Genomic DNA, 144,179 nt, shown 5'->3' on the forward strand with positions numbered 1-144,179 from the left:
AGGAATCAAGTGGGAAGAATAGTCTCGACAATTCTACGAGGTCAATATCATGTGGTTATGAGTTGATATTACGTGATTATATTATGTCTATGTTATGGACAGGCTATACTGAGGGACACATCAACAAAATGAAATAAATAAGATCTGCGACATGCTAAGATAAGCATTGATGGAAGAGAGACACTGGAAGCAAGTTTGTTTGGTAGAGGCAGTATGGTTTTGGATGTGCAGTGCTATTGTTGTGTATATGTTGTGCATGTTGTATATTCAGTGATTGCACCTATGGTGATGTGTAATGTTGTATATATAGTATTGTGTACATATGATTTTGTGTGCCTGTCGTATATATGGTGTTGTGTGTACATTTCATATGCAATGCTGAGTATAGATGGTGCTATATACATGTTGGATATGTAGTGCTGTGTACATATGATGCTATATACATGTTGTATATGTAGTGCTATGTACATATGGTGTTGTGTGCATGTTGTACATATGCTACTATGTACACATGGTGTTGTGTGCATGATTGTACATGTGATGTTGTGTGCACGTGGTGCTGTGTACATGTGGTGATGTGTGCAGGTGGTGATGTGTACATGTCGTGCATGTGGCACTGTGTACATGTGGTGTCGTGTACATGTCGTGCATGTGGTGCTATGTACATGTGGTATTGTGTACATGTTGTACATGTGGTGCTATGGACACCTTGTGCAGGTAGTTTCGTGTACATGTGATGTTGTGCACACTGTGTGCAGGTGGTGTTGTGTACAAGTGGTACTGTGTACATGTTGTACATATGGTACTGATGTACATGTGGTATTGTGTAGATGTTGTACATGCTGTGTCGCGGGCATGCAGTACAATGTATGTGCATTGTGTAGTCGTGGTATTGTGACATGTGTATTCATTGTGTTGTACTCTATGTACGTATATGTATTGTATTGTACACCGGATGTAGGTGTTGTGTTGTGTTGTACACTAGGTGTAGATGTATGTGTTGAGTTGTGTGTCAAGTGTAGGTGCATGTAATGCGTGGTGTTGTATGCTGTGTGTGGATGTATGTGTTGTGATGTACATTTTGTATGTGTACGTGATTGTAGAGAAGCAAAGGAATTGGGTGCTTGTCGAGCATGGCAACCGATCCAGTGTGTGTGCAGAGAGAACAAAGGCAAAAGTAAGGACCAATGAAGGATAAGTATTAGTATTTTATTTCAGTTTTATTATACATATGATCTATGATTCTGATTTATGATGGTTATATGTGATTTATGATTCTAGTTTATGATGATTGCATGCAATTCATGATTTTGATTTATGATGGTTGAGTTTTGAGTTAACGTGATGTGTTATGTTTATTAATAAAGATTTGATCAAAGACACTAGTTTGACTTGTTATGACAGGTAGTAAACAAGATTGCAAGTGTACCTTATTGACAAGCTACCAACTAGGTATGATGTGAATTTATTTCAATTTATTTTAAATCTAATGACAGTTATGTGCTTGGTACAAGAAACATGGGAAATGCTCGGGTTGGGTGGTTGAAACTGACTGCAAGAATTAGCAGCAGCAGTGAAAGAAATTGGCATAGCTAGCAGTAGGTTTGTAAAGCACTTCAGGAGCAGGGCCATTGTGGGACACTTGTACCCAATAGTGTCCATTGATTTCCATGAGCATGCTATGATCAGTATGATGGTTTTGAGGTAGGTATATGCCTTGGTTGTTTTACCTTCTGATGCGAGGAAGCATTTCCAAGGGATGGATTACCTGGGATAGGGGATGCCGGGGAACTTGGAAGGTGAGTGGTTGCATGAAAGGGGTGACCAAGTTTCCTGAGGGACTGTGTAGAAGAGAAGGGAAGGCTAGGGATGGATTTTTTTGGTCATTAGCATTGCCAGATGCAATCAAATGCACATTGAAAGTGTGCCCTGGAACAATGAGCTGGTAACTATTCGTTGAGAGGACAAGTGGCACAGGATTGTAGCGGTGGACATTGGATGCAACTTTGAATTTGGCAATGGATTATGGACTTCCCGGGAAGGAGGTGAATCATGGTACTACTTTGAGAGTGTAGGTGTGAGCCTTTGGATTCCCTTGCTATTGATGCAAGCATCATATCCTTTATTTGTTGGTTGAGCAAATGTGGATGTGTATATTATTGTAAATACTGTATGAAGATGGATTTATAAAGCTCCATAGACAATATGGTTATTTGTTGGTTGAAGCAAATGTGCATGAGTGTATGTGGTTGTTATTGTAAATACCATAATGAGCTATGTCATAAAGCTCGAGTAAGCGGTATGCTTGTCATGTTTTCAGTAGGATGTCATTGTAAATATTGCCACTTGTTGTGTTATAAAGCTCCATGGGTAGTATGTTTTGCTTTCAATAGTCTTATTGGTTGTAGGTGTCATTGAACACTGAGGAAGGTGTTCCCTTGAGGGGGAGGGTTTTGTAACAACCCTGGTCAAAATTCCATATAAAATTTAATAAAGGAAAAATAAGTCCAAGGTCATGGGACACATATTCCAAGCTGAATGATGGGAAAACATCCTAGTGGGTATTCATTTAAGTTATTATGGCTAAAGGAATCTGGCAAAGGCAATGACAAATGATTTGGAATGGAAAACTGGCATTTTTGGCACATTTATTTATGAAAATAATGGAAATTAAGAGAAAAGGACGGTGAAAGGTCACAGGTTTCATGTGAGGAGGAAAATGATGGAAAATGATGGAAAATAATGAAAAATGAAGAAAATAGGGGCATCATTGATAAAAAGGCTTATGAGGACTAGTTGGTAAGATTTTTCTCAGGCTTGGTTAGTGTAAGATTTTGCTCAATCTTGGTCAGTGTAAGCTTTTGCTCAAGCTTTGATAGTGTAACCTTTTGTCAGTTCAGTTTTGGAGCTCTCGCATTGTTCTCTCTCTCTCTCTCTCTCTCTCTCTCTCTCACTCTTGGACACTTAGAGTTTTCTTGGATCAATTTGGCGTTGGATCAAGAAAGGCAAAGAAGGAAAGAGGAAGGAAGGAGCAAGTAACGAAGAGAAGGATCAAAATATACAAAAATATTCTTTGTAGGTATTAATTTGCATGTGTGAGTTCATTGTAAGATTTGGCATGCATAATATTGCATGTGATTCTTTGTTGTCATGGCATGGGTTGTTTCAGGTGTGACAATGTTTTCAGCCTAGCCTTTCCATTTCTGGATAGCCATGGTGTGACGAGGTTCTCATGTTTTAGTTGAGATGGATTGCTAAATGATTCGAAGTTGAGTGAGGTGGATCTTAAAAAGAAAGAACTCATGGCCTAGTAATCCCTGAAACGAACTGTGGATTACGGTAAATCCACTGGCCTGGTGACCCTTGAACCAGACTGTGGGTTGCGTAAATCCATGTATTGTGTGCCTAGGTGGGTCTAGGAATCCTTGAGCATTTAATGGTAGGATATATGGTAAATCTTATAGGTGGTTTCCCTTGATTAGGCCTAGAAATCCTTGTTGGTGAATGGCGGGATATATGATAAAGCCTAGAGGGTGGAGTCTCAGTTAGGGCCTAGTGACCAGGCGTGGATTGCGGTAAAGCCTAGAGACTAGGAGATAGGGAAATTCCCATGGTTTAGGTGGAGAAATTTGGTGGAATCCATGCTTGTTTTATGGCCTAGTTATCCGAAATGGATTGGGGTAAAGCCTGGTTCTATGGATGAGGGTGAGGTGGTGTAGCCTCGAGAAGCCCTGATTAAGTTTGGTCTTAAGTCCCACATTCATGCTTGGAATATGGCACGAGGATAATTGGCTGAAAGAAAGATTTGGTTCAGCCAATCTATGATCGGGTGGTTCGTGGAAGTCCCAAACCTGGTTGTTCATTGCATTCATTAATATGAGATTAGTTATCCTTGTTATTTCATGAGTATTATATTGGTTCATATGTGGATTATATGGCTATTGTTTCCTTGGTAATTCTGTTGTCATTATGCCAGTTATGAATATGTATGATGATAGTGGTGATGTATGGCTGCCATTATGTTTTTACTTGTAAATGAATGAACAATGTATCTATGGCCTAATAGATGATAATGCAACTAATGTCATAAGGAAATAATGCCTCATAGTGAATCTCATATAAGTATGAGACTCCTATGCTCCATTCTACTATTAAGACTTGCAGCCTTCATGTTTGTGACATGTTTGATGAAATTCCTGTCATGGCTAGTAGGGATTGACTCTAGTGCTTGTTGATGTTTTTGCAAATGTATCTTTGTTTTGTTGTGAAATTTCATTTCTAAATGTGTCATTGAGTTTTGAGTGGTGACTTGGGTTTTGGGCCTGAAAAAGTGGCACAAATCTCAGAGTCGTAGGCACAAAACTAGGGAAAAAGGTCCCCGAAAGCTTCCTTGCCCTTGCTGTGGGATATTCTAGAGCCCCCCAGGCACACCCTTGTCCATATCAAGGGAGTGTCCAAGGTCTTGATGCACTAAAACTTCAGTTGGTCTCAGAGGTTGGTTACCTGAGTGGTTGGGATGCCTTCTGGGAGTTTTGCTACTGAGGTGGAAGGTCTTTATGGTGTGTTTCCATTGATTCCACTTTCTTAAGGTGACTTAGGAGGTTGAATCCCATCATAGTAACTCTTCGTCACATATTTACTTCAGTTGGTCGGTTACTTTGGTAGATGTACGATGAGGGTGTTACAGAGTGGTATCAGATCGGGTTTCACTCTCTTTGGGTCATATCTAATACCACCAAGTGGTATTAGAACGGGTTGCGCTCCAAAGCATGGTTTCGTTCTCTTTGGGTGGTTTCTTGTTTCCATTATCCTTGTGTGATATCTGATACCACAAAGTGGTATCGGAGTATGGTTCAACCCTTGGACTGGAAGGGCGGAATATGTTTATCATGCATGCATGTAGGCTATATATGTTCTTGTTATGTATGCATGGTAGTGGTCATTGTTACAATTGTTTTTCCATGTGAAAGTTGATGATGTTGTTGTTGGGATGTGTTTGTCATGAATGCATGTCAGTTGTATATGCATTTATTATGCATGTTGATGTCTATATGTTGTTATGCATGTATTGTCATGGTTATGATTATGCATGTATAGTAGGTCAGAGATGCATCACGATGGTCATTGTTGTGGTCTTGTGTCATCATGATGTTATTGGTATGTTATGATGCTAATGTGTTGACTGAGATGAAGCAGGAGATGCAATTCATTAGAGTGAGGTTGCATCACTAGACTTTGGGGGTGAGAGCAGATTCACATACATGTGTTGTATGTTTTGCATGCATGTATGTAGGTTAAGTGTTGTTATGTTCGTTATGGTTATGTGTATGCCTTTCATTCTATTGATGGTATGGTTACATACATGATAGATGCTATTTGATTAGTGTAGTAATATGTACATGCGTCGATTAATCATGAAGGATATTAACCTGCTGTTATATGCATTGCAGTCATATGCATGATGATTATGGTCATTGCAACTGAGGTCTTAATGTTATTATGTTTTGTGCTAATTTGAATTGACATATGCATATGATAATGGTTATGACATTCGGGTATGAGTTAATGCATTGTGATATTATGTCATACTAATCTAGACTGACTTTGCATATGTGATTGTTATGCATGAATGATAATTATTGATGAATTTATTATGTTAACATGTTAGCTAGTTATTGTTATGGATATCATGACCTTATTTATAGTTGATATGATATGTTGTGAAGTTATATCGTTCTAATCTAGCTTGATTGTGCATACAAGATAGCCTCCCCTAAGATACATTAAGGTATGAGTTTGCCTATGTCGTATTGTTGGTGCTTGACTATTTGATTATGTCGTCTATTTGGTGTTTGAGTGTTTTGTGTCTATTTTGTCGTCTAGTTGATTTATCTAACATGGGACATTTATAGTTTGTTTGAATGTTTGATTGATTCTATGATATGAGTATGTGTCTATGAGATTTCATGAAGAAATGATCTTGATTTAAGATGGTTGTATTAATACATATGTGTTAAGACAACTGATATGTACTCGAGTGTAAGTAGGTTATAGTTGTAGCATTATGTATTATGACTAATGAATGTGAGTTGATTGTTGAGTATGACATGGTTGTTATAATTGGAAAGGGTTGATTCCAAATTAACATATATGATGTCTTGAACTTTGGAAGATGTGGTTGACATGTGTGAATAGTTGCAGGGCAACATGCTTGGTATTACCATGACAAGTTAATAGTTGAATTGTTTATATAACTAATAGTGATGTGACAGTACATAGTAAGACTTGATTGAAACAAGGTAAAAAGGTAAAATAAGGGAAATTGGAGAGGATTCCTTTGGCTATGTTTGGAAACATCAATTCCAAACGAATGAATGCTTTGAATACAAGAAGTCCTATTAACCCTAATATTGTTTGAAATTATGTGGATTTGTGATATATTCATGGACATGTATTTGAAAGGTATAACAGTTGGTGTCTAGTTATAGATATATTTGTCAAGGGAATTGGAGTCCCTTGAGAGATGACACAGATGTGTTCAACTACAAGGAATCTTGCTTGACACAGAAAGGTAAGATAGCTAGTATATTGTATATTTATTTACGTGCTGACAATTATGTGTTTATGGCAGTATGATATAGAGAATTGCAGGGTAAAAGAGATTGCCATGAAATCTTGGAGAAGGCTCAAGTTGAGTTTTCGTTTGGAAGCATTGGGAACCATGGGGATTGAGTCATGGTGTTTGTTGCTAGTCTTCTACTCTTTGTCTTTTGTGATTTGTTGCACTTGATTGCGCTTTTGTTTATGTTTAGTGTATGACCATACCACTTTGTTTGTGATGTCGTATTGCTATTAGTTTTCATGGTTTTCTTCTTGTTTGTTTTTTCTCTTATATTTTATGTTGTAAGAGTCTTAGGAATTGGTTTGGAAAAGAGGAAAGTTAGTGGAGCTCGGGGAAAGGTGAATGAAACCTAGGAGGTAATGTACGACCCGGATGAATCTCAATGCATGTATAAGGGCATTTGAAGGCAAGAGTATGAAAATCGGTTGAGTTGGTTGGGTCCATTGGGATAAATGAACGATGGAAGAATAATCATGAGAAAGGTAATATAAAAGGTAAAGTAAATGGTATTGAGGTGTCAAATGCCTTGGATATGTTGGGAATCGTTGTTCTCAATGTTGTGCATGCTGTGAACAGATAAAGGGAGTTCTCTTAACCTTGACCTTATGATATTTGGTAATTATGTTGTGATCACGATTATGCTGATGTCTATATATGTATAAATGTACGTATGTATGTATGTCATGTTTGATAGGGCCATCATGGGTCATGATTGTTTTTATGCTAATGTTTATATGTATGTATGTATGTCGTTGTCTAACATGATCATGATTGTTTAATGCTAATATTTATATGTATATATGTATGTATGTTATTGTCTGACAGGGTCGTTAGGAATCATTCTTGTGGAGGAATGATTGCTTATGCAGGTGAATGACATGAAGAGGTTCCTAGTTTACGAGGAATCAAGTGGGAAGAGTAGTCCTGAAAAATCTATGAGGTCAGTATCATATGGTTGTGAGTTGATATTATGTGATTATATTATGTCTATGTTATGGACAAACTGTATTGAGGGATACATCAACGAAATGAAAGCAATATGATCTATGACATGCTAAGATAAGCATAGGTTGCTTCGTAGAGGCAATATGGTTTTGGATTTGCAGTGATATTGTTGTGTATATGTTATATATTCAGTGATTGTACCTATGGTGATGTGTAATGTTGTATATGTAGTATTTTGTACAAATAATGTTGTGTGCATGTTGTATATATGGTGTTGTGTGTGTAGTCGCACAAAGTGTCTAGGCACCGTGACAACACTCAGAGTAAGGGCTGTTACTCTAATCCTTACTCACTCTGTTTAGACTCTCTCCTAGACAAGTCAAGGGGGGTAGTCCCTGGGGTGAATTAATGAGGATATCCTATAGAACATAGGCTCTAGGAGAGTTAAAGATGGACAACTCGATGTCTCCTAGAGCTTGTGTTCTATAGCCTATCCTCATTCATTCACCCCAAGGACTACCCCCCTTGACTTGTCTAGGAGAGAGTCTAAACGGAGTGAATAAGGATTAGAGTGAAGACCCTTACTCTGAGCGTTATCGTGGTGCTTAGACGCTTTGTGCAACAACATTTTTTGATGCCGTTTCTGGGGATATTTTATTATCGGCATTCCAACAACATTTCCTTATCATTCTTCTCATTTCTCATATCTCATTTGAGACAGAAAAGCCAACACTTCTTGGCGTTTCCACTAAGGACCAATTTATTGGACCTTGGTTTTACGACATTTCATCTCATTTTTCTAGCATAATTTCGTCTCTTCATTTCTCACCGTCCTAACTCTCGTCATCTCTCTCATCTAATCCTTTCATCTTCACTTTCTGCACCTGGACATTCCTGTTGGTTTCCTATTTGTGTGGTGACTCCACTGATTCATTCATTTAATCCTAGACAAGGAGCCCTCCCTGAATATACATCTGCCTCCATCCACTAACTTTTCGGTTTCACCTTTGAAAATTTTGTGAGAAATTCATGCTCAAGTGGTGACTCCACTTCTTCCATTTCTTACATGAATTTTTGCTAGAAGCTCGCTTCTTATGGAAGTTTTGATATTTTTGAGCGGGGATCTCTCTCTCTCTCTAGTATCCATTTGGCCCATATTTTTTTCCGTTAGGCAGGCATCATGAATTTTGACTTGTTTTCTCCTTGTGATTTTACTAACATTCAGGGAGCTCCACATGGTTATCCTTATTTTTTTGGTGAAGCCATCGATGAATTTCCTCCTTTTTAAGGTAACAATGTTTTTACTGCCGAAACTCACCTTTGGAATGCCAACCTTTGTATAAGCAAGTGTCGCCCATATTCTAACTATGAAGATGTGAAGATGAAGATTTTCATTCTCACCTTATCTGGAGATGCTTTAGATTGGTGTATTAAGTTCCCTGATAACATTTTTGATTCTCTACAATCAAACATTGATGCCTTTGAAGATAGATACGGAGATAAATAAAAGGTCAAAGAAAAATATGAAGTAAAGGAAACTATAGAAGTTGAAAACAATTTCAAGGAATTAATTCAAATAGTTAAAGACATACAGTTAAATGAGGCTCAAGTAATCAAGAATGCAGAAGTTAATCAGGCTCAACTTATTAAATATATGGAACTTAATCAAGCTAGATTAACAAATGATAATGCCAGGGAAATTAATTTTATGCAAAGTAAGTTATTAGCCTTGGAGGAAAAGATGACAATCATGTAATTCAATCATTCAAATCAAGTAATTGCCATGAAAGCAAGCTATCAAGAAGAAATAAATTTGATTCATAACAAATTGTCAACTATGGATGAAGAAATGACCATCATGATATTCGATTATAATAATTAGTTAGTTACCATGCAAGAAAATCATAAGAAAGAGATAAACTATATGCAAAACAGCTTCATGGGCATGAAAGAAAAGTATGATAAAAGTATAAAGGAAGTTGGTCATATATGTCTTCTGAATAGGTTATTGACCATGGAGGAAAACCATGCCAAGGAAGTCAGTTTTATGAAGGTTGAACACTCTAACTAGATGGATGCCATAACAATGGAAAAGATACAGGTATAGAAATTTCAACATCGGTCAGAGGGTGAAAGAAACAAGGAAACGTCAACAAATCATAAGCCTCCCTGTTTGTTGCAGCAAGCTCCATCTTATTATGAGGAGGTCATTTATTCCATTGAATAGTGGCTAATTGAAGGTGACCCAGATAAAATGGAAATTGATAAGAATCAGGTTGATGATTACATGGTTGATCCGCCAGTCATAACAGATCAGGTTCATAAAGAAGCGCAGGTCAAAGAAGTGTTGAACATTCCAAATTTTCCATATGAGATTTTTTTCGGATCAAGAAGGAAGTTGTGCGCCGACCACATCATCATCAACATAACAATCTGCCACAAATAAAAAGCGCAAGAGAAATAGAATGAGAAAGTGGCTTGATCCATCTGATGGCTGCAAGCAGCTTGATTTTCGAATAAGTAAAAGTCCTACCGTGTGCAGGATTGGACATGGCACATCCGAGAAACAACCAATAGATTTTCCTGAAAGCAGGAAAATGCTCTATATGCTCTATATTGAACGCATTTGATGCCATGGGGCATCTTTGCATTGTATTTCTAAACTTATACCATGTTATTTAAGTATTTCATTTTGTAGTTAGATTGTGTTTTTCATGTTATTAGGATAGTTAATAAATGAAAAGCTTATATATTTCCTGTACGTAATGTTATATGATAATTTTTGGATGGACGCTACTTATGTTATATTGTGTGTTGCGTGGATGTAGATTCTGGATTCTCACATTCCTCCAGTGAAACAACGTGTCCCCAAGTAGAGCCAGATGTTGACCACTATGTGTCAACGACCCATAGAAGTACACCCCTTTTTTTTCCGCAAAAAGGGATAACACTTGATCGATGTGTCCGTGCCATCCAACTATCATCATCATCTTGACTTCCAAGATTTTATGTAAACCTTTTCTGCACGTGTATAATGTAAATAATCTCAGCAGATTCGTGTCATGTATGTAACGACCTAGGTAAACCTACATTTCTAGTGACGATATCCATTTTGGGAGGTTTTTTATCTCACTGATCCATTCTCTGATGGTCGACAGTGTTTTCCTCTAGTCTTACCCCAAAGGTGGAATGGATTTTGTCACTAGGATCTTAGGTGAGTCCTAGTGTTCTATATCGAGTCTATGTAAAAGTGATTTGGGAATAATCCTAACTATTTGGTTAGGTTTACAAATTGCTTGGTTTGCTGGATTATATTTGTGTCATAGAAATGTGTGGTCCGTGAGGGTATTTTACAAATGGGTTTTCTCCCTTATGACGTTAAAAATATGAAATCATCATGTAAAGTGTCTTGAGGGTTGGAAAAATAATTTATCCCCTCATAGGTTAATTAATTAAATTTTCTGGCCAAAGATTAATTAAAATCCTAAGCCAGAAATTTAATTAATTCTAGGTCCTAGGTAAATTTAAATTCTCTAAAGGAAAAATACGTTGGTCCTTAAAAATTAAATTTTAAAAGGTCCCGAGACTAAGTGTTGTGGCCAACAACAACCCCCTTCTTATTTAGTGTTATTACTAATACTAAATAAGTGGGGACCCTTAGTCAAAAAAGTTAAAAAATCAATTAGTGCTTGAATTTCCTTTTTCAATAAAACTTACCATCATAAACTTAGGAGAATACCCTTGAAAAAGCTAAAAATCTTAAGTTTTATGATAAGGTAGAATAAAATCACTCCTTAAGAAATATTGCATCGCAAAAAGGATACCTCCTTACAAACACAATTCTAAGGTTGCGAGATCGCGATGCGAAACTTCATCGCATCAAATGCACAAAATATCACTTACGCTAAAAAAACCTCAAATTGGCGCATATCACAAATCACATTTCGCGAAAAACACATTAACATATGATTATCATATGCTACACTCCAGCGATGTTGCGATATTGCGATAGTGCGATAGAGAAATATTGCGATGTTTCAATCTGCGATATTGCGAAGCAAATTGCAAAATCGCTTCATCGCAAATCTTTCGGGCTCGTTATTCAAAAAAGTATTTTCCATAAATCGAGACCTGGTTATACGCTTTAATGCTAATTAATGAGTTAGTTTCCAATCATTAATGAAATACGGTTTCGTGCTTATCGAAGAGCCATTTCACGTAAGGTGGTATATTTTATATGTCTTCGGCATTTAAATCTTTCTCGTCACCTTTTCCTTATCATGATTCTCACCTTATTTGTAAACTGCAGGAGCAAAGAACAAAGAATTATACAAAGCAGTATTCAGGATACTATGGGAAAGAAAGGCAAAGCTCCTAGTTCTGAAGATCAAGTAATGACGCCCTTGTATACAGACACTGCCTGTAATAGAGACGTTGGTATTACTACTTGGGAAGGCATGCATAGTCTACTTGAGGAAGAGAATCCCAAAATAATGGAGGTTATAGCTACTATAGGCTCACACGGGTCTTTTGAGGCGTCTATTATAGAGCTAGCTTGCTCATTCTTACACTGAATAGCGGCGAGGCCCAAAATTCTTCCATACACTAACATTGTTAAATGGGTACTAGACAGGTTGACATCACAAACAGACAATTTAAGATTCAGTGTCAGCAACTTACGGAATCATCATTTTCACAAAATTTAAGCTTTATATCCACTAACAAAAAGCGCGCAAGAGGCAAAAAAATTGCACCAGGGAAGCCCGGATCAAGAAAAGGTGGCAGTTTCTGTTGCACGATTCGCTGAGAAAAACCTCTTGAAAGGGAAAACCTCTAATTTCTCAGTCACCTGCAAGCCCAGAAATTTGTAAGAAAGCAACGCTAGAGGTAAAAAAAAAAAAAAAAAAAGTAAAACTTGAACCCTAAAACCAGTGGTATTTTTCAGAAACCACTCCAGGGTATCTACCAAAAGTATAACAATTGTAGACAGGCTAGAGACAGAAGGCTCAAGAAAAGGCAAAATCAATCAAAAGATTAACTAAATTGAAATGGGATTCTTACTGGGCATATTTGGTAAAACCACACAACTAGTGCATGACTCTCAAATGTATCATCAATTCTGCTGAGAAGATGGCGCCAGCTCTTGCCGATGCCATTTTTGTAGGACAGTTAAAGTCGGAAGTCGGCCATCCGACTCTTCTCAAACAAACGTTGAACGCTTGTAATTTCAAGGAACAGATACATAAATAGTTAGTTGTTAGTTTTAATTTTAGATTCAATGTTAGTATTAATTTTGCTTTATTTTTGCCTGAAATGAGGATGGTCATTTAAACCGTATCCTACATTTTTGTAATAGGTTATTTTTAGATTTAGTTAGTAGTATTTAAACCCTTCGCATGCATTTAGAGAAGGGTCCTGAAATTTGTCAAAAACTTGTCCTCAGAACATGCACTTTTGCACCCTCCGAGGAGGTTTTGATGAATGAATGGAACAAGATTTATTGATATCTGCATTTAATATCTACTACTGATGTTGCACTTCTGTACTCTTAGTGGATGTTGGATTAAGAAGAGATAAATCATTATCGCTTGAAGCTCATGAGTAGAACTAGTTATAAATGGTACTTCTATCTCTTAACTATTTCTGCTTTTTGTGTTAAAGTGGTATTTATGTTCAGTTGTTTATATGTTGATGCGTGAATGCTTGAGTTATCATTTTGCACTTCTATACAGTGATAGCTATTTATTTATGCTTAATGTATGAGTAGCTTATTATGCGATATGTTTTTCACAACTGTTTCATTTAACTTTTTATACGAAGTGGTTTATCTCTATTGAATTCTTTTCTCATAACAGTTGAATGATCTTTATTACCAATTGTTATTTGAAATCATTTTAGATCGCATAACAGAAAGATTATACCCCGGGTTATTGTAGAATTAGATATTTATGTTTATTAGAATACAATTGCATGTTATTAGATTAGAGTTAAAGTAAAAGCATTTCACTTAGGAATTTTTAGAAAGGAAATACCAAATCTCAACACACACACACACATAAATTGGGAAACTGATCCCATATCCCCAGTTAGACCCACTATACCAAACGGAAAAGGAGCTGCTAACCAAGGTCCGGACCGGGTGGGTATCCCCCTTGTTGTAGACCTGATTTTTGGGGCTTCAACATATTTGGCGCTAGAAGGAGGGCTGAACTGTGAATGGCAAGTGAGTCTAAATCTAAATACCATTCTGAGAGTAAATCGCCCTCACCTTCTCCCCTGACTTCTCCATCGCACTTAGAATCTTTAAATCTAGAGCCAGAAGTTGAAAGAACAACAGTCGTTGCTACAAACCCTGACATTTCAGAACAATCTACTATTGAACCTTCTGAAGTTGAATCTTTGATCCATAAACTTCAGCGATTTTCTATATCACCTCAGAAATCTGATAAATCTCAAGGCAGTGTGACTTCGCAATATAACCCTACTCATCCTCTTACCAGATTAAAGAGCGAAAAGTTTAGTGTTCAGCCAATCGAGTTACCTTTGCCTACAAGAAAGAGAGCAAGGAAATCACCTAAAGGGTCTGATAGCGAGACTCTTTCATCATCATCATCCATCTCCACCTCTCCACCACGAAGTCAACCATCCACTCCTCCACTTCAAATTATTGTCCACCAGTCCATAGGAACTTCCACACCGTTTTCTCAATCATCTAGAATCGTAATATCCTCATCTTCTCAATCGCAGGGATCACCTTCTGCACTTTCCTCTGTTAGTAGTTCAACGATGGCCCAATCTCCATGGAATAACCCAGGGGCAGTCTTAATCACTGCGCCCTTGAGTCAGATACCGGCCCATCCTAAAAAATGGCTGCCTAAGTTTAATCCTAAAGTAGGCATGCTAGCGAAAGAACATATAAATAACTTTATGTTATCCATAAATCTCAATGGAGTTACCAACAAAGATGCTGTCATCCGACTTTTCCCTTATACTCTGGAAAGAGCAGCCGGATCATGGTATTTCTCATTACCGTTTGGATCTATCACTAGTTGGGATATCTTCTAAGAACAATTCCTGACTAAGTTCGGTGATGACAGGTCTACGACGACACTGATCAATGACCTGTCTGACCTTAGGGCCGAGTCAAAGGAACCTATCAAAGATTTTAATTCACGTTTCAATAAACTATTAAATAAAATTCCTACTGCTTCCAAGCCTAGCGAAGAAGTGCGAAGTGAGTGGTACATCTCTGCTTTACCGTCAAACATAGCAATATTCGTTGATAGGGCTAATAAAACAAATTTAGCCAACAATATGAAAGAAGCAATAACGGTAGAGAAAAGTATCATAGCTCTAGAAAAGAAAAATGCGATAGAAGAACGAAAATCCAAGAAGGTTACTTTCAAGGAAGACCCCAAGAAAAAAAATCGAAAGCTTCGTTCGATTTAGAAGGATTACAAAAAGTTTTGAAAACCATGTCTAACGAAATGGTTGACATTAAGAAACAAGTGGTAGAAACTTATTCTAAAAATCCGTACAAGCCTTATATAAGAAACCCTTCAACCGATTCAAAGCCGCCAAATGCTATCACAAGTGCTGAATCAGAAGAAGAAGAAGAGGAAATTGCTACTAAAGAACATACCAATGAAGAAGAAGTTGTAGAGGTACAAGGTATGTGGGACTTCATCCTCCCAGATGAAGAGGATCAAGAGGCATCCCTGGTTAGTACTCGAAGTAGAAATCAACTTGATCCTCCTCAACCTACTCCTAAGCCAAAGAGCGCAAGCTCAATGACTAAGGATAAAGTCGCAGCTAAGAAAACGACACCTAAAGCGACTCAAACCAGCCCAGTCCAAACAGATTCATCAACTCCATCAAAAACGCTGATCGTTTCGGATGAAATGGAGTATAATATCATAAAAGACATGAAAACAACTAGGGCTAACATCACTTTTTATGAATTGAGCAAGTTAAAACACCATCAAAAGGTACTTTTGAAAGAATTACATGCTGTACCAGTTGCACCTTTGCTCGCCCCTGTAATCTCTCAAGCTTCCCATGAAATGGGAAGACCTCCAACTAACGTGATTAATAAAGTTGATCCAAACGACATTGCTTTAATTGGAGGAAGGTCGAGATCTCATACTCCCCCATTTCTTCTTACTTATGAAATTTTCAATAAAAATTTTCATAATTGCTTAGTGGATTCTGGAGCTTCATCTAATATTCTACCAAAATCAATATGTGCAAAGTTGAACGTTCAACCGCAAAAATCTGCTGTGCGCATAGTTTAGCTAGATCGATTGCAAGTTGAAGTGATCAGTGAATTAAATCAGGTTACCATAAGGCTGTCATCTAATCCAAAGGTATGTCAAGTTATCGACATTTTAGTTGCTGATATTCCAGAATTTTATGGCTTAATTCTTAGCGGAGATTGGTCAGAAAAACTTCATGGATACTTTGCAACTGACTGGTCGCACATGTGGCTCCCTTACAATGGTAAACCAAATCAGATAAAAGTTGAGCGAGAAAGACATCATAAATTCATAGTAACGGAATTGGAAGGAGAGAACAAACTAGTAGCATACAACAATAACATCATTGGCAACTACTCAGTAGATTCTTTCTTAGGAAATTTTAAAGCTCATACTTCACCTTACTTAGAACGTTCTGTTTTATCTCAAGTAGAAAATTTCTCTCAAACAAATAGTTCTAAATGTATTAATTTTATAGACAGTCCTGTAAATAAATCTTTATTTTGGAAGTTATTTTTTGACGGTTCTAAGTCTAACGAAGGAGCAGGAGCAGAATGTGTGTTAATCAGTCTAGAGGGAAACAAAACTATGCTAACTTGTAGACTCGAATTCGATTGCACCAATAATACCGCAGAATACGAGGCTTTAGTCCAAGGATTATACAAAGCAATCGGATTAGACATCAAATATCTTCAATTTTTCGGAGATTTTGAAATTGTAATCAGACAGGTACGTAATACTATACATTGTTTATTAGGTCATTTAAAGCATTACCAATATTTAGTTCAAGATCTAACTGAACACTTTATAGCATTCAATATTTCATCAATTCCCAGACTCCAGAATGCTAATGCAGACCTCCTAGCTAACGTAGCTTCCAAGCTCATTCCTTCAGAAGACTATAGGCCCGGATCGATTTTCAATCAAATTAATCTTTAGACCTTCAATTCCTGATAACATTACCAATTGGAGGATTTTTAATGATGATCCTGATATTGTGAGCTTTCTCACATCTGAAGGATGTTACACCAATCAGATAATTGATGAGGACCAACATGACAGACAATTTCAATAAGATAGCACTAATAATGCTATGCCAAATTCAGTAGTCAAGTTAGAAGACCTTTATGATTTGAAAGATCGATTCAAAAGATCTACCAATTCAAGACTGCAAAGTTTAACTTTGAATTATGAATTAGTAAATCTAGGAACTGATGCCAAACCACAGAATATCAACCTAGGCCTTGGCCTAGCTCCTGAAGAAAAATTAACGTATATTCGTCTCTTGAGATAATACAAAAGTGTCTTTTCTTGGAACTACGATGAACTCAAAACTTATGACACTTCTATCATCCAACATACTATCCCAATGCTAAATGATGAAAAACTTGTCCAGCAAAAGCTGAGAAAGATCCATCCCAATCTAGAAAACCAGATCAAATCTGAACTCAATAAGTTATTGAAAGCCAAAATCATTTTTCCCGTTCGACATTCCAAATGGGTTTCCAATATGGTTCCCGTTAGAAAGAAAAATGGAGACATTAGAATTTGCATTGACTTTCGAAACCTTAACAAATCCTGTCAAAAGGATAATTTTCCTTTACCTCCCATGGAGAAAATACTGCAGACAGTCGCAGGATCAGAATTAATGTCCTTCCTGGATGGATTCTCAGGATACAAACAAGTGTTGGTTCATCCCGATGATCAATTAAAAACCACATTCAGAACCAAATGGGGAACTTACACATATCAAAAGATGCCCTTTGGTCTGATCAACACTGGTGCCACATTTCAGTGAGCCATGGACATCGCATTCAAGGGATTAGTTAACATATCAGTGGTAATCTACTTGGATGATATAACTGTATATTCCAAGAAATGAGGCAATAATCTTAGAGATTTAAAACAAATCTTCCAACGTTGTTAAAGGTATGGAATTTCACTTAACCCGAAAAAATCCTTTTTCGCATTAAGTGAAGGAAAACTTCTTGGATTCATAGTGTCAAAATCTGGAATTCATATTGATCCTTATAGAATCAAGGAGATTTTCGAAATACCCTTACCTCACAACAAGAAAGCTATGCAATATTTCCTTGGCCAGATTAATTTTGTAAAGATATTTGTTCCAGGTTTTTAAAGAATCGTGTCTCCTTTACAAGAAATGATTAAAAAGAACTCAAACTTCAAATGGGACCAAGACGAATATGAGGCATTCAATCTAATAAAACAAACAAATGTTAACGCTCCATATTTAGCAACTCCAAATTTTTCTGATCCTTTGATTTTATATACATTTGCCTCTGATAGATCATATGCTGCGATACTCTCTCAAGCAAATCAAGACAAGGCAGAAGCTCCAATTGTTTTTTTTAGTTCAAATTTACAGGGTGCTAAGTTAAATTATTCAGATGTAGAGAAACAAGCTTATGCTATTTTCAAAGCAATTAAATATTTCACACCCTTTCTACTTAAAACCCATACAAAAATCATAGTACCGTTTCCAGTGGTAAGAAATATCTTAGTACAGAAAGATGTGGGTGAGAAAAGAGCCAATTGGGTTACTACCTTACAGGAATATGACGTAAAAATCAAACCAGCAAGTATTGTAAAAGGTCAAGGCTTTTGCAAATGCTGGCTGGAGCATCGCTTATTTCCGAAATACCATCTACAGAGATACAAATGTATGAGGTAAGCCTAAACGATGTTGAATCATTATATGCTGATACCATATTTTATCTAAAGAATGGATATGCTCATTCAAACCTCGATCATACCAAGAAAAGAGCTCTAAGGTTGAAGGCTAAACAATATCAGCTCGTGAATGATGTTCTTTTTAGAATAATTATGATTCTGTTCTCCTTAGATGTCTTGAGAAATCTAAAGCTAAAAAAGTCTTGCAGGGACTCCACGATGGGCCAGTCGGGGGACACTATGATGGAGACGCTACTGCACATAAAATCTTATGCGCAGGCTATTACTCGCCCACATTATTCAAAGACTCACACAACTACGTAAGGAAATGTCAAGTTTGTCAAACCGCTGCTAGGAGACAAAAAAACCATCATTGCCGCTGCAACCGGTCAACATTGAGCAGCCTTTTGATCAATGGGGATTGGACATAATAGGTGAGATCGTTCCTCACTCCTCTAAACATCATAGATATATCCTTACAACAACATATTGCTTTACTAAATGGGTAGAAGCAGTTCCTCTCAAGACGGCTAATGCCAAACACATCATTGAGTTCATAGATCAGTTCATAATCATGAGGTTTGGGTTGCCTTCTGCTTTATTGTTTGATAATGCATCATATTTTTCTGGTAATGCGATGACTGAATTTGCACTCAAAAGGGGTTTCAAGCTTAAATACTCTGCCAATTATTACCCACAAGGGAATGGGTTAGCTGAATCTACAAATAAAAACTTAATCAAAATCATTAAGCGAACCATTGATCAAAATCACAAAAATTGGCACAAGTCCTTAATATATGCTTTATGGGCAGATCGAATAATGCAGAAAGCCTCCATTGGCACTTTTCCATTTAATTTAGTTTATGGGAAAGAAGTGGTTCTTCAAACTCATTTAGCAATTCCCTCTTTGGCCTTAGTTCAATATATTGATGAAGCACCAAATTCTTCCTTACAATTAAGGCAACTGGAAATAATTAAGTTAGAAGAGAAACAAGAAAAGGCTAAAATAACTCATGCTCATCACCAAGCATTAGTAAAAGCTTCTTTTGATTCAAACATAATATCTAGAAAGGACTTTCAAATGGGAGATCTAGTTCTAAAATGGGACAAGGCTCATGAGGAAAAAGGGAAACATACGAAATTTCAACGAATGTGGCTTGGCCCTTTTCAAATTGCAGAAGTCATAGGTCCGTCTACTTTTATGTTACAGGATTTAACAGGAAAAAGAGAATCTTTACTTGTTAACGGACAGATCCTCAAAAAATATTTTCCATAGGAGATCATTCTTCTATCTTGTAGATTAGTTTTTTTATTTTTATTTTTATTTTCATAATAAAACCAGTTGTAAATGGTTACATTTGGAATTCACGAAAAGGACACAAATTCTCTTTTAGATTTTGTTTTTTCACTTGTATAAATAGAATTCTTTTAGAAAATTGATCGTTATCACTGAAAGATACAGTCAAAGGCTCTAGGCCTAGAAATGATACTAGTTTCAACCTTGCAAATTTTGATGAAAAGCGACCTTTAGTGGGAAATTGTTTTATATTAGTCCAATGAAAGGTATTGATAACAAAACGAAGATTCTTTGTAGAAAAGATCTTTCCAAAAACTCTACCATTATCGTCCAGAGCTATCTTAAGGAAACAATGACTTCCTCCCCACCTAGGAAATTACATCGTTCAAGGAATAATCCAATGATACACTTTAACTTAAAGAGTAAGAGGTCTCATCACGAGCCGAATTATCATGATCATATATATTATAGCTTGCTGACTTTGCCAATATTGCATACCACAACAGGGAAATGACTCAAAGATTGTTGCAATCAAAAGACAAGGGGTCTCATCACGAGCCAGCTTGTTCAGCAAAGTTATAAATCAAGTGAATGACACTGTCATAAATTGGCTACCAAACCAAGACATTGTTCTTTAAGGGTAAAAAGAAAAATGAAAGCAATAAGTGTGAATATGGATTTCTCTTTGAAAATTGTATATTTCTCTAAGTGGGATACAGGATCATTGCTGGGTAACAGGTAACCTTGTCGAGGCTATAAACGCCTGCTGGCAGCAGAGGCTCTACCTACGATAAATGAGCATATTTAAAACCGATTTACAGAGAAGGCTTTATTTTTATCTTTATAAACCAAGTAGTGACTGATGTAGATACAAGGACTAGCTTGAGGGAGTAAATAATCAAAATTAAAAACAGAAGAAACAAAATATCATTGATAGTAAAAGCATAATGTACTTTGTCTTTCTATAATAAAGTTTGATTTTCTAGAAAATTTTCTATTTTGGAAGTTTAGAAAATTCAAAAGAAAAGCAGAGATAACTGGTTCTTCCAAGTGAATCGCCAATTGTTGTGGCCAACAACAACCCCCTTCTTATTTAGTGTTATTACTAATACTAAATAAGTGGGGACCCTTAGTCAAAAGATTTAAAAAATCAATTAGTGCTTGGATTTCCTTTTTCAATAAACCTTACCATTATAAACTTAGGAGAATACCCTTGAAAAATCTAAAAAGCTTAAGTTTTATGATAAGGTAGAATAAAATCACTCCTTAAGAAATATCGCATCGCAAAATGGATACCTCCTTACAAACACAATTCTAAGGTTGCGAGATCGCGATGCGAAACTTCATCTCATCGCATGCATCAAATATCACTTACGCTGAAAAAAGCTCAAACTGCCGATATGCGATGGCGCATATCGCAAATCGCATTTCGCGGAAAACACATTAAGTGATGATTATTATATGCTACGCTCCAACAATGTTGCGATATTGCGATAGTGTGATAGAGCGATGTTGCGATCTACGATATTGTGAAGCAAATCGCAAAATCGCTTCATCGCAAATCTTTCAGGCTTGTTGTTCAAAAAAGTATTTTCCATAAACCGAGACTTCGTTATATGCTTTAATGCTAATTAATGAGTTAGTTGCCAATCATTAATGAAATACGGTTTCGTGCTTATCGAAGAGCCATTTCACGTAAGGTGGTATATTTTATATGTCTTTGGCATTTAAAGCTTTCCCGTCACCTTTTCCTTATCATGATTCTCACCTTATTTGTAAACTGCAGGAACAAAGAACAAAGAATTATACAAAGCAGTATTCAAGATACTATGGGAAAGAAAGGCAAAGCTCCGAGTTCTGAAGATCAAGAAATGACGCCCTTGTATACAGACACCGCCTGTAACAAAGATGTTGGTATTACTACTTGGGAAGGCATGTATAGTCTACTTGAGGAAGAGAATCCCAAAATAATGGAGGTTACAGCTACTGCAGGCTCACACGGGTCTTCTGAGGCATCTATTATAGAGCTAGCTTGCTCATTCTTACACCGAATAGCGGTGAGGCCCAAAATTCTTCCATACACAGACATGGTTAAATGGGTACTGGATAGCGCTGACATCACAAACAGACAATTTAAGACTCAGTGTCAGCAACTTACGGAATCATTATTTTCACAAAATTTAAGCTTTATATCTGCTAACAAAAAGCGTGCAAGAGGCAAAAAAAATCGCACCAGGGAAGCCCGATCAAGAAAAGGAGGCAGTTTCCGAGGTGCTGCATCACTGAGCAAAACCTCTTGAAAGGGAAAACCTCTAATTGCTCAGTCACCTGTAAGCCCAGAAATTTGTAAGAAAGCAACGCTAGAGGTAAAAAATAAAAAAAAAAGTAAAACTTGAATCCTAAAACCAGTGGTATTTGTCAGAAACCACTCCAGGGTATCTACCAAAAGTACAGCAATTGCAGATAGGCTGGAGACAAAAGGCTCAAGAAAAGGCAGAATCAATCAAAAGATTGACTAAGTTGAATTGGGATTCTTACTGGGCATATTTGGTAAAACCACACAGCCAATGCATGACTCTCAAATGTATCATCAATTCTGCCGAGAAGATGGCGCCAGCTCTTGCCGATGCCGTTTTCCCAGGACAGTTAAAGTCGGAAGTTGGCCAACCAACTCTTCTCAAACAAATGCTGAACGCTTGCGATTTTAAGGAACAGATACAAAAATAGTTAGTTGTTAGTTTTAATTTTAGATTCAATACTAATATTAATTTTGCTTTATTTTTGCCTGAAATGAGGACGGTCATTTAAACCGTATCCTACATTTTTGTAATAGGTTATTTTTATATTTAGTTAGTAGTATTTAAACCATTTTCATGCATTTAGAGAAGGGTCCTGAAATTTGTCAAAAACTTGTCCTCAGAACATGCACTTTTGCACCCTCCGAGGAGGTTTTGATGAATGAATGGAACATGATTTATTGATATCTGCATTTAATATCTACTACTGATGTTGCACTTCTGTACTCTTAGTGGATGTTGGATTAAGAAGAGATAAATCATTGTCACTTGAAGCTCATGAGTAGAACTAGTTATAAATGGTACTTCTATCTCTTAACTATTTCTGCCTTTTGTGTTAAAGTGATATTTATGTTCAATTGTTTATATATTGATGCGTGAATGCTTAAGTTATCATTTGGCACTTCTGTATGGTGATAGCTATTTATTTATGCTTAATGTATGAGTAGCTTATTATGCGATATGTTTCTCACAACTGTTTCGTTTAACTTTTTATACGAAGTGGTTTATCTCTATTGAATTCTTTTCTCATAACAGTTGAATGATCTTTATTACCAATTGTTATTTGAAATCATTTTAGATCGCATAACGGAAATATTACACCCCAGGTTAGTGTATAATTAGATATTTCCGTTTATTAGAATACAATTGCATGTTATTAGATTAGAGTTAAAGTAAAAGCATTTCACTTAGGAATTTTTAGAAAGGAAATATCAAATCTCAACAAACACACGCACATAAATTGGGAAACTGGTCCCATATCCCCAGTCGGACCCACTATACCAAACGGAAAAGGAGTTGCTAACCAAGGTCTGGACTGGGTGGGTATCCTCCTTGTTGTAGACCCGATTTTCGAGGCTTCAACACTAAGGTAAATTAATTATTTTGCTAAATTTTAAATCTTCGATCCCTGGGGGTTAAGTCAAAGTCAAATTTATGGGGAAATTAACTCAATTTTTTAATTTTTGATTTAATTAAAATGCATTTAATTAAAAAATTCGAATTTCCTCAAGAATTAAATTTTTCGACAGATGAGATTAAAAGAAATTTTAATCTTCATCAACAGTCGAGATTGCTTTGATGAGGATCAATCGAACTAGCCGTTGGAGTATTTATATTTAAATAGGAAGTCATTTGTTAGTCGACGACTGCTACTTTTGAGTCGTGTGCTTAGCAAGAAGCTCTTGTGTAATCTTTTTCTGGATAATAAAGAAATAATTTGGGAATACTGTAAGATGTGTTGTTTTCATGCATAATTTTTTCTAAATCCATTGCTGATAGTTTTTAAAGAGTGATTTGAGTACATGTATCTTGCTCAGTCACTAGGGTTTGAATAATAATCTAAATTTTGAATGTAATAGCAGGTATCTCTATTTGTTTGAGTTTTATTATCATTTTCTCGCTCTATTTTTAATGGCTGGATCGAGTTTTTCAAAGAAATCTTGATTTTAGATTGTCGGGCGTTAGGGGAAGTTTTCAGTTGGATCAGCCAACTCCCGATCTGTGTTCCCAAAAGAGCGCAACAAAATTTATCCCGGGCTTATCATAAGATTTTATTGGTGATACACGAAGGGTTTTGAGTTAGCACCTCTAATTTATTTATTTATTTTTTATGCGACATAATGATAGATCTCGCTGGTTAGAGCCTGTAGTTTGTAAATTTTGTAATTATTTTTCTAACGTGGGTTTTTCTGAGTTTTAGTTTTTATGATTGTATATATTTTTTGGGTGTTTTCTTGTTGTCATGCAACTACAGATTTGAGGGAGAAATTTGTGTAGAGTGTAGATATAGGCCCTGGAGGGTAAGATTTGGATCTCTGGGGTTTATCGACATAATTTTCCAGGGATATTATTCAATTTTTTTGCAGTACAATTGTTTGAAAATTTTAAATCTAGAATTTTTTATAAGGGTTTCAAGGAAATTTTAAGCAGAAGAATATATCATTTTAATCAGAAATTTCTGGGAAATTTTCTTAGGTTTTTGGCTACCATTTTTCTGTCTGCTCCCTTGTCGATCCCTCTTCTCTTCTATGCTTTTACTACTCTTTCTTTCAGTTTTTGAAAATTTTCTTTGTTGCCTGGGGTTTTCTCTGCTACTTCCTCATTCCTTCTCCTCTATCAAAACTGCGGCTCCCTTCTCATCGAACTGCAATCCTCATTTGTTGTACTCAGCGCTCAAACCCTTGTCAGCATCCTTGTCCATCCCTGTCTTCCCTAACCTACAAATTTGGCTCCTTGCGTTGTCCCTTCTTCTCACTCGCTACCATCGCATCCCTTGTATCCTCCCTCCCTTCATTTGACCTACAAAAACCCTCTCGGCTCCCTTTCCTCCTTATCCCTCCACGTAGTTTCTTTTCTCCCTCCCCTGCGCACTGCCCAAACTCCTCAGTCAGTATTCTCCCTTCGCCCGCATCCCTCTTTCATAGCCCTTTCGTTGCTCTCTCAAAACTCCTCTTGCGGCTCTTCCACGACCTGTTGCTGTCCACTTGCTATGTTTCCCTTCCTACTAGTAGTCTCCTCTCCTCGCTGCCAATCGAAACTTGCACACACAACAAACTAACATTTGATTTTGTTTTATTTTTTTATTGTTTAACGTAGGCATTAGGGTTTATTCCTTTTCATACAAATTCATTTTTTTTTTTTTGATTTCCTTTTTTGATTTGTTTGGTTAACATTTCATTTTTAATTTTTTGTTGTTTTGATTTTTTTTTTTTAACTAAAATGAAATCCTAATTTTATTTATTTATTTATTTTTAACTTTGATTTGTATTTCATTTTCACTTTAATTTTTGTTTTGATTTTATTATTTATTTATTTATATTTTCATTTAAAAAATTTAAAAAACATCAAAAAAACATTAATTTTTTTTGATTGGTGACTTTAGAATTGCTAGGGAATTAAATCAAAAGAGGAATTTGTGCCCTCACATTTAATTTTTTTTAAATTTTTATGTGGCCTATGGCCCATTAAAAATTTAATTTCAATTAAGGTCTTTTGATTTTTTATCTTTGGTCACATTAAAAAATTTAATTGCCACATTAAATTTGTTTCATGAGCTTAGCACATTAGAAATTTACCTAAGGGATAATTAAAATTCTAATCTAAAGTTCCTTGGTGTCTTTTGTGTTAAGTGTAAGATTTTAAATTTTGTGGTATTGATTTCTCTATCATCAAGTGCGATTAATGTTTTAAAATCATTGACTATAGGAGAAAGATAATTAATTCTAGATCTCGGTTATTAAAGAAAATCATTTTTAATCTAGAATCATTGCTTAGCAATTAATTTTCATAATTATTCATGGAATTTAATTGCTAAAATATATTACAGTTTTGGGCATTTACATTTAATCATCATGATCATCAATTTCGCCACATTTATAAATTTCTCTGAGTAATTTGTTTTTAATCTAGTTTATGGTTAATTGAATATAAGGCACTAGTCTAACATTATTTTTATCACGTGGTTGTGTCTTATTTGATTAGATCTATAAATCTCAGTTAACCAGGACTCGTTTACATTCATCAAGTTTTCCATCTCAGTTAAGTCTCCTAGAGCCTATGTTCTACAAGCTATCCTCATTCATTCACCCTAGGGACTACCCCCCTTGACTTGTCTAGGAGAGAGTATAAACAGAGAGAGTAAGGATTAGAGTGATAGACCTTACTCTGAGTGTTGTCGCGGTGCCTAGACACTTTGTGTGATAAAAGTGTGCATATTTAATATGCAGTGCCGGGTATAGATGGTACTATGTACATGTTGGATATGCGGTGTTGTGTACATATGATACTATGTACATGTTGTATATGTAGTGCTATGTACATATGGTGTTGTGTGCATGTTGTACATATGGTGTTGTGTGCATGTTGTACATATGGTGTTATGTGCATGAATGTACATGTGGTGCTGTGTACATGTTGTACATGTGTGGTTGTGTGCAGGTGGTGATGTGTACATGTCATGCATATGACACTGTGTACATGTGATGTCGTGTACATCTCATGCATGTGGTGCAATGTACATGTGGTATTGTGTACATGTTGTATAGGTGGTGCGGTGTACATGTGGTGTTGTGTACATGTTATGCACGTGGTGTCGTGTACATGTGATGTTGTGCACACTTTGTGTAGGTGGTGTTGTGTACAAGTGGTACTGTGTACATGTTGTACATATGGTATTGATGTACATGTGGTATTGTGTGCATGTTGTACATGTTGTGTTGTGGGAATGTGGTACTATGTATGTGCATTGTGTAGTCATGGTATTGTGACATGCATATTCATTCTGGTGTACTCTGTGTACATATATGCATTGTGTTGTACACCGGGTGTAGGTGTATGTGTTTAGTTGTGTGTTAGGTGTAGGTGCATGTATTGCATGGTGTTGTATGTTGTCTGTGGATGTATGTGTTGTGATGTACATTGTGTATGCGTACATGATTGAAGAGAAGCAAAGGCATTGGGTGCTTGTTGGGCGTGGCGAACGATCCAATGTGTGTACAGAAAGAACAAAGGTAGAAGTAAGGACCGATAAAGGATAAGTATTAGTATTTTATTTCAGTTTTATTATACATATGATCTATGATTATAATTAATGATGGTTATATGTGATCTATGATTCTGGTTTATGATGATTGCATGTGTTTCATGATTTTGATTTATGATGGTTGTGTTTTGAGCTAACCTGATGTGATATGTTTATACATAATAATTTGATCAAAGATGCTAGTTTGACTTGATATGACAGGAAGTTAACATGATTGCAAGTGTACCTTATTGACGAGCTACCAATGAGGTATGAAGTGAATTTATTTCAATCTATTTTAAATCTAATGGAATTTATGTGATTGGTACAAGAAATCATGGGAAATTCCTGGGTTGGGTGGTTGAAACCGACTGCAAGAATCAACAACAACAGTGAAAGAAATTGGAAAAGGTAGTAGTATGCTAGTAAAACACTTCAGGAGCAGGGCCATTGTGGGACACTTGTACCCAATAGTGTCCATTTATTTCTAGGAGCATGTTATGACCGATATGATGGTTTTGAGGTAGGTATATGCCTTGGTTATTTGACCTTAGGATGTGAGGAAGCGTTGCCAAGCGATGGATCACTTGGGATAGGGGATGCCATGGAACTTCGAAAGTGAGTGACTGCACGAAAGGGGTGACCAGATTACGCGAAGGACTGTGTAGCAGAGAAGGGAAGGCCAAGGATGGATTTTTTTTGGTCATTAGCATTACAAGATGCAATCAGATGCACATTGGGAGTGCGCCCTAGAACAATGAGCATGTAATTGTTCACTGAGAGGACAAGTAGCACAGGATTGTAGTGCTGGAGATTAGAAGTAGCTTTGACTTTGACAATGGATTCTAGACTTCCTGGGAAGGAGGTGAATCCTGATACTACTTTGAGGGTGGAGGTGTAAGCCTCATGATTCCATTGTTGCTGATGCATGCATTGTATCCTTTATTTTTAGATTAACCAAATGTGCATATGTGTATATTATTGTAAATGCTGTATCGAGATGGATTTATAAAGCTCCATAAACAATATGGTTATTTTCTGGTTGAAGCAAATGTGCATGAGTATATATGGTTGCTATTGTAAATATCGTAATGAGATATGTTATAAAGCTTGAGTAAGCGGTATGCTTGTCATGTTTTCAGTAGGATGTCATTGTAAATACTGCAACGAGCTGTGTTATAAAGCTCCATGGGCACTATTTTTTACTTTCAACAGTCTTGTTGGTTGTAGGTGTCATTGATCACCGAGGAAGGTGTTCCATGGGAGTTATGTTTTACTTTCAACAGTCTTATTGGTTGTAGGTGTCATTGATCATCGAGGAAGTTGTTCCCCCAACGGGGAGGGTTCTGTAACAACCCTAGTCAAAATTCCATGTAAAATTTAATAAAGGAAAAATAAGACTAAGGTCATGCGGCACGTATTCCAAGCTGAATGGTGGGAAAAAAATCCCAGTGGGTGTTCATTTAGGATATTATGGCTAAAGGAATTTGGAAAAGGTAATAAAAAAGGCTTTGAAAAGGCAAAATGGCATTTTTGGCACATTTATTTATGAGAAGAATGGAAATTAGGAGAAAATAGGGGCCTCATTGATAAAAAGGCTTATGAGGATTAGTTGGAAAGCTTCTCCTCAAGCTTGGTCAGTGTAAGATTTTGCTCAAGCTTTGTCAGTGTAAGCTTTCACTCAGGCTTAGACAATGTAACCGTTTGTTAGTTCAGTTTTGGAGCTTTGTCATTACTATCTCTCTCTCTCTCACTCTTGGACACTTAGAGTTTTCTTGGAGCACTTTGGCATTGGATCAAGAAAGGAAAAGAAGGAAAGATGAAGGAAGGAGCAAGCAAGGAAGAGAAGGATCAATCAACTTTAGCAGGATTCTCTGCAGGTAGCAATTTGCATGTGTGATTTCCTTGCTAGATTTTTCATGCATGGTATTTCATGTGGTTATTCACTATCATGGCATGGGTTTTCCTAGGTGTGACAACATTTTCAACCTAGCCTTTCCATTTCCAGATAGCCATGGTGTGATGGGGTTCTCATGTTTTGGTTGAGATGGATTGGCAGATGGATTCAAAGCTGGGTGAGGTGGATCTTCGAAAGAAAGAACCCATGGCCTAGTAATCCCTAAACCAGACTGTGGATTGCGGTAAAGCCACTAGCCTAGTGACCCCTAAACCAGACTGTGGGTTGCAGTAAATCCAAGTATTTTGTACCTCGGTGTGCCTAGGAATCCTCAACTAGTTAATGGCGGGATATATGGTAAATCCTAGAGGTGGTTATCCTTGATTAGGCCTAGGAATCCTTGATGGTGAATGATGGGATATACGGTAAAGCCCAGACGGTGGAGTCTCGGTTAAGGCCTAGTGATCTGGTGTGGATTGCGGAAAATCATAGAGACTAGGAGACATGGAAATTCCTCATGGTGTAGGTGGAGAAATCCAGTTTCATCCATGATTATTTTATGGCCTAGTGATATAGGATGGATTGTGGTAAAGCCTAGCTCTATAGATGGTGTAGCCTCGGGAAGCCCTGGTTGAGTTTGGTTTTAAGTCCCACACTCATGCTTGGAACATGGCATGGGGGCGATTGGCTGAAAGAAAGATTTGGTTCAACCAATCTATGGTCAGGTGGTTCGTGGAAGTCCCAAACCTGGTTGGCCATTGAATTCATTAATATGAGGTTATTTTTCCTTGTTGTTTCATGAACATTATACTTGTTCATATGTGGATTATATGGTTGTTATTTCCTTGGAATTTTTGTTTTGTTTATGTTGGTTATCAATATGTATTATGACAGTGGTGATGTATGGCTCCCATCATGTTTTTACTTGTAAATGATTGAACAATGTATCTATGGCCTAATAGATGATAATGCAGCCAATGTGATAAGGAAACGATGCCTCATAGTGAATCTTAGATAAGTGTGAGACCCCTATGCTCAGTTCTGCTGTTAAGACATGTAGCTTTCATGTTTGTGACATGTTTGACGAAATGTCTGTCATGGCTAGTAGGGGTCTAGTATAGTCCTTTTTGATCTTTTTGCAAATGAAATTTCATTTCTAAAGGTGTCATTGAGTTCTGGACAGTGACCTGGACTCTAGGCTTGAAAAAGTGGCACAAATCTTGGATTCCCAGGCATAAACTAGGGAAAAAGGTCCTCGGAAGCTACCTTGCCCTTGTTATGGGAGGTCTAGAGCCTCCTAGATGCACCCTTGTCCATATCAAGGGAGAGTCCAAGGGTTTTATGCACTAAAACTTTTGTTGGTCTAAGAGGCTAGTTACCTGAGTAGTTGGGATGGATCCTGGGAGTTTTGTTGCTGAGGTGGAAGGTCTGTGTGGTGTATTTCCATCGATTCTACTTCCTTAAGGTGAATTAGGAGGTTGAAACCCATCATAGTAACTCTTTGTCACATATTTACCCTAGTTGGCCAGTTACTTGGGTAGATGTGGGATGCGGGTGTTACATGATGTGATCTTCAACAAAGGAAAAACATTCTTGTGACACATAGCCATGGGACAGGTGAAGCAGATCAGGGTTAGAGTGAAGAACATGTATAAGCTAAATGTGGAAGACCATGTTGCATTAAGCACAAAGGTGAAGAAGGTGCATAGCTGTGATGTCAGTGAACTTTGGTACAAAAGACTTGCCCATTTGCATCATGGTTCCCTGAATATTATGATGTAAATAACCACATCCCCAAAGGATCACTTTAGCAGTAGGATGTATGCAAAGGATGTACTTTAGGGATGATCCAGGTGAATATCTAAAAAGTGCCAGTGGCATGGTAAAAAGGCTCAAAACTCAAAGTGGCCTAAACTCTATAAATTTAGCATTAGATCGAAGCGCTCGTCATCCTGATTCCAACGATGCGAACAAAACTCAAATTCGAATTCATATGAAGAAGTTAGAGCAAGTGAAAAATCAAGTTTGACTTGGACAAGTGGTAGGAGGAAGTGACGTGGAAAACTCTCAGTAATTGGGGAAGTGCCAAGTGGTAGGCTACCTTTAGCCCTGCATATCATTGATCGCAAAAGGTAGAGGTCTGTGGGTTAAGGAATCGGTCCCCAGCACTACCGGGTTGCGAATGCCAAATCACAATCGCCGATTGGAGGCAAATCAGTGGTTTCAAATCGACCCCACGAAAGAAGAGTTGCGATGTGATAATAACATATCACAATCACAGAGGGAAGAGGCATTACATAATCAGCCCTGACAAAGTTGGGTTGCGATGCGATATATATCGCAATCGCAGTTCGCAAAAGGGGAGCAGTTGTATGGAGTACCAACCCCAGTTCTCGCCGAATGCGCCGATTGTGATTTGCGATGAGGCTTAAGACTCGATACATTATAACCTATGTAATAAACCCTCTGGGTCTGCTGTTATTGTAGGGTGCCTGTTGTAAAGGATTGGGTTTGTACGCTATTGTAAAACACCGATTGCGATTTGCGATGAGGCTAATTGCGACGATGGATTACATCACTGTTTGAGGTTTAATGCGAAAATAGTATGTGGATTGTTTTTCTAAGTTTGACAGGGTTGTTACCATGTACTATTCAGGGACCCTAGAATATTTTCTTGAAACAAAACTGCCATCTAATACTTGTCATCTGTTGGGAACTGCCTAGGGATTGAGGGGTTAGCCACCAACATAAATATAATGGATTGTTGCATAGGAAAAGGGGAGAAGACTAGCCGATAGTTAAAAATATTGTACGTAGTACTAACCCGACCTGGCAGAAGGGGCCAAATATCACCTTGAGCAGTAGGGAGGTTTCAAGAGGGTGTTCAGATATGTGCTTTTGCCCGATTTTTCACCAAGATTTCGGTTGTACTGTCTGTTTCTGAAGCTGGGCTCTCCATTCTTCGTCCATCTTCCAACTTGGAGGTATGAGGATTGTAATTGAATGTTTTTTTTACTTTAACTCTTTTTATGCCACTTAATGAAAGAAGGACTCCCCACTATTGAGTAAGGCCCAGAGACGTAGTCCAAATTGGACGAACTCCATAATCAAATATTTGTGTCATGGTTTCTTTCTTATCATGTTATTTTCGCATTGTTTTATGTGCTTTTAAGTTCCATGGCTTATAAACCCCTTTTCATGTAATTCTAATGCATCTATAATTAAAAGATATTGGATCAAGTTTGGTATCAGAGAAGGTCTTTGTTGATGCGAATTGCATGAGTATGCTAACCCATAACAAGTTGCAAAAAGGTAAAGAACTTGCTTAAGTCCTTTGATCCTAAAGCATGAATTGCAAAATGAAGAAGAAACATGGCAAATGAAGAAGCTCGCTAGGAAGAGGACAAAAATTTCTGCAAGGTATTCTACAATATGGTAGAGAAAGTGGACAAGCTGTTTTCAGAGTATGAGAAGGCACTTGGGCACGAGGAGGAAGATGCCGATGAAAATAGATCCAAAAATCATGAAGGTGGTGGAGATGAGCTTCCTCCCTCTCCTTCTTCAAGTGATAGTTCTCATCACTCTAATTGCGATTCCAAACATACATCTAAGAAACCATTCTTCAAGCTAGATGTAAAGTTTGACCTGCCCATGTATAATGGAGAGTGTAGTGCAGAAAAAATTAATAATTAGATAAGACATATAGGGGCCTATTGCTAGATTCAACATATCGAACAAGATGAAAAAAAGGTCAATTATCATCTCTTCGGCTGAGTGGCACTGCTCTCATTTGGTGGGAGAGCAAGTTGGAAAAGGAAGGCAAAAAGTCGGGTAACCTTCTTTCCTCTTGGTCCAGTTTTATTTATGCATTGAAAGACCAATTGTACCCTTTGGGTTATAAACAAAAGGCACTAATGGAATGGAAATATCTAAGGCCAGGTAAAGGCAAAAATGTGTAAAGCTTCTTTGAAGAATTTTAGAAACAAGCATTGAATTTTGGCATCTCATTAGATTTGCCTAAGACTTTAACTAAGTATGTTGGTGCGCTACATAATTACATAATACACTCACTGTTATTGTTCGAGCCTACTACGATTGATGCAACCAACGTAAAGGCGATTCATCTTGAAAGACGGGGCAATAATGATAGAGATAATTAAGCCAAGAAAACACTGTTCAACCCTCAACATCGCAAATTCCAGAAGAAAGGCAAGGGGAAGGCTAAGAAAATCGTCATAGCCAAGAAAGAGGATGGAGAAACACCATCTTGCATGTATTGCAAGAGAGAGGGTCATGAAGAGGACCACTGTTGGAAGATACATCCGGAGCTGAGACCAAAGAGATTCAATGGAAAGGGAAAGCAAAAGACAATGGAAACAATGCAACAAGACCTTAGATCAGATTCCGGCGATGAGACATTGATCACAGTTGTGGGTGCAAAAGGTAATTCTTCTATTAGTAATAATTTTGATTCAATGGAAATTACTAGTTATATGAATGAGCCTATAAGTAATGAGTGAAAGATAATTGAATTATTCCACATCAGAGTTATTATAAAACAAACAAAGGTGGAAACTCTATTCGATTAAGGTTCCTGTTGAGCCTCAAACCTGCACTTTCCTATACATCCTCTCAGCCTTCCTTTTCCACTTATTGCATCCACCCAGCTGTTAAATCATTGCATTGTAGTTTAAAAAGAGCTCTTTACATGGTTTTCTGACTATGCTTATGAGTGTTGTTTGGTTTAGTTTTTTTTATCATGCAGCTGCGAAAACTTGTCAGTTTCCGCAGCCAGCACAGGTTTCCGCAGCCAGCACAGGATTCCGCAGCTATTTTGTTAAAAGCTGTGCTACAGGTGTCCTATGAAGAAACGAGCCACATGGGCAAGCTCCAGGTGACAGATACATGGAACGTGTCCCTTCGAATCAGCCAAATCATCCATGGAAGGTCACGGTCAATGAAGGTCAAAGGCAGAGCCAACCAAGGAGTTCAGCGGTGGCACGTCTTTGTTTTGAGCACGTGAACGTTACGTGGCACAGTCCTCAGCTCACGAAGACACCGGCACACCTGGAGATCACTTCTGTAACCTGAATCTAACAGCTTCCACTCCAGAGATTTAATAGACATGATGACAGTTACGCTAGATCTCGGCTGAAGGGATCTACGTGTCTTTGGCAACACAGTCAATAGCGTAGGAGTTAGTTAGCTAGTTTCAACATTTTGTCATTATAAATAACGCGTCGATGAACGCTGTAAAGAAGTTATTTTTGGAGATGTAAATTCTGAACTGTTGTGTTATCACCCCACTGTTTATATATGTTGCTGTTTTAATATATGAGAAAATTTTCTGAGTCTATTCGTATGACTACTTGTTGACCGACTAAAGTGGCAGAGGGTCCCTGCGCGCTGAAGCCTTGTAAAGTTTTCATTTGGTTTTATTATGTTCTTGTATCATTAGCTTGTACATAACACACTGTTTGATGTTTCTTAACTCACTGTTGTTTAGATTTTCACCTCTATTTTCTTATAACTGTCAACTGATCAGTGCTTTTCTGCAGGTTTTCTTAGGCAGCCCGAGCAAATTTTCATCTTTTTGATAACTATTGATATGAGATCATCTTGTCCTTCCTGCTAACTTTCATTTTCTGAAGTTTAATTTCAGCACTGTCTTTTTCAAGTTGTGATTTGCTTACTTATTTTTTTTGTTATTTAGATATCATACTGCTCATCAATTTATGGTTTCTTTCTATAGTGAAGTGACTCTATTAGCAAGAAATCAGAATATTACTAACTGTAGTGTGATTTAGTTATCATATTGCTTAAACTTATTCATGATTGCTTCCCACAAGGTAGATTGAGCTGAAGGGTAAAGGATCAGAAGAGTTGAAGTAGTGTGATTAGTTTCCTTTCTGCAATTTAATTTCTTGCAATTTAGTTATCATATTGCTTAAACTTATTCATGGTTGCTTCCCACAAGGTAGATTGAGTTGAAGGGTAAAGGACCAGAAGAGTTGAAGTAGTGTGACTAGTTTCTTTTATGCAATTTAATTTCTTGCCATTTAGATAGCATATTGCTTGACTTATTCATGATTACTTCCCACAAGGTAGATTGAGCTGAAGGGTAAAGGATCTGAAGAGTTTAAGTAGTGTGAATTAGTTGCTTTGCTTTTGGTTTGAGTTGCTTTAAGTTTAGCTTTTACTTTCTTTTCATTTAGTAGCAAGGATACTGGGCCATTGTCATTAGTTCAATGTTTGATGCATTTACTTTCTCTTAAGAATTGATTTCAGTTTAGTTATTCTAAAGATTTCTTCTTGAGCACTTTCAAGTTTGAGAAAATCACTGTAGAAACCACCATCACCATCCATACTTCATACTTCACTTTCACTCTCACCATCACACATTAGGGAAAGATAAATCCAAAAATAAACTAAAAACTCAAAAACGACAAAAGATTAAGGAAATGGTTATCTAGTACATATAGTACACTTCACTTCGTCAGTTTACGAACCCTGGATTGACATTTTAAATAGCAATTTAGATCACACTAAATTGACCAAACATTTTGGTGCCGTTGCCGGGGAAGTGAAATTAGGTAGCCAATTTCTAAAAAAAAAAACAAGAAAATTTCAAGGAAGGAAAATTGATAACCTCTCAAAGTATTCTCTCCTCTTGCACTTAGTGTGATCTGGAGGATCAGAAAAGAGAAAGTTATTGGTTTAATAGTTTCTTGAGTATGCTCTCTTCTTGCACCTAGAGTGACCTGGAAGATCAGAAAGAGAATTATTAGCCCGACTTGAAGAAAAATAAAAAATGACATGCATAGAGCAAGAGATTCTAGGGGAAGGTTTTTAGCTAGAGCCAAGAGTTCGATTTTTACAACTCCATCTACTTCAAGGAATAGACAAGAGACACCTCCATCATCTCCAACTTACACTCCTAGCCCTAGGATTCCTGGAATTCAAGAGGCAGTAGTTGACTCTCCCACACCTTCCATCGAATCTGAATTAGAAAGGATCCTTTCCTTCCTTCTACAGAGAGACAAATTGTAATTGAAGAAGTAGAATCATCTGAAGAAGAAGAGGGAGAAATTCCTTCTCGTTCACCCTTAGTAGAGGAACCAGAGGACTCTGAAGTCTCCATGGAAACTACCATGACAGAGGAAGGAGCAAATGGATTTGGTAGAGGAGGAGGAGGAAATAATGGAGGAGGTAGAGGTAACATTGGGGGAAATAGGGATGGAGATAACTCATTCGGAGTTCCTATAGTCGATGAGGACTCCCGAGCCACAATGAAAAACATCTCACCATCTGTCCTCCCAAACTTCCATGGGTTAAGAAATGAGGACCCTGAAACATTTCTATTTGAGTTTGAGGTCGTGTGTCAAACTTATGATTATCTGGAAGACTCTCAAAAACTCAAACTGTTTCCTTCAACATTGAAAGGAGCAGCCTTGAAATGGTTCATGGGATTACTCACTCAATCCATTAGGACTTGGAATGATATGAAACAAACATTTTTGGATAGGTACCTGGATTATTGTATGCCCACCAATCACAAGGATGAGGTATTCAAAATGGTGCAAAGGGAAGATGAAAACTTGGAGGATTTATTTGAAAGATTTCAATACAACCTGAAAAGAGCAAAAATGAGTAACTTAGATGAGGAGACCTTGAAAGCCCTTCTATTAAAAGCCATTAGAGATGAATGGATAGATATTTTGAACATGATGGGGAAAGGAGACATATCTCAACTTCCACTTCATGATATAGCAGAGCTATGTGTCCATCTCTCAAGGGGGAAATCTAAAACTCAAAAAGGGCCTAGAGATCCTTCTCTCATCAGAGCAAACAAATCTGCAACTGGATCAGTAAGTAGGGCTGAGATTGGCAACATGCTTGATGAATTCAAGACTGACATCTTAGGGAGTCTTAGTGAGCAACTAGACACTCTTAAGATTCACAATAAGCAGAAAGTAGAAGCTGAGGCTTTGGCCATCTTTTGCCCAAAGTGTAGAAAGAAACATGCTCTAAGGGAATGTCCCTTGGATGCAAAAGTTGTAGAAACATGTGTAATTTGTTCAGAGAATCATGAGACCAAGGATTGTCCTTCAATTCCTGGGCTCAAAGCTGTCTTTCAAGAAGATCCAAATACAATCGATTCTCTCTGTTTTGTTGCAAGGAGACCTTGGCAGGGGCAACAAAATCAAGGGTTTAACAACTCTATGAATTTTCAACCCCCACCAAATTGGAATCCTTGGCAACAACCTTGGTCCCAACCTCAAAATCCTTTTCAATCATGGGTACAAGGTATGCAAAATCCTTATGGGAGATTTGCTCAATTTTATCAATATCCTCCATCTTTTCAAAACCAACAAGCTCCACAACTTCCAAATCAAAACCCACAACTATCATTGCCATTTCCACAACAACAACAACCTTCTCAACAGAATCCAAATTCTCAACTCTTGCTTCCATTCCAACAAAAGTCAAATCAACTTCCTTCTCAGCCATTGCCAAACCCCAATAACAAAAACCCTCAAAATGCTTACATGATGGAAGGTCAACAATTTCCTGCCTATATGATTTTTCCTCTTAATGATGTACAACTCAGATCAGGTAGAGTCCTAGATAAGCCTTCTATAGATGCTCAAAAGCAAAGCATTTCTGAGGAAGATTCTCTTGAAGCCAATAAGGGTTCTGAAGCATCTCTTCAAAACCCAAGCACTCAAAAAGAAAAAGAAAAAGAGTTAACCCCCACAACTCCTATAGTTGAGCAACCTGCATCTTCATCCACACCTCCTTTTCCTGAAAGATTACAAATTGACAAAGGGGTAGAAAAACAAATCTTGTTTCCTGACTATGATTTTCTAGATGAATTGAAGAATGTCTGTATCAAGATTCCCTTGTTACAAGCCATTAAAGAGATTCCTATTCTAGCGAAAATAATAAAGGAGTTGAGTCTTAAAAGACCAGGAAGGAAACCAAGAGATACAAGAAGAATCCACATGGTAGGAAAAATTGCAGATATCATGATGGGAAAAATTACTATGCAGAAGTATGTAGATCCCGGTAGTCCAATTGTCAAAACACATATCAATGGGGTAGAAATACCAAATACTTTGATTGATTTAGGGGCTGCTATCAACATCATGAGTAGACAGACTATGGAACAACTAAAACTTCCTAATCTTCTTTTTACACCTACTTTATTGCAACTTGCAGATCGATCAAATATTAAACCAGATGTTGTATTAGAAGACATTTCAGTCTCCTTAGACTCTTGGGAATATCCAGTAGATTTCATGATTTTAACTCCCAAGAGTAATTTAGGAGGACATCCTCTCATCTTACGAAGACCTTGGCTAGCCACAACTGATGCTTTTATCAGTTGTAGGTCCGGGGATATGTATATTTCTGATGGTAATTCGACAAAGAAGTTCAATCTGTATCCTCCAGCAAAAGCAATTACAGAAATAGGAGATAATGAGTGGGTTGATGATGAAGATACTATACAACCTGTCTTTACCATTTCTGAGATCAGTGAAGATAGTCAAATTTTGAACACATTAGAAAACTTTGAAACATCTTCAGAATATGACCACACACAATTTCAGTTGGATTCTGACATTGAGTGTCTATCATCTAGAAAAATGTTTCTTTTCTCTATGGAAGAGTTTGGTAGTTCCACCATTGAGATTTTTCCAGGAAAAACATTGAATATCAACAAAAACTTGGAAAAATCACAACAGGAAGAGCTAACCAAAATCTTGCAAAAACATTCTACTGCATTTGCATGGGAGTATACCGATATGAAAGTTATTGACCCTAAGACTTGCATTCATCACATCTACATTGAGGAAAACAGTAGACCAATCAGACAACCTCAAAGAAGGATGAATCCAAACCTTAGGGAGATAGTGAAAGAAGAGCTCCAAAATTTACTTAATGTAAACTTCATTTATCCAATTTCAGATAGCCGGTGGGTTTCTCCTTTGGTTATAGTACCTAAAAAGAATGGTAAATGGAGGGTTTGCATTGATTACAGAGAATTGAATAAAGAAACTTTGAAGGATCACTTTCCTTTACCCTTTATTGATCAGGTATTAGATACTTTAGCAGGCAAAAAGTATTTCTCATTTTTGGATGGTTTTAGTGGTTACAATCAGATTCAGGTAGCACCTGAAGATCAGGACAAGACCACATTTACTTGTCCATGGGGAAATTTTGCTTACCAAGTACTTCCTTTTGGATTATGTAATGCACCCGCAACATTTCAAAGGGCAGTACTAGGAATCTTTTCTGATCTAATTCATGATTGTGTAGAGGTTTATATGGATGATTTTACAGTTTATGGTAATTAATTTGAAGAGGCATTAGAGAATTTGGAAAAAGTCCTTATAAGATGTAAGAAACAAACCTTTCATTAAGTCATGAGAAATGCTTTATGATTTTTACTGAAGGGATTGTTTTAGGACATCATATTTCAGGGGATGGGATTAAAGTTGATAGATCAAAAGTTGAAGTCATCTCCAAGTTGCCTATTCCAAATTGTCAAAAATATGTTAGAAGTTTTCTTGGATTTACTGGATATTATAGAAGATTTATTGAAAACTTCACCAAAATAGCATCTCCACTCTTCAAATTACTTACAAAAGACTGTGAATTCAAATGGGATCCTGATTGTCAATCTGCAATTGAAACTTTGAAAACAAGAATATATGAAGCACCCATTTTGAGAGGGCCAAATTGGAAACTTCCTTTCCATATTTCTACAGATGCTTCAGATACAGCTCTAGGAGCTGTGTTGGGTCAAAAGGATTTAGTTCCTTATGCCATTTACTACACCAGTAAAAATTTGACTCCCACTGAGTTAAATTATACTGTGACTGAGAAAGAGTTCTTAGCTGTTGTTCATGAAATCAACAAGTTTAGACATTATATAACAGGCTATGAAACTTTTGTCCATACTGATCATTCTGCAATTAGATATCTCATGAACAAACCTGTTACTAATGGAAGACTTACAAGATGGCTTTTACTTTTACAAGAATTCAATATTACTGTGTTAGATAGACCAGGGAAACAAAATACAGTAGCTGATTTCTTGTCTAGAATCCAAAATACTAACGAAGATTCTCCTATAGAGGATAAGTTTCCAGATGAATATTTGTTTGCAGTAACTACTAAGACTCCTTGGTATGCAGATATTGCTAACTATTTGGTTACAGGGAAGCTACCTCCACACTTATTTCCTAATGAGAAAAGGAAAATTATTCAGGAGAGTTCAAATTATTCATGGATTTCTAATGAATTGTTTAAGACAGGGCTAGATTGTGTGATCAGAAGATGTGTTCGGGAAGATAAAATACCTGACATCCTCAAGGCATGTCATGATGAACCATGTGGTGGACACTTTGCTGACAAGAGGACGGCCTATAAAATCCTTTCTTTAGGATATTATTGGCCTTCTCTCTTCAAAGATGCAAAACAATATGTCAGAAGGTGTGACAGCTGCCAGAGAGTTGGGAGACCGACTCTTTCAAATGAAATGCCATTACAGCCACAGGTACTCATCAAACCCTTTGAAAAATGGGCTTTAGATTTCATTGGACCCATTAATCCACCATCTAGACAAAAGAAATATATATTGGTTTGCACTGATTATGTCACTAAATGAGTAGAAGCCAAGGCATTGCCTTCTGCCACTAAAAATTCAGTTGTTCAATTTCTTTTTGAGGATATTTTTACTCGTTTTGGTGTCCCAAGAGAAATTGTGACAGATCAGGGAAGTCAATTCACATCTAACTTGATGGAGAAGTTGATGGAAGAATACAAAATCAAGCACATAAAATCTACTCCTTACCATCCTCAAGCAAATGGTCAAGTGGAATCTACAAACAAAGTTCTTGAGAGCATCATCACCAAAACTGTTCATCTCCACAGAAGAGATTGGGCAGAAAGGCTCCCTGAAGCCTTATGGGCCTATAGAACTACATGGAGGAACACAACAAGACATTCTCCCTATGAACTTGTTTATGGGAAAGAAGTCCTGATCCCCATTGAGTTTCAAGTCAAGACTTTCAAGATGGCAGTTCATTTGGGGATGAATCTATCAGAAGCCCAAAAGCACAGAATGGAGCAGCTAAATGAGCTAGATGAGATCATAAAAGATGCTATTTTAAGGACTGATTTAGTTCAACATCAAAGAGCTAAGTGGCATGACAGATATATTAAAGAAAGAAAGTTTCAAGAGGGAGATTGGGTTTTACTGTTTGATTCCAAGTTTAAAGACTTCAAAGGGAAGTTTCAGACTCATTGGCTTGGGCCATATGAGATTGATAAAGTCTTTAACAATGGAGCAGTAAGAATCAAGACCATTGATGAATTTCAGATTCCTCTTATTGTAAATGGCCACCGATTGAAAATTTATCATAAGCCACTTTCAAAAGAGGAGTTTGTCAAAATGTTCCAAGAGAATTCTGCAATAAGGCTGGTGGAGAAGAATCCTTCTCTCCCACCAGCCTAATCTTATTTCTTTCAGTTTTTGAAAAAAAAAAAAAAAAGAGAGAAAAAAAAAGAAAAAAGAAAAGGAAAAATGTGTATAAGCCTGAAAACCAATCCCAGATTGGCGGTCTTATGCAGAAAATATAGAGTGAAAATCAGGGACACCTGACACTCTATATTTTCCAAAAAAATCTCCTCTCCTTCTCTTTCCATCTTCACTTCATCTCACTTGTCATTTCACTTCACCTCCATCTCATTTTCATCTCCATTTCACTTCATTTTCACTTCATTCCACTCATTCCATTTCATTTCATTAATAAAAACCCCTTTCAGGACTATTTTCATTCAGTTAGTTCTTTTCTAACTATCTTTGTGCAGTTAAAGGGGTGCTGCCTCAGTTTCCGCAGCTGGGAAACCGTTTCCGCAGCCAGAAGCAGTTTCCACAGCCAGAAACGATTTCCGCAGCGAGCATAACTCTGTTTTCAAAAATACAATCAATTGTTAGTGCCATAATCATGAAATGTAGGTGTAATCGAGCTAAAGACATGGGGCATCTCCAAGATATCAAAGAAGAGCAACTGGTTAGAAGCCTTGAACAAGAATTGACAAAGTTTCCAAAGGTATGATAAAAAATCTTTATCAAATAACAATTCAAGTCATAATTACGTATAGTTATTAAACCATAACAGGCTCTCCTATGTGCAATGATTTGATATATTAGCCCACTATCACACTTATTCCGCGATGTCACTCCACACACCTCGCATTCATCTCCCTAACGGTCTCATGATTACTCCGAGTTTGAACTCAAGTATGACTGCACTTCTAGTTATTACCCGTACTCTTGAGACGTGACCTATTGTGTTACGGCTCTTCCCAGCTGTAATTTCCGCAGCCGTCTGTTGAGACGTGTAAAATCTCATACACAGTCATCCGACTCGAAAGAATCCTGCCGTTACTCCACTCGCTACACTCCACTCATACTCCACTTATATCATACTCCTTGCATGTGTCCACATTTCATTTTATGAACTCGTTTATCACTGCTCACCCACTGTTCCTCCCATAATTTGGGTATTTCCATTCACTGTTCTCTATTTCCAACTGCAGTCACTATAGTTTACTCTAAACCCTGACTACCGTCATTATAGTCTATCCTAAACCCTGTAACAGAGCTATTTTTTCCCTTAACCCTCACACGCAGAAGAAATCTCAGTGGAATTTAAAACAGAGGATGGGAAAATTACTGAGAGCTGAGCCGGAAGGACCGAAATACTTGGAGGGTTATCCTCAAGTTAAGGAATTGCTGAAGAAAGTCAGATGGCTACGATTTATCCAGAAGTTTAAAGGCTATAACAAGGAGGTGACCAAAGCTTTTGCAAGGTCCTTTAATGGACAAACAGTGGAGGTTGGAGATTTAAAATTCACAGTGACCGAGGCCATAGTAGCAGCTGCCATAGGCCTACCTCAAGAGGGTGAAAGGTGGTTTCAAAATAGAAGTGTGGACGATCAAATATGGAGAACCATGCTACAAAACCAAGGTATGGATACCACCGTATTCACAAGAGGTATCCCTGTTCATGTATTAAAAGAGGAATGGTCTAGTCTACTGTTAGTCATCGAGAAATTTATCACGTGTAAAGGTCGTTTTGGCTCTATGTATATGTATCATGTCAGACTGATGATGAATTTCATAGACGGTCACACTCTTAATTTGCCTCCATTTCTGCTATCAAGTTTGAAAAAGATGAGTTTTACAGTTCAAAAACATGTAGGCAATATTGAACCTCATCTTTACCACCATGGGCTCATCAAAATTCTTATTGAAGATCAGTTGAAGAAAAATAAGGATACATGGGAGCAATTCTTAACAAGAAACTACTTCCAAGAGCCGTCTGAGGCCTCTGGAAGCAGTCCACCAAAAATTCCAAGGAAAAGTAGGAGGAAAGAAAAAAACATTACAATCCAAGACTCCCCTACAATAGAAATTCAAGAAACAGTCCAAAAAGGAAAAGAAGATAGAGCTAGAAGTAAGAAACAGAAGAAGGAAAAAGGCAAAAGAACCATCCAAGAAGTCTATCCATCCCCTGAGCAATCCATAGAAGAGGATTATCAACCTCTGTCAGAAAGATTAATAGATCTTCAAGCCGCTGCCATAGCCAAGAAAAAGCAAAAAGGAAAACAGAGTGCACAAGAGAAGAGTACTAGTTCATACTTAAGAAGGAGCACTAGGCTAAAAGGGAAGGGGAATAAAACCAAAGAAAAATAGTCTCACTTTATTGATTTAGATGAAGAGACACTTGAGAAATCTCCAACTCAGCCAAGCATTGAGTCAAATCCTCCACGTGAGGAAAGCCCTTTTCGGCCGGAAAGAGAGAGCAGTCCTCCTCCACCAGATTTTGAGTTTAGGCCGAGAAAGACACCTGAGGTAGATTCTCATTAGCAAGAGGCATACAATTACCTGGAAACCTTAGAAAAATCAGCCGCAGGACCAAGTACCTCTCTGCCACATGATGCACAAGTTCAGTCTTTGAAAGAAGAAATATTTCAGTTAGAAGTCCTAAATAGGCATATCATACAAGAAAATGAAGCACTCAAAGAGCAAAGTAAAGTAGACAAGATTGTCCATGATAATACTATGCTCCATTTAGGACTGTGGCAAAAGGAAAACAAAAAACTGAAGAAGAAGTGCAAAAAGTTAAGCAGAGCATTGATTAACCTCAAGTTCAAATGCCTAGTCAGGAAGCCAAGGATAATGTTAGCATCAAGGAAGAAGAAAAGAGGGCTAGATGTCCTTGCAGAAGCATCAGAACATATGGATTAGAGGGAAATAACTCAATTTTGGTTGCATGAGGACATGCAACACCTTCACAGTGGGGGTATGTTGAGCCTCAAACCTGCACCTTCCTATACACCCTCTCAACCTTCCTTTTCCACTTATTGCATCCACCCAGCGATTAAATCATTGCATTGTAGTTTAAAAAGAGATCTTTACATGGTTTTCTGACTATGCTTATGACTGTTGTTTGGTTTAGTTTTTTTGTTCATGCAGCTGCAGAAACTTGTCAGTTTCCGCAGCCAGCACAGGTTTCCGCAGCCAGCACAGGATTCCGCAGCTATTTTGTTAAAAGCTGTGCTACAGGTTTCCTATGAAGAAACGAGACACATGGGCAAGCTCCAAGTGACGGATACATGGAACGTGTCCCTTCGAATCAGCCAAATCATCCATGGAAGGTCACGGTCAACGAAGGTCAAAGGCAGAGCCAACCAAGGAGTTCAGCTGTGGCACGTCTCCGTTTTGAGCACATGAACGTTACGTGGCACAGTCCTCAGCTCACGAAAACACCGGCACACCTGGAGATCACTTCTGTAACCTGAATCTAACAGCTTCCACTCCAGAGATTTAATAGACATGATGACAGTTACGCTAGATCTCGGCTGAAGGGATCTACGTGTCTTTGGCAACACAGTCAATAGCATAGGAGTTAGTTAGCTAGTTTCAGCATTTTGTCATTATAAATAACGCGTCGATGAACGCTGTAAAGAAGTTTTTTTTGGAGATGTAAATTCTGAATTGTTGTGTTATCACCCCACTGTTAATATATGTTGCTGTTTTAATATATGAGAAGACTTTTCTGAGTCTATTCGTGTGACTACTTGTTGACCGGCTGAAGTGGCAGAGGGCCCCTGCGCGCTGAAGCCTTGTAAAGTTTTCATTTGGTTTTATTATGTTCTTGTATCATTAGCTTGTACATAACACACTGTTTGATGTTTCTTAACTCACTGCTGTTTAGATTTTCACCTCTGTTTTCTTATAACTGTCAACTGATCAGTGCTTTTCTGCAGGTTTTCTTAGGCAGCCCGAGCAAATTTTCATCTTTTTGATAACTATTGATATGAGATCATCTTGTCCTTCCTGCTAACTTTCATTTTCTGAAGTTTAATTTCAGCACTGTCTTTTTCAAGTTGTGATTTGCTTACTTATTTTTTTTGTTATTTAGATATCATACTGCTCATCAATTTATGGTTTCTTTCTATAGTGAAGTGACTCTATTAGCAAGAAATCAGAATATTACTAACTGTAGTGTGATTTAGTTATCATATTGCTTAAACTTATTCATGATTGCTTCCCACAAGGTAGATTGAGCTGAAGGGTAAAGGATCAGAAGAGTTGAAGTAGTGTGATTAGTTTCCTTTCTGCAATTTAATTTCTTGCAATTTAGTTATCATATTGCTTAAAATTATTCATGGTTGCTTCCCACAAGGTAGATTGAGCAGAAGGGTAAAGGACCAGAAGAGTTAAAGTAGTGTGACTAGTTTCTTTTATGCAATTTAATTTCTTGCCATTTAGATAGCATATTGCTTGACTTATTCATGATTACTTCCCACAAGGTAGATTGAGTTGAAGGGTAAAGGATCTGAAGAGTTTAAGTAGTGTGAATTAGTTGCTTTGCTTTTGGTTTGAGTTGCTTTAAGTTCAGTTTTTACTTTCTTTTCATTCAGCAGCAAGGATACTGGGCCATTGTCATTAGTTCACTGTTTGATGCATTTACTTTCTCTTAAGAATTGATTTCAGTTTAGTTGTTCTAAAGCTTTCTTCTTGAGCACTTTGAAGTTTGAGAAAATCACTGTAGAAACCACCATCACCATCCATACTTCATACTTCACTTTCACTCTCACCATCACACATTAGGGAAAGATAAATCCAAAAATAAACTAAAAACTCAAAAACGATAAAAGATTAAGGAAATGGTTATCTAGTACATATAGTACACTTCACTTCGTCAGTTTACGAACCCCGGATTGACATTTTAAATAGCAATTTAGATCACACTAAATTGACCAAATAGTTCCCAAGCAAATTTAATCTCAGAGTCCTTAGTGAAAAAGTTAAGCCTTGAAACTAAGCCTCGTCCGAGTCCATACCCGCTTGGTTGGGTAAGCGATAAAGCAAAATTACAGGTAATCAAGTAGTGTAGGGCCATATTTGTTATTGCTTCGAAATTAGTTGATGAGGTAGAGTTAGATGTTGTACCTTTGGATATCTGTGGAATTATCTTGGGAAGTTCATATCTATATGACAGAAAGGCAGTTTTCTTTGAGCACGAAAATAAATACCACCTCATGAAGGACGAGGTAGAATATATAGTCGGAGCTCATCATACGAAAGTTAGTGCTAACCTTGTAAGTGTAGGACAGATTACGTGCATGGTTAATTCTAGCAAAGGGTGCATGCTCATGGTAGTGAGAGCGAAAGAGGCTGAGATGACTGACGCTTTCAAAGGTTGTGATCCTGATCATAAGAAATAATTGTTTGAAATTATTTCTGACTATGATGGATTGTTTCAAGAACTGAGAGGATTTCCCCCAAAATGGGAAATCCAACATGAGATCCATTTATAATAGGATGATCCTTTACCACATATTGGCATGTACGTGATGGCTATTGTTGAGATGGAGGAGATCAAGAAATAGGTGCAGGAGTTGCTAAATCAAGGGGTCATCAGACCAAGTTCTTCTCCGTGTGGCTCACCAATCGTGTTGGTGCTAAAGAAAGATGACACATGGAGAATGTGCGTAGAATACAGGGCACTAAAAAAAATTATGATGAAGAATCGATACCCTCTCCCTCGCATTGATGAATTATTAGGTTAGTTGAAAAATGCTGTCTACTTTACAAAACTTGATTTGCATAGTGGATATCACTAAGTTAGAGTTGCAGAACAAGACATTTGGAACACTGCATTCAAAACCAAATAGGGGTTGTTCGAATGGATGGTGATGCCATTCGGACTGTGCAATGCTCCGACCATGTTTATGAGGGTAATGAATGATCTGTTTAGGCCTTTTCTTGATAATTTTGTGCTTGTATATCTGGACGATATTCTTGTTTATAGTAGGATATGGGATGAATATGTATGTCATGTGAAGAAAGTTCTTGATGTTCTGAAAAATGAAAAAATATATGTAAAGTTGTCAAAGTGTGAGTTTGGGAAGACCTCTCTAGTTTATTTAGGTCACATAGTTGGTAATGGGCAATTGCAAATAGATCCCTCTAAGGTAGATGTGATTATGAAATGGTCTGAGCCCACAAATGTTATAGAGGTCCGAAGCTTTTTGCGTGTGGTAAAATATTGGCGAAGGTTCATTGTGAACTTCTATGTTATCGCAACCCCCTTACACGCATTGACAAGTGTGAGGCAGGCCTTTCAGTGGGGAGGAAAGCAACAAAAATACTTTGACACACTGAAAGAGAAGATCAGAACAACACCAGCGCTAGCCTTACCATACTTTCATTAGCCTTTTGAGATTGAAACAAATGCCAACAGATATGCCATGGGTGCTGTATTGATGCAGCAAAGGAAGCATGTATGTTACCATTTGGAGACTTTCTCCCAGGGTGTTGTGAATTATCCCACGTATGACAGGGAGTTGTACACCTTGGTCCAGAGTGTAAAGAAGTGTAAACACTACCTTATCGACATGGAGACCATCATCCATATGGATCATTATCCCTTGTAGTACCTTCAGTCACAGACCAAGATTCAACAAGCCCATCATTTTAGATGGATGGGGTTCCTCCAACAGTTTCATCTGGTAATAAAATACAAGAAGGGCACCAACAACAAAGTAGTAGATATGCTTGCTCACCCTCCTATTTATGCATATGTAGTTTTAAAAAATTCTTCTTTATCATTAGAAGATTATGCTGAACAATATGCTAACAATAATGATTTTAAAGAGATTTATGCAAAGCTGACTCGTGGATCGCAGGTGGACAATTATTATTTGTAGGGAAAACTATTGTATCACCTTGGAAAACTGTGCATACACATTGATGAAAGGGTACATGTAATCTGAGAGGCTCATACCTCTCTTGTGGATGGTCATTTTGGAGTTGAAAAAAATTTATGTCATTTACATAGGTTTTGTTTTTGGCCTCATATGAAAAACATTGTGACTCGCTTTGTAAAGGGTTGTGTGTTGTGTTCTGTTTCAAATCCCTCTAATGGAAAACTTGGGCTCTACACACCACTCCCTATTCTGAGTCGACCATGGGAAAGTGTGCCCATGGATTTTTTAGGTGGTTTGCCTATGTCTAAGAAAGGTCATGACTATTTGTATGTCGTTGTGGATAGTTTTGGTAAAATGTGTATTTTAATGCCATGTAAAAAGAAAGTCACTGCTGAGCAGACAACTTATCTTTTCTTTCAACATGTTTGGGTCCATTTTGGGTTGCCCACATCTATTGTGTCAGCTTGAGACTCTCACTTTATTGGAGAGTTTTGGACCAATTGATGGAGAATGATGGACATTAAGATGAAAAGAAGTACGACATTTCATCCACAGACTGATGGGCAGATAGAGGTCGTCAATCACACCGTGGTACACTTGTTATGAGGCTATTTTGGAAAACATCCCAAGTTGTGGGATGAACAACTTCCTTATGTGCAGCATGCATACAATCGAGCAACACATTCATCCACACATAGCTCACCTTTCGATACATGTTTTGGTTACCTACCAAGGGATCCCTTAGACATGGTCTTTGGGAAAGATGAGGATGGAAATGGATGAGATAATAGTGACAAATCACAAAAGTCTATTCAGGGTCAGTATAAATCTCGACATGATAAGCACCGATTTCACCATCAGTTTCAAGTTTCAGACAAGGTATGGCTCCACATCAGCAAGGATAGAATGAAGGGAGAAGGTAAGAAATTGAGACCCATTCGATATGGTGTCTTCACCATATTAGCAAAGATTGGAGACAATTATTTTCATCTTGACTTGCTTGCTTATATGCAAATGTACTCAGTATTGAATGTTGAAAACCTGAAGCTTTATGAAACTCCATTTATTATGGATACCGAAGAGATTGTACAGATTCCTAGAGTGGAAGATTTTGCACCAGAGTATCTAGACAAGTTTCCTGAAGATATCATTCTCGACAGGAAAACCAGAAATTCATGACTGGGAGATGTGGAGTACATTTGAGTTGCCTTCAAAGGAATGCATCCTAGTAAATCTCGATGGATGGAGAAAGAGAAAGTGAGGGAGCAATTTCTCACTTGCAATTGACTGAAAATGCTTTTGGCGGACCAAAAGCTCTTAGTGGGGAGGATTGATCCAGGTGGATCTCTAAAAGTACCAGTGGCATGGTAAAAAGGCTCGAAACACAAAGTAGTAGAAACTCTATAAAAGTAGCATTTGATTGAAGTGCTCCTCATCCTGATTCCAACAGTGTGAACAACAATCAAATCCGAGTTCATATGAAGAAGTTAGAGCAAGTCAAAAATCAAGTTTGACTTGGACAAGTGGTAGGAGGAAGTGACGGTGAAAAATCTCAGCGAATGGGGAAGCACCAAGTGGTAGGCCGCCATTGGTCCTGCATATCGCTGATCACAAAAGGCAGAGTTCTGCGGGTTAAGGAATTGGTCCCCAACACTACCGGGTTGCGATTGTGATATCACAATTGCAAATAAGAGGCAAATTAATTGTTTCAAATCAGCCCCAGGCAAGAAGAGTTGCGATGCAATAATCACATGTCGCAATCGTAGAGGGAAGAGGCATTATAGAATCGACCTTGAAAAATTCAGGTTGCGATGCAATATATATCTTAATTGCAGTTCACAAAAGCGGAGCAATAGTATCGAGTACCAACACCGGTTCTCGCCGATTGCGATTTTTGATGAGGCTTCGGACCCGATATATTATGAACTATGTAATAAAACCATCGGGTCCACTATTATCGTAGGGCGCCTATTGTAAAGGCTTGGGTCTGTATGCCGTTGGAAAAAGTATATTGTGATTTGCGATGAGGTTATTTGCGCCAATGGATTACTCTTCCATTTGAGGTTTAATGTGAAAACAATCCGTGGCCTGTTTTTATAAGTTTGATAGGGTTGTTACCACGTACTATTCATGGGCTCGAGAATCTCTGCCTGAAACAAACTTGCCATCTAATACTTGTCATCTGTTGGGAATTGCCAGGGGATTGAGTGGTTAGCCACCAACATATATATAATGGACTATTCACATAGGAAAAGGGGAGGAGACTGGCTGATAGTTCAAAATATTGTACCTAGCAGTAACCTGACCTGCCAGCAGGGGCTAAAACCTCGCCTTGAGCAGCAGGGAGGTTCCAAATGGTGTAGAAAGCCTGATTATCCAAATTGGGTGTTTGGATAGGCATTTTTGCATGATTTTTTGCCAGGATTTCAGTGGTCCTATTTGTTTATGAAGCTGGGCTCTCCATTCTTCATCCATCTTCTAGCTTGGAGGTATAAGGATTGTAATTGAATGTTCCTTGTACTTTTATCTCTTTTTATGCCACTTAATGAAAGAAGGCCTCCCCACTATTGAGGAAGGCACGAAGGCATAGTCCAATTGGACGAACTCCGTAATAAAATCTTTGTGTCATGGTTTCTTGCTTATCTGTTATTTCTGCATTTTTTTATGTGATTTTAAGTTCCATGGTTTATAAGTTTTGTTTCATGTAATTCTGATGCATCTATAAGTAAAATACCTTGGATCAGGGGAAGTACACAAAATCCACATTCCATAATTGGAACAACAAAGCACATGAATTTTTGGAAAGAATCCACTTTGATGTCTGTGGACCTTTCTTGACAACCTCCACCACCAGGCACAAATATTTTGTCATTTTTATTGATGACTTCTCACGAAATTGTTGGATATTTTTCAGGCGAAAGAAAGATGAGACATTCTCCAAGTTCATAGAATTCAAGGCACTGGTTGACAAAGAAACATGCAAGAAGGTGAAGGCTCTTAGGAGAATTAATTGAGGTGAGTATGTGTCGAATAAATTAAAAAAAATTGTGCGAAAGAAGGAATTTGATGGGAGTTGAAAACACCCCACAACCCACAGTAGAATGGGGTGGCTGAGAGAAAGAACCATAGTACTGTGGGAGCAACAAGGGCGATGTTGCATGACCAAGGCCTACCTATGCATTTGTGGGCTGAAGCATGCAACACAACAGTCTATTTTTAGAACTGGAGTCCTCATCGAATTCTTGGTATGATTACATCGGAGGAGGATTTCTCGGGGAGGAAGCCGAATGTGTTGCACTTTAGGATTTTTAGAGCCTCTGTTTATTGCCATTTCTCCAAATGATCAAGGAATAAATTTGAACCGACATCAGAATTGGGGGTATTTTGGGTTACATAGAAAATACTCACAACTACCGTGTGTACTTGCCATCCCTCAGAATGACAGTTGTGTGAAGGGATGTAAAATTTGATGAGGAGAAAGTGATGTGGTGCTCTCTTGAGAGGGAGCTTTAGATCCCACTAGAAGAGGAGCTTTTAGCTCCAAAGGAGGAACCTCAGGAAGTTTTGGAACAACAAAAAATTGAGGAACAAAGAGTGGAGACAACCACTTAAGTAGAACCATCTAGAGAAGGTAGAAAAAGGACTAGGGAAGCTACTTGTGCAGGAAGCGAGGGAGAATGTGGGTGTTCCTTCAAATTTGCATAGGCAGAGAAGGTCACCTGATTCGTACACTCGATACATGGCTCTAATGACTGAGCTTGTGGAGACTAAGCCATCCTCTTTTGAGGAGGTAGTAGAGAAACATATATGGGTTGATGTAATGGTGGAGGAATATGAATCCATTGTAAAGAACAATGTTTGGGAAATGCTCTCAAGATCAGTCTATTACTTAGTCGTGGGTCTAGTATGGATCTTCAAGGTAAATGAGACAACAGACGGAAGCATAGACAAGTATGAGCCATAGTTTTTTTCCAAGGGGTACTCTCAAGTTGAGGGAATTGACTATGAGGAGACCTTTGCTCCTGTATCAAGGAACTCATCCATTAGATCAATTATTTCTCTTTCTGTGCAGATGTGTTGGAAGATCCAGCAAATGGATGTAAAAACAAGATTTCTCAATGGGATTATTAAGGAGGAGGTGTACATTGAGCAACCAAATGATTTTGAGACAACTAATCGAGAGTCACATGTGTGCAGACTCAAGTGAGCATTGTTTGGTCTCAAACAAGCACCCTGTGCTTGGTATACCAACATCGTGTTGTAGTCGCTGCAACAACCCCCCCAAAATTTCTGTCCCCTCAAAATTTTTGGACCCCTACACCAAGTTTGTACCTTTCACTAACCTCTAAAATCTTGCCTCGACATCTTGGCAGTAAGCCAAGACTCTATGGTCCCTCCAAAAGCCTAGTTTTCTAGGACTTAAGATTCATCTTCTACTTAAGTTGGAGGTCGAATAAAATGAGGTTTCATGATCTAAAAAAATGTGACATACTTTGACCAAGTGAATTCACAAGGTCGTAACTTATAATTTTGCGACCTTTCATCACCTTGCAGCCATGCGGCTACGCGACTGGGTCACTAGGTCACAACACAACTTCTCACTCAATCTCGCGACCTCACGACCCATGCGACTATGTGAACTCGTCCTTAGAGGTAGTTGGGTGACTAGGTCGATAAGTCGTAAAGGGATGAGGAAATACCCCTCACGACGTACTCCGTTGGTTCATTTGTCATTTTTATTCGAGCGCTCGAGAGATGGATAGGGTTTGCGACTCAAAGAGGCACGCAATTCTGTCCAGGTAGGTGACCTTTCCTCTCCCCTCATTCATTATTCTTTACCATTTTTCCCCTTCTACCTTTTGACCCTGCACCTTCCCTAATAGGAGGGTTTTATTCACCTTTTCACAACCCTTCTTGGCTCATTTTTTCCCTGCAACCCTCAAGTTAATATTTTTCCCATCTAAACCCCTCTCTTCCCAAGTATCCAATCCCACCTCTCTCTCATTTGTGTTTTCCCTCTCAGTGACTTAGGTTTTTAGATCTAGTACACCCCTAAGGCTACATTTTGAGCTTTGGCTCCCCCTTTGAGCCGCCCTAGAGAATAGGTTGCAAAAAAAAAAGACGCAATAGGTCAAACAATGCGACCTGGCAACTGGCTCGACCTCATGACCTCCCTTATCACATGACATAGTGACCCATGTGACCTCATGACTGTTGTAACTCCTACGACCTGCCTAACTATGTGGCTCCTGCAACCTTCCTACCCCCGCGACTCTCGTTACTTACGACTCATGTGACTTACCTAAATACGCGACCTAGCCAACCTAAGTCGCTAAGTCACTTATTTTCCCCTGTCATTTTTTTCGATCCCTATCTTGTGCGACCCAGTGACCTCTTCTGAACATGAATCTTTCACAAGGCTTTGCCTAGTACTATGAAGCCTTGATTCATGATTCACTTTTATTTTTTACATTATTCATGTTGTCTCTCTCATCATGGGTGTTGGGCATGGAATCCCCCCACGACATGTTTTGGGGCTCAAAGCCCAAGTTTTGATCTAATATTGTTCTAAAGCTCCGCGAATTGCAGGTGCGGAAGTATGTTAGACTCATAGGGTTGTCTGCCCTAGTTTTGAATGTAATGTCGGCCTACCCATGGTTTGCGGACCATGGGATTGTATAAATAGAGTGAGGCTCGAAGTTGTAAAGAGACATTGGATAAAGAAGGAAGTAGAAGAAAAGAGAAAGAGTCTAAGTGTGTCGTAGAGTAGGAAAAGGCTCTGCAGCTGAGTATGTAGAGGCCTAGTAGAGTTCGCAGCTGAGTGCACGGACCCCTGCAGCTGAGTGCGTATGGCAGAGTCAAGTCTGTAACCGAAGGAAGATAATAATAAAGAGAAGTTTTATCTTAATTATGTGTATCTATTCTTGGGTTATTTTTGTTGATATGAATTACAATTATACTGTTTATTTACTGCGTGCACTTGTATGAATGAATTATATTGCTGAGTGTGCTTTACACCTGTAAATAAGCTAAGTTAATCAACTAACCACAGAATACTAGTACAACATTGGGTAATAACAGTGTTCAGCTCCCAAGAAGGGTTGCGCGAAGGCAGCATCTCAGGCCGCGGGGTACGGTTAAGTGTGCGTAGTGACGTGCGCACAGGGTCGAACCACGGACCACTGGAACTCATCAAACATCTCTAGGGTGCGGAAACCTGGTTCAAGCACCCTCCCATACTACTTCGGGTGAGATCTCAGTCCGCACTCCACGGACTATTGCTGAAACGGCCAGTAGTACCAGGATTTGTTTGGCTAAATCAACTTCGAACTTGGGTCAGGCCCATACAAGCCAACAAATGGTTCCGTTGCTGGGACTGGGATCTGCATAAGGGATGTCTGATGTCATGTCATTGGAATATGACAAAGAAAGAAATTGAAGGGTGGCTGGATAGAAAAATTCACGAGTTCACAGCGCAGGAAAATAGGAATCCACGAGTATCCAAGGAATAGTGGTTAGAATGCTACTTATATACATAAATCCACGAAAATTTCTTTGCATCCTTCCCCTCTAAGTTGTATGAGTGGATCGTGAAACTAGCAGACAATCAGGGAAGGTGTAGGCTTGACAAAACAATTGTGTGGACTCCAGAATTGGTGCGTAGAATAGAGGCATCAGAAGATAAGATCGCGCGCTCTGTGGACCATTGGCTTTACTGAATTATAGGGGGTTTATCACCGAATTCACGGTAGAAACGTCAGTCAATTATAGCGAAGTGGAACGACGCTTTCTCAAAGGACCGTGAGGTAAGTACATCAAATATTTGAACACTTGGATTAACATGCTACTGTGTGAAAAACAAGTTATGCGAATAAATTGATGTTTGGGGCTACACGAAGTGGGAGGATCTATAGAAACAAAGGTAGCGCAAAGATAGAAACTAGCCCCTTAATTTCGCCTCGGCGAGAAAGCGAGGAAGAGCTCGCGAAAGTTTCACCAAGAAGTGCGATCAGTCTGATAAGACAGTGAATTCTGCGCATACCACCTCCACCTACACCACCACCAGTTTCACCATCTTCAACCCCATCTCCACCCACACCACCTCCGCCACCACCACAGTTCAATATGGTGAGCACAATAAAATTTCCAGTGTTCAAAGGAGGAGGGAACGAAGATATGGACCAATTTTGGTTCGTAGTAAAAGCTAAATGAGCAGCACAAGGAGTCATGGATGTCAACAATATAAAGAAGGCAATGCTGGTAAGCATGTTGCAGGATCACACACTGACATGGTACATTAAGCATTCTAATGACCATCCAAACGCGGGGATCGCAAATATCCAGGCTGCGTTGAACAGGGAATTTAGCAGGCCAAAATCAGAGACACAGTTGATTATCGGGTTTAAGGAAATTGCGATGCTTCTAGGCGAGACCCCCTGGGAGTTGGATCAGAGACTGAAGAGAATGATTCACGAAGCCCACATGACCTTGACATATGGACAACACCGCGCATGGCTTGTAGCGTCACTAACATCGCATCTAAGGATTGCGCTGTTGCAACAAAAGTTATCCACCCAGGCTGAAGCTTTAGATTGAAATGAGACTACACGAGACCCCGATACAAGATCTTGGCCTGGGAGTCCAACAAATCCACACGCAACTAAAAAATTTGTTTCTGGAAATGCAGAGTTTGAAATAAGATAAGACAACTTGCCCAAAACCGCGCGAGGAGGTATAGTGCATAAAATGCAAAGGCCAGGGGCATGACAAGGACCATTGTCCAGTCTTAGTCAACTACCTAGCGGGAGGAGGACCGATGCCATTGAGACCAGAGGCACAAGCAAGACCAAGTGCAACACCTGCATTATGGTGTGTGATTTGTCAGATAGGAGGGAAGCACGCTTATATAGATAACTGTCACCTATTACAAAAGTATATGCAGACGTCCCAGAAGTTGTTCTATAATTTCTGCATATCAGTAGGCCATGATGAACGCACCTATAGAAGTTATGAACTGATGATGGATCGGACTCTACCTACAGAGTTCAGACCGAAACGTGAGCCCTCAGTCAAAATGCAGGAATGGCGTGCACTGGATTTTAGGGACACAGATGAGGTCAAGGTGGAATAGGACTAGGAAGGGGTCGTGGACAACTGATTTTTTACAATTGTGGAGGGCGAAGGAATTATGCCTGTGATTGTACAAATATGATGAGAGCATAATGTTTATATTGTACCTAGTTTGATCATGAGACGGAGGACTACCCTACACTGATAGCGAGGTTGTGCGATAAAGGAATACTCAAGCCTTCCCCGACTCAAAACCTACAAATGATGAGGCTTGAGCCGTGCAAAGAGGACCTGAATGTAAACATCGTGCTTCGAAGCAGTATTACGACATGAGATGACAAGGGCAGCAACCCAAAGAGAGTGCTTGGGTTCGCAAGGCTCCTACAAAGGAACCAGAGTTTGATTTGGAGCGCGTAAAGGAGACATTCATGGAAGCTAAGAAGAGCTTCACGGAGGCCTTCACTTCAGGTAGTAAAGAGAAACTGGAACTGAATTTGGACCCCTTAATGATTACTACCTTTCAGGAGACATGAATGAAGCTGTTGCGTGACAGCAAGGCTGTGAAGGGACTGCAGGAACTCATCACTAGGTGCACTGGGTTAGGAGAATTGCGCTTAGAACGGAAGCTCGAGAAGCACACAACGTGAATAGGAAGGGAGATGGGATTGACTGCGCAAATCGGGGAATATGAAATGGATAGTGTGATTTTAGATCTAGGATCAGATGTGAACATTCTTCCAAAGTAGACATGGGAGTGCATGGGCAAGCCCGCATTGCAATGGTCTCCTATTCAATTGCGAATGGCGGACTAGCATAAGATCGTACCGATGGGAAGATTGCAGGGAATAACGGTAGATATTGAAGGTGCGAGCGCGCTTGCAGATTTCGAAGTGATAGAGATTTTCGATGACATCAATCCCTATCCCACGCTACTAGGAATAGATTGGGCCACTGACATGAATGGAGTGATAAATCTAAATAAGCACAAAATGATATTCGAGAAAAAGTCACTGCGTGTAGTGGTACCTTTAGACCTTGTGGAAGGATTGCGCTACACAAAGACAGTGCACAACGATGAGAGCGATGATGATCTAGACTGTATCTACAATATAACCACATGAGACAAGGATTGGGTGAATCCAAACAAAATGGCAGGATTTCGTGGGAGTGCGAAAGCTCTTGCACTTCGGATTCAGACAAAGAAATAGAACGATGGCAAAATCTATTACATGAGGTAACCACGCTTAATTGCAACATGATGATAAAGTCACTACGCTGTGTAGCAACAGAGGCAAGGGATTTGCCTATGTATGATAGACTAACCGTGGTAGACAATTTCCTGAATAGGTTTGAAAAAGAAGTACTGGAACAACATCATTTCGACACTCTGAAATGGGCACTGCGCTCGCAAGATGGTGGGGTACGCATTAGAGAAGCTTTGAGGACTGACACGAATGCAGAAGGATGATGCACCTACGATTTGGGAAATCATAGATGCAACTAGCATACAAGTATGAAAGACGAGATGATCCACGTACACACCTCGCGAAATGGACCAAGGTCTATGGGGAAGAGCCACAACCTGAATGGGTGCATTTGTTCTGTCATACTCTGGATGTCATACCCATGAATTGGTATACTGAGATGGAGCTCTGCCATGGCATGAGCGAATGGGATGTCTTGTGCGAAGGATTCCTGCTAACCTTCACATTTGAAGATCGTTGGCGGGATACTGTGGATGATGTGCTACAAGCAGTAAAAGCATCTATCTTCAAAATACCCCAGGAGCCAATGGAAGTGCTTCAACCAGAATGGGTGACACAACTGAGCTATGCGCTGGAGTGTTACAATGTGAATGTTGAGGAGGATGATGAGGATCCACGAATATTAACATTCCAGAAACGGAACGCTGTCACGAGGTTCGAGGACCATTGATTAAGGATCCTGACATCACTGCGCCACTTAAAATGAAGCAGGTAAACATTGGGATGGAGGCAGAACCGAGGTACGCAACGCTTGGAGACTATTGGGATGATGCCACAGTGGATAAGGTCGCTGAGTTACTCCATGAATACCAAGACTTATTCCTGACCAAAATTACGAATTTAAAAGGGATTGTTGGCGACTTAGGTATGATAAATATCACCCTAAAACTCAACTTGAAGCCAGTCAAACAAAGGCCTTACCACTTGAATCTGAAGTACAAGGAAAAGGTCCACATCAAATTAGACAAAATGCTCACAGTCAGAATTATTGAGTCCGTGGAAGAATTCGACTAGGTGAGCCCTATGGTAGTACAAGAAAAGACGCAGAAGGGCGAAATAAGAATATGCGTGGACCTCAGGAAGCTGAATGACGCCTATGTACATGACCCATTCCCGACACCATTCACATATGAAGTACTGGAAAACGTTGGTGGACAAGAATCATACTCATTTACGGATGGGTTCTCAAGGTACCACCAGATCAAAATCGCGCTGGAAAACAGAAGCAAGACGACCTTCACAGCAAAATGGGGCTGCTTTCAATACACTGTTATGCCATTTGGATTGAAGAATGCGCTAGCCATCTTTTCGCGCACCGTGGTTGCTGCATTCAAAGAATACATCCACAAGTTCCTGGAGGTCTATTTGGATGATTGGTCTACCTTTGGATTAGTTAAACACCATGTAGTAAGCTTATGATTGATGCTGGATACTTGCCGGCAACACCAAATTGCGCTAAACCTTAAGAAGTGCACATTCGTCGTTCCCTTTGGAAACCTGTTGGGACACATGGTTTGCAAACAGGGGATGATGGTGGACCCTGCGAAGATTGTAGTAATTCTAAATTTGGAAGCACCGTGAAGTGTTAAACAATTGTGCACTACCTTGGGACACACATGATACTATAGGAAGTTCATCAAAAGTTATGCCCAAATCACTGCATCGATGGAGAAAGTATTGAAAAAAGATGTCACATTGTGTTGGAATGATGATTGCATGAAGAGCTTGGATGTCATAAAAGGGAAATTGGCCTCCGCTCCAATCTTGGTCTTCCCAAAATGGGATGTGGAGTTTCATGTCCATGTTGATGTGTCATGTATCGCGCTCGAAGCAGTGCTCACACAAGAGGGCGGCGAGGGCTTGGACCACCCTATCATGTTTACAAGTCGTAGATTGTCTAAAGCCGAAAAGAACTATTCCACAACCGAGCACAAGGGGTTAGTAATGGTGTATGCACTCCAAAAATACCAACACTATTTGCTAGGAAGACATTTCAAGATGTATACAGACCATTCTGCACTGAAATACTTGGTCAATAAGTCTATGTTGGGGGGGCGCATATGTAGGTGGCTCTTATTGTTCCAAGAATATGAATTTGAGGTCATAGTTAAACCTGGCCGCCTAAATGCGGGGTCGGATCACTTCTCGCGTATTGAGATGGGGGAGGAACCAACTAGTTTGGAGGAAGGATTACCTGATCCACAGCTCTTTTCGGTGCGTGTCGCGGACATGCACTTCAAATATATAATCCATTTTCTGACAACAGGGACTGTGCCAAAGGAATACTCCGTCCAACAGAAGAAGGAATTGGTGGTGCGTGCGATGGATTTTTCTGTAATCGTCGGGCACCTCTACAAAATGGGAAATTATGAGATATTGTGAAGGTACGTACCTGAATTTGAACGAAGTCAGATCCTCGCAGAAGCACATGGGGGTGCTGCATGAGGATATTATGCAGGACGCGCGACCGCACAAAAGCTTCTTCGCGTAGGACTATGGTGGCCAACCCTTCAGCAGGATTCAAAAGCACATTGTAAGGCCTGCGATATATGTCAAAGAATTGGAAAACCATCGCAGAGGGACAAGATGCCGTTGAACCCACAAATGACACTGCAACTATTCAAAAAATGGGAAAATGAATTTGTGGGACCTATCAAAGCTCAAGGAAATACGGGTGCACACTACATCATCACAGCAACGGAGTACCTGACACGATGGGCAGAAGCGCAACTGGTCAAAGACTGCACAATTGATATGGCTACGAAGTTTTTGTTTGAAAACGTGCTGACCCGATTTGGCTGTCTGAAAATTTTAATGAGTGATCATGGAACACATTTCCTGAACGAAACCATCAGCGCGCTCACAGAAGAGTTCCATGTGTATCATAAAAAAAGTACACTGTACCACCCACAAGCCAATGGGACTATATAAGCATTTAACAAAATACTGGAGACTCCACTGACCAAAGTGTGCAACGCGCAGCGAAGCGATTGGGACTTGTGCGTACCTATAGTGCTATGGGCGTATAGAATAATGTGCAAGAAACTGACGGGACAAACCCCTTTCCAGTTAGTTTATGGCGTGGAAGCTGTCATGCCAATGGAATATATCGTACCCAGTTTGTGAATAGTAGCACTAACCTAGATGATGGACCGCGAAGCTCTGGAGGAAAGACTCACACAATTGGAAGAACTTGAGGAAGATTAGTTCTTGGTTGGTTTTCATCAACAGGTACAAAAGAAGCATGAAAAATCCTGGCATGATCACCATATTAAGTTGCGCACCTTCAAGGTAAACGACTTAGTGCTACTGTATGACAGTAAGTTTGAAAAATTTCTAGGAAAATTCAGAATGCATTGGCTGGGACCTTACGTGGTTAAGGAGGTCACAGATGGAGGTACGGTCCAGCTAGTCAAACTAAATGGATGACCCTTCCTAGGTGAAGTAAATGGCAACCGCTTGAAGCCCTACACAGGTGGGTCGGCTATCTAACTAGCCGACCAAAGTATAGTCTTTGCGCTCTGAGTATTCAGACAAAGGCACGGGACAATAAGAATATGCAATAGATACCGATACAGATGTATGGAAACAATTCAGACATGAAGGTCTCAGAAGAACGGATGCAGCAGGTTCAGCAAGCAGCGACTCAGTGCGATGCGGACATCAGTACGTTTGAGAACAGTTGGAGGGACTTCACGCCAAGATCGCCACGTCAAAAGAGTGAATCGAGGACAAGTCACAATGTTTGTGTTGGGGGCCTGTTGGGCATGGAATCCCCCCATGGCATGTTTTGGGGCTAAAAGCCCCAGTTTTGATCTAATATTGTTATAAAGCTTCGCGAATTGCGGGCACGGAAGTATGTTAGAGTCAAAGGGTTGTCCACCCTAGTTTTGAATGTAATGTCGGCCTACCCATGGTCTGTGGACCATGGGATTGTATAAATAAAGCGAGGCTCTAAGTTGTAAAGAGACATCGGATAGAGAAGGAAGCAAAAGAAAAGAGCAAGAGTCTAAATGTTGTAGAGTAGGAAAAGGCTCTACAACTGAGTGCGCAGAGGCCTAGTAGAGTCCGCAGTTGAGTGCGTGGACCCCTGCAGCTAAGTGCGTAAAGGCCTAGTAGAGTTCGCAATTGAGTGCGTGGACCCCTGTAGTTGAGTGCACAGGGCAGAGTCGATCCTGTAACCGAAGGAAGATAATAATAAAGAGAAGTTTTATCTTAATTCCATGTATCTATTCTTGGGTTATTATCTGTTGATATGAATTGCAATTATACTGTTTATTTACTGTGCGCACTTGTATGAATGAATTATATTATTGAGTATGCTTTACACCTGCCAATAAGTTAAGCTAATCAACTAACCGCAAAATACTAGTACAACATTGGGTAATAACAACGTTTGGCCCCATACAAGCCCATACAAGCCAATAGTGGGATAGTTTGTTTGACATGCGAGACGATGTGGACATCGATTACATCTCTATTTACTCTTTCTCTAGAGAAATGATACCTCCTATAGTTAGGCGTTCCTGCAAGAGTGTCGAAAGTAGTTTTAAGGAAAGCCACCAAGGTCCACCGCCTCCTATCTACAAGGACACTGCACACAACATCAATAAGACTACCAAACTCTCCTGGTTCGACATATATGCAAATATTCCAAGTAGGACATCCCTGAGGACCAGGAAGATTTCTAGTTATATCTCAACATCAAGAGTTTTAGGCTCCACAATGTGGCCTCACATCCACATGTCTTCTCGTGCACAAAGACCATCGATTGGATTATATAGAACATTGACACATATCGATGGGTAGTAAGGAACCATACAAGTGAAGCCTTCGAAGCCATCTCTTCGACATACATTACTTCCTATTATAAGTTGCTAGATAAGGAAGAATCATTTAATACCAAATGGATATCAGATTTCCTGGTTCCAACGAAGGTCATTTTAAGGTCTTGGTGGCAAGACCCTTCTAAGTTCTGGGTGAAAAATGATCAAGTGTACATGATGAAAGTCCTGAATAAAGTTTACCAACTCATTTACACAATGATGAATTGATTATATGGGAGGCCTAAAATTGATACCTTTCTTGGGACATGTGTCCCTATCATGTATGTTATCGCCACCAGAGGCACAATATTCAACTGGGTAGAATCCTCACTTCCGTATTAAAGGCCAACATACATGCAACAACGTATCCTGCGGTAGACCAACCATCATAATTCTACATGGCCTCATACCTATTAGATGTGGTATGTGCAAGATGTCATTTTGACAATTGGATTTATAATTGGACAACAACTGAGACATAACCAGTGCACTAACATTATAAGATCTTTTGGGGCCTAGGTTAAAAAAGTGTGCACGAGTCCACCTCTGAGACATTCATTGTCCCTTTGTACCAGTTTCTCTCTAGGGAAGATCCTCCTTGCATGTTAAAGAGAAATATGGAGACTATTACCAAAGTAGCAGATTGGTTCCCCATCCGGGAGGGCACATTCATCAGGGTATTTGGCTCATACAAACATCCTTATGCACTTCCTAGGTTCATGATGGAAAAATTAATACAGTAGGAGGTATGTTATCAGATGGTTACAGGGTTTTAAGAGATGCTAAGTAAGGGGAAGAAAATTCCTTGGACCAAAATCCCTCTCACTATTAGGGAATGCATTGTTGAAAGGTTCAAGGAAGTTTAGGTAGAAGCTGAGGTAATAAAGGATTTCATTTTTTAACCTTAAGTGATCAAGTGCTCAAAATTGTGCTCAAAAATCAAAGTCGTCAGAAAGGTGTGGAACCTAAATGAGTGCATAGTGATTGTCATCCTGAATCTGACACAACTTGTTTTGTGCGAAACGGACTTTGTATGACTCCATAAATGAGTTCTGTCCACTTTGTCAAACGTGCGAATTAAAAAAAAATGGACAACCCAGTCAGTAGTGCATACTGCTGACGTGGCACTGACTAGGCAGGGTATGTGGCAGTTTGACTTGTTCAAAGTTTCCTCAGCGAATTGGATTATTCCAAGTGACACGTTGGTACTGGTTTACATTCAACGATTTTCTATTGGGTGGAATGATGGCTAACCACGAGATGACACGTGGCCCAGCCGGAGGCCACCACGTGGCAGCCCGGGAGGCCACAAAAATGTTGTTGTAGACCAAGTGGAGGCAGTGGGGGTCGAACCCACGACCTCCCAACACACAACAGAGTCCAATACCAATACACCATACAAGAGAACTTAACCTTATTGTTTGCACCCACTACGTAAACGCTAATGCAGCAATGGTTGGGGGTTGGGCAGACTTTAAATGCTCCCCCATGTGAACGCCCGCGTGACTACCAACATTAACCATCACCATCGATCACCATCACCTGACCTCCAATGCCTAACTGCCGAGGTCTCCGCCACATTTGAGAATGCCTCCGTTAAACCACTAGCATGTTATGTAACCTCCGGAGGGAGGGGCGAGCACCGAGGGCTAGCCCTTGGGCGCATGGCCACCCATATGGCCATTCTTTTGTTTTTTAGGCCTCAACGACTAATTTAAGCATCTGACAAATCCGCCTGAATTTCAATGGATTTGGTGGGCTATTAGCAGAAAATGGGGCGAAATTGTAGGATGATGCCAAATTTTGGGCAATTTGTGGAGCAAATAGTGGAGAAACTAGGAGATGTCACAACTTCTCTAGTTTTTGACCAAATTGGGTGCAGAAAGAGGCTAGGTAGCCATTTTTGGACATTTTGGACTCATTGGAGTATGTTTCAGAAACATTTGAGCATTGCAAACTCATATTTTTACATATTTGAGCATAATAGAGAGGCCCAAGCCATTGGAAGCTGGACCAAGGAGACGTATCCCAAGAGGGGTGAACTCCTTCATCATGTTCCTATTGTGATATGTTTTTGGTGATGTTATGTACAATTTTATGATGCTTTTTAGTCTCTTATTTATGTTAAAATTGCTCAAAAATTAACATAAAAACTCATTTTTCACTTGCAAAACTCATGAATCCTTAAGCACACGAATATCATTTTGTTTCTAATCTAAGGAGGATATTAGCACAACAAACTAATATTCTTAAACAAATCATTTTGGTATCAAAGAACTAGGTTTGCTTTGTGAAAGGAGGATTTAACTGTTTGCAAGTATATGTCATGCTTATAAGGTTAAAACTCAAAAGAGGAGAAGGGAAGATAGTTGGAAGCCCTGAAGTTGGGTCAAGGGGAAGGAGGGCAAGGTTGCCACAATTTCCAACACCAGTTCATCCTCAAGTTGCAATTGAGACTCCAGAGAGCATGTCTCATGAAGGAGAACCTACAAACATGACAAAATATGAAAAGGTCTTCACGAAGGCTTTCTTTGATATGACAAAGATAGTGAAGGTCCTCTATGAAGAGAGGAATACCAGGTTGTAGGGTGAAAGCTCCAAACTTCCTAAAGGAGAAGATTCTTCAGGAGGAGGTAATGAAATTGAGGTAATGGAAATGGAGGTAAACCTCCACCCACTCCACCATCTTCTTCATCTTCTTCTTCACATGCATCTTCACTCTCTTCCACTAACACAACCCTTACTAATACTCATCAACGTACCTCAAAAGGAACTGGTAAATCACCCTTACTAAAACTTGATGTTAAATTTGATATTCCCATGTATAATGGTGAAGTGAATGCAGAGAAGCTTGATAATTGGATTTGTCAGTTGGAGGTCTATTTTCGAATTCAAAACCTTTAAGAGGATGACATAAAGATTCAGTTAGCTTCCTTGAGAATGGAGGATGCAACACTAGCATGGTGGGAATCAAAGACATAAGAAGAGATAAAAAAACACGGTAAGATATTAATTTCTTGGTATGATTTCATTGCTGCAATTAAAATATAATTCTACCTTCTAGCTTATATGGAGAAATCCATCATGAATTGGCAGAACTTTAGACAACTTAAAGCTCAAAATGTGCAAGATTACACCCAAGAATTCAGAAAAAAAGGTCTCTAATGTTAGGTGTAGATTTGCAATCGCAAGACACATTGCTGAAGTACATAGGGGGTTTACACAGTTACCTTAGGCATACTATCTTAATGTTTAATCCCAATAATCTAGATGATGTGTGTGTGCAAGCCACTCATCTTGAGGTAAGAGGGAAAAACACTCTAGAAGAAGGTAGTAAAAAGACATTTAAGAGTAAAGGAGAAGAAAAGGGTTTCAAAGGGACGGGAGAGAAAAATGCATCTATCAAGAAAGAAGGAGAGAAATTAAAATGCAAACATTGTTCCAAAGAGGGTCGCGATGAAGCTCATTGTTGGAAGCTTCATCCCGAAATGAAACCAAAAAATTCAACAACAAGGGAAAACAAAAGACAACTGCAACCACTCAACATGATTTTGGATCTGATTTAGGCGATGAAACTAAAATTACAGCCATGGGTATAAAAGGAAAATAATCCATTGCTAGAACTAGTACTTCAAATTCACAAAATGAAACTCCAAATGAAAAGAAGAGGATATAACTTTTTCACATAAGGGTGATCTCAAAACATAACAATTTTGATACATTTTTCGACAATGGCTCTCAAGCCAATCTTATCTCTGAAAACATTGTTAAAAGTTTAAACTTGGAAACCTTTCCACATCATAAGCCATATCCACTTGGACGGGTGTGAGACAATGCACAATTGTAGGTTACCAGAAAGTGTAAATTGAAATTCACCATTACTGCAAATTTCATAGATGAAGTGGAGCTTAATGTTGTGCCATTAGACATATGTGGCATAGTTTTGGGCAGCCCTTACCTTTATGACAAAAAAACTATCTTCCATAGACATGAAAACAAATACCATTTTTTCAAAGATGGAGTAGAATATATTGTGAGAGCTCATAGCAAGAAACTAAATATTTCACTTGTTAATGTGGGGCATAAGAAAATACTAGTGAATTCAAGCAAGATTTTTTTGCTTCTAATGATCAAACCCAAGAATGATGTTGATAATGAAGCTTTTAAGGTTGCGATTCAAAATTGAAATTTGAATTGGTTGATGTAGTTAATCAATATGATGAAATGTTTCAGGAACCAAAAGGATTACGTCCCAAGAGAGGAATCCAACATGAGATACAATTGTAGCAAGATTGTTCTCTTCCTAACATTGGCATGTACAAGATGTCAGTGATGGAAAGTGTAGAAATTAAAAGAAAATTCAAGAGTTTTTGGATAAAGGGATCATCATGCCATATTCCTTGCCATGTGGTTCACCTATTGTCTTGGTTCCAAAGAAGGATGGAACATGGCGCATGTGTGTGGACTTCCGTGCATTGAATAAAATTACGGTAAAGAACCGTTACCAACTGCCTAGAATAGATGATTTACTTGATCAATTGAAAGGTGCAAAGTATTTTAATAAGTTGGAATTAAGGAGTGGCTACCATCAAATTAGAATAGCTGAAGGAGACATTTGGAAGACAACATTCAAAACAAAACAAGGTTTGTTTGAATGGCTAGTTATGACTTTTGGTTTATGTAATGCTCTTTCTACATTCATGCGTGTGATGAATGATGTGTTGAGGCCATTTCTTGATGAGTTTGTTATAGTCTGCTTAGATGAAATCTTAATTTTCAATAAATCTCGTGATGAACATGTCATGCATGTAAGAAAATTACTTGATGTCTTGAAGAAATAATAGTTGTATCTTAAGATGTCAAAGTGTGATTTTGGAAAAACTTCTTTAGTTTACTTGGGTCATATTGTTGGAGGAGGTGAGTTGAAAATAGATCCCTCCAAGGTTGATGTCATTTTGAATTGGCCAAGACCCAAGACGGTTACTGAGGTAAGAAATTTTTTGGGAGCAACCTAATATTGGAGGAAATTCATTGCTAACTTTTCTTCTATAACAGATCCTTTGCATGCATTGACAAGTGTGAAAAAGGTTTTTCAATGGGGAGGAAAGCATCAAAAGGGATTTGATGCATTGAAGGAAAAGATCAATTCAACTCCAATACTTGCACTTCTAGACTTGAGACATTCATTTGAGATTCAGATTGATGCTAGTGACTACGCCATGGGTTCATTCCTAATGCAACATGTTAAGCCTATCTATTTTCATTCAAAAAAATTTAATGGTGCAGTGATTAACTATACTACATATGATAAGGAATTTTATGCATTGGTGCAAAGTGTGAAAAAGTGGAAACACTACTTGATGGGTAAGGAAACAATCATTCACATTGATCATCAACCATTGCAATACTTGCAATCTCAATCAAAGTTGCAACAATCAAGGTACTTTCTATGGATGGGTTTTCTTCAACAATTCCACTTGGTAATCATGTATAAGAAAGGCATCTACAATAAAGTTGTTGATATGCTTTCTAGGCCTATTGTTAGTGCAACTACTTTACTCAAGAATAATTTTGTTTTTCATGAAAGTTATATTAAGAAATATGCATTAGACAATGACTTTCAAGATGTTTATTCAAGCTTGAGTCAAGGTAACCAAGTAGAGGAATTGAATTATTATTTGCATGATAACTTGTTGTACCATCTTGGCAAGCTTTGTATTCCATAGGGATAAAGAGTCAACATCATAAGAGAGACACATACTTCTCTTATTGTTGGTCATTTTGGTGTAAGTAAGACGGTGGAACATATACAAAGGTATTGTTATTGGCCTCGTATGCTTGAAAGGGTGTCACTTTTTATTAAAGGATGTTCTTTATGTGCAGTCAGTAAGCCTAGAAATAGGAAGTTAGGATTGTACACACCACTTTCGGTTCCTTCATGACCATGGGAGAGTGTTTCTATGGATTTTGTAGGAGGTCTTCCATTGTCAAAAAGAAGTCACGATTATTTGTATGTAGCCGTGGATAGGTTCAAAAAAATGTGTATTTTGTTGCCATGTAAAAAGCAAGTTACAACTAAATAGACTGCTCAGTGTTGGCATTATGACCCAGGTTTGGCACTATGGCATAGGTGTTGTCCTTGATGGAAATTCACTCTGATGGGAGATCACTATTCAGGCTCTCAGAATGAAAGAAAAAAGAGGTATACGTAGGTTTCCTTTGACGAAGTCGCGTATACACGCGGGATTGCCGATCAAAAGTCGCATATGCGTATGCACGTACTTTCATGCACGGAAAAGAGCGTACATGTGGGAAAGCTTATTTTTAGGACCATGGTATTTGGACCTATGGTTTTGGACCTTGGTATTGCGTCCGAGGTATTGAACCTAGGTTTTGGGTCCCTAGTATTGGTTCTCTATGGTTTTGGACCATGGTTTGAGTAAGGCCTAAGACTATAAAAAGGAGGAGATCATTTGGTAAAGGTATGGATTGAAATTTTTGAATATCTAATGAAGAGCTAGATTTGGAATACTGGTGATTGGTTTATGGTGCATAGCTGAATTTGAATCAAGGAGGAACCTGAGCGCAAGAAGATGGATAAGTTCTATTGATGGGTCAAAACTCAAGACTTGAAAAGTAGTATCTTTGTGTCCTTGATCTGTTATATTTGTCGCATGACTTGATCTATAAATATGATAATATGGGTATAACTAATGTTTGAATATTTGAAAGAGTGAATTATCTTTTATAGATATGTACGCAGGTTTGACACATCAGAGGCGCGTATACACGCTAGTTCAGTAAGTCAAAACAACGTATACGCTGGTTGGCCTTAATTTAGAAGCGTATGCATGCAGGTTGTACACATTGAAGTAGTGTACGTCTCTTAAAATATGTTTTAGCTACTTCTGTTTATTGCTGCAGTGTTCTAGGTTCAGAATTGGTGTCTGGTTACTATTACTATTTTCTGGGTACATCATTCAGAGAAATAATTATTTGATTCAGTTTGTTTGGTGCAAAGGAGATTGGTTGATGTAGATATACTTGATGTTTGATTGATGTTATTCATGGATCCAGTCTGAAAATTTATGAAACGTGGTCCCTGGAAGAGAAGAGAAGGTTGTAGCCTTTTGTAGGTCAGCACTTACGTACTAGTACCTCAGCTAGTACAAGAGCTAAGAGGGTTGTAGCTCCCTTCCAGGAGAAGCTGGAGAACGAGAGAAGGTTGTAGCCTGCGTACTAGTATAAGACTGCACCAGTATGGAAACATTGTAAAAAAGAATTTTCTAATTAAAAGAAGATGGAGACGAATTGCAGCAGGTGGTTTTCACCCACATTGGGTTTCCACCTTATATCTTGTGTTCTTATGTGTGATTGCCTGTTCTGTTTCACTGTTCCTGGTTACTGTTTATATGGTTTGATGCACAGATTAATGATCAACATCTGAAGAATAATTTAAATTACAATTCTGCTGATATACACTTGTTTCCTTAACTGAAGTTGCGTACATACGCAGTATTTACTAACTGAAGTAGCGTATACAAATCTGATTGTGAAAAGAAAAATAATTGACCTGATAATACTGATTCAACCCCCCCTCAGTATTATTTCCAACAATTGGTATCAGAGCAGGTCCTTCAGAAGAAGCTTGATCACTTGAAGGAAGATCCATCATCATGAGCAATTATGAGAAAGAAGCTTCGATTAGGCCACCAATTTTTGATGGGAGAAACTTCGTCTATTGGAAGGTAAGAATCACAACATATCTTCAATCTCTTGGTACAGAAGTCTGGGATATCGTGGAAACAGGATACACATTTCCATCAGCAACTCCTACAGATACGACTAGTAAGAAGCAATATGAAACAAATGCAAAGGCTTTCAATACCCTATTAGGGAGTCTATCTCAATCATAATTCATCAAGGTTATGCAGCTCAAAACCACAAAAGAAATATGGGACAAGATTATTCTGAGCTATGAAGGAGATGATCAGGTAAAACGAGCAAAACTACAAACTCTCAGAATTCAATATGAAAATCTCAGAATGTACAATGATGAAAGTGTGGCTAACTATTTCCTATGTATAGATGAGATTGTTAATTGCATGAAAAATTTGGGTGAAGAAATAAAAGAAGTTGTTTTGGTTGAAAAGGTTCTAAGATCTTGTCTTCTAAGTTTGAATCAAAAGTTTCTGCCATAGAAGAAAAACAGAATCTACAGAGCCTTACCATGTCACAGCTACACAGAATCTTAACCGCTTACGAAATGAGAAAAGGGGGACCATCATACAAGAGAGAAGCTACATTCAAAGCCTCGGGAAAAGGAGATTACAATGACTCAGGACATATGTCGGAAGAAGAGGAGGAATCAAATTTTGTCAAGAACCTTCAACGGGGTTCTGGAAGATTCAGAGGTAAGCTACCTTTCAAATGTTTTGCTTGTGGAAGAGTCGGTCACTATGCTGCCAAGTGTCCTCATAAAGATAAGATTTACAAAGGTAAGGAACCAGTTAGATGGAACATAAAATAGAATGTAAGTAAGAAGATCTATTACACACATGAAGACAGGAGCAAGCTTCATTGAGCCCCAAAACATGGAGGAAGAAAGAACCACAACCAGAAAGATGTGGCATAGCCTTATATGCGGAAGGGCAGGAAAATCAATGGTACATCGATAGTGGATGCTCGAAACATATGACAGGTGATAAAGAAAAACTTCAATCATATAGCGCCTTAGAAAAGGAAAAGAAGGTATCATTTGGAAATGACACCCCTGCATTCATAAAAGGTAAAGGTTCTGTTCTTTTGAAAGAAAATGTCAAAGATGGGAATGTTATGTATGTTGATGGCTTAAATCATAATCTATTAAGTGTCAGTCAAATGTGTGATCAAGGAAATGAGGTAATATTTCGATCAAATGGATGTATTGTTCGTGAGCTTGATACAGGAGAAACAATGATCAAAGGCATAAGAACTCCAAATAATTTATACATACTGAAGGGAGGACAACAACAATGCTATCTTAGCAAGAATGATGAACACTGGCTATGGCATAGAAGATTGGGGCATCTAAGCTTCTCTCAAATAAGGAAAGCATGTAAATATCAGGTGATTTGTGATCTCCCTGACATCAGAATTCCAGACAATACAATATGCAAATCATGTCAGTTTGGTAAGAAAACTAGAACTAATTTCTCTGAGAAGAAAGGATCAGCTAGCAGGCCACTTGAACTTGTCCATACTGATGTATGTGGTCCATCTAGGAAAAGGTCACCTCGAGGAGAAGAATACTTTATATTGTTCATTGACGACTTTTCCAGGATGTGTTGGTTAGGACTTATGAAGCATAAAGACGAAGCTTTCGAAAAGTTCAAAGCATTCAAAGCCTTGGTTGAAAACGAATCAGATCGCAGAATCAAATGCCTCAGGTCTGATAGAGGTGGGGAATTTACCTCGGATGAATTTTTTGATTTTTGTGAAGAACATGGAATAATAAGGGAATTCTTTACTGCAAGGACTCCTCAGCAAAATGGAGTAGTGGAAAGGATGAACAAAACGGTTCAACAAATGGCTCATGCTATGCTTGATGAGTTTGGAACTCCCGCAACCTTCTGGGGTGAAGCCGCATTTGCTGCAGTTACTATTCTCAACAAGACAAACATCTGGGTAAACAGCACTCGGACTCCTCATGAACTTTGGTATGGTAAGACTCCCACGGTAAAATACTTCAAAATTTTTGGTAGCAAATGCTACATCAAAAAGACTGATGAAAAACTTGGCAAGTTTGAACCTAGAGCAGATGAAGGCATTCTCCTTGGTTACTCTCCCCACAACAAAGCATATAAGTGTTACAATAAAAGACTTGGAAAAATTGTTGAAAGTATTGATGTAGTGGTTGATGAAGAAGGAAACACTCCTAGGCAAGTAAAATCTGAAGATTTCGAAGATGATGAGGACTATCCTTCAACATCAAATAAGATTCATGATGAAGAAGAAACCCATGAGGCACCAGAAGAACAGATAAGGATAGAAGAAAAGACTCCATCCAGGTACGTTCAGAAGAATCATCCAGAAACTCAAATTTTGGGGCAGAAAGAAGCAGGTGTACAAACAAGGAGAACCATTTTAGAAGCTTCAAGCTATCTAGCATTTCTCTCCTCTACTGAACCACAAAATGTAAGAGTGGCATACAAAGATGAATGTTGGGTCAAGGCCATGGAGGAAGAACTTGAGCAGATTGCAAAGAATAACACTTGGGAGTTGGTTCCTAGACCAAAAGATAAGAATGTCATAGGAACAAAATGGATATTCAAAAACAAGCTGAATGAAAATGGATATATTATTAGAAAAAAGGCTAGCCTTGTTTGTAAAGGGTATGCTCAACAAGAAGGCATAGATTTTGAAGAAACTTTTTCACCAGTTGCTAGACTTGAGGCCATAAGAATGTTCCTTGCTCTTTCTAGCTTTCAGAAGTTCAAAGTATTTCAAATGGACGTGAAATCTGCCTTTCTGAATGGAGACTTGGATGAAGAAGTATATATTGAGCAACCAGATGGGTTTATTCTTGGAAATGATCCAAAACTTGTATGCAGACTCAAAAAGGCTCTCTATGGCCTTAAACAGGCTCCAAGGGCTTGGTATTATCGGTTGGATAAGTACCTCCATCAACAAGGTTTTACAAAAGGATCAACAGATAGCAATCTATATATAAAAATTGACAATGATAAGTTGCTAATACTTGTTGTGTATGTTGATGATATCATCTTCGGTAGCAATGAAGAAGACATGAGTCAAAACTTTGCCTTGGTGATGCAAAAAGAATTTGAAATGTCCCTGCTTGGTGAGCTCACATATTTTCTTGGTTGACAAGTCCAACAAAACAAAGATGGTATTTTTCTATCACAAACCAAGTATCTCAAGCAGATCTGGAAGAAATATGGGATGGAGGATTCAAAACCAGTATGTACCCCTATGGTAACAGGATGCAGCCTCAGCGCAAATGATAAATCAGTAGCAGTACATCAACCAACCTATAGATCCATAGTCTGCTCTATCTAACAAGTACCTGACCAAACATTATGCATGCAATGGGAATAGTTGGAAGGTTTCAAGCAAATCCAAAGGAAACTCATCTTCAGGCAGTTAAGAGAATTTTCAAGTATCTTCAAGGAACTCAAAACTATGGCTTATGGTATCCTAGAGGTACAGATCTCACACTTCATGCATATACAGATGCAGATTGGGTAGGAAGCGCGAATGACAGAAAAAGCACTAGTGGTGGTGAATTCTTCATGGGTCCTAGATTAGTATCTTGGTTCAACAAGAAACAGAGTTCAATTGCCTTATCTACAGCTGAAGCAGAATATGTAGCTGCTACATCTTGCTGCACTCAACTCCTTTGGATGATGCAAACACTGCAAGACATGCAAATCACTTGTATTCCACCTATCTCCATTCTTTGTGATAATACAAGTGCAATCAGTATTTCAAAGAATCTCGTCATGCATTCAAAGACCAAGCACATACCTATCAAATATCATTTTCTTCGAGAACAAGTGCTTGAACAAAAGGTTAAATTAGAGTATGTTCCCTCCAAGGAACAAGTTGCAGATATACTCACCAAACCACTGCCCAAGGAAACATTTGAATACCTCAGACAGAAGCTGGGAGTAGTCGATGCATCATCCTGCTGTTGAAACTTGTCTGTTTTAGAGAAAAAGTGGGTGTACGCAAGTTTCATGAGGAGGATCCGCGTACATATGCCTGTTTATGTGGGTACAACCGTGTATATGTTGGTTTAAGGACAAACAGTGGTCGAGGCTCAGGATGAAAGAAGTCTGATATGGGTCTGACAGAGACCATTTGGAATAGGTTCAGGGGGAGCATATATATTCTTCTAATAATGCATTGTTGGCATTATCCAAGAAGTTATTGGTTCAAGATCACAGTGTTTTGGTTTCAGGGAGAACAAGTGCAGAAGGAGAACATGGTTGCTGGTCTGAATGATGATTGACAGATGCTGCTGATGATAGTTGTTGATAACTATCATAGTCTGGTTATAGATATTTCGTCTCTATGTCATGTATTTCTTTTCTTATCAAGGTCATGTAACGACCTTCTTTGATTTCCCCACTATGCCTGGGATGGTTGATGTAATGTTCTTGTTTTATCTTGTGTAAACTTTTGGTGTATCCCCACTTGGTTGGGTGGATGAGTCAATATTGGTATATCCGCACTTGGATGGGAGATGTATGTATGTATGAGTCTTTGGTGATAGGAAGGTCGCTTATGATGTATAGAGTCATGATATTTCTTATAGATCATTTTTTTGCAGACCTTGCCTACAGTCAGGGGGAGCATGGACAACACAACAGAGCAGAGATTTCAGCATGTACTCAGGGGGAGCATAACCCTTTGCCCTTGATGTCAAAGGGGGAGAATGAATTTGAATGATTTAGGGTTGCCATCAAGTCCAAAGGGGGAGATTGTTGGCATTATGACACAGGTTTGACGCTATGGCACAGGTGTTGTCCTTGATGGAAACTCACTCTGATGGCAGATCACTGTTTAGGCTCTTAGAATGAAAGAAAAAAGAGGTGTACGAAGTTTTCCTTTGACGAAGTCGCATATACACGCGGGATTGCCGATCAAAAGTCGCGTATGCATATGCACGCACTTTCATGCATGGAAAAGCACGTACATGTGGGAAAGCTATTTTTTAGGACCATGGTATTTGGACCTTGGTATTGTGTCTGAAGTATTGAACCTAGGTTTTGGGTCCCTAGTATTGGTTCTCTATGGTTTTGGACCATGGTTTGAGTAAGGCCTAAGACTATAAAAAGGAGGAGATCATTTGGCAAAGGTATGGACTGAAATTTTTGAATATCTAATGAAGAGCTAGATCTGGAATACTAGTGATTGGTTTATGGTGCATAGTTGAATCTGAATCAAGGAGGAACCTGAGCGCAAGAAGATGGATAAGTTCTATTGATGGGTCAAAACTCAAGACCTGAAAAGTAGTATCTTTGTGTTCTTGATCTGTTATATTTGGCGCATGACTTGATCTATAAATCTGATAATCTGGGCATAACTAATGTCTGAGTATTTGAAAGAGTGAATTATCTTTTATAGATCTGTAAGCAGGTTTGACACATCAGAGGCGCGTATACACGTTGGTTCAGTAAGTCAAAACAACGTATATGCTGGTTGGACTTAATTCAGAAGCATATGCATGCAGGTTGTACACATTGAAGTAGAGTACATCTCTTAAAATATGTTTTAGATACTTTTGTTTATTGCTGCAGTGTTCTGAGTTCATAATTGGTGTCTGGTTACTGTTACTGTTTTTTGGGTACATCATTCAGAGAAGTAATTATTTGATTCAATTTTTTTGGTGCAAAGGAGATTGGTTGATGTAGATATACTTGACGTTTGATTGATGTTATTCATGGATCCAGTTTGAAAATTTATGAAATGTGGTCCCTGGAAGAGAAGAGAAGGTTGTAGCCTTCTGTAGGTAGCAGCCTGCGTACTGGTATAAGACTGCACCAGTACAGAAACATTGTAAAAAAGAAGTTTCTAATTAAAAGAAGATAGAGACGAATTGCAGCACGTGGTTTTCACCCACATTGGGTTTCCACCTTATATCTTGTGTTCTTATGTGTGATTGCATGTTTTGTTTCACTGTTCCTAGTTAGTGTTTATATGGTTTGATGCACATATTAATGATCAACATCTGAAGAATAATTTAAATTACAAGTATGCTGATATACGCTTGTTTCCTTAACTGAAGTTGCGTACATATGCGGTATTTACTAATTGAAGTAGCGTATACAAATCTGATTGTGAAATGAAAAATAATTGACCTGATAATACTGATTCACCCCCCTCTCAGTATTATTTCCAACACTCAGTTATTCTTTCAGAATGTATGGGTGCATTCTGGATTACCCACATCCATTGTTAGTGATTGAGATTCTCGCTTTGTTGGGAATTTTTGGTCAAGCTTGTGGGGATTCATGGACACCAAATTCAAAAAGAGTACAAATTTTCATCCGCAAACAGATGGTCAAACAGAGGTGGTGAACAAGACAATGATACATCTTCTTCATGGGTATTGCAACAAGCATTCTAAGTTGTTGGATGAACATTTGCACTATATTCAACATGCTTACAATTGGGCCAAGCACTCTTCAACTCAAACATCGCCATTTGAGGCATGTTTGGGATACTTGCCTAAATCTCCTTTGGATTTCATTTTCGGCAAAGATGTTGCTATTGATTGTTATAGTGACATAGACAAAGCAATAAAGTTCATTGAACAAATCCAATTGGTACACCAAAGAGTTCAAGAACAACTTGAAAAGAGCTAAGGAAAGTACAAAGCAAGGCATGACAAGCATCAAGTAGATCACAAGTTCCAAGTCAGTGATGAATTTTGGCTTCACATTAGCAAAGAGAGATTCAAAGGAGAAGGTAAAAAACTAAAACCAATTAGATATGGTCCATTCAAAATTTTGAAAAAGATTGGTAACAATGCCTTCAAGTTGGATTTGCCTTCATATATGAAAATTTATGTTGTTGTTAACGTTGAGAACTTAAGGCTGTATGAGCCTCCTTTGATTGAAGATCAAGGAGAGAATGTTAAAATTCCATCTATTGAGGACTTTTCTCCAGAATTCCTTGATGAGCTTCAGCAAGGCACTATACTTGACAGAAGAACAAGGACATTGAAAAGAGGAAGTGTTGAATATCTTCAAGTGGGGTTCAAGGGAACAAATCCTTCAAATGAAAAATGGATAGATATTGGAAAGGTGAGGGAACTGTACCCTCACCTGTTGGACAAATGAAAGTGATATTTTGGGGTCCAAAAGGATTCCAGTGGGGAGGAATGATCAAGTGCACAGAATTATGCTAAAAATTAAAATTCGTCAAAATGGTGTGGAACCTGAACAACTGCGTAGTGCTCATCATCCTGAATCTGGTGCAACTTGTTTCGTGCGAAACGGACTCCGTATGGCTCCACAAATGAGTTATGTCCACTTTGTCAAACATGCGAATATTTTAAACAAATGGACAACCGAGTCAGCAGTTCGTACTCTGTAGGTTTTAACCTAGCACAAAAATTACCTGCATACGAATTCTAAAACACAAAAAATAAACAATGCGAGAGCATAACACATAAAACACATATACACAGAGATTTTCCCACTGGATCCCAAAACCGGGACTACCAGCTTGATTTTTCATTATGTTCCTTTCAATATTACAATACATATTTATACATGCCGAAGCATCCAATACCATGGACCAAAAACCATTGCGTCCAAAACCATGGACCGAAAACCATCGCGTCCAAAACCATGGACCGAAAACCATAGGTAGTTTCGCCCAACCATAGGTAGCTTCGTCTAACCCCCCGGTTAACTACATAGGTTAGTCGTGGTAAGAATATAACACAACCCAACATTCTCCCACTTGTTGTTTTCTTTCCACAGGGGACCACATGAGAGCTTAGTCATTTTTCTAGCCTTGAAACGCCCATTGTTTCTTTACACTAGGAGAATTTCTCAGAGCTCACCGATTTTGTCAATGCATCTGCAGTATTCTTCAAAGTGTCCACCTTTACCAACAACACATTTTTGTCTTCTATCATATCCCTCACAAAGTGATACTGAATATCAATGTTCTTTGTCTTTGAATGATAAGCAGGGTTCTTCACCAAGAAAATTGCACTTTGGATATCACAGTATATCTTTATAACTCCCTGTACTAACCCAATACTTGAACACAATCTCTGCAACCAAACTACTTCCTTGCTTGCATGAATGGCTGCCATGTATTCTGCCTCTATAGTTGATAGTGCCACTACAGATTGTTTCTTACTCATTCAACTGACTGCTCCTCCAAATAGGTTAAACACATACCCACTTTTAGATATTCTCTGATCCAAATCTCTAGGCTAGTATGCATCAACAAGCCATGGATATCCAAAACTCCGTCCAATCCTGGTCTTCCTTGGTACCACAAACCATAAGCACTAGTGCCATAAAATACCTGAAAATCCGCTTCACTGCTGTCCAATGCTCCTTCCCTAGTTTTGACATAAACCTGCTCAATACTCCCACTACATGTGCAATGCCTGGTCTAGTACAAACCATTGCATACGTCAGGCTACCCACTGCACTTGCATATGGAACACGAGACATATCCTCCTCCTCTTCTTGTGTCTTGGGACACTATTTAGCAAATAACTTTACACCTATAGGAATAGGAACCTTCAATGGTGTACTATCCTGCATATTAAACCTCTGCAGTATTGTCTCGACATACTTCCTTTGATTTAACCAGAGCTTCCTCTTTGCCCGATCTGTTTTAATTTCCATGCCCAAAATATAGTTTGCAGCACCAAGATCTTTCATGTCGAATTTGGAGGACAATTGGGTCTTCAAATACTAGATAATTTCTTTGTCATTTCCAACCAGCAACATATCATCCACATACAAGACCAGATAAATAACACGGTCACCAATTAATTTAAAATACACACAATGATTTTCTTTGCTTCTAGTGAAGCCAAGTCTTCGTATAAATGTATCAAATTTCTGATACCACATCCTTGGTGACTATTTAACCCATACAAAGACTTCTTTAACTTTCATACTAGTTCTTTCTTACCCTTCACCGCAAAGGCTTTGGGTTGCTTCATGTAGATCTCCTCCCCTAGATCCCCGTGAAGAAATGTTGTCTTCACATCCATCTATTCTACGTCAAAATCAAAAGCAACAACAACAAATAAAAGTAATCTAATATAAGTTACCTTGGCAACAGCAGAAAAAATATCACCAAAATCAATTCTCGGCACCTGGGAATAACCTTTTGCTACCAACCGAGCTTTGTATTTCTCCACCTTTCCTTCTGCATTTGTCTTCTTCTTGAACACCCATTTGCTCCCAATGGGTTTCCTTCTAGCTGGAAACTCCACTAGATCCCAAGCCTCATTTTTGTGCAAAGATGCCATTTCATAAACCATGGCCTCTTTCCAGAGTTTTCCATCCTCTGAATCTACTGCTTCCTTCACAGTTTTGGGATCATCATCAATAATAGATAAAGAAAAATTTGAATAGAAAGTAGATGGACTATACCTTTTTGGCTGCCTTCTTTCTTGAACTGATCTTCTTACACCTGGAGTTTGTGGCTCTTCACCTTCTGATTCCTTCTCTGTTGTAGATTCTGATTCTTTCTCCTTTAGCTCAAACTCTATATTCTCAGGTTCCTTTAGTTGGACTTCATGTTTAATAACATCTTTCACCTCTCTAAACACCACATCTCGGTTGTACACAACCTTCCTTGTTGCTAGGTTCCAAAGCTTATAACCCTTGAAACCATCCTTATACCCAATAAAGTTGCACTTTTCATATTTACTATCCAACTTGGTTCATTTCTCCTTTGGAACATGTACATATGCATCACATCCAAATACCCTCAGATGTGAAAAAGAGGGTTTCTTACCAGTCCATGCCTCTTGTGGAGTCTTATCCTCCAACACTGATGAAGGTCATCTATTGACCAGATAACATGCTGTCTCCACCGCCTCTACCGAGAATTCCTATCTTAACCCAGCACCACTGAGCATGCTTCTTGCCCTTTCTATCAACGTCTTGTTCATTCTTTCTGCAACTCCATTTTGCTGAGGTGTATATGGAGTAGTATTTTGCCGTGCTATACCACACTTCTTACATAATTCTTCAAATTCCTTACTGCAAAACTCTTCATCGTTATCTGTCCTCAACACCTTTATCTTCTCCTCTGTCTGGTCTTCCACCAGAGCCTTAAATTCTTTAAACCTGTCAAAGACTTTAGATTTCTTCTTAAGGAAATATATCCATGTATTCCTTGAGAAGTCATCTATAAATGATACATAGTACATAGACTTACCCAGTGATGGAACCTTCACAGGTCCAAACACATCACTGTGCACAAGCTCTAATATATGTTTCGCCCTCTTACCATCAGAGGGGAAACTCACCCGATTCTGCTTCCCATATACACAATTTTCATAGAAATCAAAATCCAGAGAGCTATTACTCATACCTTCTACCATACGTTTACCATGAAGTATTCGAAGGCCCTTCTCTCCAATATTTCCAAGCCTTTGATGCCACAACATGGTCTTCTCTCCAGAGACCACTAGATTTTCTACTCCACTTTCAAGAACCACAGAGTTGTTGCACCCTTCAACAATAGTGCTACCTTGCAGCTTGTATAGAGTTCTAGTCCAAACTTCCCGCATCAATACCAGTGCTTCTCGAACCATCTTGCAGTTATCCTTCTCAAACACTATTTTTACACCTGCATCATCCAACTTGCTTACAGAAATTAGATTTCTGGCCAATGCAGGAATATGTAGAACACTTGAAAGTGTTCTAATCCTTCCACCTTTCAACTTCAACATTACTTTTCTACGACCAATGATTCTAGCCTTATTATCATCCCCTAAGAAGACATGACCACCATCATATTTCTCATACTCGCAGAACCACTCTCTATGGGGAGTCAAGTGAAAGGATGCACCTGAGTCAATCAACCATGCCTCATGATCTACATGTGTACTTGAAGAAGCCAAGTACACATCCCCACCTTCACCTGAGGTGGTTTTCGCCTCTGCAAAAGGAGCATCATCAGATCCCTTTCCTTTGTTAGGAGCTTTAGATTTACAGTCCCTTTTGTAGTGCCTTTCCTTTCCGCATTTCCAACAAACCACTTTTACAAGTTTTCGTGGAGATTTAGATCTCCCACTCGATGACTTATTTTCGTTTTTGTTCTGGGACCGTCCTCATACAGACAAGGCATCACCATTCTGGCTTTCCATATTTTTCCATCTCATCTCCTTCGTCAGCAAGGATGAGACTATTTCATCAAATTGCAAGGAAGTTGCATTGCTACCTATTGCAATAACTAGACTATCCCACGAGTCTGGTAGAGAACACAAAAAACTAATGCACTTATCTTCATTTGAAATTTTAATATCAACAAATGATAACTGACTTACCACAGTATTAAACACATTTAGATGCTTTGTCACCGAGTCTCCATCTTTCATCTTCAAGTTATACAATTTTTTTTTCCGAAATAGTTTATTCACCAGAGACTTAGATTGGTACAAAGTCCCTAACTTGTCCCACAAAGCCTTCACCGTAGCTTCCCCTGAAACATTCAACAATAATGAATCTGAGACACATAATCGTATTCTGCTCTTTGCCTTCCGATCCAACTTCTTCCATTCTTCATCGGTCACTCCTGTTGGTTTAGTACCCGGATCTACCGCGATCCACTGGTCTTTATCCACCAATAGATCCTCCATCTTGAGTTTCCACAACTCAAAACTTTGACCATTAAATTTCTCGATCTCTATCTTTCCACTGCTCACCATCTTCTTTTACCACTAGAATCAATCTCACAGATTTCCCACTGAACAGGGTCTACCATAGGCCTGAGCGAAACCCCTCAGTAACAAAGGCGTCCCCTTAAATCCAAAACAACTCCGATACCAAATGTAGGTTTTAACCCCATACAGAAATTACCTGCATATGAATTCTAAAACATAGAAAATAAACAATGCGAGAGCATAACACATAAAACACATATACACAGAGATTTTCCCCTGGATCCCAAAACCGGGACTACCAGCTTGATTTTTCATTATGTTCCTTTCAATGTTACACTACATATTTATACATGCCAAAGCATCCAATACAATGGATCGAAAACCATCGCGTCCAAAACCATGGACTGAAAACCATCACGTCCAAAACCATGGACCGAAAACCATCGCGTCCAAAACTGCGGACCAAAAACCATAGGTAGGTTCGTCCAACCTAATATAGGGTCCAAAAAAAAAAATTCCCGGGGTGCTGCCCCAGACCCCATAAAGGGGGCTTCCTACCCCCCTCAAACCCCCTAGACAAGTGGGGTTGCCACGCCCCCTATGACCCCCCCCCCCCCCCCCCCCACTGCAAAATCGGCGCAATGAAGGGGGGGCTCCGCCCTCCCTCTAACCCCCTGGTTCACTGCGTAGGTTAGTCATGGAAATAATATAACACAACCCACACATACTCCTGACATGGAATTAACTGGGTAGGGTATGTGGAAGTTTGACTTGGTGAGTGTTCCCTTGACGAATTGGATTATGTGAAGTGGCACCTTGGTACTGGTTGAAATTCCGCATTTTTCTATTGGGTGGAATGATGGCCAACCACTGGTTGACATGTGGCCTAGCTAGAGGCCGTTACGTGGAAGCCCAGGAGGCCACTAAAATGTTGTTATAGACTGGGTAGAGGCAGTGGGGGTCGAACCTGCGACCTCCCAACACACAACAGTCTCCAATACCAATACACAATACGAGCAAAACTTAACCTTTTTGTTTGCCCCCACTACTTAAACGTTAATGCAGTAATGGTTGGGTGTTGGGCGGTGATGAGCCCCAATTTTTGGTAACAATTTGGGCTCATTTGGCCTACTTACCTTGCTCAACCCTTCATCTTTTATCACTTATGCATCATTTCTTAGTATATTCGTGTTATTTGTAGGAAGAAGGGCAGGCATTATTCCTATGTGACTAATACATGATGATTTCAGGTTTTTTTGACATTAAATGGAGCAAAGACTACGTAGAAGGAGACAAGGAGACAACAAAGGTGGCATTCCAGGTTTATAGGGAGGTTGTCCACAGTCTTGAATGACCTCCCTCGTGATCTCCACCCGAACTCTGAGCTCCAACAGCTATCCCCACCGAGCTAAAAGGCAGCCAAAGGATTCTACAGGAACAACAGTTTACTTTTAGTTGGACAGCCGAGCTCCACTAATTGAGGAAGCCAGCTTGATCCTCATCATGTATAAATATAGAGGCCGTAGCCTTTGATAGGAGCTTTTTGAACTTTTGAACTACTGTTGCAATTTCTAAGCACGAGCTACAACTCGGTTTTTGCTTTTTGGTAAGCCAGTTTTGGCATGATGTTAGACTCATGGTTATGATCTTTTAATAAAGGCAGGCAGATTTGGATTCAATCCTGAGTTCTTAAGAGGATCTATAGCTCTCAGGTTAGGGCCCAACCTGAGAGCAATAGACCTCCTTCTCTTTGTATTGTTACTTGTCTTTCCTTTCAGCACTTTGTTTCTCTGTTTTGACATGCATTTGGAAAACACAGTCTGCTGATTTAATTTCTTTAATGTGATTGAGTAGGATTAGTTTATGGTTAAAGTGCTGTCAGCAGTTTAGATTAGAGTAGGAGGATTAGAATTCATTAGAGCTCCAAGAAAAGGTTGATAGTGCACTCACTGCCATCTCTGTTTAGAGATTGGGAGTGTAGACCGTACCAACCACCAAAAACGCAATCTTATACGTTCATGCAAGCTGCAACATAGTCATTTCCGTCATAGAACCGTCCATGCATTCTGATCTTGAGCAATACTTCTTCGTTCCAACACCATGCACGATTTCCCTCCACAATTTACATTGCTGTTTGTTGGTTAAATAACACAGTTAGAATAGGTTGATGGAATTCTTGGTTTTGTGCAAGACATAGAGGATTTGTTCCATTTACACTGCACAACATTGTTCTATTATCTTCTTCTTCTTCTCAACCGCCCCTAAAGTCACCTACTCATCCTCTGTTCAGCTCGTTTTCCTTCCAACCCTTCTACTTCTCACGTAGCTCCATCTTTTTGACCTTCCATTGCTTCCACCCTTCTATCCACCAACCAACTTTACCCACTCTTTCTCCATCTTATCTCTCTGTCCCTAAGCCATCACCAGCTCCCTTTTCACCCTACCTATCCACCCATACAGCTCCTCGACTCCTCCATCACCCAAAACTCCAACTGTAGAACATCTTGTAGAAGTTAGCAGACTTCCTGTAGAAATCCCGAGCTTCCTGTAGGATCCCCTGCAGACATCCTGTAGAAGCCTGCAAAATCAGTTGCCAAGCACCTGAACGTTGTGGACTTCTATGGAATGATGTTAGGAATCCCCTGGGACCTCTCCTAGCCCTCTTGACCTTTTCCAAGCCTTCCTTCCCTTCGAACTACCCCTGCACAGTCAAAACCCAATAAGAAACGAAATCATAATAACTCCACCCACTTGAGCAAAAATACAAAAATGTGTTCTGTTCAATAAAAGTAGTGTAAATTCGTGCATCTCATCTCACTAGAAGTAATGGCATCATTTCTAGAAGTTTGCACTCCCACCATTGCATCATAGAGGTTAAGCTAGTCAGATTAGGGTTTACTAGGGTTTCCATGTTTGGTTGGCTTTCAGTTCATTCTTGCAAAGTAGGTTAATTTCCTTTGAGATAGTCCTCATTCATCATTTAGAAAGCTTCTTCTGAGAACATATAGAAGTTGGCTTGAGCCCTAGCGGACTTGTGCCAGCTGACCAAGTGACAGCTGCGACAAGAGCTAGTACTTGTGCATACAGCACCGTCGCTTCCAAGTTTGTTACGAACTACCGGGTTGATAAAATTAGAGAAGGAAGCCCCAGGAGTTGTAGCATTGTTGCTACAATACTGGAGCCCACCATATTTTTGGCGCCGTTGCCGGGGAAGCGTCAGAGTATTAGTAATTGTTGCTTTTCTTCTATTTTCTTACTCTTGCCTTCTGCTAAGTAGTTTATTTCATTTCCATTCTGCAAAAGTAGCATAGACATTTCCTGCTTTCATAGATTAGCATTTCAATTCCGCAATTTCAATTTTGCAAGCGTAGATTAGTATTTCAATTCTGCAAGCGTAGACTAGCATTTCCATTCCTGCAATTTCATTTGAGCAAAGTAGATTAGTTCTTTCCTGCTTTCAATTTAATTCTGCATCTTTATTTCAGTAAGATAGTTAGTTGTAGATCAATCTGTTTTAGTTTTGCAGGTACCAAATAAAAACAAAAGCAATAAAAAAAGTCTTTCCATTTCATGCCTCGTAGGAATCGAGATAAAACAGGAAAATTCTTACCCAACACCCCCACCACATCACTGAGTCACCCTTCTCTCTTCTTCGGTGACAGTGATCCAGAAGAACCTATAGGTGAACCTCCTGAGATATACGAAGATCCTATAACAGAAGAAGAATTAGAGACCATCCCATCTGAAGCTATGGCTGACAATAGAGGAGAAGATGAGAGAATAGAAGGTGCCTTCCCCATCCGAGAGACCAATGGAGAGATGAAAATGAAGAACATTAGCCCCTCCGCTTTACCTCACTTCCATGCACTGACTACTGAAGATCCTGATACCTTCCTGTTTGAGTTTGCTGTCCTTTGTAGAACCTATGATTATACTGAAGATGAGCAGAAGCCGAAACTCTTCCCTTCAACTCTTAAGGATGCAGCATTACGCTGGTTCATGGGCTTACCTGGGAATAGTATCACTACTTGGGCTCAGATGTAGCAAGCTTTCAATACCAAGTACCGGGACTACTGTAGGTCCAAGGAAACCAAGGGAGAAATCTTTCGGATGACTATGGGAAATGATGAGTCCTTAGAGGATTATGAGGAGAGGTTCCAACTTAGCTATAAGTAGGCCAGGTGCACACTTGACCCTGAATCCCTCAAGTTGGTTTGCTCCGAGGAGTCCCTGAAGACCTCTTAGATACCCTTCACATGTTAGCTGGGGGGGATATTTACCAACTGCCTTATGAGGACATCAAGACTGTGTTTAGAAACCACTCCAGGGCAGCTCGGAAACGAGGTAGAGGAAACCTCCTCTCAACTGGTGTCCCTTTCTCCAAACATGAGTTTGCAAATCAATTAGAAGATCTTAAGGGTGAGGTGAGACAGACCATTGCCATGCAACTGGACACATTCAGGATCCAACAGAAGAAGGAAGAAGCTGAGAGAGCCTTGGCTATCTTTTGCCCTAGATGTACAAGGAGACACCCTAAGAACGAATGCCCATTGCATTCGGTTGAAGTGTGTTTCGTTTGTGAGGAGGACCATCCCACAAACCAATGTCCAACCTTACCTGGACTTAAAGCTATGTACCAAGGGACAGAAGCTCCCACTGAACCTCTCTATTTCCTCAACCAAAGGAGGCCACAAGGACCCATACCTTACCAACAGGGGATGCAAGGGGCACCCCAAGCTTATTACAACCCCAACCAATCGACTCCCATGCCTTCCTGGGGTCCCCCTGCTCATCCTTCTTGGTCTATGCCTCCTCCATGGTCTTACCCACCTCAGTACCCTACTCAACCCACTACTCATTCCTATCACTCACATGCCCAGCCACAGCCTCAGTGGAATGCACCTCAGTCGGGGTGGAGGCCCCAGTACAACACTCCTCCTGCCATTTTGCCTCCACCACTAGTTCAACCTCAACCATTACCTCCTGCTCCTCCAAGGCAACCTCAAATACCTGCTCAACCGAACCCGAACCCCAACAATAGACAGGCCCAGCGGGTATACACTGGGGAAACATCATGCCCTACTTATGCTGTGGAGATCCAGGAGATCAATCTTCGATCTGGAAAGACTCTTCCGGATCGCCAACCTCCTCCCCCAGAGGATGAGGAAGATAAACAGGAAAGTGAACCAAAGGTTATTCCACCCTTTCCTGAGAGACTAACAGCCACCACACAACCCAACCCAGAGGAGGATGAGCTCCTGGGTGAGCTCAAGCAGTTGTGTGTGAAAATACCACTTCTCCAAGCCATCAAGGATGTGCCAATATACAACAAACTGGTTAAGGAAAAGTGTTTCAAACACCCAGGCAGGCGAAAGAGAGATGCTTCAACCATCAATGTCTTAGGACAACTGTCTGACCTTATGTTAGGACAAGTCATCTGCCCAAAGTATGTAGATCCTGGGAGTCCTGTAGTAGATGTCCACATCAATGGCACCATCATACCTCACACCTTGATTGATTTGGGGGATGCCATTAATGTGATGACAAGGGATACCATGCTCAAACTCAATCTTCAGGGTTCCTTGAGGAAGACCTCGACAGTACCGCAACTAGCAGATCGCTCCACTGTGACTCCCGAAGGGATTGTGGAGGATGTCTTGGTCTCTGTCGACTCTTGGGAATACCCTGCAGATTTCTTGGTTCTGCAACCCAAGGCAAATCTTACTGGATATCCTCTTATTTTGGGAAGGCCTTGGCTAGCCACTGCAGATGCTTACATAAGTTGTCGTGCAGGAAATATGACCATCAAAAATGGTCCTATGTCGAAGCAGCTAATCCTATACCCTCCTGCCCAACCTTCTTTAGAGCATGAATTACCACTTTGGTTGGAGGAAGGAGAAGAGGATGAAGTGTACTCAGCACCTTTGTGCACCCTAGATACCACTAGAAGAGACCCCCCAACCGAGGATGACTTGATTGAGACCTTGATCCAGAATCCACCTTCCAGTGCACTATCCTTAGAGAAATTGGTGGAGGATGCCCAAGCCAGCACCTTAGTGGATCTTTGTACAACCAACCCTATCACTCCCAGAGTCAAGAATGTGGAGTTCGGCCCTGAGAGAACGTTAAAGATCAGCTCCTCCCTATCTCCTTCTCAGGAAAAGGAGCTGTATAGCCTGTTGGCCAGCCATCTAGATGCTTTTGCTTGGAGCTATAAGGAGATGAAAGGAGTCCATCCTTCGGTCTGTACCCATCACATATACATCAAGGAGGATTGTAAACCAGTTAGGCAACCTCAGAGGAGAATGAACCCAACCCTTAAGGACATTGTCAAGGAAGAATTGCAAAAACTGTTGGATGCCGGATTCATTTACCCCATCTCAGATAGTGAATGGGTGTCCCCTCTGGTGTTGGTTCCCAAGAAAAATGGGAAGTGGAGAATCTGTGTGGACTATCGAGAACTGAAAAAGCTACCAAGAAAGACCATTTCCCTCTACCTTTCATAGATCAAGTGTTGGATGGACTGGCAGGAAAGAAGTTCTTCTCTTTCCTGGACGGGTTTAGCGGGTACAACCAGATCCAAATCAGCCCGGAAGACCAAGATAAGACCACCTTCACTTGTCCTTGGGGTACCTTTGCCTACCGAGTTCTTCCCTTTGGGCTATGCAATGCTCCTGCTACCTTCCAGAGAGCTGTCTTGAGCATCTTCTCGGAGCTGGTCCATGATGCAGTGGAAATCTATATGGATGACTTCACTCCTTATGGGGCCAACTTCCAGGAAGCATTGTCCAATCTGGGAAAAGTCCTAACCAAATGCATTGAGATGAACCTGTCCCTTAGTCCTGAAAAATGTGAATTCCTGATGACTGAAGGGACCGTGCTAGGCCATACCATTTCTTGCCAAGGGTTACAGGTGGATCCTAACAAAATTGCTCTCATCAAGAAGGTTCCACCTCCTCAAAAGGTAAGGGATGTTCGGAGTTTCTTAGGATTAGCAGGGTATTACAGGAGATTCATTAAAGACTTCAGCAAGCTAGCCTCGCCATTGTTTGGCCTGTTGGCAAAAGATGTGGAGTTTAAATGGACTGACGATTGTCAGAGGGCTTTGAATGAATTGAAGGACAAGCTGGTGTCAGCCCCAATCTTGAGAGGTCCAAACTGGGCCCTACCTTTCCACATCCACACTGATGCCTCGAACAAAGCCATAGGTGTAGCTTTAGGACAAGTTGAACAAAAACTTCCATATGCCATTTACTTTGTTAGCAAAAACTTGTCCAAAGCTGAACTGAATTACACTGTAACTGAGAAAGAGTTTTTGGCTGTGGTCCATGCACTGAACAAGTTCTGACATTATATCACTGGCTACCAAACGTTTGTACATACAGACCATGTTGCAATTAGATATTTAATGAATAAACCAGATGTGAATGCTCAGATTATTAGATGGTTACTTTTGTTGCAGCAGTTTGATTTGACCATTGTTGACAAACCAGGTAAAGAAAATGTTGTTGCTGACTTTTTATCTAGATTGGATTTGTCTGCAGATGAGGAGGGAACAGTGGATGACCAGATGCCCGATGAACATCTGTTTGCTATCTCAACACTCTCTCCATGGTTTGCTGATATAGCAAACTACCTTGTTTAAGCACAGTTCCCTCCGCACCTATCTTCAAGAGAGAAGAGCAGAATCATCAGAAAAAGTGCCTCATTTACTTGGATCGAGGGCAATCTGTTCAAGCTTGGCCCCGATCAGATCTTAAGGCGTTGTGTAAGGGAGGAGGAAGTCTTTGATATCCTCCTCACCTGTCATGATGGGCCTTGTGGAGGACATTTTGCAGCAAAGAGGACTGCCTTCAAAATCCTGCAGGCAGGCTACTATTGGCCCACACTTCATCAAGATGTCAGAAGATATATCAGCCAATGTGACCAATGCCAAAGAATGGGGAAACCGATTCAAAGGGATGAAATGCCTCTCCAACCTCAAGTGACTCTTGAGCCATTTGAGAAGTGGGGTATGGACTTTGTGGGTCCAATCAATCCTCCTTCGAGGCAAAGGTCTTACATCATTGTGTGTACTGACTACCTGACAAAGTGGGCAGAGACTAAAGCAATCAAAGCAGCAACAGAAGAGAAGGTGGCCGAGTTCTTAAGAGAAAACATCTTCTACAAGTTTGGCTACCCAAGAGAGCTGGTCACCGATCAAGGGAGCCAGTTCACATCCAACCTAGTTGAAGACCTACTAGCTCATCACAAGATCAAGCATAGGACTTCCACCCCATATCACCCTTAAGCAAATGGGCAGGTGGAAGTCACCAATAGAGCATTAGAAGGGATCTTGACTAAGGTGGTGAGCAGCAGCAGAAAGGACTCGGCAGATCGCCTGGTTGAGGCCACATGGGCTTACAACACAACCTGGAAGACCACCACCGGCTTCACACCTTATGAGCTGGTTTATGGGAAGAAAGCTTTGCTGTCCATTGAATTTGAGTACAACACTTTGAGGATGGCAGCTCAGCTGGACCTAGATCTCAGCCATGCACAGCAAGAAAGGTTATTGCAGTTGAATGGACTGGACGAGCACCGGATGCAGGCCCTCCTTCAATTAGAAGTGGTTCAACTTCAGAGAAAGGTGTGGCATGACCAACATCTCCATGACAAGCAATTCCATCCGGGAGATTGGGCCTTGTTGTATGACTCCAGATACAAAGATTTCAAGGGGAAGCTGAGAACCAGATGGCTAGGACCATATGCAGTGGAAAAATTCCATGACAATGGATCTGTTCTTATTCGAACCGTTGATGAGGAAGCCATCCCCATGCTTGTCAATGGGCATCGCTTGAATATCTACGGGAAGCCTCTCTCAAGACAAGAGTTCATCAAAACTATGGAGAAATCAGTGTTGGTCATAGAGAAGGGTTCTGCCTCTCCTTTGGGCATACCCTGAAAAAAAAAAAAAAAAAAAAAAAAAGAATCCTTGGGTGAAAACCTTTCTAAGGCGTCCAAGGCAGGTGGTAGGGGTGAAAACCTCATTGAGGCGCCCCTATTGTCTTTCAAAAAAAAAAAAAAAAAAAAAATTGAAAAAGATCCTTGAGTGAAAACCTCTCTGAGGCGCTTAAGGCAGATGGCAAGGGTGAAAACCTCATCGAGGCGCCCCTGTTATCTTTCAAAAAAAAGGGAAAAAATAAAAAATAAAAAAACAATAAGAAAAAAGACAAGGACAGCAAGTTCATAATGTAAAATTGCATGCATGTTGCAGGTGTTCTATGGAGGAGAGGAAGCCTCTCAACTCAGAGCCAAGGATCCTTATCATGCTGTCAGGAGACCTCACCAGCACCTCCTCCAAGAATACTCCTTTTCTCTAAGGTATGTGCACAATTTCATCACGGCTTGAGTCTTCTACAGGAAGATGCAGATTTTCTACAGGAAGATGCAAACTTTCTACAGGAAACGCAAACTTTCTACAGGAAGCTCTGTATTTCTACAGGAAACTTCCTGTAGAAGTTCGGGACGGCCCAGAATTCATTTTATGAGGAGATCCAACGACTAAGGATCAGTTTGGACGCATGCAAGCTGCTGTTGTCACCCTTGCACATTGCTGTCACCTTGTTCTAACATCCTTGTCGACATGCAATGAAGTTACCTGCACCAGCAAAGCAGATCATTGAGTTATCAAAGAGAAGGCAATTTTTAAGATAAAAAAAATGCTGAGATGTCATACCATATCCATCCCAGCCATCCATGAGCTCGGGGAGTGTGATCGTGAGGCCAAATCCTTCGTCGTGCAGCATGCACCCGAGGAGGAAGAACTGTTACAAGACATCCTGCGGGAGTCCTGTAACAGTTAAGCCCGCTAGAGTGTACACCATTCACAACGCTGGCCATATGCAATGAAAACGCGGGCGCATGCAGCCAAGCATCAAATCCATCGTCGGCAGCCTGTAAACATGAACCTCCGGGCCTGTGCAAATTCATCAGCGACAAACGAATCCACTCATCATCGTCCAAAAACTGAAAAATCGTGTTGCGGCCGCACAGGTAAGTGTCTCGACCCTTTCTTCCATCAGATTGCATGAATTTTACTTTGAAATTGTTTGCGAAGTGTGAAGTGAATGGGTTGAGCGGTTGTATGGCCATTTGACTGGCCACGTCGACCAGTTAATGGTCTAGTCAGATGCTTGGGTGGCGGCCATGAAAAAAGGAAAGGGCAGCACACACGTGAGAGCAATCCCGTCGGGAAAAACGAGTTTAACAGAAGAGACGGTGGCGGATCTGCGGGGGGATGATGCGGCAGTAAGGGAACTCGCAGGCAAATGATGGGATGACGTCGTCCAACGGTCCGGCAGGGACAACTCACCCCCGCGCCACGGATTCCGCCGATTCCAATCTAATCAGCTAGATTGCCACCCCATGCATTTATCATTCACCGTTTGAAACTCGAGTGATCATCTGGATCCCTCTGCAGTTCGACACTCCGAGCCTTTGGCCATCAGAACGCCTGTGAAGCAACACCAAGAGCACAGACAACTGCAGTCTTTCCCAGAAATCACGCGCTGCTCCTACAGGAATGCTGTTTCTACAGGAAGGCGGGTTCCTCACGTCAAAAGGTGGCAGATTAAAAAGGTAAACCTGAACTCTCCATGCAATTGGCTTTTGAAGGTGGCAGAATCGTCGTCTACAGTCTGGTCGTAGAAAATTGTTGCAATTGTTGTCTGTTGTGCATAAACTGTCGTTCTACAGGATGTCAGTGTAATTAAGCTGTGTTAAGGTCCTCAGAGATAAGCTTCGTGGATTATATGCATGACAGAAGCGTAATTCTACGCTCTGTCTCAGTAGACCAAATTTCTTCCGCGTTCGCCACCTCTAGCTAAAGCAAAAAAATTTATCATGCCGGGTGGGTTCATTAGAAGGGAACCCACTGATCCAAAAAAGTTAAGGGAAAATCTTGAGGCAGTGGAGCTCTTCACACGAGCACAATGGATATCCTTCTGTGACAAATTGTAGGGTTATGACGACGAACTGGCAGAAGATTTTTTGCAGGCTCTGAGGCTGAAATCCAAAACATTGGCCACCGTGAACTTCAGGGGCCTAAGCCTCAAGCTCACCCCGCAATATATCAGTCGAATTACTGAACTTCCAATGGGTTTGCCATGGGATAAGGAAGAAAGGAAGTTGAGCCAACAGGCCAAGAAAGAATTCTTTCCCCCAGAGGAGGAATTCTCGGAAGACAAGAATGGGGTGCGTAGAACCAGTTTACTGCCACCATGGAATGAAGTTAGCCTGCAGATCATGAAGTATATAACCTGCGAAGGCCATTTTAGCATTGTGTACGGGTATCACTTTAGGTTGCTCACTGAATTGAGGCACCAGATTGATCTTCCTATAGAAAATAAACTGAGCATCCCCTATTTCCTGCTACAGTCTCTAATTGAGTGTGCCACAAAGTTAAAAGAAGGCATACCAGACCAGGTAGCCCACCATGGATTAATCAAACTTCTCGTGGAGGATGTGCTTCATTCATACAAGGTTCCCCTCTCATGGGAAGCATTCAGAAATTTGACAAGAGATGGAGACATAAGGATGTTGACCGAAGAAAGTGGTTCCTCCAGCAGTGAGGAGAAAGAACCAGTGGCCGTGGGAAAGAAAGAAACAGGTCAGAAGACCCCGACCACAGTGCAGAAGAAAGAGCAAAAGAAGAAGCATGAGAAAAAGGATGACAAAGAAAAAGATGACACACCCATCTTGACAGCAAGAGAGAAAAGGTTGCAAGGCAGAGTGGACAAGGCTGAGAAGGTTCACATGAGCAAGAGTACCTCGACAACGACCGCAACTAAGTCAAAAAGAAAAACTCATGCAGCAAAGCAACCCAAGGCGGCAACACCTGTTTCTACAGGAAAGCCGAAACCGACTTCTACAGGAAGCCCGAAAATTATTGAAAAAGGGTCTTCTACAAGAAGCCCGAAAATTACTAAAACAGGGTCTTCTACAGGAAGCCCGAAATTGACTAAAACAGAGTCTTCTGCAGGAAGCCCTGAAAAAGTGAAACCCAAGGAGAAGAAAGCTGATATTCGTGAAAGGGAGGTAGTAGCTGTGCTGGCCGGCCTCAGCACACCTCCTAAGCCAAAGGAGAAGAGAAGAGGGAGACCCCTCTATACTTTGAAGCTCGAAGAAGTGCGAGAATGAAGACGGGCAAGCCACAGCCCCCATCCAGCAGCCAAATCACTACAGGGGATGCCCCTACTTCACCCAGTGAGAGGTCCCCCTCGAAGATATCAGTCACCTACGAGAGGGGGAGCCCAAAAACAACTACTTGGAAAGGAAGGGTAGACCAATCAGCTTCAAAAGACCGGCCCAAGGTCAAGGAAACAGAGAAGAGGGAAGGAGCGGGACCCTCATCACCACCAAGGGCAGAGCAGGCAGAGCCACCAAGAGCAGGAAAGAAAGAGCGTATTCCGGAGCCTAGTTCCCGGCCAAGGACAAGGAGTCGGAGCAAAGTTGCTCAAGGATGAGCAAATATTTTAGCTGGGGGGTGATGATGAGCCCCAATTTTTGGTAACAATTTAGGCTCATTTGGCCTACTTACCTTGCTCAACCCTTCATCTTTTATCACTTATGCATCATTTCTTAGTATATTCGTGTTATTTGTAGGAAGAAGGGCAGGCATTATTCCTATGTGACTAATACATGATGATTTCAGGTTTTTTTGACATTAAATGGAGCAAAGACCATGTAGAAGGAGACAAGGAGACAACAAAGGTGGAATTTCAGGTTTATAGGGAGGTTGTCCACAGTCTTGAATGACCTCCCTCGTGATCTCCACCCCAACTCCGAGCTCCAACAGCTATCCCCACCGAGCTAAAAGGCAGCCAACGGATTCTACAGGAACAACAGTTTACTTTTAGTTGGACAACCGAGCTCCACTAATTAAGGAAGCCATCTTGATCCTCATCATGTATAAATATTGAGGCCGTAGCCTTTGATAGGAGCTTTTTGAACTTTTGAACTACTGTTGCAATTTCTAAGCACGAGCTACAACTCGATTTTTTCTTTTTGGTAAGCCAGTTTTGGCATGATGTTAGACTCATGGTTATGATCTTTTAATAAAGGCAGGCAGATTTGGATTCAATCCTGAGTTCTTAAGAGGAGCTATAGCTCTCAGGTTAGGGCCCAACCTGAGAGCAACAGACCTCCTTCTCTTTGTATTGTTACTTGTCTTTCCTTTCAGCACTTTGTTTCTCTGTTTTGACATGCATTTGGAAAACACGGTCTGCTAATTTAATTTCTTTAATGTGATTGAGTAGGATTAGTTTATGGTTAAAGTGTTTTCAGTAGTTTAGATTAGAGTAGGAGGATTAGAATTCATTAGAGCTCCAAGAAAAAGTTGATAGTGCACTCACTGCCATCTCTGTTTAGAGATTGGGAGTGTAGACCATACCAACCACCAAAAACGCAGTCTTATACATTCATGCAAGCTGCAACACAGTCATTTCCGTCATAGAACTGTCCATGCATTCTGATCTTGAGAAATACTTCTTCGTTCCAACACCATGCACGATTTCCCTCCACAATTTACATTGCTGTTCGTTGGTTAAATAACACAGTTAGAATAGGTTGATGGAATTCTCGGTTTTGTGGAAGACATAGAGGATTTGTTCCATTTACACTGCACAACATTGTTCTATTATCTTCTTCTTCTTCTTCTCAACCGCACCTAAAGTCACCTACTCATCCTCTGTTCAGCTCGTTTTCCTTCCAACCCTTCTACTTCTCACGTAGCTCCATCTTTTTGACCTTCCATTGCTTCCACCCTTCTATCCACCAACCAACTTTACCCACTCTTTCTCCATCTTATCTCTCTGTCCCTGAGCCATCACCAGCTCCCTTTTCACCCTACCTATCCACCCATACAGCTCCTCGACTCCTCCATCACCCAAAACTCCAACTGTAGAACATCCTGTAGAAGTTAGCAGACTTCCTGTAGAAATCCCGAGCTTCCCGTAGGATCCCCTGCAGACATCCTGTAGAAGCCTGCAAACTCGGTTTCCAAGCACCTGAACATTGTGGACTTCTGTGGAATGATGTTAGGAATCCCTTGGGACCTCTCCTAGCCCTCCTGACCTTTTCCAAGCCTTCCTTCCCTTCGAACTACCCCTGCACAGTCAAAACCCAATAAGAAACGAAATCATAATAACTCCACCCACTTGAGCAAAAATACAAAAATGTGTTCTCTTCAATAAAAGTAGTGTAAATTCATGCATCTCATCTCACTAGAAGTAATGGCATCATTTCTAGAAGTTTTCACTCCCACCATTGCATCATAGAGGTTAAGCTAGTCAGATTAGGGTTTACTAGGGTTTCCATGTTTGGTTGGCTTTCAGTTCATTCTTGCAAAGTAGGTTAATTTCCTTTGAGATAGTCCTCGTTCATCATTTAGAAAGCTTCTTCTGAGAACATATAGATGTTGGCTTGAGCCCTAGCGGACTTGTGCCAGCTGACCAAGTGACAGCTGCGACAAGAGCTAGTACTTGTGCATACAGCACCGTCGCTTCCAAGTTTGTTACGAACTACCGGGTTGATAAAATTAGAGAAGGAAGCCCCAGGAGTTGTAGCATTGTTGCTAAAATACGGGAGCCCACCAGGCGGACTTTAACCGCCCCCATGAGAATTCTCGCATGGCAGCCAGCCTTAACCACTGCCGTCGTTGCTTGATCGCTAATGCCTAACCACCGAGGTCTCTGCCACATGTGAACGCCTTCGTTAAACCACTAGTGTTATGTAACCGCCAGATGGAGGGGGCCAGTGCCAAGGGCTAGCCCTTGGGCGCATGGCCCCCCATATGACCATTCTTTTGGTTTTTATGCCTCAGTGACTAAATTAACAATCCAACAAGTCTGCTTGGATTTCAACGAATTTGGTGGCCCGTTAGTGGAAAATGGGGCAAAATTGTAGGATGGTGCTGAATTTTGGGCAATTTGTGGAGCGAATAGTGGAGAAACTAGGAGAGGTCATAAATTCTTCAGTTTTCGATCAAATTGGGTGTAGAAAGAGGCTAGGTAGCCATTTTTGGATATTTTGGACTCATTGGAGCAGGTTTTAGAAGTAATTGAGCATTGTAAACACATCTGTTTACACATTTGAGCATCATAGAGAGGCCCAAGCCATTGGAAGCTAGACCAAGGAGACATAGCCCAGGAGGGGTGAACTCCTTCATCACGTTCATGTTGTGACGTGTTTTTGGTGATGTTAAGTACATTTTTAGCTGCTTTTTAGTCTCTTATTTATGTTAAAATTTCTTTTAAAATTAACATAAAAACTCATTTTTCACTTGCAAAACTCATGAATCCTTATGAACATGAATTAAGCACAACAAACTAATATAATTAAGAAAATCATTAAGTCACTATACTTATGACCCCAAAAGGATGGTAACCACACATTTTAAGAAGGATAATTTTAACTGGTCATACTCGCATACCAAGCAAAGTCATGAAGATAAGGTTAGAAATTGGTACAATGCCACCAGATAATTTATCCCAAGCGAGCAACAAGAAAAGGAAGATGAACAAGCTAAGCCTTCCTAAGAGAACATAAACATATAGTCTAGGTTCGCATTTCTCAAGAGAAAAGGGGAGTGACAAAAGGCAAGTTGGAAACTTAAAAAGCATAAAAGTGAAGAAATAGAAGACCCTCCAAGAGAGCAAGAGGAAGAGGAATATGGTGAAACTCTAGAAGAAATAAATGTGACCTTGGCCAAGAAAAAGCATGAGTTTAAAAGGAAAAGAGTAGAAGAGATAAGGAGGTCACAAAAATTAGTTGATCAGTAGCTCGAGGACCTTCATGAGCAGCAACTTGAAGAAGAAAGAAGGAATAAAAAGTAAGAGGAAGAGCGATTGAAAAGGAGGAAGAGGAGCGATGGGTCTAAGAATAAAAGGAAAAGGAGAGACGAGAACAAGAAGAGAGGGAAATGAAGAAGAAATAGGAAGAAGAACTCAAGAGGAGGCGGAATCAAGAAGAGAAGGAAAAGAAAAGGATAGAAGAGGAACAAAGGAGAAAGGTTGATGAGGAAAAAAATGATACACAAAGAAGAGGAGTTGAAGAAAAGACAGGAGGATATCAATGAGAAAAAAAAAGCAAGATCACCAGCAATAGTAGAAACACCAAGAGTCTGGTGCACTGACTGAACTACATCCATTAAATGTTCCTCTGTCCACCCCCATTATTGGCAGGAACTTACCTCTTAAGGAACTAGGCATTCCTAATGAAGCAAAGGAGGAGGTATTGGATCTCACTAGACCTGATCCTTTATCACTCAAGCAAAAAAGAACCATAGGAATAAATCAAGGAAGAAGTTGAGACCCTGAGAGAAGCCATGGCAGTGGTCTATGAGGATATGTCAAAGGTGCATCACACCGTGTCCCTTATCCTAGCCATACAAGTCGACACAAAGGAAAAATCTGCTATGCTAAAACAAGTTATCACAGCTCTTGACAACATTCATGAGTGGACAAATAATTATCCAAAGGCACCGACAGTTCTCCCAAAGAAGGATTGGATAACCACCCAAAATGACAAAGTCCAACTACACATTAGGATCAAATCGTGGGATAAGCTGGCTAGGGATGTTGATAGGTTTGTTTCCTCTTACAGACATCTGCAAAGTGAGTTTGAGTCTATGATTGAAGTTAATGGGGTTCATTCCATTGTATCAGTTGGAGAAGTAAGGAAGCAGGAGGAAATACTACATGAGGTTCAAGCATTTATTGATTCTTTTAGGAAGTCTTTCAGTACAGGAGATTTGCAGGTCACGAAAGAAAACATTACATGGTATGTGGTGGAGCCAGTGAGGATGTACACGATGTTAGTAACTCTATCCAATCAAATCAAGGTCAAGAGAAGAAATATCATTCTAGATGCCCTTGAATTTATCCATAGACATGATGAAGAATAGTCGAAGGTGGCCACAATAGCTACTGAGTACAAGCTCTATCACACCTACCTCATGGAGCAATTGCACACATATGTCCCAGAATTCTCTATTACTAATTTGTTAGGGTCGAATCAATTTGTTTTTTTGTGAATAAAAAGGTAGGATAAAGTAGAACAAAGTAGGAATTTGAAAGGTCACGAGGAAGTCCAAGAGTCACAGGTAGACCAAAAGTCACCCTCTTTTCTATAAATATACCCTCATGACACATTATAAAGGACTTTTAACATTGAACTTATTCTGGCGCATATTGTTTTGAGAACTTATGATATTTATTTGTTGGCGGTAAATTCCAGCCCGTCGAAAGATTTTGGCACTAGAAGGAGGTTCAATGGTTGACATCAACACTCGCCCTCTCCTTGAAAATTCCTAACAAGTTAGCAATCAACCTCGTCCTGCTTCCCCCCAAAGACCTCTTCATCTCGCTTTTGGTCTGCTTTTCGGGGATCTCCACCTCAGGGACTCTCAACCTCCTCCACTCGAGGATGCTCCGGTGGAAGAGGAAACTCTTCTCTATGAAGTCATATATGAGAAGCTGAGATATTTACACCCTATCACTCGACAATTCGCTAAGGGTATGAACTGAATCCCTACCATAAGTTCATTCCCTAACCCACACACTTCCAAACCTCATCATAACCGTTAAGGCATCATGGTTAATTTGGTACCACATTTAATTGGGATGATTTTGGATGAATATGTGGATGTCGTTGAAATATTCTTAATAGAAGGATTAGAGAGCCCCCCCCCAACATCCAAGAGAGAAGGCCCTAGGAGCACCGCTACATGGGGTAATAACCAACCGCGAAAGGAGATCATATGGCGAAATAATCAATTTCCACTGGAAAATGTTGGGGTCAATGATTAACTGCCTAAGGGGGACCCCGAGGTGGTATAAAGGCTGAGATATGATGAGAATATTAAGAATCAGATTAACCTTTACAATGTAGATTCTCCCCGTAATGAGAGACATCTTAGGTTCTCGATGAACTTGGAAAATTTCATAAATTTCAATAAATTCATGGATTTAGAACATTCGAGGGTACCCTGAGGTAACGTTAGACAACCACCTCACACTAGTGAAGGGTCTAGGTCGGACACTGAAAGTAATTCTCAAGGTAATGCCAACCACATTGTATTTCTGCCACCACCAAGAGGGTGACTGTTGAAAACCGTTAGCCTAGATGGTTTAGTCCCCTTTAGGCATATGAGGTCCTCTTCATGACATGACTCATCACCCTGAGAAACATCTCCTGAAGCTTGAACCTGCAAAGGGAACCACAGTTGAAGATCATATTAGTAATTTTTACTTAGCCTTACATATGATGAGGGTGCAGTATGATGATGTTTCTTGCAGGCTTTTTCTATACATCCTGGAGAATAAAGACACAACATGGTATCACTTCTTGTTGGTGGCTTCGATACGTAATTGGGATGAGTTCAAAAAGACTTTTCTCGAAAATTTCTCTGAAATTAAGACACCATCTATGCTCCTCACCAAATTAACCACTTTAAAGTGCCATAAGAAGGAGAAGGTAAAGGAATTTATTCAGTGATTCACTACCATTTTGAATAAATTCATGATGGATGTGGCTCTTTATGATTCTATCATTGTTGAAAATTACACCAAATATCTACCACGTGATATCGTTGTGTTTGTCAAGCGAGAAGCTAAAGCTACTTTAGTGGAAAAATTCATTGAAGCTCTCGCATTAGAGAAAGATTTGCTATCCATAGGGGCACTTGAGCATGACACCTAGGAAGAGTCTAAGTAAACAAGTAAGAAGGACCAGGCCTCAACTGTAAAGTATTGTGATAAGGCTAAGGACTCTGTCGATTTTGAAGGGTTAGCCAAATCCTTGAAGTAATTAACCAATGAAGTATATGAATTGAAGAGGATGACAAGTGAGATCTCATTGGGTAGTAAACCATCTAAATCTTTCTTCAGGAAGAACACCAATTGCCCCATGAAATCAACTAATATCTTCAATGCATATTTCAATGTATAAGTGCTACGTATAGAAATTTACTGCACCTTTCACCAAGCTTCCCATTTAGAAAAAAACATGTCCGCAATGGATACACAATATGACTATAGTAGTTACCAAGATTCTTGACGAGAAGACCATTGGAGCTGACAAGGAAGAGTCCAATGACCCTGAGGAAGAAGCCACTCCCCCTAATGAGAATGTTGGTTCTACTATTTGAGCTTTTGAGGTCATCTGTGGAGGAGAAGTCCAATCTGTCCAAGAAGTCAACATAGGAGACACCCCTTCCCCTAAGTCACCGAAGACCTATAAACTGAGGAAGTAAGGGATCGGTACCAGATCCCACACTGGAGGAGAAAAACAAGACATTGTTTAGTAGGATTCTTCCATTGAACAACTCAAACCAACCCTTGGCCTCCATTCCCAAGAATCCGTCTAGCCAAATTCCAAAAGATACTTCGGTAGGTGGTAAGGGAAACTCCTCGGTTCCCAAAACGTCAACCAAGTCCGCACAATCCTCTTTCATCCCTCAAGCATCTACAGAAGGTAATGCTAAGTCATAACTGGGGTATAACATCATTGAATATATGAAGAAGACGTGTGCCAATATTTCGTTGTATGAGCTCGCCAAGATAACCATCTAATGTGAGTTAATTATTAAAACCTTTGCTACCTCGTCCTCCACCAATACGTCCACCTCATCCTCAAAAACTAGCTCACCAGGCTAGTCTCGGACCTTGGTTAACCTCCAATCCATTGTTAGTGCTGTGAATGTGAATTCGAGAGGCTCAAACCCCCCACTCCTTCTAAAGTTTGAGATCTTTAACTACAATGTGCACAACTTTCTTGTTGATTCCAACACATCAACTAATGTCATGCCTTTATCAGTCTGTAAAAAGTTGAACATCCAGCCTGAGAAGACGAATGCCAAAATCATTCAATTGGATAGATCTCAAGTTCCCGCTGTGGGAGAATTAAACAATGTGATAATTAGGTTGTCTTCCAATTCTAGGGTGCATCAATGCATTGACATAGTGGTGGTTGACATCCCAGAAGTGTATGGGTTGTTGCTTAGTAGAGACTGGTCAAGTAAGCTCCAGGGATATTTTGTGACTGACTGATCCCACTTATGGCTACCTTATAAAGGTAAGAATAACCAGATCAAAGTCAATAGCGAATCCTACATGAAGCATATGGTCACTGGTCTGGAAGCCCCAAATGATCCTATTGGTTTCGCTCAAGAAGATTTGGAAATGTGTCTTTTGGAAACAAGTATTGGGTGTTATGAAGCCCTGCCATCACCTATTCCACCTGACATGCAGCTGGAACTCCTTCCTTGTCTTCCTGCTGATGCTAATGAACCCTATATTATAGATGTAAATAATTTTAACATAGATATAACTAAGAATGAAATTTGGACTTTATATTATGACAGGTCTAGGAATCATGATGGAGCCGGTACCAGATGTATCCTTATGGACCCTCAAAAAAACAAAATTTTGATTTGTTCTAGGTTAGAATTTCAGTGCACTAACAACATTTCAAAGTATGAGGCGCTTTTCCTTGGGCTAAAAAAGGCTATTGACCTGAAATTTGAAATTTTAAAGGTGATCAATGATTATGAAATTATCACGAGGCAAGTACGAAATACTATTCACTATTTACCACCACATTAAATTTTTTATCAGCAGGAGGTATGGTGCTTAATTTCTTCTTTAAAGATTTAAGTATTAATTATGTTCCTATGGTCAATAATGTTGTCGCTAACACTTTAGCTAATGCTGTAGCTAGGTTTAAACTTTTAAGAGATGGGTTTTCTATTGAGATTGTTTATAAGCCTGTTGTTGCGGATAATGTAACTAATATACATGTTTTCAATGATGATCAACAAATACTCGATTTTATGGCTAATGTCAAGGTGTTTAAGGATGTGGCGATAGATGAGGAAGAACATGAAAAATCCTTACAAGTAGAAGCATATGAGCATAAGGGAAATCCCATGCCCAAAGGTGTTGTTACGCTGGAGAATTTATTTGATTTGCATAACCGTTTTCGGGGTCCCTTGAATACCAAGACTCAAAGTTCCACACTCTCTCATGAACAAATCAATCTTGGAACTGAAGCTGACCCCAAGTTTATCAATCTGAGTGTCAAGTGTTCTTTTGATGAGAGGCAAGAATTTCTCAGCTTGGTTAGAAAGTATCGGGATGTGGTTTCTTGGACATATCATGACTTAAAGACGTATGACACCTACATCATCCAACATGTTATACCTATAAAGGAAGGGGTCAAACCGTTCCAGCAGAAACTAAGGAAAGTACACCCCACATTGGAACCCCTTATCCAAAAGGAGTTGAAGAAGTTGTTGGATGCACACATCATTTTCAAAGTCAGGCATTCCACTTGGGTCTCGAATTTGGTCCCCGTACGGAAAAATTCAGGCGAAATTCGGTTATGCATTAAATTTCAGAATCTAAAATAGGCTTTAGATAAAGATAACTATTAGGTCCCATTTATGGAATATGTTCTTCAGACAATATCTGGTTCTTAATTTTTCTCCTTTCTTGATGGCTTCTATGGTTACAACCAGGTGCTGGTTGTCGAACCAGATCGTTTAAAGACAACTTTCAGGACCAAGTGGGGAACATTTGCATTTCAGCACATGCCCTTCAACCTTATCGATGCTGGAGCAATATTTCAGAGGGTGATGCCTTCAGAGGAATAATTGGGCAAAGCGTAGTGGTGTATCTAGATTATGTCACAATGTTTTTGAAAAAGAGATCAAATCAGCTCCACCATCTAAAGAAGATATTTGAGTGTTGCCTGAAGTATGAGATTTCACTAAACCCCAAGAAGTGCATATTCGCAGTATCAGAAGGCAACCTCCTCGGGAATATCATAACCAAAGATGGAATTACAGTTTATCTTGAACGCATAAAATCTATCACATAAATCCCTCTCCCTAGTAGCAATAAAGGTATGCATTATTTCCTGGGTAAAATCAACTTCTTCTGCAAGTTTATTTCCAAATTTTCCCATATTGTTAAGCCCTTACAAAATATGATAAAGAAGGATGCGAGATTTAAATGGAATAAAGAAGTGAAAGAAGCATTTGACTGTATCAAGAAAGCCATCGCAGGAGCCCCGTCTCTACACAACCCAGACTTCAACAAAAAGTTCATTCTGTACACTTTTCCCTCAAACTCATCCCTAGTTGTTGTGCTTAATTAGAAGGATGGTAACAATGTTGAGCGACCTATGTCCTTCATGAGCAAGAGATTACAAGGTTCAAAGCTCAAATATCAAAACATGGATAAACATGTATACGTGGCCTACAAAGTGGTTAAACATTTCCGACCCTACATTTTGAAGAACCATGTAACAATGTACATTCCTCATCTCGCTGTCAAGTCACTGTTCGTCCAATAAGAGCTAGGTGAATGAAGAGCTAACTAGATGACTTTCCTCTAGGAATATGACTTTGAGTTCAATCTGGATCACACAGTTAAAGGGTATGGATTATGTAAATTGGCCGTTGAAACTGTAGATCAACAAAATGGAGAATCAGAAGGTTGGGACCACGCAATTGAGTTGTACCAAAATGACCTCACAATGGATCACGACTACCCATCTTGGTATGCCGATATGAAACAATATTTAGGGCAAGGGACCCTGCCTCCTACCTTGTCTGCAAGACATAAACGAGTTGTGAAGCTTAAAGTTGTGTCTTATCAGTTAATATAAGAAAATCTCTTTCATAAACACCATAATAACGTATTTCTCAAGTGCTTGGAATCTAATGAAGCCTAGCTAGTCTTAAAGGAATTACATGATGGGCCAGCAGGAGGCAACTACATTGGCAGTACCATAACCCATAAAATCATGAGAGATGGTTTCTATTGGCCCACCTTGTTCAAGGATACTCACATGTACATTCGTAAATGCTCAATTTTCCAAAAGTGCACTGGAAGAGAATCTCAATCAACCGCCCCACTCCAAGCTATAGTAGTCGAAGAACCATTTCAATAGTGGGGGTTGGATGTCATTGGGGAAATTGTGCCACACTCGTCGAAATGACACAGATACATTCTGACAACTACCAACTATTTCATGAGATGGGTGGAATCCATCCTGTTACGATAAATCAATGATCAAGAGGTAATATCTTTTATTAGTCAATACATCGTGACCAGGTTCAGCGTTCCAACCTCCCTTGTTTTTTATAATGCTACTTATTTCTCATGTTTCAGGTTATATGATTTTTCTTTGGAAAATGGTATTGTTTTAAAACATTCAACTAACTATTACCCCCAAGGAAATGGCCTAGCAGAGTCCACCAACAAAAAATAATTCTCATTATCAAGAAAACCTTGTTGTCACACTGAAGGAACTAGCACAATGCCCTAAACAATGCCTTGTGGTCCAACTATGTCACCATGAAACCATCTCTTGGAACCTCCCCTTATTTCATAGTATACGAGAAATAAGCCATTTTACCGCCGAACTTGTACCTACCCGCTCTTCATTTGTCACAAGAGTCACAGGGCACACCTTTCCCTACCATGCAAAGCCGAATCGACACCCTTCTTAAGTTGGAGGAAGAAAGACAAAAGGCTAGGGAGAAGTTTTTCGTGCATCAAAGCCGAATCAAGAGGTGGTTTGATAAAAAATCCACAAGGAGTAATGAGTTTAATGTAGGTGACCTAGTCCTCAAATGGGATAAATCCCATGAGGACAAAGGTAAACACACCAAATTTTAGGTCTTGTGGATTGGTCCCTTTCAGGTTAAGGAGAAGATTGGCCAACACACCTACAGACTGTAGACCTTAAAAGGGAGGGTAGAAACCCTCCCCGTAAATGGCCATGACCTTAAATTTCACTTCACGTAACAACTCTTGTAGCTTCTTTTCCATCCCTGTACTATATTTCATTTTCTATTTGTTTTCTGCACTTTTCTTAGCTCTAGCCTTTATTTTTCCTTTTTCACTTAGTTTCATCTTCTTCCATGCCTTTTGTTCATTGTATCTTCATTCTTTAATAAAGATCCTTTCTTGAATAAAGTATTTTGTAATGTCACCCAAGTCAGACACCTTAGGGTTGGGGTAACCTCTACGCTAATGGTTGAGTTGTACATTTTCCTATGCCTACACTTGATTACTCCCAAGGTCATGACCTAGGGAAGGTATGAAGATCTATCTCAATGGGAAATTCCAATTATCCATGGCACCCTATATTTCAAAATTAAGTCCTACTTTTGACTTAGCTATAGCTTAATGAACCGGTTCATCCTAAGGACTTGAGAAGGGGAAAGGAAGACCTTAATGAGCAACATATTTCGGGAAAACAATAAAGTCTCTGAAAACTAGAAACAACATCTCTTGCAAATAAAATAAGTCAAGATCCCTCATCTGCCCCAAGAAAATAAATTCCCAATGAATAAGTACCAATGAGCACATGAATAAAAGTTAAATAAAGGGAAAATGATTGAGAAATTCTTCTTATACATAGAGGTAATGCAATGACCTGTCGGGAAACTGTCCAGGCTCACTGGTAGCAGAGCAACGTTTGTGATTTCTAGGGAGTGACTCTACTGGGGTATTGTCCAGGCTCACTGGTAGCAGAGCAACGTTTGTGATTTCTAGGGAGTGACTCTGCTGGCAGTGCAACAACACTAGAGACCTATAGCCACAGTACCGAAGATATTTATGGTTCATATCATTATCCAGAACCCTATTTTGAGTTGTCAGGAGCATTTTTGGTATGTGTGGTTAACAAGGAAACTCAAAGTAGTAGGGAGCTTCTTGTCAATACTAAGGGTAACCTCGAGAAATCAATGGGACCCATGATCTTGGAGCGACGCACTCAAAAAGTTCCACTACATCGTAAATCAAAATCTAGCAGAGATAATGAGGTTCTACTAGTGAATCGACAATTGTTTTAGCCATTGTATCAACCCCCCCAAAATTTTCGCCCCTTCAAAATTTTGGGACCCCACCACTTTGTTTGTACCTTTCACTTATCTCTAAAATCTCGTCCTGATATATTGGTAGTAAGACAAGGATCCTTGGTCCCTCTAAAAGCCCAGTTCTCCGGAACTTAAGGTTCATATTCTGCCTAAGTTTTAGGTCACAGAAAATAACCTCTCATGAACTAAAAAACCATGACCTTTGACCTGCTTTGATCAACTGAAGTCACAAGGTCACGATTTATAATTTTGAAACCTTTCATCTCCTTGTAACCATGTGATTACACGACTGAGTCGCCAGGTCACAACAAAACTTCTCACTCAGTCCCGCAACCTCACGACCCACACGACTATGCGACCTCATCCTTGGAGGTCACTGGGTTGCTAACTTGCAAAGAGGTAAGGACATACCCCTAATGACCTTGCGACTTATGCGACCCCCTTGGACCTCGCACATGCAAACTTTTATATATAAAAAATTCGCTCCGCTAGTTCATAATTTGTCATTTTCATTGGAGAGATTTAGAGACAGATAGGCTTGGCGACTTAGAGGCGTGTAAATCCCTCCAGGTAGGTGACCTTTCGTCTCCCATCCATTCATTATTATTTTACATTTGTCCCCTTTTGCCTTCCGACCCTACGCCTTCCCTAATAGGAGGGTTTTATTTGCCCTTTCACGACCCTTCTTAGCTCATTTCTTCCCTGCAACCCTCTAGTTAAGGATTTTCCCATGTAAACCCCTCTCTTCCCACTTATCTAGTCCCACGTCTCTCCCATTTGTGATTTAACTCTCAATCACTTAGATTTTTAGATCCAGTAAAGCCCTAACGCCACATTTTGAGCTTCGACTCCCCCTATGATCTGCCTTGGAGAACAGGTCGCATAAATAAAAGACGCGATAGGTCAAACAATGTGACCTATTGAATGACTTGACCTTGCAACATCCCTTATCGCATGACCCATGCAACCCCGTGACTACTGCGACTGTTGCGACCTGCCTACCCCCGCGACTTACAAAATTTGTGGCCTAGCTAACTTAAGTTGCCAAGTCACTTATTTTCCCTTCTCATTCCTTTCGACCCCTATCCTATGCGGCCAACCGACCTCTTCTGAACATGACTCCTCCTTGAGACTTTTCCTAGGACTATGAAGCCTTGATTCATGATTCACTTTTAGTTTTACATTATTCATGCCATCTCTCTCATCATAGGATTGTTTGTTTGACATGTCAAGCGACGTGGAAATCGATTACATATCTATTTCCTCTTTCTCTGGAGAAATGACGCCTCTGGTAGTTAGGCCTTCCCATAAGAACGTTGAAAGAAGTGTCGAGGAAAGCCACCAAGGCCCACCGCCTCATATCTACAAGGACATTGCGTACAACATCAAAAATACTAACGAACTCTCCTAATTCGACATATATGCATAATTTTCCATGATGGACATCCCTGAGGACTAGGAAGACTTCCAAATATATCTCAACATCAAGAGGTCTAGGCTCCACAAGTGGCCTAACATCCACTTGTCTTCCTGCATGCAAAAACCATCAGTTGGATTATACTGAACAATCACACATATTGGTGGGTAGTAAGGAACCATACAGGTGAAGCCTTCGTGTCCATATCTTTGGAAGACATTGCTGCTTATTACAGGTTGCCAGATAAGGAAGAATCATTTAATACCAAATGGATGTCAGATTTCCTAGTTCCAACTAAGGACATTTTAATATCTTGGTGGCAAGACCCATCTAAGTTCCACGTGAAAAATGATCAAGTGTAGAGGATGGAAGGCCTAAAGAAATTTTACCAACTGATTCCCGTAATGATGAATAGATTATATGGGAGGCCTGACATCGATACCTTTCTCAGGACATGGGTCCATATCATGTACGCTGTCACCACAAGAGGCACAATCTTCAACTAGGCTAGCATCCTCTCTTCTACATTGAATACCAACATACATGCAGCAAAGTATCTTGAGGAAGACCAACCATCAGAATTATACATGGCCTCCTACCTATTAGATGTGGTATGTACAAGATGTCATTTCAACAATTGGAGTTATAATTGGACAATAGCTGTGGTAGAACCCATGCAAAAACATTATAAGATATTTTGGGACCTAGGTTATAAAAGTGTGCATGAGTCCACCTCTGAGACATTAATTGCCCCTTTGTACCAATTTCTATTTTGGGAAGATACTCCTTGCATGTCAAAACGAGCTATGGAGAATATTACCAAAGTAACGGATTGGTTCCTCATCTAGCAGGGCACGTTAATCAAAGTATTTGTCTTGTACAAACCTCCTCACGCAAGAGGTACGTTATCAAATGACTACAGGGTTTTCAAATACTCCGAGTAAGGGGAATAAAAAACCTTGGCCCGCCTTCCCTCTCACTATTGGGGCATACACTATTGAAAGCCTCAAGGAAGTTGATGCGGAATTTGAGGCGATAAAATGATCTATTGTTGAATGCTAGTTTTGTTGTGCTAATTTCAACTTCAGATTTAAAAATAACTACTTGTAATTTGCTTCATGTGCATAGGTTTCCTTTATGGTGTTTGTGAATGAACAAGTAAATTTATCAAATTTTTATGTTGAATTCATGAGAAAAATAGCATGAAAGTAAAGTGTTGAACAACAACAAACAAATTTACACCAAGCCATCAAAATGAACACTTAACACAATGTTTTTATGAAGGAGTTCACCCCTTCTGGGCTACATCTCCTTGGTCCAGATTCCATGGCTTGGGCCTCTTTATTTCTCAAAATGGAAAAAGTGTTGTCTACAATGCTCTACTACTCCTGAAACTTGCTTCAATGTGCTCTGAACATCAAAATCATCTAGGAATGCCTTTTCCTGATCCCAATTTGGTCGAATTTTGCAAAAGTTATGGCAAAGTCAATTTCTCCTAGAAAAAATCCACTAAAACTGGAGGAACTCCAATTAAATCCACTAAATTTGGAGTTATCAATGAATTTAGAGGACCGCCAAAATTGCCACCATATTAACTGCGTAATTAATTAACGATAAGCGCAATTTAATTATGGGTTAATCGGTGGCTAGCGCATAATCCGCGCATTTAATGGCAAACCGTTAGCATATAATGTTGTAGTGGTCACATGATGATGGTAACCGTTAATAGTTATGGCAAGTGGTTTATGATCGGCGTTGGCCTCTAGTTCTTTGAATATGGTCACATGGGAGGGGGCTGGCCTGCGTGTTGGCTCCCTCCTCCCCCCAAATTGCCATGGTTAACACAATGTATACAATCGATAACCATAAAATGTTAAGAAACAAAGTTGCAGTGTAGTGGTAATACATTGAGTTTGTTCGAGTGAGGTCACGGGTTTTTCTCTGCCAAACTGCCCATAAATTTTCCCATAGCGCACCAATATGCCGACCTTTTGGGAGGGACACGTGACGGCCTCTGGGCTTGCCACATGTCCCCTCCTCATTGGTTCTTCCTCCAACCAGTAAAATGAATCCAACACACCACACTACAAACCAATAGCAATGCGCCACTTGGTGAGGCCTGGTTGGACGTTGACCATATTTGACCCTGCCTAGTCGCCTGCCACGTCAGCAGTACCGACTGCTGACTGTGTGGTGACTGTACTTTTAAAAAAAAATCATGTGTTTGGAAAAGCGGATATAACACAATTTCTTGCTCATACGAACTCCATTTTGGGTGACATGAGTTGTGTTAGGATCGTATCACAGAGACTGACTCAGTCGTTCAAGTTTTGAGTGATTATGAGAACTTTGATTTTTGAGCTAAATATTGAGCACCTGATCATTCCTCCCCACTAGAAGCCTTTTGGACCCCAAAAGATACTATCAATTTTTCAACAGGTGAGGGTACAACTCCCTCACCTTCTTGATCTACAACCATTTGGCTTTAGAAGGATTTTGTCCCTTCATTCCCACTCGATGGTATTCGACATTCCCTCCCTTTGAAGTTCTAGTTATTTTGTCAAGCATGAGATCTTGCTGAAGTTCATCAAGATATTCTGGCAAGAAATCATCTATTGATGGCAACTGAACATGCTCTCCTTGATCATCAATCAAGGAGGCTCAAACAATCTCAAATTATGAACATTAACAATAGAGTATATTTGCATATAAGGAGGAAAATCTATGTTAAATGCATTGTAACCAATCTTTTCCAGAATTTTAAAAGGACCATAATGGATTGGCTTAAATTTTTTACCTTCCCCTTGAAGTCTCTCTTTGCTAACATATAACCAAACTTCGTCTGCAACTTGAAATTTATGATCGACGCAGTGTTTTTCATGCCTTGCCTTGTAGCTTCTTTGACTCTTTTCCAGCTATTCTTGCACTGTGTGATATATCAACTGAATTTTCTCAATGAACTTCCTTGCCTTATCAATATCGCTATTACCATCGATGGTGACATATTTCTCAAAGATGAAGTCCAATGGTGATCTTGGAAAGTACCCAAAACATGCCTCAAATGGCAATGTGGCTGTGGAAGAATTCTTTGCCATGTTGTATGCATGCGGTATGCAATGCAACTTTTCATGCCACAACTTGGGATGAATGATGCAATATCCTATAAGAAGACGAATGACTGTCCTATTTACCTCCTTGGTTTGTCCATCTATTTACGGATGAAAGGCTATAATCTTATTCAACTTAGTGTCCATCATGTCCCACAAATTTAACCAAAAATTCCAAACAAATTGAGAATATTGATCACTTACGATGGAAGTAGGAAGACCAAAATGAACACAAATATTTTGAAAGAAAAGATGAGCTGTTTGTTCAGCTGCAATTTTCATTTTACATGGTGTTAGTATACACATCTTGCTGAACTTGTCTACAACTACATACAAGTAATCATGACCTTCCCTTGACAATGGAAGACCTCCTACAAAATCCATTGAGATACTCTCCCATGAACATGAAGGTACCGGAAGTGGAGTGTTCAATCCTAGTTTCCTATTGCTAGGCTTAATTGTTGCACACAAATAACATCTTCTAATGAAACAAGGTACATTATCAAACATGCGTGGCCAATAAAAATACCTTTGGAGATTCCCTGTTGTCTTGCCTACACCAAAGTGTCCAACAATCAATGAAGTGTGCACCTCCCTTATGATGTTGTTTCATTCTCCTTGTGGAATACATAACTTGCGCAAGTGATACAACAAACTGTTATATAGATGATAATCTAACTCTTCAATTTGGTTTCCTTGCCTCAAGCTTGCATACACATCTTGAAATACATTATCATATGCATATTGCTCAATGTAACTTTCATGTAAAGCAAAATTGTGCTTGAGTATAATGGATGAATTTACAATAGGCCTATAAAGCATATCAACTACCTTATTGTAGAGTCACTTCTTGTACTTGATAACCAAATGAAACAGTTGTAGAAAACCCATCCATTTGAAGTGTCATGATTGTTGCAACTTTGACTGTGACTGTAAGTACTGCAATGGTTGATGGTTGGTATGGATAATGGTCTCCTTCCCCATTAAGTAGTGTTTCCATTTTTTAACATTTTGTACCAATGCGTAAAGTTCTTTGTCATAAGTGGGATAGTTAGTCACAACACCATTAAAAATTTCAGAATGAAATGAAATGGGCTTACCATGCTACATAAGAACTTCTCCCATGGCGTAATCACTAACATCCGTTTGAATCTCAAATGGCTGTCTAAGATCTAGAAGAGCCAATACCTGTGTTGAACTAATATTTTGTTTTAAAGCATCAAATGATTTTTGCTGTACATCTCCCCAATGGAAGACTTTCTTGACACTTGTCAATGCATGTAGTGGAGCTGCAATGGAAGAAAAATTAGCAATAAATTTCATCCAATATTGTGCTACCCCTAGAAAGTTTCTTACCTCTGTATCTATATTGGGCTTGGGCCAATTCACAATGACCTCAACCTTAGAGGGGTTTATGTTCAGCTCACCTCCTCCAAAAATGTGTCCCAAATACACTAAAGAAGTCTTGCCAAATTCACACTTTGACATCTTTAAAATCAACTATTCTTTTCTCAAGACATCAAGTACTTCGTTCACATGCATGACATGTTCATCTCTAGATTTGCTGAATATGAGAATATAATCTAAGTAAACAATGACAAAGTCACCTATAAATTGTCTCAATATATCATTCATAACTCTCATGAAAGTAGTTGGAGCATTTGTAAGATTGAAAGATATAACAAGCCACTCAAACAATCCTTGTTTAGTTTTAAATGCGGTTTTCCAAATGTCCTCTTCAGCTATTCTAATTTTATGATAACCACTTCTTAAGTATAACTTGGTGAAATACTTTGCATACCTCATTTAATCAAGCAAATAATCGATTCTTGGGAGTGGATAACGATTCTTTACCGTTATTTTGTTCAGTGCACGAAAATCCACACACATGCGCCAAGTCCCATATTTCTTTGGCACTAAGACAATGGGTGAACCACATGGTGAACTAGATGGGCATATGATACCTTTGTTCAAAAATTCTTGATTTTTCTTCTTGATTTCCATGCTCTCCATAATCGACAGGCAATACATGCCAATGTTTGGAAGTGCAACATCCTGTTGCAACTTTATCTCATGCTGAATTCCCCTCTTGGGAGGTAGCCCCTTTGGTTCCTAAAACATCTCACCATGCTTTCTTACCACATCAAAAAAATTAGATTTTAACTTATCATTACAACCTTCAAAAGATTCATAATCAATATCATTCTTTTTCTTGATCATGAGAAGCACAAAATTTTTACTTGCATTTACTTGTCTCTTCATTTGCGCTGCATTAACCAAAGAAATGTTTAACTTTTTGCGATGGGCTCTCACAATATACTCTACTCCATCCTTGAGCAATAGATATTTGTTCTCATGGTGATAAAATACTGCTTTCCTATTATACAAATATGGGCTTCCAAAAATGATTCCCGAGATTTCAAGTGGAACTAAATCTAACTCAACTTCATCAATGAATTTTTCAGTAATGGAAAACCTAAATAAGCATTTCCTTGTAACCTGTAAATTTGCATTATTAACTATCCAACCCAAGGGATATGGCTTATGATGAGGTACAATTTCAAGGTTAAGCTTTTTGAACAAGTATTTTGAAATTAAGTTTGATTGTGACCCACTATCAAATAATGCATCAATCTTTGTATGATTTGAAATTACCCTTACATGGAACAAATATATCCTTGATTCTTCATTTGGAGTGTTGTTGTGACTGTGTGAGGAACTAGTGCTTGCAATAGATTCTTTTCCTTTTGTGACCATGGCTGAAATCTTGGTCTCATCACCATAATTTGATCCAAGATCATGTTGTTTGGTAGCTGTCGTCTTTTTTTTCCCCTTATTGTTTGGTTTCTTCGGCCTTAGTTCAAGATGTAATTTCCAACAGTGGGTTTCATCATGCCTCGCTTTGGAACAATGTTGGCATATAGTTTTCTCCCCTTCTTTATTTACACTTGAATTCTTCTTTCCTTTCCCTTTTCCACCCTTCTCTTTCTCCTTACCCTTGAATGGCTTCTTCTTACTACCCTCTTCCTAAATGTTCTTTCCTCTTGCTTCAAGGTGCATGGCTTGCACACATACCTCATCTAAGTTGCTTGGATTGAACATAATGATAGTATGTTTTAAGTAGAAATGTAAACCCCCAATATATTTCAATAGTGTATCTTGATAATTCAAGTTTACTCCTAACAACAAAGCCCTCTTCCTAAACTCCTCGGTATAGTCTTGAACTGTTTGGCCCTTGAGTTGCCTAAAAATTTTCCAACTCATAATGACTTTTTGCATATGGGCTAAATGATAAAACTGTCTTTTAATTGCAGTGTTGTAGTGTTTTCTTCTCAAAGATGTATGAAAAGAAACCACTTAAGATTGTGGATGACAAACAATATTAACAATATAAATGGCCGCTAAACATTGTAGATATGCAACCACTGATAGAAACAAAACCTGCTAAAGTTCGGATCTATGCCACAATCATAGTTAAACAACAAAAAGAAAGAGTAATAACTCCAATCGTCCAATGGAAAGCATATAAAAAGAATAGTTTTATTAAAACACCTATGAAGGGAACAAATAATTGTTACCATTCTGCCTCTTTTGGATGGGTTCTTGGCTATCCTAAACGTCTTCAGCTTGTGTAGACTCTCTCTCCTCTATAATGTGTAAACCCAACAAAAATATGGTGCGTGATAATGAAAATAATCAGAGTCACAACAATGAGTGCAACAATGAAAATAATCAAAAGTGAAAAATGAATGGGAAACCCTTTTATTTATAACAAAATATTGAGTTATCCTTGAATAATGAATAATAATAAAATATTATTGATCCCATTCTTGGAATAACTACTTGGAATATTTTATTATATTTGGTTAGGAGGGAAAAATGTATTTAAACTTTTATTTAGAAATAATAAATAAATAAATGATTTATTTATCATCTTAAGGAATTAGTTAAGGAATAATAAACAAATAAGGATTTTTTAAATTATTCCTATGGGATTTAGTCAAATTTGAAAAAGAATAATAATTAATTATTCTTGTAGAAAAATAAGATAATTAATGATTTATCTGTTTATTTTTCATGATTGGGTCAAATATGACAAGGAATAATAATTGAACAATGGTTTAATTAATTAATCCTAGAAGAAAATCAAATAAATAGTGATTTATTTAATTGTTCTTCATGGGTATAACTATAAATTACTTAACACAGGTGGTTTATTATGGTAAAATTGGCTTTACATGGTGTACTTCAATCCATCTAGTAAATTAGGCTAAATGATCAATTTTTTGGTGATAACATGCAGAAACAAATTCAACCCAAGAAATGGATATCTTACCATGAATTGACATTTCCTCTTGAGTCTTTGCTTCCCACCAAACTAGTGTTGTTCCTTCTAGCCTCAATGAAGCCAACTGGATTTTTATGTCATCTTCTTGAAGGTTCTGAATTCTGCAATAAACCTCCAATTGTCGAATCAAATTGTCTAAGTTTTCTACATTCACCTCACCATTGTACATGTGAAGTTCAAACTTAATGTACAATTTGAGTAAGGGAGTTTTTTCTTTTGGGGTTTTTGAATGAGTATGAACAATTTTTGAAGTGGAATTGGAAGATGATGCTATTTGAGATGATGAGGATGATGAAGATGATGAGGGAGACGAAGATGGTGGAGATGGAGGAGGCTTTCCTCCATTACCCTTTGAATCCTTCTTTTCATATTTTTTATCTCTTGATCTTCCCTCTCCATGTGGGGACTTAGAACTCTCTCAATCCATTCTAGTATTCCTCTCTTCATAGAGGACTCTAACCATGCCAGTTAAGTCATAGAAAGCTTTATTTAATGCTTCCTCTTTTGAAAGATCTTCAGTCTCTCCTACTCCAAACATGATGGCCTTAGATTCAAGCTCAGCTTCTAGTACTGCTTGTACCTCCTCAATCTTAATTGAAGGTAAAACTTGAGGTGTTTCAAGTGCAGTTGGGATTGGAACTTTCAGTGGAGATTGTGGCCTTGTGGCTCTCATTCTTTTGGGCATTACCTCAGGAGTTGCAACCAACAGTTTCCATTCTCCTCTCTGCAAATTTAACCTTGTAAGCATCACAAATTTGCAACCATTAAAACCCTACTTGCACAAAAATCAAGCAATCAAGCAAATAATCTTTGCTATGATACCAACTTGATCTGTTGTTGAATGTTATTTTTGTTGTGTTCATTTCAACTTCAAATTTAAAAACATCTCCTTATCATTTGCTTCATGTGCATAGGTTTCCTTTATGGTGTTTGTGAATGAACAAGTAAATTTATCAAGTTTTAATGTTGAATTCATGAGAAAAATAGCATGAAAGTAAAATGCTGAACAACAACAAAGAAATGTATAACAAACCATCAAAATGAACACTTAACACAATGTTTTGATGAAGGAGTTCATGCCTCCTGGGCTACATCTCCTTGGTCCAGCTTCCATGGCTTGTGCCTTTGTATTTCTCAAAATGGAAAAAGTGTTGTTTACAATGGTCTACTACTCCTGAAACCTGCTTCAATGTGCTCTGAACATCAAACTCATTTAGGAATGCCTTTTCTTGATCCCAATTTGGTCGAATTTTGTAAAAGTTATGGAAAAATCAATTTCACCACTCCACTAAATCTGAGTTATCGCCGAATTTGGAGGACCATCGAAATTGCCGCCATCTTAACTGTGTAATTAATTAACGATAAGCACAGTTTAATTATTGGTTAATTGATGGTTAATCATAATCTGCGCATTTAATGGAAAACCATTAGCATATAATGTTGTAGTGGTCACATGCTGGCAGTAACCATTAATGGTTATGGCAAGTGGTTTATGATTGGCGCTGGCCTCCGGTTCTTCGAAGATGGTCACATGGGAGGGGGCTGGCTCCCTCCTCCCCCCAAACTACCACGATTAACACATGTATACAATTGAAAACCATAGAATGCTAAGAAACAAAGCTGGGGTGTAGTGGTAATACATTTAGTTTGTTCAGGCGAGGTAGTGGGTTCAACTCCCCTGACCTAAATTTTTCCACAATGCACCAATATTCTAACCTTTGTGGAGGGACACGTGGTGGCCTCCAGGCTTGCCACATGTCCCCTCCTCATTGTTTCTTCCTCCGACCAGTAAAATGAAGCCAACACACCATACTACAAACCAATAGAAATACACCACTTGGCGAGGCCTGGTTGGTCGTTGACCATATTTGACCCTGCCCAGTCACCTACCATGTCAATAATACAAACTGTTGACTCTGCAGTGATTGTACCTTTTTTTCAAAAATTCCTCTGTTTGGCAAAGCATACAGAACGTGATATCTTCCTCATACGAACTTCGTTTTGAGTGAAACAAGTTGCGTTAAGATCGTATTGTCGAGACGAACATAATTGTTTAGGTTTTGAGTGATTTTGAGAAATTTGTTTTTTGAGCCAAATATTGAGCACCTGATCATAAAATGATTTCATTTTGCGACCTTAAGTCATCATACTTATGACCCCAAAAGGATGGTATCCATGCATTGTAAGAAGGCTAATTTTAAATGTTCATACCCACATACCAAGCAAAGTCACGAATATAAGGTCAAAAATCGGTACAACGTCCGCCAGAGAATTCAGTGCAAGCGAGCAACAAGAAAAGGAGGAAGAACATGCTGATCCATCCTAGGAGAACATAATCATACATGCAAGGCCTGCTTTTCTCAAGAAAAAAGGGGAGTGACAAAAGGAAAGTAGGAAACTTAAAAAGCATGAAAGTGAAGAACCAAAAGACCCTCCAAGCGAGCAAGAGGAAGAGGAAGATGGTGAAACTGTGGAATAAAGAAATGCGACCTTGTTTAGGAAAAAGTAGGAGATGAAAAAGAAAAGAGAAGAATAGCTAAGGAGGTCACAAAAATAAGGTGATCAACAAATCGAGGACCGTCAAGAGAAGCAACTCAAAGAAGAAAGAAGGAAGAAACGACAAGAGGAAGAACAATTGAAAAATTAGGAAGAGGAGCGACGAGTCCAAGAAGAAAAGGAAAAGGAGATATGAGAGAAATAAGAGATGGAAAGGAAGAAGCAACAAGAGGAAGAACTCAAGAGGAGGCGAGAGCAGTAAGAGTAGGAAAAGAAGAGGATAGAAGAGGAACCTAGAAAGGTTGATGAGGAAGAATTGATACAAGAAGAAGTGGAGTTGAAGAAAAGACATGAGGAGATCAATAAGAAAAACAAGCAATATCACCAACAACAACAACAACACCAAGATTCTGATGTAGAGGTTGAACTTTCTCCATTAGATGTTCCTCCTTCCCACCCCATTACCTAAGGGAACTTACCTCTTAAGGAATTGGGCATCCCTGATGAAGAAGAGGAGGAGGTATTGGATCTCACCAGACTTACTTTTGACCAAGTCAATTGTAAGAATATGCAAGAAAGAAGAAAGTATTATGCGAGGAACCCTGCAAAACCTCTGTTTGTGATCATAGAAAAAGCATTGTCTTATATAGTACAACAAATCCCAAGATGATTACTTCAGTTGGAACTGTCTTTGTAGCCACGACTGAGCTAAATGTGGGAAGAATGAGCAAGTAGATTGTGAAACTTCAGGGAAATATCTATGCATATGAGAAGAGAGTTGCCAAGGTAGAAGAAGACAGGAAAAAGATCGAAGAAGAAAATGAATGCCTATTTCTTTCTCACTCAAGCACAAAATAACTACAGAAATGAATAAAGGAGAAGTTGAGACCCTAAGAGAAGCAATGGTAGTGGTCTATGAGGAGATGTCGAAGCTGTGTCACACCGTGTCCCCTATCCTAGCCATACAAGCTGTCATGAAGGAAAAATAAGCCATGCTAAAACAAGCTATCACAACTCTCGACAACATTCATGAGTGGAAAAATAAGTATCTAGAGGCACCGACAGTTCTCCCAAAGAAGGAATAGATAACCACCCAGAACAACAAATTCCAACTACGCATTAGGATCCAATCACGAGATAAACTAGCTAGGAATGTTGACAAGGTTCTTGCCTCTTACAGACATCTACTGAGTGGGTTGGAGTCTGTGATTGAAGTTCATGGGGTTCCTTCCATTGGAGTAGTTGGAGAAGTAAGGAAGCAGGAGGAAATCCTATAGGAGGTTAAAGAGTTTCTCGACTCTTTCAGGCAGGCTTCGAGTACATGATATTTGTAGCTCATGGAGGAAAACATTACATGGTATATGGTGGAGCCAATGAGGATGTACACGAAGTTAGAAACTCTATCCAATCAAATCAAGGTCAAGAGAAGCACTCTCATTTTAGATGCCCTTGAATTCCTCCATAGACATGATGAAGAACAACCTATGGTTGGCCGCAATAGCCGCTGAGTACAAGCTCTGGCAAAACTACCTCGTGGAGCAGTTGCACATAAATGTCCCAGAATTGTCTATTACTAAATTGTCAGGGTAGAATCAATTTGTTTTGTTGTGAATAGCAAGGTAGGATAGAGTAGAACAAAGTAGTAATTTTAAAGGTCATGAGGAAGTCCAAGAGTCACGTGTAAACCAAAATTCACCCTCTTTTCTATGAATATACCCTCATGACACATTGTAAAGGACTTTTAGCTTTGGAATTATTTTGGTGCATATTGTTTTGAGAACTTATGATATTTTAGTGAATGCAAGGAGTAATGGTATATTTCCACCGTTGGATTCGATGAAGACCTTGTATGTTGGTGCCATGAATATTATCAGCTTAATGAATTGAAAGTTCCTATGAGCTTTGGTGTACTGTCTCCTCATGTGTCTTCTGGTGTTGTGGGATTTCCTTTGCAACACATCGATGGTATGTGATATGCTGACCTTATGGTTATGTTGATAAACCGTTTTATTGATATTGGAATAATATCATTATGTACCATGCACTCATTTGTGGTTTCAATGGTTAACAATCATGAACTCATTCTTGGTTGCTAAACTTATTTCTTATTTATGCATGGTCTTATTTAAAGTATTGCTAACAATTATGTTCTTAGGATTCATGTGTTGAAGTAATGTTGTTGCTATTTATGGAAATGTTTTATTGGGTATTCATCAATTACTTACTTGCATTTGTTGAAGTTTATACGTTCAATTTAAATGATACTTTCTTTCCTGTCCGAACCACAATTCAACCAATGAGATGGCAGTCGGGCCTACATACCGGATGTCATCCCTATACAAAATAATGTAGAGTCTAATTAGGATTATGAACCGAGGAGATCCCCTAGATGTTGATCATAAATTCCAACTTGTCAATAGATTGATAACTATCTCACCGGTTTGGGCTCCACCAAAAGTGAAGCATATGCAAACCTCTATCACATCTTAGTAGAAGATAAATTACTTATTATTGTATTATATGTATATGATTTAATTTTAATTGGAGGACCTTGCAAGGCAATTTGAAATGAAGGACATGGGTCTCATGCACTACTTCCTAGGGTTAGAAGTATGGAAAGGCAATGGGGAATTGTTTGTCTCTCAAGGAAAGTATGCAAATGAGATACTACAAAAGTTCAACACGGAGAGTTGCAAACTCATGGAGACACTAGAGAGTTCCAAACTCATGGAGACACCTATGGCAACCAACTGGAGGAAGTAGGATGCCACTTCAGGTGAGGAAGTGGATGATACAATTTATCGACAACTAGTGGGTTCACTCATGTATTATTTGAACACACGACCAGATATGTGTTATGCAGTCAACCAACTGAGCCAAGCTATGGTCGAGCAAACCAAATTATTTTTCAAGGAAATTAAGCATGTTTTATGGTACCTCAGAGGCACTACCCTGTTTGGACTATGGTACAGACAAACAAAGGGAGTGAAGCTGTGTGGATTCACATATGTAGATTGGGCAGGGAGCCCATTAGAATGAAAGAGTACACCAGGTGGAATTTTCAGTGTTGGTTCCACAACAGTTTCCCGGTACATTAGGAAGAAAATATTTGTGGCCTTCAGCGCGGCAGAAGCATAATACATCGCTGCAAGTCAAACAACATGTGAGGCGATCTAGATGAGAAAGACACTTGTTGGATTATTTGGTCAGATCATGGACCCAATTTTGATCTATTGTGATAATCAGAGTTACATAAAGCTCTCTGGGAATGCTTCTTTTCACAATCGATCCAAGCATATAGATGTACGATATCACCATTGTGGGACTCTGTGCTGATCAAGATAATGTTGCTAAATTTACATTTCGAAAAAGGAATAAGATGATGACATTTTGATAAAGGCCTTATCAAGAGGGAAGTTTGAGTTCCACAGGTGCAATATAAGGATGGTTGATAATCCCTTTCTTGCTAAGAGGGAGTGTTGAAAAATGCAGCAAATAATTCTCAATTTTATTTTTCCATGATTAAATTGAGAAAATTCAAATTTCCACATCAACAAACAACTTGGATGTAGTTAATGTGTGTGACATGGCTCTTGTCACCTAGTTTACTTGGTAAATTTGGTAATTCTCAATTAAGCATGTGTGATTTTTAATTTGTAGCAATAAAAGTCAGTTATCTCAAGTTGTTTTCAGTTAAACTAGTTCTAACTATTGAAGGAACTAATCGAAGGTCAGTTATGGAGTGGGACTTTAGTCAAACTTAATGATCATCCAATGAACTGATCAATCAACCCAAAATATATAGTGCATGTAGTGAATTCGAGTTCCCCAGCTATGGTGGAGATTCCAAGACAATGTAACATCATTTGTAGACTAGTCTTGAGTGTATAGGTGTTTCATGTATTCATATGATCAACCTTAGGAATTGTGCAATCCATTTAGGAGAAATTCCTAAATAATAAGGTCGAATTTATGAGGAATTGTGCAAGGAAATAGGGGCTCAAGAAAAGGAAGAAATTGAATAATTATGGGTCAGAGCTTCTTAGTGAGCAGATAGATGGGTTATTCACTTGCAAGTTGTGCTTAGTTGAGCAAAGAAATTGTAATACATCTCTATTCATCTTAGTAATGCAATAATCACGCATTGGGTTTTTTAGTAGATTGCTTTCCCCAGGAAAAATAATGTGTGCATGTGTGTTATTTATTATTGCATGTCTGACACTTTTGTTCTAAATTGTTAATGAAATTACGCAGAGAAGTAGAGTAGGTTTGTGTCTTATGATTTTCATTAAAACTTCATGAGCAATTGAAAATCTACACCATAGTTTTTAAAGGATAGCCATCTATGACTAAACTTTTAATATTTTCTCTAGTTTGGCTAAAATCCAAGACCAATACTCATTTGAATATTTATTTGGTTTGAGGTGAAACCCTAAGTACTTTATGCCTTCATCTAGTTGGGAGAGTCCAAATGCAAATGTAGATTTCAACACATGAACCTCATTATCCTCCAGATTATATGCAGAGATGTAAGACTTTTGAACATTAATCAACATTCATGTTTCTTTATGGAATAAGCTAATAATTTTAGCCAACGTATCCACATCCCTTCAAGAACCATTACAGAATATTAAAACATCATCCACAAAAAGCCGAGGAGTAAAGGCTTGCCTCTGGGTGACTTGAATTCCAACATAAAGCCCTCTGCTATAGGTGTCTATAATCAATATGCTAAGGCCCTCTGTCAACAAAAGGAATAATATTAGTGAAATAGGGCATCCTTGTCTCAACCCTCTTTCAACATGATAGAAATATGAGGTTTATCCATTGATCAAGACAACAGAGGACATTGTTTGGAGGTAGCTCATGATCCAAAAAATTGTTTCCAAATTGAAACCAACATGTGTGAGAAGCAGATGAATATAAAGTCAAATAGATCTATCATAATCCTTTGACAGGTCTATCTTTATTACCACCCTTTCATCCTTCGAGTTTTTAGGCTATGAAGACCCTTCTGGGCCACCCCTCTAGCTTCATGAATTTCACACCCATCCAGGAAGTTGAATTTTTCACTTGGAATGGATTTGGAAAGAATAGGTTTGATCCTTAAGGCTATAATTTTCTATAATATTATAGATATTTTTGCAAAGTGAAATAGGTTGAACATCATACATGAAACAAGGGTTATCATATTTTTGGATTGAAGCATTGAATGTGAATTGAAAGAAAATAGTACTTTTCCTTCCCGTCTCAGCTCCTCAATCACCTATAATAAGTCCTTTCCAAATATATCAAAGAGGCCCAAGAAAAATTCAAATCCCCACCCATAAAGCCCTAGGCTTTTGTCCTTTTTAAGAGATTGGAGCACCATCTTCAATTCTGCTTCTATGACCTCCTCCTGAAGTGCTTGATTATCCTCCTCTCTAATGAAATTAGGGAAGGTCAGGAAACTTGAATAACTTATGAGATCAAAGTTCTTTGATCTTCCTTAAATAGGTTCTTGAAATGTGTCTTCCCCAAAGCCGTAAGGTCATTAAACCCTGAAATACCCCCCCTTCCTCATTTTCCAGACTCCATATTGTGTTATGTATTTTTTGGCCCTTTGCAAAGGCCTAAAATAATTTTGTATTTTCATCACCATTTTCCAACCATAGAACGTGATTGTTTAACCTCCAAGCTACTTCCCTAGTTTTAACACCCTCCTCCCACATCTACCCAAGTAACCAATTGACCGGGTTAAACATGTGACGAGAGACTACTATGATTAGATTCAACCTCCTAGGTGACATTAAGGAAATGGAATCGACAAAAACACATAATACAAACCTTCCACATCAGCTACAGGACGCCTAAGAACCATCCCAACACTTTTGGTAACCAACCCCTAGGTCCCACTAAGGTTTTAGGCCACTTGACCTCTGGACACTCCCAGACCATGGGCCTGACAACATCCAGGAGGTTCTAGATGCTCTCATGGCAAGGTATGCTAGCGTCCAGGGACTATTTTTCTCACTTCTATGCCAACGTCCCTAATATTTGAGCCACTTTTTCAGGCCTAGAACCCAGGTCATTGCCCAAAAATGAATGAAACCTTTAGAAAAGAAATATAACAAGGAAACAATGATGCAAATGCAAATACTTGAACAAGCCCTTAACTAGACCTCTACTAGCCATGACGGGCATTTCATCAAACATGTCACAAATATATAATCTACAAGTGTAAACAACATATTTAACCATAGGGGTCTCATACTCATCTGAGAATCGCTATGAAGCATTGTTCTCTCATATCGTTTGCTACATTATCATCTATTAGGTCATAGATACATTGTTCATTCATTTACAAGTAGAGACATGATGAGAGCCATACATAGCTATTTTGATAAAACATATCTATAACCAACATAATAACAACATAAATACCATGAATACATCATCCATAAAATCCACATATAAGTTGGTACATTTACACAAGAAAAGCCAAGAGAGTGAATTTCTCATTAATGAATGTAGAAACCAACTGGGGATGGGACTACCACGTTCCACCCGACCATAGATTGGTTGAGCCAAATCTCTCTTTATCCAATCACCCCCGTGCCATATTCCAAGCATGAACGTGGGACTCATAACCAAACAAAAGAACCGAACAAGCATAGATTCTACCAGAGTTCTACACCTACCCTGTGAGGAATTTGAGTGCCTCCTAGTCTCTCATGCTTTACCATAATCCACAGTCTGATCCAGGGATCGTTAGGCCTTACATCGAGACCCACTCTCCCAACTTTACCATACATCCCATCCCGGGACTACTAAGCCTAACATATAGCAATCCACCTCTTGGATTTACCATATATCTCTCCATTCACCGACAAGGATTCCTAGGCCCACTGAGGCACACAATCCTAGCTTTACTGCAAACCACAATCTGGCTCAGGGGTTACTAGGCCAATGGCTTTACCGTGATCCATAGTCCAGTTCAGGGACCACTAGGCCATGCGTTTGTCATTTCAGAGATCCACCCAACTCAACTTCAAATCCATCTAGCAATCCAGCTTAACCGAAGTATGAGAACCCATCTCATCAAAGCTATACATAAATGGCAAGGCCAGACTGAGAACACTATCACACCTGGAAAAACCCATGCCATGACAGAAAACAACCACATGTAATACCACGCATGCCAAATCTAGCAAGGAAACCACACATACAAATAAATACCTACAAAGAATCCTGTTGTAGCTGCGTGATCATGTTCTTCCTTCCTCTCGCCTTATTTTCCTTTCTTGATCTAATGCCAAAGTGCTCCAAGAAAACTCTAAGTGTCCAAGAGTAAGAGAGAGAGAGAGAGAGAGAATAATGAGAGAGCTCCAAAACCGAACTAAAAAAAGGTACCAACTGATCCTCAAAATCCTTTTTATCAATTAGGCCTCTATTTTCTTCATTTTCCATTATTTTCCTTCAATTTCCTCCTCACATGCAACATGTGACCTTTCCCCTTCCTTTTCTCCTAATTTCCATTATTTTCATAAATAATTGTGCCAAAAATGCCATTTTGAGTTTCCAAAGCCTTAGCCATTGCCTTTGCCAATTTACTTAGCCATAATAAACTAAATGAACACCCACTAGGATGTCTTGCCCAACATTTAGCTTGGAATAAGTGTCCCATCAACTATGGTTATTATTATTTTTTTTTAACTTTATTACATGGAATTTTCACCGGGGCTGTTATAGAACCCTCCCCCTTGGGGGACACCATCCTCGGTGTTCAATCACACATATACCTCAGCAAAACCGCTGGAAAGAAGACATACTGCTGATGGAGATTTATAACATAGCTCAATGTAGTATTTACAATGATCACCCTGCTGAAAGAAAACCAACATGACAACATAACAAGTATAACGATATGATACCCATATTGGTTATTGGAGCTTTATAACATAGCTCATGGAGATATTTTACATCCATATACATATGTACATATATCAAAACATCACACCCAAACATATACCAACATCATACCAAAACGACTTTTCCTCAACTTGCAAACAATGAAGGATACATAGCCCGCATGTTAAAATTGGCAACTAGGGAAAAACTTCATGTGGGTCATCTTATTCATGGTTGATAATATTTTTATTAGATTCCTCTCATCGAGAGGTGTAGGATTGATATAAAGATCATCCGATTCCGATAAGTATTCATGGAGATATGAATTTATTTTGATTATGGAATCATTATCAAGCCGACCTACATGAGTTGTAGGTCGGCTTGATAATGATTCCATAATCAAAATAAATTCATATCTCCATGAATACTTATCGGAATCGGATGATCTTTATATCAATCCTACACCTCTCGACGAGAGGAATCTAATAAAAATATTATCAACCATGAATAAGATGACCCACATGAAGTTTTGCCCTAGTTGCCAATTTTAACGCTCCCTCTCAACTAGGGAGAACTTCATCTGCAATCTGTCTATCGGTCGTTACTATTCATCCATCAAATGCACTGCCATGTATAACCTGACCCTTGCCCTGCTCTGCTCTATTCTTCCCGTTCTACTTTATCTTGTTCTGCCTTGTACTGATCTGAACAACTCTGCTCTGTTATGCTCTGCTCTGCTTTGTTTTGTTTTGCTCTGCTTTTGTACGAATTATGAAGAAGAAGAAATGATCGAGGATGTATCATACTGACTCAAAGTCAGTCTCAAAGTATGTACCACTAGTCCCAGACCAGTCTCAACCAACGCGAAGTCAGCGTCATAGTGAGTACAACTCCATTGGTCCCAGACCAGTATCATCCTCCACTGACTCAAAGTCAGTGTCAAAGTGCATACCACTGGTCCCAAACTAGTCTCAACCGACCCGAAGTTAGCATCATAGTAGGTACCACTCCTACCACTGGTCCCAGACTAGTATCGCAGTCTCAGAGAGTGTACCACTGGTCCCAGACCAGTCTCAACTGACCCGAAGTCAGCATCATAGTATGTACCACTCTCACTGGTCCTAGACTAGTACTGCACTCACACGAAGTTAGTCTCAGAGTATGTACCACTGGTCCCAGACCAGTCTCAACCGACCCGAAGTAAGTGTCATAATATGGTACAACTCCTACCACTAGTCCCAGACCAATACCATTGATCCCAGATCAATGGAGGTCATCCTAGTGTAGGGAGTACGGTAGATACAACGATGCGTCCATCGGTACTACTATGGTCCCTAACTTCATTTCCCTTCTCATTGATCAGATGAGAGGTACTTCCCATGAGTCCCAGACTGCATGGGTAGGATGCCTCGATAGGAGAACTAATCAATCTTATCCTCACAGGAGAACACATCAATCCTGCTACAATCGCCCTGGAGAACACATCAATCTAGGCCGCCATGGAGAACACATCATTCCAGGCCTCACAAGAGAACACATCAATCTTGCTACAATTTCCATGGAGAACACATCAATCTAGGCCTCACAGGAGAACACATCAATCCTACTACACAGGAGAGCGAATCATCCTGTTCCACAAGAGAGCTAATCATCTTATCCCACAAGAGAGCGAATCATCTTGTTCCAGCACGCACCACCAGGGGAGGGTGAGTCACCATGTGGTCGTATGTTGCTCCAGTAAGAACCGAAAGCTCTCAGAGCTCCCAGAGCTCAATGTATGCAACATGTAAGACCCTTGTACAAGCGTTTCTTGACGACTCCAAGTCGTTTTGGAAAATCACAGATTAGATCTTTCCTCGGGGCTAGGTTACCGGAAACGGCTGCCTGAACACCAGAAACGTCGTTTTACGTTTTTGATACGTATGCAGTACGGAAACGGCAAAAAAACGGCAGAAAAACGTTTTGGGTGCCGTTTTATGATTTGGAAACGGGTCGTTTTTTCCCTAGCCGTTTTCCAGGCGTTTTTCCGGAAAAAAAAAAACTCCCGTTTAAAAAAAAATACGTTTCAGGCAAATCATGATACGTTTTTTAAACATTTCAAAACGTTTTGGTTGCTGATCCCTTGCCCGCGGGAACAGATTTTAAGAATTTAGGTTTTTCGATTTTTTGGTTTTAACTTTTAAGTTTTTAACTTCACGGTTTTCAACTTTCACTTTCATTCTACCCCTTCTTGTGTGGCTAAAGAGTCCTACAACACACTTGAGATCCGTTTGTGGCTATTGTGTTCTTTGTACATTGTTGTACTATTTATGGTATCTTAATTAACAGAGGGTCATCATTTTTGCAATCCTACTGTACAGAGATTTGTTGTGTGATTCAATATTTGATTTGCTATTCTGTTATTTGAAATGTTAATATGTTCTTGTAAAATCTGTTTGTTTGTTATTAGCGTAAAACTGTCGAGCTGTTTAGAGCGCATTTTTGTTCTGTTGATTTGGTGACATCGATAAGTGACTCATATACTGTTGAAGTGGGATGGTTTTGTGCTGTCCTCTGTAGATCTTCTCAAAGATCTGTGTGATGTTGTTCTGGAGCTTAGAGCAGAAAGCTACTGTGCTGCAGTGTTAACATGAAGAAGATGCATGTTGTTATCTAAAGGTCGTGTCGGTTGCAATCTGCATTGATATCAGGGAAGGTTGGGTGTGATTAGAAGGGCATTTAATGCGCTGTTGTCTTTTGCCTTGAAAAATATGAAGTTCCAACAGATTTGCAGAACCCTTGAGTTTTTCCAGAATAATATGAAGGGTGTGGCTTTAGAAATGCTATTTTCCATATCTTGTATATTGCATACTTCATGATGTGTTTGTTGGGGTGTCTGCCCATCACATGCTGAAAATCAAAGTTGCAAATCACTTGATAGTATGCGAGCCTGAAGGATAAAGCAATGCTTTTTGCAAGGGATAAAATGCAAAATGTGTGGTTGTAGAAGATAATGATGGCAATTGCGGGCAGTGAGAGATGATGTAAGGTGAAAGCCATGGTAAATATGTAGATTGTGGTGATAGTTACATGGGCAGATAATGGGTAGGGAAATTTGTAGTTTAGATGAACATTCCATTCACAACAAAAATGTGAAAATGAAAGTGCCATAATGAGGATTTAGAATAGTGGAGATGTTGGAGGCACAGAGCATAACTAAATTGAATCGAAATATTGAATATACTGTATATTTGGTAATAACTGCAAACATGGGAAGATGATTGAAAATATGGAACTGAGCAAGAAGATAAAGGGACAAATCAAACTATAATTGAGTGCAGAGAAACTGAGATGCAAAAGGACGTTAATGGGACTATAATGAAATTGACAGCTGAGGACCAACAGATGCAATTGCAGAAGATATGTATGATTCGTGAAATCTGAGATGATTAGTTTAAGGTTAGGGAATTCAATGTTTTAGCACCAATGCTAAAAAGTTGAAGGCTGGTGCATGAATTGTTTTCTTTAATCACTGTTTGAAAGCTCTTATGGGATTTGCTGTGGGTCTAAGCCGATTTTCATTTCATGGTGGACAAATGCATCTGCTAGATACTTAGTGCACAAGGAAAATGGTTCAAATAATATATATTGATTGTTGAATTGATTCTCTTACAATGAAATAAATATTGATAAATAAATGGCCTATGCTAATCTTTGGTAAGCATAGCTTTAAGTCATTCATTACTTTTAACTTATTTGATCAAATAGCGTAATTAATAATATTAGGAAATAATGTTCCTGAAAGGTCCATTATGGATTGGAAAACTTGATTGGGCACAGGGAACGAGGGCTTCAATTACTCTACGGAGCTCAGTTTTCTATTATCTTCTCTCTGGATTTTCTATTAATGTGACATGATAGCGTGTTGCATCTCGTTTCTGATTTCAACTCGGTTTGTGTTTTTGAAATATGTTGAAACTTGAATTGATGATGATGAATCATGAATCATGATAGATCATAGATGATAATCTAGATTCTGAAATATGAATGGTAATATGAATTTTTTATTTTTAATATATATATTATATATATATATATATATTATATATATATATATATATATATATAATATTTATTATTTATTTATTTATTTATTTATTTATTATGTGTCGTTTCCTGTCGTATCGTATCCAGATTTTTCGAAAATTTGCCGTATCCGTTTCAAACCCCGTACCCGTATCCGTTCCCGTATCCGTTTTCTGGTAACTTAGCCTCGGGGCTTTGACAAGGTGTATCGACCTGTACATCATCTTAATGTGATGGAGCCTCCTTGCTCATCGACTTACCATATCTCAGATGATGTCTATATGCTGGAGCAATCGACGAATACGAGATTCCTCAATAATCGAATCCCACCTCTGGTTGTATAGAGAATCACAGTGGTATGTGATCAAACAGCTCACTGAAGAGCTTCCCCAACCAGGCAGCTCCATACGAGATCATACTCGTAGATATGTATCTGGTCTAGGTGGTGCTTATGGAAATTGACTTCTGCTTCCTGCTCATTAATTATATTGAAGCAGAATCCAAAGAGAAACAACACTAAAAAGTGCTCCAGTGATCCTCCACACTACCTGCCTAATCAATATTCGAATAATCATGCAGTTTCATATTTCCGGCAGTGTATCTCAATCCATGAGAGATTGTGTCCTAAAGACATCTCAGAAGATTCTTGGCACCAATCTAGTGAGGCTCAACCAAATATGAGCTCACAATGCTAACTGCAAAACATATGTTTGGACGGAGGTTCACCAAGAACATCAACGCGAATGAGTTTTTGAAACTTAGGGGCATTTCCCAAATCTGGTCCGACATCACTATCATATAACTTCTGAAAGTTAAGATCCTTGAGATAGTCACAGGCTTGCAGTCCACCATACCAAATCTTTTCAGAATCTTCACCACATATTTTCCTTGAGATAGGAAACTTTCCCTTGGCTTCTGCCACACTTCAAGTCTTTGGTCCTTCATTTCAAATTCAGAAGCCAACTCCCTCTTACATTTGTGAATGAGAGGGTATGCACCTATTAGAAAGAGGTCATCCACATATAACGCTAGTATGAGAGGCTTGTCATCTTCAACCTTAAAGTAAAGGTTAGGATTGGCTTCACTCCTAGTGAATCCCAGTTTCATCAAGTAGCTATCGATCCTCTCATACCATGCTCGGGGTGCTTGCTTCAGCCCATAGAGAGCCTTCTTCAACCTGCATACATGAGATTTTCGATCATAAATCTCAAATCCTTCAGGTTGCTCCACGTAGACTTCTTCTTTGATCGAACTGTGTAAGAATGCGGTCTTGACATCCATCTGATGTAGGTTCCATCCTTGTGAAGCCGCAAGGGTTATGATCAAGCGGATGGTTGTATATTTGCCAACAGGTGAAAATATCAAATCATAGTCTATACATTCCTTTTGGGAGAAACCACGAGCAACAAAACAAGCCTTATACTTTTCTGTACTTTCATCTGCTGCATGCTTTATCTTGTAAAGCCATTTGGAAGTGACAATTGTCTTGTCCTAGAGTCTGGGATCTACTTCCCAAACATCATTCTCCATAATAGACTCATATTCTTTGGTCATAGCATCCTTCCATACTTGATTCTTGACGGCATTTGAGAATGATGGAGGCTCATTTGGTATGATCACGCTAATGATGGTCAGGTATCCCTGATACCTGTTAGGTTTCTTACTTTCACGGAAGGTTCCTCGGGGTGCAACATGTCCTTCAGCATCAACAAGTATCCCCCTAAGCCATGAAGGCCTCTTCCTAGAAGAGGGAGGCTCAGGTGGATAAATAAGATCCATGGATTCCTCCACATTAGGCATTGTTACATCATCTACCCATAGAGACATCTTCCACAATCGTATGGTTCTTCCTTTCCGCCACACCATTCTGCTTAAGAGTATGTGGTGTAGTAGTCTCCCTCTTAATGCCAACCTTAGATATGCCTGAGTGAACCAACTGTAATATACCAGAGGTCTTGCTTAGGCATTAGGGGAATGATCCTCTTTTGAGCTTTCCTTCGGCACATCCCGCCCATGCACCTTCTTTTTCTACTTGAAATTCGGGCATCCCTGTTACCATATGTCTTACATTGAGTAGATCTTTGTAATGAAGGTACGCAAACCTCTAATGCCAAAGTTTGGACTGAAGAGATGTGTCATATGACATGACACCTACCTGACTTTCATCGACCTGATAACATGATACCCAAGAGTAAAGGAATCTTTAACATTATTTTTCCATATACGTACCTTGCCATCGCTGAATGTTACCTTGTAGCCTTTGTCTTCCATCGCCGAGATGGACACCACGTTCTTTTTGAGGTTAGGTGAATTTAATACATCCTGGAATTTCTAGCCTTCTTGAATGGTTGTCCTCTTCCTTGATTCCCAGCTCTCCTCTTACCTTTGTTATGAATTTTTCATTCCTTTGATTGCCATTAGAGGGATTTTGATAATCGTCCCGGTGTGAGTCCTTTTCTATCATGGCACTCCCTTGCATAGTGACCTGCTTTAAATGTAACATCGTCCTTTTCTTCCACCTAAGGTCTAGCCTTTCCTTTTGATTTAGTCCCGGCATTATTTCTTTTCTTAGCATGAGAAGAAAAGGCAGCAAGAGGACCTTTAGGCAAGGGCATTTCTTGCTCTTCTACCCTTGTTTCTTCTAGAATGTAGGCTCAGAAGCCCAACAGTCGCATCTATTCAAACACCAATGTTGTGTATAAATACAGGAGGACTTTTCCTCATTTGGACTCACTCATATCATCACATCTCTCTCTCTCTACTGTGCAAAAAAGAGTCTCTTCTCTACTGTGCAGAAAAAGGGTCTCTCCCTTACACATGTGAAGCCGGAAGCTGCTGAAACGGAAGTTGCAACTACAGAAGTAAAGATTGACCTGCATGGACTAGAAGATATCCTCATATGAACTGCGCTATAGGTTTATCTGAACCTCCTCTGAAAGCTGCAACTTTTGGTGGTGGAATCAAGTCAATCCGACAGATGGTTTGCAAGATATCAACTGCCCTAGTTTGAAGCCGGAAGCTATCAAAACTGAAGCTGCAACTGCAGAAGTAAAGTTTGACCTATGTGGACTAATATATCTCCTCATCTGAACTGTGTTGTAGGTTAATTTGAACCTCCTCTGGAAGCCGCAACTTTTGGTGGTGGAATCAAGCTGATCCGACGGTCGGTTTGTGAGATATTGTCTGCCCTACTTTGATGATGAGCCGCTAATGCTGATGCTACTGATCTAGGGTTTGCTACTGCTGATATGAATCAGATTTATTGTACTATTTCTCTCTGCTGAATTATTGAAGATAAAAGAAGATTTGATCAAAGGGTTTCCCCACACATTGTGGGGTTTTTCCCTGGCTAGTCGCCACATCTTGTGTCTCTTGTCTTGGCTTGTTTTCTGTCGATCGTTTAATGTTCTATCTGCACTTTACTTTATGTACATGTGATTGCTAATATGTGGAATATAATAAGAAAAAGAAGTAAACTATTATAAGCATAGAACATACCATATCTTAACATCGCATCTGATCCACCATCTCCCATGTAGCTTCATCGGGCCTAAAGTGCTTCCATTGCACTTTAACCTACTCAATTGCTCGGTTCCAGACCATGAGAACCTTTTTCTGCAATACACTACTTCTCCTACTGGAATTCTCCCTCTGGTTCCACCTGCAATACATACCAATCAATCGCATGATCAACGTATTTAACATATTTCTTAAGCAATGACACATGGAAAACATCATGGAATTTCACTGTCGGAGGCAGTGTAAGTCAATAGGCTATTGGCCCAATCCTCTTAAAAATATTGAAGGGTCCACAAAACCGTGGTGCAAGATTGGCACATGATCCAATCCACAAGGATCTCTTGTTTGGCTTGATGAGGAAGTACACCTGTTCCCCAACCTGGAACTCCTTGAACAACCTATTTTGATATGCATAACTCTTCTGCCTATCTTGTGTTTCATTTAGATTCTTCTTTATAACTTGCATATCATGTTCCATGTCCACCAACATGTCTAGTTCAATCAACACCCTGTTAACTGGATCACTCCAACTGATGGGAGTATGAAACTCCGACCATACAATGCCTCACACAGACTCATCTTCAAAGATTTTCCTGATACCCATTGTTGTAAGCGAACTATACCAGTGGAAGATACTCTTCCCACTTTTTCTATTGATGCATCACGCACATCCTCAACATGTACTCCAATATCCTATTGACCCTCTCAATCTGTCCATCTGTCTTGGATGATAAGTTGTGTTGAAGGCTATCTCTATGCCCAAACCTACAAACAACTCCTTCCAAAACTTGGAAGTGAACTTTGCATCCATGTCTGACAAAATCTTCTTTGGAACACCATGAAACTAGCCACATCTCTAATGAATACCCGTGCTACACGCTAGTTGAGAATGTAGAATTCACTAGAATGAAGTACGCAACCTTTGACAACCTGTCCACAACAACCATGATGGAATCATGTTGTCTCATTGTCCTCGACAAACCTGTGACAAAGTCCATGGAAATGACCTCCCATTTCCATTCTACAATCACAATCAGTTGTAGCAGTCCACCTGGATGCTTACACTCTGCCTTCACACACTGACAATCGAAACACCTAGCCACAAGCTATGCTACATCCTTCTTCAGATTCGGCCAATAAGAAAAATTTCCTTACGTGGTCAATATCTTCTCATAGCTTGGGTAACTTGAATATGGTTTTGCATGAAACTCCCTCAAGATCACCTTCTTGAGCTCACTATTATCTGGCACATCTATCTTGTCTCTGAATCTAACCAATTCATCTGTTGTGAGGCAATAATCCACATCCGGTGCACCTGCACCTATACCTGTGATACTACTTGTACCTATACTACCACATGTACTTGTACACCTTTACCACCACATGTATTGTACTAGTACTTTGCTGCAACCTGTGCATAATCTCCATGTACCTGACATCCTGTTATCCTGGATTGCAAGATCCTATCCTGTAAGTTTGTCTTATAGGAGCTCATAACTGCTAAGTGATTTACCAATATCTCCCTTCTAACAGCATCCACCACCCTTTTATCCTTTCCTTTGATGTACCCGATCTCGAAGTCAAACTCACTCATCGTGGCCAACCATCTAGCCTGTCAGGCGTTCAGATTTGGTTGGTCAAACGAATACCTCAACCCAATGTGATCATTCATTAGCACAAACCTCCTGCCCAGAAGATAGTGCCTCCACATATTCAATGCATATATGATCACTGCTAACTCTAGATCATACATTGGGTAGTTTTTTTCGTGCTTGTTTAGTTTTCACAACTCGTAGTGTTAGTTTTTGGTAGCATCAGAAGTGCTCTAGCCTTGAAAATTGGTGGAGAGTCTAAGGCACATGAGTTCTAAAGAACCCAGAAACTGTTTGGTGAAATTCCAACCGGATTGTATTTTATTAAAATAATTAATATTTTTAATAGGGTTCCTAAGTCTAAACTTAGGGAAATTAAAATATTAATGAGTATTAATCAAAATATGGGTGAGAATGATCTAGAAGGCAAATCAAGTCATGTTTTAATATTAGCCAATGATTAGAGACATAATCTCAACCGTTGAAGTCTCAACAGGAAAATATAACAAGGAGGCTTGGGGTTCATTGAGAGACACACAAAGAGATTGAGGAAATCGATTTTCTGAGGTGAGAAGTTTTCAGGAGGAAAATTGATTGGGGAGATATTGCAGTAGAGGGGCAGTGAGAATCTGGGAGAAGGAATTTCTAGAGAATACAAGGCAGAGAAAGGACATAAGACGTCCAGGGAAGGGTTGATGTTGGCCTGACACAGAAGCATCACAGTTAGTGAGGGGAAGTCAATTTTCTGTAGAGGGAATTTGAAGTTCAGGTGCCGAAAGCTAGGGTGTGAGACTAGAGGTAAGAAAGTTGAATTCTTAGCCAACAAAAGATCCATAGCAGAGAGGTAGCGTAATACCCAGGAGGTATGACGCCGAAGTTTCCCAAGGTGATGCAGTTTGACGCGGACACCATCAGAAGGTGACGTTGAGCCTCCCAACACTGAGGATCAGTCACTGATTCTCTAGTGATAGGGTGATATCATTTCACCAATCTTTTGTCCAATATTTTCTTTCTAAAGGATTGCTAGTTAAATCATCGTAGATTTGTATTCAAAATTTTCTCCTGCATAATAATAAACCCTCATAGCTGCTGCACCGGTTTTCCTGCATTGGGTTTTTCCGGGGACTATTTTGTCCAAAAATAATTGTGTCCTATGTATCTTGTTCTTTGCTCAGTTTCCTTGTTTCATGTAGATCAAATTTAAGTAGTGTAGGCTGCAGAATTAATTTTCTTTAGTATTCAGAAGAATAACTTGATGAATGTAATTAAAATCAAGTAGGTGAAGTAGATTCAGATTTGTCGTAGTAGGGGTTCCTTGAGGATTAGGAATTTTCACATGGTATCAAAGCATTGATTTTTAAACAGGAAGAGCAGATCCAGTGTTGAGAAGAGAGGCCAATAGCTGCACTTAACAGCAATTCGAATCCCCTTGAAGGGATTGCGCAATTCTTATCGGGAAGTAGAGATTCTGAAGAAATCTCTCTCTGAGAGAGTCAACAGAGAGGTACGATTTCAAAATTGTGAGCTTGTAGAGGAAGAGGAGTGATGCAGAGCTTCAGTGCAGTGCTTGAAGGGTGTAGTTTCTATTGAGGCAGAAATCCATAGGAAAAGAACAAACACACATAGAAGGGGAGTTTTCTCCTCAGAGGAATTTTCTCGCCAAAAGTTCAAATTTCTCACTTGTCAAGCAGCAGTACTGAGCAGTGACTAGAGGACCCAATTTGATAATTTGGGTGAGATGGAATCGAATGGGTTCAAAGATCAAGAAATGTTGGAAGGGGCTTCCAACTATGTCACATGGAAGACCAAAATCTTAGCTATTCTGGAAGAATACGATCTCGAAGCCTACATCAAAAGTGTTGTAGTTGTTCCTGCTTACAATGATCAAAGGAAGAAGTACAAGGTTGAGCGAGGGAAGGTGAAGAGGTTCATTCTCAATGGAATTTGAGATCATGTGGTTTCACACTTGCAAGGCAAGGATACATCCCGAGAAATGTGGGAAGCCTTATCTTCCCTATATGAAGGCTCTTCCGAATAGCGGAAGATGTACCTAGAACAGAAGTTGCAGCAAAATTTGATGCATAAGGGAGAAGGGGTTAACTCCTATCTTCAACATCTTCAAGATAGCAAAGACCAACTTGCTGTAGTGGGGTCCACTCCTTAGTCAACTGCGATGGTGAGGATAGCCCTGAATGGAGTCTCGGATGAATGGCAAGTCTTCGTCCAAAGTATATTGGGCAGAGAAAGACGACCTTCATTAGAGGAGATGTGGGCAACTCTTCAACAAGAAGAATTAATGAGGGAACTATTTAAGGTCAACCTCAATGGTAGCAGTGGGAGTGGCATGAAGACAAAGGAGGAGGAGGAGAACACAACTCGAGCATCAAAGGGACAACAGAAGCAGAAGCAGAAAAAGGAAATTTCGAAGGTGAAATGTTTCAGTTGTGGCGAGATGGGCCACTATGCATCCCAATGTCCTTTGAAGGAAAATGAAAAAGGATGAGAAACATGATCCTAAGGCTGCCCCCACAAATATTGACAAAGATGAGTTTTCCATGAGTGCCCACGCATCTCCAAGAGGGAGATGGGGCGATATTTAGCTATAGTCATGAGGACTACATATGGGCAAGATCCTTGAGGAGTCCACCTCTTGGATCATTTCCTTGCTACAGGAGCCCATATTAGAAGTAGCAGGATGGACCAGTGTCAGTTTGTGCAGAGGAGTGTTGGAGCGACATATGCAATGTCTAGAATGCCAAGTCTGAGTAGCGTAGTGCAAAGTTGCAGCAATGCAGGGAGGCACAATGTAGTAGCAGCAACAATGTAGTGGCTTTAGAGGGATAGCGTGGGACTAACAACAATGAGATCTTTAGCGTCGAGATGAATCTATGCTAAACACTTGTTCATATTTTGGGATGTTTTTCAATTGCAGTGCAGATGAAGTGTTAGCAGTGGTAGTGCTAACAACAACACAGATGCAACACTTGAGAGGGGGTTGTAGTGTTGATAGTGGCAGTGTCAGTAGTAGTTCAGTAGCAACAGTAACACAGTGTTGGTGGCAACAACAATGCAATAAGGAGGTTCTTCAGAAAGAGAGCAACATGTAGTTGGATATTGTTGCTAGAGCACTTTCCTCGCTAAGAGGGAGTGTTAGCTTTTGGTAGCATCAGAAGTTCTCTAGCCTTGAATATTGGTGGAGAAGCTAAGGCACATGAGTTCTAAAGAACCCAAAAACCGTTTGGTAAAATTCCAACGGGATTGTAACTTATTAAAATAATTAATATTTTTAATGGGGTTCCTAAGTCTAAACTTAGGGAAATTAAAATATTAATGGGTGTTAATAAAAATATGGGTGAGAATGATCCAGAATGTGGATCAAGTCATGTTTTAATCTTAGTTGTTGATTAGAGACTTAATCTTGACCGTTGAAGTCTCAACAGGAAAAGTATAAGAAGGAGTCTTGGGGTTCATTTAGAGACACATAGAGAGATTGAGGAAATTTATTTTTTGAGGTGAGAATTTCTCAGGAGGAAAATATATTGGGGAGATCTTGCAGAAGAGGGGCAGTGATAATCCGGGAGAAGGACTTTCCGAAGAATACAAGGCAGAGAAAGGACAAAATATTTCTAGAGGAGGGCTGATGTAGAGGCATCACAATTAGTGAGGGGAAGTCAAGTTTTTGCAGAGGGAATTAAAAGCTCAGGTGCCGAAAGCCAGGGTGTGACACTGGAGGCAATAAAGTCGAATTCTCAGCCAGCAGAAGGTCCAAAGCAGAGAGGCAGCGTAATACCTAGGAGGGGTGATGGAGAAGCTACCCAAGGTGACGCAGTTTGACGCAGAGGCCATCAGAAGGTGATGTTGAGCCTCTCATAGCTGAGGATCAGTCATTGATTCTCCAGTGATAGAGTGAGATTATTTCACCAGTCTTTTGTCTGATATTTTCTCTGTAAAGGATTTTTAGTTGAAGCATCGTAGATTTGTATTCAGAATTTTCTCATGCATAATAATAAACCCTCAGAGCTGTTGCATCGATTTTCCTGCATTGGGTTTTTTGGAGGACTATTTTGTCCAAAAATAACTGTGTCCTATGTATCTTGTTCTTTACTCACTTTCCTTGTTTCATGAAAAACAAATTTAAGTAGTGTAGGTTTCAGAAGTAATTTGCTTCAGTATTTAGAAGAATAGCTTGATGAATGTAATTAAAATCAAGTAGGTGAAGTAGATTCAGGTTTTCTGCAGTAGGGGTTCCTTAAGGATTACAAATTTTCACACATAGCATACCACCTGTCCATTCTGCATAAGGAACCCACCAAGTCCTCTCTTTCAAGCATTTGTGCATACTACAAACTTCTTGTATGGATATGCAATCTTTAACACTGGAGCATGTGTCAACAACTGCTTAAGATGCTCAAAAATGGCCTCACACTCCTATGTCCATTCAAAATTCTTATATTTCCTCTGCAATTATGTAAGAGGGTAAGAAACCCATGAGAAGTTCCTCATGAACCTCTTGTAATAGCCTGCCAACCCCATGAAAGATCTCACCTCATCTACATTCTTAGGAGCTACCCACTCCATGATGGCCCTTATCTTTGCTAGATCTACTGCAATGCCCTCCTTGGAGACAGCATGTCTGTTGGGTCCCTATAATACTAGTGATTACCCCATTAATATTGTAGTTATACCCCTTATTTATATTTTTGTGCCCCTATTACCCCCATGTTGTTATTTCTATGCCCCATAGAATCCCTCTATTGTTATTTTTGTGGCTTTATATTATTATTGTTAGGTCGCCTGGATTATATTGTGACTCCTTAGACTCCTATTTATAGAAAGGAGGTTTTGTCATTTGTATCATCCAAGAATTGTTCATTTATGTAATGTAAAGAAGGTGGCCCCCTCGAAGAGGCTGAATTCTAAGGCGTTGATCTATCTTTTCTATCTTTTCTTGAGCTGGTTTCATAACATTTGGTATCAGAGCTTTGGATTCTAGGGTTTCGCTGCTCCAAACAGGTCATCGTGGCATTTTCGCTATAACTTTTTTTCTGTGACATTTCAGAAGTCGCAAAAAAAACCCATTTGAGAAGAAATTGCGTTGAACCTTGGGTCCGAATTTCAGAGCTTTATCTTTGTGGAGATATGATCTGAGGAAGTTGGTCTTTTTGCAGACTCCTGAATTACATTCAAAACAGGTGACCTGGAGAAAATCGTCGTAACTTTCTCTCTGGGGATCGGATTGAAATTTCATAAGAAGGTACAGAAATATGACGGACTGTAGTTTCTTGTATGCATTTTTCAGATCCATAGGTCGAAACAGTGACTCGTGGCACGTTGTACAAGTTCGCTCTACTGAACTAGTCTATAATCAAGTCACTGTGGGAGATTTCGCATAACTCTTCCTTGGAGAATCCAAATTGGGTCAGACTTGTGGCATTGGAAAGAGGACACAGAAGGCTACTACAAGTCGCAATTTTAGAATTGGAGGATCTAGAATTACAGAGATACATCAGATTCAATATCAGGCTTCTACAAAGTGAAAAAAGGTGTGTAGTTTTTTTTTTTTAATTTTTGTGTAAGCTGGGTTTGAAGGAATTCAAAGGGCATAGTAAAGAATTATTATCGGTAACTGATGCCCCGAGGAAATAAAATGCAAACACCTAGTAAGGAACCTGAAAGCTCTAGCATGACTCATGAAGAAGAGGAAGAAATGCTACATGATATATCAAAATTACAAGAACAAGTGCAACAAATGTCACGCTCACAAAAGCTAACAGAAGCTAAGATAAATGGCGTGGAATCTAAGATAAATGGTGTGGAATCTAAGATAAAGGGCATGGAAGCTAAGATGGATGATTCGAAGACAGATTTGAAGAGACATGGCAGATTTGAAGACAAACATGGCAGATTTGAAGACAGATTTGAAAAATTTTCTACAAGAAATACTTACTAATGGTGAAAAGGTTGTAAAGGAAACTCATGATGTGAACAAAAGTAATGTTAATCATGATTCCATAGACTCTAATGTTGGATCAAAGACCCACCATATTCCAAAAATCAATATGAGAAAGTTTGATGGCAAGGATCCCGCCACATGGATATTACAGATGGAGCAGTTCTTCGATCTCAATAATGTGCAAAACACACAAAAGGTACGTATGGCAACTGTATATTTGGAACCAAATCAGTTTGTATGGTATCAATGGCTTTGCTCTCGTAAAAAATTTATCACTTGGGCAATTTTTACGGAAGAATTGATAGCACATTATGAAGATACAAAAAGCAACACTTTTTTTTAGCCAATTGATAAGTCTCAAACAAAAGGGTTCAGTAATGGAGCACATTGAGGAGTTCCGAAAATTGAACATAAGGGTAAAAGATATTCCAGAGGAGCATAGGATTGATGTGTTCATAGGGTCTTTAAAGGATAATATCCAACATGATGTTCGCCTTTGGGAACCTGATTCATTAGAAAAGGCATTCAGGTTAGCAAGAAAAATGGAAAGAAAAATTATGGCAACCAGGAAGCATACCACTCACAACTATAAAGACGGAAGTGTTGTTGCCCCTAGTCTTCCACAACATATAAGGTTGACACCACAACAATTAGAAGAAAAAAGAGCAAAAGGGCTTTGTTATAGTTGTGATAGCAAATACACTAAAGGTCATAAGTGTGCTGAAAAGAAATTATTCTACATAGATTGTGAAGAGGAAGAAGAAAAGGAGTAAGAAAGGTCAAAAGAAGAGATATACTCCAGGAACAAAGCCTAGATGAAGAACAAATAAATCCGACCATATCTTGTAATGCATTGGCTGGAATTACCACTCCTCAAACCATCAAGATAGACGGACAAATCAAGAAGAAAAAGGTAATAGTGTTGATTGATTCAGGAAGCACCCACAATTTTATTCATTGTAGGGTAGCAAAAGAATTGAATTGCTTCCTATATCCAGCACCAGAGTGTCAAGTGATGATTGCAAATGGAGGAACAATAAATTGCTCTGGAAGGTGCCATAATATCAAGCTATCCATGGGAGAATATGTATTGACTAGCCCAATGCTTTCCATTCCAATGGGAGGTGCTGATGTTGTACTAGGAGTCCAATGGCTACAATCCTTGGGTACAATAGCTTTTAATTTTCAATAACTTTTCATCAAATTTTCTATGGAAGGAAAGGAAGTTGAATTAAGGGGTATTGCAGGGAAACCATGAAAGATAATCAGCTCTCATGGTATGACAAAGCTTCTAAAAAAGGAGCAAATAGGTGTAATTGCACAATTATGCTCGCTAGATGTTTCCACATTGGAATCATCTATTTCTCCAGATCTCCAAAAAGTCCTGGACAATCATTCCAAGGTATTTGAGACTCCCAAGGGTCTCCCACCTATGCATGATCATGATCATGCTATTCATCTGATTCCAGGAAGTGTTCCTCCAAACATCAGGCCGTATAGATATCCTTATGTCCAAAAAAGTGAAATTGAACGTATGGTTGCAGAAATGCTAGAGGCTGGTATAATTCAACCAAGTCAAAGTTCTTTCTCTGCTCCAGTAGTATTGGTGCACAAGAAGGATGGATCATGGCGCATGTGTCCGGATTATAGGGAGCTCAACAAGCTCACTATTAAAGATAAGTTCCCATTAAGTTCCCCATTCCTGTCATTGATGAATTACTGGATGAATTGCATGGATCAATTTACTTCACCAAGTTGGATCTTCGTTTAGGATATCATCAAATCAGAATGAAGATTGAAGACATTCCGAAAACGACATTTAGAACTCATGAGGGTCATTATGAATTTTTGGTCATGCCTTTTGGCCTTACCAATGCACCTTCAACATTTCAAGGTTTGATGAATTCAATTTTCAAACCATTCCTTAAAAAATTGTGTTAGTATTTTTTGATGATATACTAATCTACAGCAAGTCTTGGAAGGATCATGTTGAACATGTTGACAAGGTGCTACAACTATTGGAGGAGAAACAATTATATGCAAAAAGATCCAAATGTTTCTTTGGAGTCCAGGAGGTGGAATATTTGGGTCATATTGTATCTCATGAAGGAGTTAAGGTAGACCCTAGCAAAATTAAAGCCATTAAGGAATTATCCATAAAGCATCTGCGAGGATTTCTTGGGTTGACAGGGTATTATCGCAAATTTGTTAAGAATTATGGGAGAATAGCAGCACCTCTAACTTGAAGAAAGATGCATTTTCATGGACTCCGGAAGCAACAAAGGCCTTTGAACATCTTAAAGAGGCAATGTGCCAAGCACCGGTCTTAGCTACACTGGACTTCACAAAAACCTTTATTGTGGAATGTGATGCTTTAGGAAATGGAATTGGTGTTGTTCTAATGCAAGATGAAAGACCCATTCTTTTGAAAGTCGTCCAATCAAGGGAAAGTTTTTAAGCAAAGATATTTATGAGAAGGAAATGTTGGCAATACTCCATGCACTTAAGAAATAGGGACCCTACCTAATGGGAAGACACTTCAAGGTAAAAACGGATCATGATAGCCTTAAATACTTTTTAGAACAAAGATTATCCTCTGAAGAGCAACAAAAGTGGGTCACAAAGATGTTGGGTTATGACTTTGAAATCATCTACAAAAAAGGGAAGCAAAATGTGGTGGCAGATGCACTCTCAAGAAAGGATGAGGATGTGGAAGCATTGTTGTGCGCCATTTCTATTATCCAACCAGATTGGATAAACGAAGCAAGGGAGGAATGGAAGAATGACGAAGAAGTGTGGGCACTTATTCGAAAGCTACAACAAGATTCCAGTATGTCTGATACATTTAGCTGGCAAAATGATTCGTTATGGTACAAAGATCGCTTATACCTCTGTAAGAATTCCCAGCTAAAACAAAAGATTCTTATGGAATTGCACACTTCTCCCTTAGGAGGGCACTCAGGATTTTTAAAAACTTACCATAGGGT

This window comes from Pinus tabuliformis, chromosome 6, assembly GCF_031772625.1.
Source record: "Pinus tabuliformis cultivar Carrire ecotype Pingquan chromosome 6, CPIR1, whole genome shotgun sequence".
Lineage (NCBI taxonomy): Eukaryota > Viridiplantae > Streptophyta > Pinopsida > Pinales > Pinaceae > Pinus > Pinus tabuliformis.